Below are 144,179 nucleotides of genomic sequence, written 5' to 3' on the forward strand. Positions count from 1 at the left end.
CCAGCATTGGGTAAGTCAGGAAGTAAGGTTTTTTAAAAAAGTGACTGCATTCCAAAAGACAACTCTTTCTCAAGCTGACTTTAAGCATGGTGGGGGTCTACGTTACAGCAATGCAAACTAAATCAGAGGTAAGCACCTTTCTGAATGAATCCAATTAACTGGGTTTCCCATGTCACACTTCACTCTAAAGTCATCACACTGGCTGGCTCACACATCACGTTGATAAACAAACTAGACCAGTGTTTCTCAACCTTGGTAACTTTAAGACGTGTGGACTTCAACTCCCCGAATTCCCCAGCTAGCATACCGGCTGGAGAATTCTGGGAGTTGAAGCCCACACATCTTAAAGCTGCCAAGATTGAGAAACACTGAACTAGACAACCATAGTTCAGTCTCGCATGATATGACTCAGAAATGACTTACAGCATTTGCAGGTCACAAGTAGGGAGCTCGTAGTTCTCTAGACGTTGCTTTACTACAACTCCAGCCATCCCAATCAGCCTTGGGAGGATCTCAGGGTCTCCATCTAGTCTCTTGGATGGAAATAAAATCTACTCCTGAAGGCTAACTTAGCATTCTACCATCGTAATTTAGAAGAGGGAAAAGATGCGATGTTGCGGCAGCCGAAAATCCCACCCGGGATTGAACATCCGCCGGCGCACCCCGACTTCGCTCTCCCCAACGCAGCTCTGCGAAAGCCATTTTCCCACGAAGCCGAGAAAAAGAGATGATCCTCTGTGAGGGCTAGAGCGGCAAACCGGAAACCTCGGCCCTCTCTCATCCCTGAATTGGAAGACGCCGCTTTCCCGTCTAGGCCGCCCCCGGGCTGCGGGGAGGGCTGGGGTGGACAAGCGGTCGGAAACGGTGGGTGCGCGCGCAGCCTCGGTCCCTGCTCGGTCCGGCGCACGCCCCTCCCCTCCCCTCCCCTCCCCTCCCCTCCCCTCCCCTCCCCTCCCCTCCGCATCTCCAAGCCTGCTCGGGAGCAACGAGGGAAGAGCCTCCAAGTGCCAAGCCGGTATCTCGCAGAATTAAAATTGTTTTCTACCACACGCCCTTTCCTTCTTTTTTTTTTAAAGTCACCGCCTCCCTTTTCTCCTTCCGTGCCACGCCGAGCCCTAGCATCCCGCGCGCCTCCTTTTCCTACCTCCCGCCGCCGCCTCCTGCTTTTCCGCGCCTGCCGCGAATGGATTTGCCCACCAGCCAGTGCAAAAAAGTCAAGCTGAGCAACAAAGTGCAGAGCTGGGTAGGTTCGAGGTGTGTGTGTATGGGAGGGGGACCTTGGTGAGTGGCAGCAGCTGAGGAAGCGGGCTGACGCTGCCGCGAGAGGTAGAGGAAACGGCGGCGTGGAAGCTCGCTGCTGCCCGAAAGCAGGGCGTTGAACGGGGGGCTGCCTTTCTGATGGGCCGGGTGGGCAGACTCGGTGGGGGAGCGGCGGCGTTTGCGTTGTGGGTGAATAATTCGGTCTGCGAAGTCTCGACTGCTTAGGAGAACGGTCGCATCCATTGACGTATCTGCCTGTTTATTTATTTAGTTTTGCTTTCAAGAAGGGGAAAAACAAAAGAGGAAGGGAATAATCTCACTTCCCCCCTATGTCCCTCGCATGTCTGTGTGACGGACGGCCCGTTTTTAGGAATGAGACGAAGGACCGCGTTTGCTCCGTTCAAAGTGGAGAGTGGCAAAAGATGCGGGGCCGAGAAATCCGAGGATATACTGAATCCTCATCCTTCAGTATTACTTTCCTTCGTTTCTGTTGCGGGAGGAAGGGTGGTTGAAATCTCGGGTATACAATGTGACCATTCATAAATCTTGGACGACTCAGACTGTGCCTCATTGTGGGCTGTTTGTTGAATGAGAGCACTGTCCGGCAGGCATGAAGAAAGGTGGGATTTCATTCATAGAGGTCTGATAGGTTAAATTTACAGGACTGGCCACACGTTAGGAAATTGGCAGACCCTGTGATTGGAAAAGGAGGCCTTTCTAGACATGAGACAGTGACACTGATGGTATATATTCTACTTTTCTCCAATTTGGTGTTCTTTGGGTGTGGTGGATCACAAATCTCATGCTGGCTTGGAGTGGCCAACATTATAGTCCAACACATCTGGGAATACTGTCTTGGGGGAACTGATATCTAGCAGCTATCTAAAAACAGATGTGTCCTAATATCAAAGAGATATCCTAATCAACTTCTATTTGGGCTGCAGAAATCCATACGACCACTAGAAAGTATCAAAATGCTGGGGAACTCTTTGCTGTTAGTGCTCATAGTGCAGCCCACATAATGCACACATAATCAAATGTGCTCACTCTCATAGCAGCTGATGGGATAGAGGATTGAGTAGCTAGCTGGTGGAAAATCCAGATGTCATATTTAGCAGAAATAACAAAGATGGAGCAAAGCATCTTAGTAGGTTGAAAATGTGTAGGGAGGTCATGTCCATACAATGCCAAGAAGCTTACTATATCTTTCCCACCTAGGAATAATCAAGTGGACAAAGTTACCCGTTTGCAAATTGACCCATAAAATTGACCAGCTGCAAATATAAAAGTGACATCTGCCTTGCCCTCACTTTAAAGGCCTTCAAGTTGGCCCTGAAAACTGCACACAGTGAATATGAAGTGTTCACTGACATCGACACCTAATCTGCTTTTATTTTATGGTTTTAAAATTTGTTGTACACCAAAATGCTTTTGCATCTTTTAAGTAAGTACAGTATATTTCTATTGCACCTGGATTTATTCATTAACTTATAACCAGACTTGTTTAAACTTGTGAAAGTTACCATTTCTGTTGAAAAATCAATACTTACTCATATTTGCATTCAAGAAAGACAGGCTTGATTTGCATTTGGATGGGAGACCACTAAGGAATTCTATGGCTGTAGAAATCCTGTAATCTGGAAAATATTTTTTAAAAAACTCTATATGAAGAACACTTATATATTGTTGCTAAAAATTATCTGCAGGGATGTGTCCATGTAACCACTAAGCACTGAACAGGACTAGAACAAATCTTTACCCATTATCAGGAGAGGCCAGATTGGTGACATCTTGATTATGGAGCTCTTTCCTTAAGAAGTTTACACTGATAACAAAGTGTTTGTTTTGTTCTGCATAGCTGAGGAACTATTTAAATACAGTGGTGCTTAAAAGTTTGTGAAACCTTTAGAATCCAATTAAACAAATGAGTCAAAAACATTATATGGTACTGGTTCATTTATTTATTGAGGAAAATGATCCAAAGCTACATAGTTGTGTGTGGCAAAAGTATGTGAACCTTTGTTTTCAGTAACTGGTGTACCCCTCTTGAGCAGCAATAACTGCAACTAAATGTTTCTGATAACTGTTCAATCCTGCACATTGGCTTAGAGGAATTTTAGGTAATTTCTCCTTACAAAAAAGCTTCAACTCAGGGATGCTGGTGGGCTTCCTCACTTGAACTGCATGCTTCAGGTCCTTCCACAACATTTCTGTAGTATTAAGATCAGAACTTTGACTTGGCCATTCCAAAACATTACCTTTCTTCTGCTTTAACCATTCTTTGGGCATGTGACTTACATGTTTTGGGTCGTTGTCTTGCTGCATGACCAACTTTCTCTTGAACTTCAGTTCACAGACAGATATCCTGACATTTTTCTGTAGAGTTGCTGGTACAATTCAGAATTCATCGTTCCATCAATGATGGCAAGCTGTCCTGGTCCAGATGCAGCAAAAAGCAGGCCCAAACCATGATACTACCACCACCACATTTCACAGATGGGATAAGGTTCTTGTGCTGGAATGACGTGTTTGTCTTTCCCCAAACGTAACACTTTCATTCAAGCCAAAAAGTTCTTTTTTGGTCTTGTCTGTCCACAGAATATTCTTCCAATAGCCTTCTGGCTTACCTGTTTGGTCTTTCGCAAACCTAGGGGCAGCAATGTTCTTTTTAGAGAATTGTGGCTTTCTCCTTGCAACCCTGCCATGCATACCATTGTTGTTCAGTGTTCTTCTTGTGGTGGTCTCATGAACACTGACATTTGCCAATGCAAGAGAGGCCTTTTATTCCTTAGATGTTACCCTGGGATTGAGACCTCCCAGAGTATTACATACCTTGCACTTGGTGTGATCTTGGTTGGTCGACCACTCCTAAGGAAGGTATTGAATTGCCTCCATTTGTACATGATTTGCCTGACAGTGGACTGGTGGAGTCCAAACTCTTTGGAAGTTGTTTTGTAATCTTTTCCAGTCTGGTGAGTATCAACAGCTGTTTTCTGGAGGCCCTCAGAAATCTCTTTTGTTTGAGCCATGACACATTTCCACATCCCTGGGTTGTAAAGATCAGGCTTTGATAGTGAATACCCATAATTCTGTTCTTTAAATAAGGCAGGACCTCCCACACTCACACCTCATTATCATCCCATTGATTGAAACACCTGACTCTAATTTCCCCTTCAAATGAACTGATAATCCTAGAGGTTCACATAGTTTTTCCACGCACAAATATGTAGCTTTGGATAATTTTCCTCAATAAATAAATGAACCAGTATAATTGTTTTATGCATTTGTTTAATTGGCTTCTCTTTGTCACGTTTTAGGACTTGCATGGAGAACAGATCACTTTTAGGTCATATTATGAAGAAATACTAAAAATTCAAAAGGGTTCATAATCTTTTAAGCACCACTGTATACTGGCTCCATTATCTGTTTTTAACAGAATTTTCTTACTTTTTTTTGTCTGTCTGTATATATCATGACTTAAAGTTTTTACACTGCTTTTACACTGTCTTGGGGATTTAAAGGGGTAACTTTAAGAGCATTTTATAATTATTCATCTAAGCTAGTTTACAGGAAAATGGTAAGTGCAGAAAAGTGCATTGTGTATAAAACTAAAGTAACACTTGTAAATGAAATTCTTAACTGATGATTAAAAATACTTTAATCAACTAAAAATCTACCCCCAAATAGATCAAGTAGGGAAACTAGAAGTCTTTTTATTATCTGGAGATACAGAGAGTGCACCTGTGCACTAGCATATACTTATTTAAAATAAATCAGGTTTCTCGATCCAGAATTATTTTAACCTATACCTAAGCATGATTGATAGGCAAAGATTTATTTTAATTGTTTGTTAGCCTTAGTTTTATTTTAGATTATTGCTTTTCATGTTGTACAAGATAGCCAACAATGAGCATCTATGACATTGTTTTCCAGCAGAAGCTGCATATAAATGTGACACAATATGGAAATAGAATCTCTTTGAAGCTATTGAAATGCAGGTTGCTTCCCTCTTATCAGTTACTGAAGAGTTTTAACCAACTTCATTTTTCAATATTACTGGTGTCTTCATAGCAGCAGTATTGAGGTTGTAAACTTACACTTGCGTATCTTATGGAACACAGTGCTGAACAAAGCCAAATTCTTTGACAGCTTGTGTCCTTTTGGCTAGATTCTGAATGAACACAAAGAGGTGTATAGAATCAAATGACTTTTGAGGAAAATCCATTTTCAGGAGAGCTGGTTAGTAGTTGATTGCTTGTTCTTGCTGCTGGGCATGCCATATAGATACTGTCATGCGCTGCCTGCCTCTGAATAATGCTCAGACACTGGTTCGATGGATCAGGCTCTGGTTTATTCACAGCGCAGTTACAGCGTCGGAAGAAAAAAGCTGAGAGTGACAGGAGCGCGCCGGTGCGGGGTTTAAATACCCCGCGCCGGTCAGCGCCCCCTCACTCGCGGTCACGTCACCCCCCTTTGTCCAATACGTTGCCCTGCCGGTGGGTGAGGGGTTGTGAGGCCCCGCTGGCGTTCCGGGATCGCCCATCATCGGGTTTTCTATTCATCCGGTGATTGCTGTCAGCTGGGCGATCCCCGTTGTATTGGCGCTGATGGCTCGGGTGTGCTCCGTGATCCGTTTAGTTATTGTTTGTTGGCCGTTAGTCGTTGTGAGTTGATGGCTACTTATCTTGAGCCCCTTCTCCTGTTTCCTTGCTATTGTCATGTGTGCCATTGCGCTGATGACTTCAGCTCAACGGCACTCATGACATACTGCCCCCTGTCCGAATAGTGCTCCCCCCCGGTTTTCTGGTTTTTTTTTTTTTTTTTTTTTTTTTTCCGGTGGAGCTGTCAAAACGGCACTTTTTTTTTTTTTTTTCAAAATTCCCGCCGGAGTAGTTGTCGCCCCTCCCTTTGCTCCTCCCTCTACCACGTGCCTTCCCAGGGTGTGTCCATGGTGCGCATGCCCGGGTCACGTCCTGGCGTGCGCATGCTCCAGCCACACCCTGTTTGTTTGGCTCAGTTCGGCGAGGAGAGAGGCGTGGCTGGTCGGGTGCTTATCAGCTCCAGGTAGGGCCCTTCTTTTTTTTATTTAAAGTGCGTCGCCTTTGTTATATCTCCTGGGCGTTGCCCCCAGGTTGCCCTGTTGACTTGCTTGCCACTCCCCCGCGGCCGGGGGGCGGGGGGAGGGTGCTGGCGAACGCTTGTCACCACCTCGTGGGCCCGGGGCGGGGGGAGTGAGTCCCGGGGGGGGGGAGGTCCACCCAAGTCGCGGGCTTGGGGGGGCCCTTTCCCTTGGGGCACGGGAGGCGGGGGGGCCTGCGGGGGGGGTTTTGCAGGGGACGGCTTGCTGACCTTGGTTGTGGCTTGTCGGGGTATGCCCGGTGAAATGCTCTGGTTAGGTCAGGCGCGTTAACGTTGTGCGCCGCCACCCATTCCGGGTGGGGGAAGTGTTTCCACCTGACCAGATAGTGTAGAGTTCCTCGTTGCTTGCGGGAGTCGAGTATGTCCCTTATCTCGAAGTGGTGTTGCCCGTCGATCATCACCGGTGAGGGCTGTGGCGTGCTTGGGTGCCATCGAGAGGTGGTTGCCGGTTTCAGGAGGCTGGTGTGGAACACCGAGTGGAGTCTCCGTAGGTTGTGTGGCAGGTCCAAGCGTATTGCTACCGGGTTCACTATTTGGGTGACTCGGAACGGCCCGATGTACTTAGGCCCCAGTTTTTTCGAGGGTTGGGTTGACTTTAGGAACTTGGTGGATAGGTAGGCCATATCCCCCGCTTGGAACGTCGGTTGTTGGCGCTGGTGCTTGTCGGCCTGCTCTTTGTAGGCTGCCTGTGCATCCTTCAGCGCCGCCGTGATTATTGGCCATGATTCCGCGATCTTCCGTCCCCAGTCGCTAGCGTCCACCTGGGGTTCCGGGGGTTGAGGTAGCTCCGGTATGGGGACGAAGTCGCGCCCCGAGACTACTTTGAACGGAGTTTTCCCCGTGCTCGTGTGGACGGCGTTGTTGTATGCGACTTCGGCGAACGGGAGCAGTTCAGCCCAGTCGTCTTGGTGATAGTTAGTATATGAGCGTATGAATTGCTCTAAGGTGGCATTAAGAACCTCTGTGGCTCCGTCCGTCTGGGGGTGCCAGGCCGTAGATAGGGCCTGTTGGGTCCCCGTCAGCTTTAGGAAGGCCCGCCAGAATTTGGAGGTGAACTGTGTGCCCCTGTCGGTCACCACACGTGCGGGACATCCGTGTAGCCTGTACACGTGGATGAGGAAGAGTTTGGCTAGCTGTTGTGCGGATGGGACCGACGTGCAGGGGATGAAGTGGGCCTGCTTTGAGAAGTAGTCCTTCACCACCCAAATGGCCGTTTTCTTCTGGCTGGGTGGGAGGTCCACTATAAAATCCATAGAGATTTCCTCCCATGGGCGGGAGGGTTCTGCCACCCGTTGTAATAGCCCCGCGGGTTTGCCTGGTGCCCGTTTGGCCCTAGCGCACGTTGGGCAGGACGCTACGTATGCTTTTACGTCTCGCCTGAGCGCGGGCCACCAGAATTGACGCCGTGTTAGGTGTAGGGTCTTGAGGAACCCAAAGTGTCCCGCTTGTTTGGCGTCGTGTGACCTATGCAAGATCGCCTGGCGTTGCGAGTCCGGGACGTAGATTCTGCCTTCCCCCCATGCTAGGTCCTGTGCCATCGTTACCTTGTCGGGGTTTGCCAGGAACCAGGGGTCGGTTTTGAGGGCGGCGGCGAGGTCCGTGCGCATTCCCCCTGGTAGTTGCGGTTGGCTTCTTCCGGTCGCCGGTTGTCCCGCCGTCGGCTGCGCCGTAGAGTCGAGCTGCCTCCGAGCGCCGCTTCGGGTGGTCACGGCCATCCCCAGTTGCGAGGCGGATAGGACCGTCCCAATGGTGTCTGGGGCGGGCTCTTCGTCTTGGGGCAGTCGGGAGAGGGCGTCGGCCAGGAAGTTCTTTTTGCCCGGCATGAACTTCAGCTGGAAATTAAAGCGGCTGAAGAATTGGGCCCATCGGACCTGTTTTGGGCTAAGGCGTCTGGGCGTTCGTAGGGCCTCGAGGTTCCGGTGGTCGGTCCAGACCTCGAATGGTTGGGTGGCTCCCTCGAGTAGGTGTCGCCATGTCTCTAGCGCTGATTTTACCGCGAAGGCTTCTTTCTCCCAGACGTGCCATCGCCTTTCTGTCTCGGAGAACTTCCTTGACAGGTAGGCGCATGGTTTCAGGAGTCCCGTGGGGTCTTTCTGTAGCAGGATGGCCCCCAGGGAGAAGTCTGAGGCGTCGGCTTGGACCACGAACGGCCGTTCTGGGTCCGGGTGCGCGAGGATTGGCTCCGTAGTGAACAGCGCTTTCAGCTTGTTGAATGCGGTCTGGCACGCGGGAGTCCAATTCAGCACTGTGCCCGGGTTCTTGGCGCGTCGGGTGTCCCCCACCCCTTTGGTTTTGAGGAGGTCCGTTAGGGGGAGGGCTATCTCTGCGAACCCCCGGGCAAATGACCTGTAAAAATTCGCGAATCCGAGGAAGCTCTGTAGTTGGCGTCTGTTGCGGGGGCGCTCCCAGTTTAGCACCGCCTCGACTTTTGCGGGGTCCATTTCTATGCCGTCCCCGGAGATTCGGTACCCCAGGTAGTCTAGGCACGCTTTGTGAAACTCGCACTTTGTAGGCTTGGCATAGAGCTGCGCCCTTCTGAGCTTGTCGAGGACTTGCCTGACTAGGGTCACATGTTCCTCGTGCGTTTTTGTGTAAATAAGGACGTCGTTGATGTAGACCAGGACCCCTTTGAACAGATGTTCATGCAGTACCTCATTGATGAGCTGCATGAACACCCCAGGGGCCCCCGCGAGTCCGAAGGGCAGCACTTTGTACTGGAAGGCGCCTAGGGGGCAGTTGAACGCAGTCTTCCATTCGTCCCCCTCCCTGATTCGGATGCGATAGTACGCCTCGCGAAGGTCCAGTTTGGAAAAGACTTTGCCCGTGGACAGGTGGGCGAGCATGTCCTTCACCAGGGGTAAGGGGTATTTGTTGGACAGGGAAGCCGCGTTTAGGCCCCGGTAGTCGGTGCAGAGCCGTAGGGTGCCGTCTTTCTTCTCCCGGAATAAGACGGGGGCTCCGACCGGTGAGCATGCTATGAATCCCCTGTCTAGGTTTTTATCGATGAACTCCCGGAGGGTTGCCATCTCCTTCGGGGTCATCGAGTAGATCTTTGGTCTAGGTAAGGGGACGTCGGGCAGTAGGTCGATCCGGCAATCCGTCTTGCGGTGGGGGGGTAGTTGGTCAGCTTCTGCCTCTCCGAAGACCTCGGAGAAGTCGGCGTATTGTTCCGGTAGGTCTGCTGTGGTAGCGGCGTTGTCTTGTGTAGTCGCCTCCGCTCGTCCTACAGTGGGGTTGGTTCTGCCCGCTGGAACTGGTGCTCGATACTCGCCGTCGCCAAATGTGAAGGTGCGGGTCTCCCAGTTGATGCGCGGGTTGTTTGTCGCGAGCCATGGCATCCCCAGGACTGCAATGGGCCGTCCGATGTGAGTGACGACGAACGATGTGCGTTCGGTGTGAGTGCCCATTTGCAGGGTGACCGGCTCGGTTTGCAGCGTGGCTGGTTTCCCTCCCGCTGTGGAGCCGTCCAGCTGGTGGAATGCCAGCGGCGTGGGGAGGGGGAAGCAGCGGAGGTCGAGTTTGGCGACTAGGTCGGGGTGGATGAGGTTTTTTGAGCACCCCGAGTCCACTAGTGCCGCGGCCGTGGTGGCTCCGTTGCCGGCAGAGAGTTTGATTGCCGCCATTATTACGGGGCTTTCGTCGTTCCGTCGAGGTGGTCCGCGCTGCTGTCCCACCGCCTGCCTCGCAACGCGTTTCAGGGCAGGCGGGGAGCTTTTCCCGCCGGCTGGTCGGGGTCTACGTTATCCTCTTCCCCCCAGTAGGCGTCCCAGCCTTCCTCTGGTGTCGCTGTGGCCACGGTCATTCGGCAGTGAGGGGGCGGCCCCAGGTTGGGTGGTTTGGGGCTAATTTTCGGGGTGGGTTTAGGCGCACTGGTCGGCGGTCGGTTGGCGAAGCAATCCACCGTCTTGTGCCCTAATTTGCCACACTTCCCGCAGGGCTCCCGATTGAATTTCTTTTTTGGGTATATGGGGCCGGCCATCCCCACGTGTGGTGCGGGTACCTTTTTTCCGGCATAGTTTGTGTCTTCCGTGGTTATCATGAGGAAGGTGCGGTGCGCGTGTTCGGCTTTCCCCGCGAGGTGGATCCACCCGTGTAGCGTTTCTGGGTCGTCGCAGTAGAGGGCCCATTGGAGAACGTCGCGATTGAGCCCCCTTTTGAACATTTCCAGCAGGGTGGTCTCGGACCAGTCGCTGACCTTCCCCGCGAGGGCTTTGAACTCCAGGGCGTAGTCAGGGACCGTGCGTGTGCCCTGTTTAAGTCTTTGGAGTGCGCTTTTCGCCCTTACTTTGGCTAGGGGGTCTTCGAAGTAGTTTTTCATCTCATTGATGAAGGCAGGGAAGGTGGCGAGGGCGGGGGAGCTGGACTCGTACAGTTGGATGTACCAGTCCGCCGCCCTGTCTTGTAGTTTGATCGCCACGGCGGCGATCTTGTCGGCTTCGGAGTCGTAGGAGTGTCCGTGCCTCCCCATGAACTCCCTGGCGTTCGTTACGAAGAACGAGAGTTTCGTGGGGTTCCCATCGAAGAAGATGGGGAAGTCCTTTGGGGCCCGGGCGTTTTGCGCGGCCCTGCCTCTCGCTTCCTGGTCTGTGGTGTCGTCCGCCTGTGCCGTCTGCTGACCCTCCGCTGGCCCGTGGGGGTTCGGTGCTTCGCTCGGGGTGTGGGCCTGTGCGGGGACGTCGTTAGGTGGCGCGGGGGGCATAAGCGACTGGAGCATGGTCCGGAGTTCCGTCAGTTGGGCCCGCATGGCCGCGAGTTCAGCTCGTGCCTCCTCGTCCACAGCCCGCGCCGCCGCTGGGGCCGGTTCCGTTGGTGCGTCAGTGGGGGTGGGTTGCCGGCGGGGTTCATCCTCCCTCTGCCGCTGGTCCGCTTCCTCCGCCGTCTGCTGGGTGTCTCCATCGTCCTCCTCCGTGTTGACCGCCGTTGGGCTGTCGCTCCACGCCCGTTGCTGGGGTGCGATGTGGGGCGCGGGGTCCTCCGCTGGTTTCGGAAGGCATGCTGCTCCCTCCCGCGGTCGGGTTGCCTCCGTCGCCATCTCCCCTTGGGGTTGGAGCTGAGGCTCGGGTCGGGTGGGGTGGGCGTCCATGGCTCCGGGAGTCCGCGGTGCCTCCGGCCTTGGTCGGTCCTCCTCTGTCTCTTGCCGCGCGGCTCGCCCTCCTTGCCCGCGTCGCTCCGGCTTCATCTTGCTGGTCTTCTCGCCGTCTATTCCTCCCGCGGCTCGTTGTCGTCCGGTGGGGCTCGGCGAGGCTGAGTTTATGACTCTCAGCTTTATGTCATGCGCTGCCTGCCTCTGAATAATGCTCAGACACTGGTTCGATGGATCAGGCTCTGGTTTATTCACAGCGCAGTTACAGCGTCGGAAGAAAAAAGCTGAGAGTGACAGGAGCGCGCCGGTGCGGGGTTTAAATACCCCGCGCCGGTCATCGCCCCCTCACTCGCGGTCACGTCACCCCCCTTTGTCCAATACGTTGCCCTGCCGGTGGGTGAGGGGTTGTGAGGCCCCGCTGGCGTTCCGGGATCGCCCATCATCGGGTTTTCTATTCATCCGGTGATTGCTGTCAGCTGGGCGATCCCCGTTGTATTGGCGCTGATGGCTCGGGTGTGCTCCGTGATCCGTTTAGTTATTGTTTGTTGGCCGTTAGTCGTTGTGAGTTGATGGCTACTTATCTTGAGCCCCTTCTCCTGTTTCCTTGCTATTGTCATGTGTGCCATTGCGCTGATGATTTCAGCTCAACGGCACTCATGACAGATACTTTCTAAAGGTGGAAATGGGCATCGCTAACAGCATTCTGGATTCTCTCCGTTTTCTGTATGAATAAGCTTCTTTGTCTTGAGTTTTATTTCCTTGATTTCTGATCAGGAGGGTTGTTTTGGTTTAGAAACACAAAGTCTGTAGAACCGCTGTTCCATATGCTGTAGATACGTCACTTTAATAAGTTCTTACATCTATTGATTTCAGGGAATCAGTTTTTAAACTTGATAATTCTGATGCTGCTGTTTGTGGATATGGTTGGAGAGTCTGTATATTAAAACCTCAAGGCACCTGAAACCAAAACTCTATTTCCTTAATTTGTATGTTTGTCTTTTTCTTCTTACATACGATATAGAACAGTGTTAATTGAGTTCCTCCCACCAACATTGCAACCTGCTTCTTATGAACATGTTCAGGAGTGCAGATGCAAAATTGTCTAGATATCTATGTTTTACAGATAACTTTTGGTTTAATCTTTTGAGTAACAAACTAGGTCTGGGAAGGCAAAGGTTCAGTTCTTAATTCAGTCAGGAAGCTCTTTGGGTTGTCTTGGACCAGTCATAAATCACAGATTTTAGTTGGGTTATTTCAGGGACTGTCTCTCTCTGATTATGTCTACCTGTCTTATTAGGTCTGGCAGAAGAGCCACGCTCTGGGTCCTATCCATTAGGGAATGCCATCTGGCTGGACCCAGGAAGAGAGCCTTTTCTGTAGTGGCGCCTGCCCTTTGGAACATCATTCCCCCAGAGATTAGATTGGCCCCAACCCTGTCAGCCTTTTGCAAGCCTTAAAAACATAGTTTTCTTACTGGGTTTAGGGATCCAGAGGTGTGGCAAAGTCCATTCAATGGTTGTGCTGATTTGTGTTTGTGCTTTTGTTTTTTACTTCGGCTGTGGATTCCATGGGTTTTGTTGCTTTTACTTTTAGTTGCCCAGAGTCATGAATTTGAGATGGGCAGCTATGTCAATCAAAATAATAAAGCAAGCAAGCAAGCAAGCAAGCATATTTATCTGCACCTAAAGACAAATAAAACAAAGCAAAAGGTCAACTGATTATCACAACTAAAGGTTACTCTTATACTCACTGTTAGAAAAATACCAGAAAGATCTACTTTTATAGCTCTGACTTCACTCACACATTTTAGCCGAGTGTATGGATCTGGCTGTGATAACTTAGTCAGCAAACCATAATTAAAATTCTGGTTAAAGCATGATGTATGAACCTCAGTTCTTGTGGCTTGTGAGCTTTGGCTTGTGGCTTTGTGGGTTTCATGAACCCACCAAACTGTACCGTATTAAGCACTAAGATTTGTGAGGCTATGCATCGTATGATAACTATTTGTTATGTAAAGAACTAGAGCTGGGGCTTTTTCATTTCCCAGCTAAAACCTTTCTGGTTTCTGATAATAGGGTTCACATAATTATTCTTGTTTATGCCTGTTTGCTTTCCTACTTTACAAACACTAATGGATGCTTAAGAAACAGTAACATTTTACCCTATAATCTTATTTTATTTCAGGGGATGCAGAGAGCTACCAATGTCACCTATCAAGCCCACCATGTCAGCAGAAATAAGAGGGGTCAGGTGGTGGGGACCAGAAGTGGATTTCGGGGATGCACAGTATGGCTAACAGGTACAAAATGCTGCCTAACACATATGTTTAATTTAGCTTTTTTCCATGTTTTCTTCAACATCAGTAGCAGGAAGTACAAGTTAATAATTTAATGAGTATAAGTGTCAGCCACATAAAATGTCAAATCAGCTTCCTCAATCTGATGCTCTTTTTCTATCTTGCTATTTATATAATACAGGTAGTCCTCAACTTACGACCACAATTGGGACCGGAGCCTCCCATCGCTAAGTGATGTGATTAAGTATGTTGCACCCAATTTACAACCTTTTTTGCTGCAGCTGTTAAGTGCATCCAGCTTCCCCCATTGACTTTGCTTGTCGGAAGCCCCTTGGGAAGGTCGCAAATGGTGATCACATGACCCTGGGACACTGTAACTGTCGTAAATACATAGTGGTTGCCAAGTGCCCGAATTTTGATCATGTGACCGTGAAGACGCTGCAACAATCATAAGTGTGAGAACCGGTCATAAGTCACGTTTTTCAGCACTGTTATAACTTCGAATAGCTGTTAAACAAATGGTCATAAGCCAAGGACTACCTGTACTAATATATTTTTCAGAAGCAATTAATTTGTCCTTCTTTATTCCCTACTAGGCAATTGGTATGACCTTACTGGAAAGAGGAAAAAAGTATATTACGGCTATTTAAGACATAATGGGCTATATCCAAGGTTTTTTTTAAATCATTCATATCTTTCCCTCTGCATTATTCCCAAGAGATTCTCAAACCTCAGAATCAGATATTCAGGGAGAGCAAGGGAGAGCATATTCCTCACTTTTTATATGAATAAAGAGGAAACATTGGAAAATATACAGAAGGAAATTTAGGGTCCCTATATGAACAGTCCTTTGTCTTAGGAAAAAAATATTGTGCAATTATCATACTTCCTTCATCTCACTGTATCCGCACACGCATGGGAAAGATCAGTTTCCTCACTTAACTGACAAATGAAAATGCTGGGTAAGAAATCTGAGACTAATATTCTTGATCTTATTTCAAACAAATAGAATTGCAGTGGTAAATGTTAGCCCGTGGTGAGTGAGCATAAATATTCACCTTCTTTATCTAGACTGAAAGTTACATTTTAAAAAGAGTCTTCTGATTAAGAATGGATCAGAATGTTAAATTTTACATGACTTTATTTAAAGGAAACAATAGAAACTTGGACCAAGGTTGCAGTCCTAAGAGCCCTTTTAATTTGTTGCTTATAATTGAAGATACAAGATATATAAACAATAAATACTTTGCATAATGTCTTTTATGTACCATGCAAATTTTATGCTACTTTAGATCATTGACAGTGGCTGATTTTGGCATAAATATAATAAAGATCATGTTTCTACCATGCTAATATGGTAGGCTGAGCAAGTTTTCATGAGGCTTAAATGCCAGTCCTTCTACTGTTTTGAACACTGGAACAAATTCTTGACTTGCAAAAATAGTTGTCTGCATTGGGGAAACATATTAAACATCATAGCTTAATGCCAACTAAACATAGCTTAGTTTAAACATCCTGTTAAGCTATGATATGATTTATTTCTTCTTTGCTTGTTTGAAAATTATATAGGGCTATCTGGAGCTGGAAAGACTACTGTTAGTATGGCACTTGAAGAATATCTAGTATGCCACGGCATTCCATGCTATACCTTAGATGGTGACAACATCAGACAAGGCCTCAATAAGAATCTAGGTTTTTCACCAGAAGACAGAGAAGAAAATGTACGTCGGATTGCTGAGGTTGCTAAATTATTTGCAGATGCTGGCTTGGTGTGCATTACTAGTTTTATTTCTCCTTATGCACAGGTGAGCATATTTTTCTAATTTTATAGTATATTTTGCATTTTACTGTTGACAGTTTCCAAAATATGGTCAAACAATTCATTTTTGAAAATGGGTAATAGAATCAAGTTAAGTTTTGTATGGGATTCAAAGAGCCCCTTGCACAGTTCAGAATGGATAGGTTTTCACCACAGTATTACTTGCCAGACTGAAGGCTCTCCCAATATAGAGGAGGGATATTTTGTGCGGATGTGATCTCATCATCATTATCAACATCATTGTCATCATCATCTTCCTCCTCCTAGGAAGGAAACAAAAAGACTACAGCACATCCCCTTCAGCAGCCCACATTCAGATAAGCAGGGATCAGCACCAGACAAACAACCAGGCAGAAACCAATACTCTAATCAAGGAACCACCAAAGAAGAAACCACACCCCCATCAAAACTGGCAGGGCAAGCTACTGAGTATAAACAGGGAGCAAACCCCACAGTTACTTATACTGATGATGTTACCTAGTTGGGTAATGAAATGTCTGCAGGCAAACAGCCAAGCTCAGGGAGCACCATGGACTCTACAGTTCAACCCCGAGCTGCAGATATTCTCTTCTATTGGAATACTAATAGTTGTTGTTGTTGTTATTTATAGACCACCTAGATCAGAGTTCTAAGCTGTAAGATTCTCTAGAATTTTTGGCCGCTCTCAAATTCAGATGTGAATATATACAGTTTGACTCTTGCAAACTACAAATATCCTTCGGTGAAAAATAAATCAGTAATGTTGCAAACTCACAGTTGAGGAAGCTTTCAATGGCACTTTTCCTTCCCAAGTGGCTGAAGTGAATGAAAACTTAATGACAATAAACTTAAATGGATATTAGTGATTCTGATCATAGGAATGACGAAGTGTTTCTTTTACTAATGATTTGTATTTAGAACATAATGTTCAAATGTAATAAAATATTATGTTACCCATTTAGTCTTTTTTTCTGTAGGGTAGAGTGGCCTATAAGTTTGATTTCAGATAACTGTTACATGATGTGGTGGTTCAGGCCAGGATGATCTGATTTGCCATAATACTAAGCCAAATCAATCATTCTCTCCTACAAATGGGCAAGCCACAATATGGCTTAGAGCTATTTATGAACTTGACCATTGAAGGCAAAGGCTGGGATTAAACATTCTGTTAAGCTATGATATGATTTATTTCTTCTTGCACTGAGCAACGTGTTGGACTTGATAAGCTCTGATTCACTGGTTCCATGGTTTCAGTTTAAGGTGATAAATGAATCACACATTGCAGTTTGTAAACCATGGTTTATGCCTTACAGTTCTGTGTGACCCAAGCAACTATGGTTTGCTCAAATACCTACAATTTAAAAAATGGGAACCCAGGCAGAATTTTTGCAAATCAAGATTGGTGGGCTGAACTAATTTAAATGCAATCAGGTTTAATTACTGAACTAAACTTACAAGGGAAGATGGTTGTGTTAACCTTTTCTTATATTTGCACATGTGTAATGGAGCCTTAGCTAGATATGCTACATAATAGAAAGTTTTTGTATCTATCATTTATTTTCTTTGCTGTTCTTAGGACCGCAACAATGCAAGACAAATTCATGAAGTAGCAAGTCTTCCTTTCTTTGAAGTATTTGTGGATGCTCCATTGTATGTTTGTGAACAGAGAGATGTGAAAGGCCTCTATAAAAAAGCTCGTGCTGGTGAAATTAAAGGTAGGGCTCAGGGTCAACATTTCACCATTTTTTCTAGAACACTTATATGTGTTTTTCTTTTCTGTTTTATATTCTATGATACAGAGCTGAGAGACTTGTTCAGTTCCTGCTTCATGCTGTAATGTGGTTTGTTTACTTTTGGTTTAAAATAATGCTTAAACCCAGTCATTGTGATTTGTAGACCAAAGTTTCCAGCTTAACCAATCTGCTATGCCTTGTACAACAAAGCATGCCTAAGGCAACCCCAGTCTAATATAATGTTAGCCACTACTAGTTTTATTTAGATGCTATGTTAAGTCACAGTTCTTAAGGCTACAAGAAAGTTTGTATCATTTGTCCCTCTGGTTTAGAAGCTTTTTTGTTGTTGTTAAAGATTTCTTTTGATCTCTCTGCAGATGGAGAGATGCTCTCTAGTTGCTTTTTTGTTAAGTTAGATCTCCAGAGAGATATTATTTCACTCTAGTCACTGGAGTAATGAATCACACTGGATTATAATGGGATGTATTTCTGTAGGTGATACTAATGGTCATTAAATGTTTATATAAATCGTAATTCTTTACAGTTATCTGACATTGCAAACCAAATATATTAGCTGAGCCAGAATACCGTGGCACTGCTAAACTAAATTGAAAAAGGAACAGTGGTTTAGCCATTGCAGAATAAGTAAATATATTTAAAAGTTTTAATTATCTCTTTCCTCAACCACTAAAGAATAACATTTACGTGCTTAAACAGTTTTTTTTTTAATCTTTGCTAATATCACTAAACCTTTGAATTTGTCTGGGTTCTTTTCTTTTGACCTTCAAACTTGTGCACTTAATAAATATTCAAGTATGTTAATTTGCTAGGATGAACAAGGATTAAATACCTAAATTTGTACTGTAGGAAACACTTTGACCCAGCTTTGCACAGAACTGGTAAAAACAAAAATTAGTTTGTAATGTCTAGCTACCAACTGTATTATATTCTAAACATCGTTCCCACTCACCCACCCCTCTTTTTCATAACTCTGCAAATTCCACAACCAAATGTCTATATATTATAAGATATACAAGAATTGTATATCTTATACATGTATATCTTATAGTATATTATATTATATTATAAGATAATAAGAATTGGATTTCAGGGGAACTAAAATGCTTTTCAGTTTTGGTTCAGTTACTGTTCATGGAAGAACTGGTAAAGACCAGGAATGCTGATGCATTTGCCAAAGCAATCAAACTGTATGCTAATTTTATAGTCTGTTGTTCACTTTCTTATTATTTTTAACTAAAATATGTTTGTGAGGCCCCCCCATGCAGGCCACCAGCAGAAAAGTAAAAGTCCTACCTGAAGAACTGTATTAAGCTTTGTTTTTCATACAGGTTTTACTGGCATTGACTCTGAGTATGAGAAACCTGAAGCTCCTGAGTTGGTGCTCAAAACAGATTCCTGTGATGTCAATGACTGCATTCAACAAGTTGTGGAACTTCTGCAAGAAAGGGTATGAAGGCTCTAAATATTGAATTCTAAACTTCCCCTGCGCTCGTCCTGTTATTGTTTCCCCTTCAGTCCTTGCCCGTCTGTGTGTTGGGGTATGTCTGCAGGGGGGAAGCCTCCCAAACACATTTAGGATATTTCTCTGAGCTGAAACCCAATATTGAGTTTCTCAGCCTGAGCAACTTTAAGACGTGTAGACTTCAACTCCTAGAATTCCCCATCCAGCCATTTTGGGAGTTGAAGTCCACACATCTTAAAGTTGCTCGAGTTGAGAAATACTATTCTGGAATGTAGGAACAACTTTTGTCCATTTGATTTTTCCCCCCTATTTTCCCCTTGACTTGGAGAAGAGAACCACTAAGAAGAACTAATGTATAGATCCAATATAGTATTTTTCTAAGCTTAAACTTTAAGCAGAATTCATTGTTAGGAGGCTGAACTCACACTAGGAAGAGTGAATAATATAATATGTGAATGAAGTGTGAATGGTTGGTTTTATTGTTACTGCACTGATTTGGCATCTTTGAAGTGGGATACAATAAAACAGGAGTATGAGGCATAAATGTCACTATTAACTATCTATTATACTGCAGAAACTTCACAAGAGGAAAAGTTACTGTGTTCCAAAAGGCAACTTGTCATAACAAGAGCCATGAGAGTTGCAGATGTGTTAGAATGGTTCCTGGTCAGGAAATGTAGGATTAGAAAGTGACCTCAGAAAACTCTTACCACCATTCTCCCTTGGAGGAGAATCTCTTTATGTGAATTTGTGAAATGGAAATGCCTGCTTGCTTTTTTTTTTTTTTTGTAATGCTATAAATAAATGAAGACTGAAGGTTAATAACTTGACTTAAGTGCTAGCTAGATTAGCATGCATTTATATAACATAGTGGGAATTCTTGTCTTATTCTTATCAGACAGCTTATGGAAGTTTGGAAGTGCTGAAGCTGCTACCTAAATGCATAAGATAAATGTATGAGGTTGATGTTGCCAAGGCTTCCATTGGGTAGCAAATAAGGGTGAACTGTAAGCCACAAAACTCTGTTACCAAGAGAAATGTGAGGGCCAAAGCTGGCAATGTGGCAGGCAAGGAGGCTGGACATGGTCAAAATAGTATTATTGCTGTGGTCTAGATATAACCCTGACAAAGGAAATAAGAGATTAGTATTACTATTGTGTAATCTCTTTTACTATATGACTTATATAAAAAATGAAACCTTTTATTTTTTTCCAACCCAACAAGAAGTTGGAAAAAACTCTCCTTTCCATCAACATAACTCTCAGAATACTGAACAAAACAGGACCAAATTTGGTGTGGTGGTGGGGAGGAAGCTGGAAAAGAAAGATTGATACAAGTTCAAAAATGGACTGGATCAGCCCAAAGTACACAGGTAAACATGCTCTCAAAGTCTTCCATGGGAGAAGCAGTTGAGTAGTAGCTCAGAACCTATTCTAAGCCCCCTCCCTCCTCTCTCTAGGTCATAGGACCCAGAGTGTAGCAAATGCAGCTTGCCTTATGCTTCCCAGTGCTCTTATACACAAAAAAGTATGGCCACTGATGGATAAAAGAATTCCTGAAATCTTGCTCTGTGTGCTTTTTCTACCTTGTGTAACCATTTAATTCACATAAATCTGCTACTTTGCCTAGTACTGTTGGTCAGTAATCCATTTTTTGTACTGTATTCCTTAGAACCTATAAGTTATTACTGTGTCTTGTATCTGTTGATGTCATGATTCTCTGAAGTTGACATCTGATCATCCTAACAATTTGTGTATCAGTATGAAAGATTACCCTGGTTTCACTGGCTGCCCTTTAAATTGTTTAAGCATTGACTCAAACTGCGGTAATATATATTCCATTCTTTAGTCATTGGGAAAATTGTTTTCAGTGGATAGGAAACTACAATTTAGAATCAAAGGAGAGAAAACAGTGGGCCCTATGAGCAGACCTGGATGACATGTTCTCAGCTGAATTAAAAATATTGTTTGTTTTTGTTTTACCATTAAAGTAAATGGTTAGGGAAAGTTTGTCATCATTTACTGAGTCATTCAGACTACCAGATTTTAGTGAAATAACTTTTGTAATGTAAATGATGCGCCTAATAGAATCCTAGAATTGGCTATTATTCAAGAAAGCTTTATTCTACAGGCTCTACAAGCTCAGTCCATTGTATATCTTCACATACATAGTCATCCCACAAAAGTTGCTTCTGGACTACTCAGGTAAAATACTGTAGCTGAACACAACATTCCTGGAATATTTTCAAAATCAGCGTTGCTGAAGGAGAGTGTCAAAGAATAGCAAGTCACAACCAGTCCATTGAAAAAATACAAAGCTAAGACTAAAGCTATTCCTACCCTGCAGGCTGGTAGAGATTCATGATTTGTTTGATGTATCTTCAAGTTAATCTACTTCATGCAGAACATATACACAATTAAAAATCATTTTCTAAAAAAACCTCAGACGTTATATATATAATATCTAGCCCCACTGCATCCACATGAACCATCCAACACACACCTTTTTTCCCTTTTTTTTTAACTAATTAAAGGCTTGTTACTTTGAGCAGAGATGCTAGAATCCTTGAAAGCCTGTTGTGAGATGTCTGTTAGGCACTTGGAGGGTAAATTCCTGAACCAAGAAGCCCTTCAAACAGTCACTCATGCCCTGGTCATCTCCCATATAGACTACTGCAATGTGCTCTACATGGGGCTATCCTAGGATAGTATCTGGAAGCTACAGCTGGTCCAGAATGCAGCTGCGCAGGCAATCTTGGGTGCCTCAAGGTCAGCACACGTAACACCTTTGCTACATGAGCTGCATTGGGTTCCAGTTTGCTTCTGGGTCCAATTCAAGGTGCTGGTTATCACCTTTAAAGCCCTACATGGCATGGGGCCAGGTTACCTGAGGGACCGTCTCATCCCTATCACATCAACCCATCTCACCTGGTCATGCAGAGGGGGCATGTTATGGACCCCATCTGTAAAAGAATTCTATCTGGCAGGGTCCAGGAAATGGGCCTTCCCTGCAGTAGCTCCTGCCCTCTGGAACATTCTTCCCCTGGAGGTGAGACAGGCCCCCTCGCTCCTGGACTTTAAAAAAAATACTAAAAACCTGGTTCTGCCAGCATGCCTGGAACAGGAAGGGGAATAGTTATTCCTGGCGATGGCTAGCCCCCTAGAATGGCCCTTTAGACTCATGGATTGATACAGAATTTCTCAGTCCACCTGGATTTTATTGTATTTTATATTTTTATTGTTTGTTTATATTTATATTTATTGTTTTTATAATTGCATCGAATTTTAACTTTTTTTATTGTAAACCGCCCAGAGTCCCTCCTTTGGGGGGAGATGGGCAGTGATAAAATTTAATCAATTAAATAAATAAATAAATTTGCCAGCGTAGATTTTATCACTATACACCTCCATAGAAAATGTACAGTTTTTGCCCAATTATATCTGTATCATTATACAAGATATTGTAGCTGGGTAAATTAAGGCAATGTGAGTTAAAGGTATGTGCATTTGTACCTATGTCAAAGTCAATGCCTTATGTCAAGTGCATTGAAATGGGGAGCAATAGGCATTTTCATTGTATTTTTTTTTTAAAGTAGCATTAATTCTCAAGTCAAAGTACAACATTCAAGTTGTCACTAGAGGGCCTTCTAAGATAGTCTTCCCACTGAGCAGTTGTGACTTAATAGGAGCTGGAGATCGATTTCTAATCTTAACCAGTGTTTAATCACTGTATATATATGTATATATAATCCATTAGATTTACTAATATTTTAAACTCTTTAGAATACTTGCCCTTTTTGTAAAATCAGTTTCATTTCTCAGTCTAATTTTAAAATTTTGTTGATATACTAATGTTTTCCTTTTGGTGCGTTGTTGAAATATGTGTGCAGATACTGTACACATTGTGTCTTGTCTTTGAACTAGCAGATTTGATAAGAATCTTACAACATGATTAGTTCTTTGCTCAGAGCAAATTAAACTGAAGCAAAACAGAAACAAAGTAGAAAATATAGAGCATGATATGTAAAAGCAACATGTTTAAATAACTTTTAAAAACTCATGAAATTATTTTTCCACCACGTGTTTTAATGTTACATAAAAAGCTCACAACCTTAGCAGTTCGATAAGAAATTATTTAGCACACATTATTTTTTTCAAAATAAAGCAATATACATTTAAATGTTTCTCTTTACACAAATCTAATCTCTGTGTTTGATAAAAACATTAATATGGTATTTTGTTTTAATTGTAAGTTTTGGCATATGTTTATAATTCTTAACTAGTTTCCAGTGTGAAATTGAATTTCTGTAGATAAAACATTTTATTACTTTAATTATGTAAATGTATTAAAAAGTTCCAGTTTCTGAAGCTGTTACTTATAGCTCCATATACTATATCTTTTAAGTATTACTTTAGAAGTATGAGACGCTTATGATACAGGAAGGACTTCTGCAATTATCAGTTAAAGAAATAATATTTACTATTAAAATAGTTACAAAATCTTACAATAAAACAATTGCATTTTCTGTTATTGGGGAATGTAATTGTGCATTCAGTGAGTACATTCTATCAGCATGATTGCCTTCTTTTGTAGGCAAGTAGAAGTCATATTTATTTTACAATCTTCATATACTGAAAATGGGATTGAAGAATTTCATGAGTACCTGAATTGATGGTGAGATCAGTCTCTTTTAGACTTGTTTGTTTGATGCAAATGTGGCTGTAGTTTTTGCACAAATCTGATAGAACATGCGCTATATTTTTAGTTGTTTCAAGATTGAAACCAGGCTTGAATATTATTTTGTCCCAAATTTTCCAAACAACATTGCTTAACAGTTACACAATAATAATGGCAGCCACATCCTTGAAGCCAGTAGTGCTTGTCTTTGCATCTGTCAGTAGGTAGAGTTATGTGTATCTTCAGAGGACCAAATGGCAGCTGCCCAGATGTAATAAGCACAAACCTTTGGGGCAGATTGTATTTCTAAATGCTTTGGTAGATGTTTTTCAAATAATCAGTTTTTGCTTATAAACAATCCGTCTTCATAGGACGCCAGTTTCTGTTTCCTTTGAGAATCCTTTCCCGTATTAATTTCTCATTGATGTACCCACTGTATCCTGTTAAGCTGTTTACTCAAACTATGCTAATTAGGCTTAGAGGATTCCCAGCTCATCTAGTTTCTGTATCTCTTGAGGAATTTCTGTAATACTGCTGAAGATATTACTTGTGGTAAATGGGAGAACTGAAGAGCAGACATTAGTGTTTGTTATGACTTGTGAACAACTGTATTATTTTAGGAAACTGCAGGGTATTTTTCCAGTTTCAAAATCAAAGCATAACCAACAGCTTTGTAAATATTATATAGCTCTTACTTGGGATGAGGGAAGAGGCTGCTTAGGCACCAAACTTCTAAACTGTTTTTAGTTATGAATAATTTTTGGGATATGTCATTGGCGAGAAATAAACTTTGTGGTGACTCCATCATGTTCCTTTCCTATTTGAGTGTTGTTCTGGTTGTCTGCATACTTCTGTGTGCTGTTTGGCAAATGTTATGTTACACCAGTTTAATCTAAAATACGTTCTTGCAAAAGGAAATACAGTTATATTTCTTCAGCGCCATGTTGTTTAGTCTTCCTTAGCTAATGTGAATTTAGGCTACACTTGCTGTCATATAATTGAGGAAAAATTGATTATAAGGTTTAGAAAATATTTCATATTTCTTCCATTGCCATATTTTGGATCTCATTTGAAGCTGAACCAGAAAGGGTAGAAAAGTGTTCAGATAGATGTTTTCTCTATGTTTTAAAATAACAATTATTGTGGGAATATGCGTATCCCTCCATTTTGCTCCCTTTTCATAAGCAGCAACAGAAGCAACTTGCTTTGCCTTTAGAACAGGTAAGTAAAATATGTCGTTCCTGAACTTAATTATTGATTGTCAAGTTCTCCATAAATATCCCGTGTATTTCAAAGAAATTAGAAAAGAAAGATAAGACCGACAAGAACCTGCATAGACATAAGTGATATTTTCTTAGCCATGCACTGAATTTAATCAGAGTTAAGGATTGGCCTATAAATATATAGTTGAAACCACAGTTTGAACTGAGGTCCCAAAGCTTAACTTGCATTGATGATGGTTAAAGAGCATTTGTCTTGGACCTGTGCTGAGGTTGATGTCTCATTCCAAACTCCAGAACTGGTTTATGAAGCATGCAGTTGGTGTTGTTGCTGAGTCCTCCTCTCTTGCATTGCTCCTTCCCACCCTTCCTATCTTGTGCTAGTTTTGGAATGAAGATCCTGACTTTATTAAACAGAGATCTATGTTATGACCAAGTTAGGGACACCGATTAGTCAATCAGCTAAGAAAATAAACCAGTCATTTGCTAATGGGTGACAAAGTGATGAAGATCAAACCAAACCCTCAATGGGGATGTGGGGGGAGCAATACCTGCTTCTTGCAGAAATAGCCATTATCATCATGGGGTTGCTTATCTTTGTTTTTGTTTTTCAACAGCAAGGAATAAATAGTTGTCTCTGATTATTAACTTGCCTGCTTCTTCTGAAAAGCTGAACTTCCTCTAATATTGCCTCTTTCTTAGCCAAGTGAAGTTGTCTATAGGGTGAAAGCCAATCCTTTGGGGAGCAACTGCTATCTTCACACTTGTTTTTCTCACTGGACAATTGCCCATTCTCAATGCTTAGAGAAAGCAGATGAGGGATAAGAGATTGTGGTAGTTGCAATATCTATGAGCAGCACTTTATGTAACATGGCTGGGTGGGGGAGCAGATGGCTTTTGTACTTTCTCTGAAGGCAGCAACAATGTAAAGAAGAAAGAGGAGGAGAAAAGCCACTGTCTTTTCTTGCTGCTATGTTTTTTCCTGGGTGAACTCAGAGGAGATGGGATTGCTGGGATATGTGTACCTGAGCATTTCTGAATTGGAGTTCTTTCTTCTGTTCCCTTCTGCCTCCCTTGTGACAGCTAGCTGTGGCTGCAGAGCGTTCTCTGCCTACAAATATTTAGGGCTGCAAGGGAATACTGAACAAGTTTGTTAACACCTCTTAGAATTCTCTGGGGTGCTACATTTGCCAGAAATAACACTGCTAAAACAAATGTTTCCTCAGAGAGCTCAAGTTGTAAACTGATAGCACAAATCCAACTGACATTGTGAAAATTGGCTTTAAGCATTCAAGATGCTTAAATAATTCTTTTATTCATCCATTTTTCCATAGGATATTGTACCAGTGGATGCTTCTTATGAGGTGAAAGAACTGTATGTGCCTGAAAACAAACTTAAACTGGCCAAAACAGATGCAGAAACATTGCCGACTCTGGAAATAAATAAGGTAGTGGGCATTTGCAGATGACTTTACACAAGTAACTATAGTACCTCGCTTGTTCACACATAACCTGAGTTAGTTATTTGTGCCACATATCTTTTTTTATCTATAAACTTTCATCATGCTTTATGGTATGAAGAAAAAACTCTCCGGTGATCTAGATTGCAAAAAAGAATTGTTTTACTGCCAAAAATACTTTTGTCCATCTGAGTTGATCTGGTGGATAGGTATTTACAAGCCTGGCTCAGTTTTGAAAGATAAACACAAAAAAGAAAGAGATAATTATTTTCCAGCCTCAAGTTCATCCCATTTTCCCTAAGTGACGATGATTTGGCGGACTTCTGTTTCTTAAGAATTGATATTACTGACATTACTAGATTGGCCTGTTTTATTTTGCTAACTAATCATGCAGTGTTTCCGTATTTTCTACAGCATTTTTTCCTGCATTTGCAAAGTTTGTTCCCTTAATTTCATCCAGCTATTTCTTACTTTCACTGTGTTTCAAACGTTCATCTTTTTCTACTTTGATTAGCTTTAGTTTCTACTATTTTACTGATTCATATTTTTAAATTTGCAAATTCATGTGATGCTTTCTTTTTATAGTCCTTATAACTTACTAAACTACCCATGCAGTAGATGGTTGCTATACTCAGTTTATACTTAGAATGTTGTTCTGCTTTCTTATTTTCAGTGATGATGAATTATTTAAACATGCCATAATCCTCTTATTGTTTTGGTGTAGCCTGGAATGTTTCTGTTTGGATGAACTAAGAATCATAGCTTATCAAATTCCTCTCCTGTTGTCTTTCAAAATGAATGCTTTTATTCTGATGTTGTCAAAAATTTGCATCAAATCTAGTACTTACCCAAAATGTATTTACAGGTCGATATGCAGTGGGTTCAAGTTCTTGCAGAGGGTTGGGCAACACCACTTAATGGCTTTATGAGAGAAAGAGAATATTTGCAGTGCCTTCATTTTGATTGTCTACTGGATGGTAAGACATTCCAAATAGGCCACAGTCCATTAGTCTTGCAGAGAGGCTGTATATAATTCTCCCATTTGCACTTAAGAAAAATCAGTTGGATGTGTGTGAAAAAATTAGTCTTGACTTCAACTTAGAAAACTTGAAAATATTCTTATACTTTCTGGGCTGGGTTATTATATTTCATGAAGTCAATGTTTATTTGAAACTCGAGGTCCTTGAGGTCCTCAAGGACTGTGTTTGACCCTGGGAGACTTCAAAACAAAATTACAAGTTTTAATGTGACAGAAGTGGAAAATTATTAAGTACACCACTGGAGAGTTATCATGTTAATTATATTTAGTCTTAATTAAATATGCAAAATACTTTTTTCAATTTTGTCCTGCCCACATCCACAATTTTTGGAGAATGAGGCTTTGGCATGCTTCTGTAAGAGCAATATGGGTTTTGGCCCAGAAAAAGTTTTCATCAAAAATTTAATCTATTGTTAATCCATAGTGGTCTGATTTGCAGCTTAAGCCATAATCCATGATTTGCAAACCACAGTAGATGGGCTTATTGATCAGGCTGTGGTCTAATGTGGTTAACTTAGCTTTGTTTTACTGATCCTGAACTTAGTTTTCTGTTTATCTGATCTTGTCCTTTTCCTCCAAGTACAAATTGGTATTCCCGTTCTTACTCAGTGGCCATGTGTTCTAGCTATGGTCAGTATATTTTCTTTCTCCCTTTGTTTTGGCTAACATGGAAGGTTCACTGAAAGAAAAGCTAATGGGGAAGAAGCTTGTCAGGATTCTTCATGAGCTTCACAAAAAGATGAGAGATATAAGGAAGGAGCATGGGTCACCATCTGCAAAATGTGAACTCCATCAGTATTTTGACAATACATGATAGCACTAGAAACTAATGCTGTTTTCAGAATTTCAGGCAACAACATCCTGAACACATAAAATAGGGGAAATTTGGCAATTGTTGAAACACATAACCAAGGGGTAAGCAAGTTGGTAGCTTCCAGATGTTTTAGTGATTACCATTGGCCATGCCAACTGGGTTTGATGGGAATTTTGAAAAAATGTTTATTAATATATATTTAAATTATTGGGCTGAAACATATTTTTTCATCATTATAGCAAATCTATATTTTGGAATAATGATGAACTGTTAATAACTTTGATCAGCTTAGGATAAAACTGCTGTATTATAACTGACACATTAACATTGATGGATTTCTTGAATAATAGCTTTGTTCCAATAAATCGAAGTCTTGGTAATATTTCTGTTATGTTTGGCTTCAATTAAAAGATTTCATGATGCTAAACTGCCATTTGTATCAATTTTATAACTATAAATGATTAGAAAACAGTGAAGTTTGAATTCAAAAATCACATTCTTCATTTTTGTATGGCAGAATGATCCTTGAACACCCAATCTTGAATGCTTTTATCTTCAGAAGTCAGGTATATGGTTGATCTATCCCTTAGATACACTGGGGTGATTCTTTAAAAAGCAGATTTGGTGTATCTTCATTGTTAGTTACTTTATTTTTGCATTTTTATTGCAAGGGATATCTTGCCTGTCTTAGGGTGTTTGACTTGGTTTGGTGGCTAAGGTGACATTTATTTAATCTTAGATAGCAAAATAGAGCTTTTCCTTGGATTGTTCTTATCCAGGGAAGTTTTGCTGGGTAGCTACTCCCATGTCTTTTCTACTTGCTGCCTTTGGAGTAATAATACTAAGCTACGGATTTTATGGAGAGCCAGTCTGGTCTAGTGGTTAAGGCATCAGGCTAGAAACCAGGAGACTGTGAGTTCTAGTCCTGCCTTAGGCACAAAGCCAGCTGGGTGACCTTGGGCCAGTCACTCACTCTCAGCCCTAGGAAGGAGGCAATAGCAAACCATTTCTAAAAAACCTTGCCAAGAAAACTGAATGGATTTAAAGAAATGGATTATATGAATAAAAATAAGTGGATTTATTTTATATACTGGCCCACATTTTTTGCTAAAAAAATGTAACTATGTACATCTTGTAAATAATTAATAAGAAAGATGTGGGTCCTAAAGCTTTATTTATTATACTTATTAACTTGAATTGCCCAAGTTTTTCCCCTAGGCAGTTTCTAATCTTGATTGTTCTAACCTGTTTATAAAAGTTTAGCTATAAAAGTTTATCATTCTTTCTTTTTGAAGAACTATGTCTTCTTAATTGCTCATCCAGCAGTCTTTTTCATGTGATGTTATTTCTGTTGGGTTCAGTGATATTACAGCTGCTCCAGAACCCTGAAAAGATTGCAGCAGCAGCCCAGTGCTTAAAAAGAGTTTGGCTAACAGCTGTTGTTTGCTTTGTAGAGAAAATGAAATGTTGGAATGAAATAAACTCTGCAGTGCAGAGAGAGGGATCTCCCACTTGCTGTCCTAGAGTAGTATGAGCAAAAAGTCTATTATTTGTGTCCTTACTCTGATCACATTGGTGAAAAAAGAAAATTGAGAAATAGCTAAAGCAGGTCTATGCCTCAAGAATAGGACAGGCAAGGATTTCATCTATTCATCATCAAAGGACATGCTGTCAAAACACTGTAGAGTAGAATAATTGTGTGCAGAGCATATGGTCTGCTCCTGAAATGTGCCACTGTTCCCTGAAATGTTCCAGTCCTCCTTCAGAACCAACTGATTTGAAGGTTATGGGCAATAATCTGTCCATTCCAGAAGTGAATCTTCTAGGAAGTGACGTGCATTGTTCTGAATACATATTCTGGGAATTGATCATTTTGGTTTGCTCATTCTTAATTTAGATGTTTTTTTTCCAGAGACCTGGAGATACTTATTTAGATGATGTCTGCTACTACTTTTTACTTTTTTAGGTGGAGTCATTAATTTATCAGTGCCTATAGTGTTGGCAGTTACAGAGGAGGATAAGGAGAGACTGGATGGATGCACAGCTTTTGCCCTGTTATATGATGACCGGCGTGTAGCTATTGTCCGTAATCCAGAGTTCTATGAGCACCGAAAAGAAGAACGTTGTGCCAGACAGTGGGGAACAACATGCAAGGAGCACCCATACATCAAGGTAGCTTTTCCAAGCTAATTTTAATTATTAATCTGAAGTCCTTCTACAGCATAAACACAGTTCATAAATAAGCATGGTGAATAAGATTATTGGAGTAGTTGCAATATGTCCCCTGTGGTACAAATCTTCATGGATTTTTAGATAAGACTCTCTTATTGCAGCCGATCATTTCTGTATAGTCTTTCGGTGCTCAGCCTGTTGAACTAAGTTTGGAATGACCGCGTATCTTTGTGTACAAACAAATTCATGCAAGTCCTATATACTGTCACTAAACTGGACAGCAATTCCTCTCATCTGGTTTATAGATACAAATTTGTGTTCCTAGAGGAAACCCTCTGAAATGAATTATTCAGCAGTGATGACAGAAAAAACAGCTGTCCTGTCTGCCTCAGGGCTTGGTCAGATTAAAATAACAGAGCCCAGTTCATCTTTTATTTTGACAGGCAGTTTAAACTATCTATTCAGTTGGTTTCTTAATTGTAATGATGAGCCCAAATTTAGATTCAAGCTAATTTGTAGCAGGATCAGTGATATAATTCCTGTTTTTCCTTGGATCATACTCAGTGCTCAGGAGGCTTACCTAAAGTAATTATCCTGTGAGATAGATTGGGCTACAAGACAGTGAGTGGCTCAAAGTGAGCTCTGTGGTCAAATGGAGTCTTGAATCAAAAATTACTACTTTTAGGTTCCAGCATATAAATGTGCTGGCGAATTAATTTGTCAGCCTTTGGAAGTTTTTTTAAAAATCCTTTAAAGGCTTGTTAATTTAAAGAAGCTCTGTTAACTATGATCCCTGAAATTTGATAATTCTTTATAACTTGGGTCAGTGTTTTAATTTACTTTAATGCTATAAAGTTACCCACTAGTCTGTATTGGCCTTTTTCAGTGCCAGAGATCTACTGATCACCTCCAAATCAACCCCATCCTGTCTTTTCAAAGTCAGCACATAATGGCAGCATAGTTTTTGAAGAGGTATAAAAACATGAGTTTTCCTGGTGATTTTCAGGTCTCAAAGAGGGTGAGTCAATACACAGTAATAGGTGTCAAAACTTAGGGTTTGCAGTAAAATAGTAGCATGAAATGTTAACCTAAATTTTGAGGAAATATGAAATTGTTTGGAGGAATAAGGAATTCTGATATGTCAGTGCATACAAGTGGTTTATTCACAATATCAGATACTGGGATTAACCGGAGCTCTCTCAGGATGCTCAGAGCAACTGTTAGTATATAGTTAAAATCTTGTCCCCGTTTATACTGTTATTGATACAGTCTGCTTTCTTACATTCCCTAGATGGTTATGGAACAAGGGGATTGGCTTGTGGGTGGTGATCTTCAAGTCCTGGATCGTATTTATTGGAACGATGGCCTCGACCAGTACCGTCTCACACCTGCCGAGTTAAAGCAGAAGTTCAAAGACATGAATGCTGGTGAGTTCTTAAATGAGGATGGGTGGTAATAAAGAAGGAAATCTGGCTGCCCCTACCAGAAACTTGCCCTGGACAAAGCCATAATAGTTTTGCCATTTTTTACTGCTGCTGATTGCATTCTGAACAGGCAGATTTGGCATTCCAAAGGAGATCAGCAACAGTAATCACTTCCAAATCTTTTTGACTGCCTGCACAGTACTTTCCTGTTCAGTAATGGTGGTCTGGGGTTATGGTCTTCAGTAATCTGGATAGATTTTGGTTTATTTTTGTATTATGGTGTGTAGCATCTTTTAGCGGTCTTTGATTTTGTGAAATTTCCTCCCTCCCTCCCTCCTTAAAGAACAGCTCTATGGAAACAAACCATAGGAGCATTATGCTCAGTGGTGATAAATGGTATTTCAATGTGTCATAAAAATACTTCTGGAAATACTTTGCTAGGTTTATAACCTAGCAATGAAGAAACCCACGGTAGAATCAGTTTGTTTGCACTGTAGCACTTTGTGCTGGCGAAATAAGAAACAGATCAACAGTAGCCTGGCAGCTTGCTTTTGCTATGCTGTTACAGCTGGGGAAAGCAAGAGCAGCCTCTAGATTAACACTCAAAAATTGTGGGCAAGGGAGTTTGAGATTAGAGTTGCTACTTTAAGGTAGCAACTTATTATAAATAAATATATTGGTTCTGGATCTGCAAGAAGTTTGAGTTTAGAGTTGCTACTTTAAAGTAGCAACATATTATAAATCAATATGTTGGATCTGCAAGAGCCCAGTTTTATGTCTGCAGACTACTGCAACACACGGCTAATCTGGTGCAGATATGGCTTAAAACTTAGCCACACCTATCCCTTCTGTCTTTTTCCCCCTAAATTTTTAACTATCTTGCCTAATGAAGACTTTTAAAAACTTTATAGATGGCATACAATTTTTTTACAGCTTTGGTTGGCCTCAAAGGAATATTACCATGAGACACCATCCCCATCCCCCAGCTCTAGCTGGGGAAAAGTGCCAATCTCAATTGGTAGAGTTGAGTTTAAAGTGTGCATTTTTTTTCCTTTGATTTTTGGCTCCAAGTATTTCCTTCAAATAATAAGCATTTGAGTTCACATTCTCAAAACCCTTCTCTGGGATGTATTGGAACTGATGTCTTGGCAATATTAACTTAAATTGATAAACTAATAGTTGGCTAGAAACTGGATGTTAAACTGATTTAAAGAAGCAGTTCATTGTCTAAAAATGAACATCTTGACTTTTGCATATCTTGAATGCTTATGGAAAAAAAATTAATGTGAGCAAATAACTTGCAAACAATTATGGATGCATGCAGAATATAAACAGGTTTATAATTTTGTTGAAGAATATGGCCCTATTCCAGCAACAACAGTCCATGTGTGCAGATATGTTTGTCTCTGCTTATAGTAGAGTGGGCCTACGATGGCCAGCCACAGGGGATAGAGAAATAGCTTTTGAATAAGTTGCCATCACCATATTTCACTTATTTACACGTATGCTTCCTTTCTCCACTTTGATAAATAGGTGATGACCCTCCTTTAGGCTTTTTGTTTGTTTTTGGCGGGTTGAGGGAAGATGGGAAACCCTGTTGCTTTAGCAGTGGGATTCAGTTCAGTTTGAGTTTAAGACTTACAAAAATCCCATTGATCAAAGAAAATCCATTAAATGGCTGGATATCTTTCATGTCCTTAACGCTAGCTTGCACTTTTCTTGGCAGCTAGTTAAACATTCCTGCTGTGCTATCACCCCACAGCTTATATTAGCAGGCAGTATTAAGGTACATTATGTGCAGTGGTTTGATAGGTCTTTGGCATGAAATATGAGTGACATAGCATTGATAGAATGCCCTCTTTGAGGGAAATGAAAGCCAGACACCATTGACTAGGATTTTGATGACTACCTGTAGAGGTATAGCCATCATAGCAGTGTTCATCACATTACTTTTGTACTCTAATCTCCCAAACATTCGCCATAGTTAGAAAGATAATCCATTAAGACCCCTCTCTGCAATTGGCTGATCTCTGGCCACCCCACTCACCCTTTTTATATATTACAAGCCAAACAGACTTGAATAAAACATTGGTTCCCACTTGTCATTGACTACTTTTAGAATTGTTAATTCATTACTTCTAGAATTGTTGACATCTCCTCTTCTTTCTTCAGATGCTGTCTTTGCTTTCCAGTTGCGTAACCCTGTGCACAATGGACATGCCCTATTGATGCAGGATACTCATAAACAGCTTCTTGGTCGAGGTTATAGGCGCCCAGTTCTACTTTTGCATCCTCTGGGTGGCTGGACAAAGGACGATGATGTTCCTCTGATGTGGCGAATGAAGCAACATGCAGCAGTGCTAGAGGAAGGAATATTGAATCCAGAAACAACGGTTGTGGCCATATTTCCCTCTCCCATGATGTATGCTGGACCAACTGAGGTAGGACGGCATATACCACAGCTTGCTAATTCCTTCATCCATGTGTTTTGTTCTTTGTTTCAGCTGATTTCCTGAATTCATTTATCAATATGGTCTCCCCCAGGCACCACTGCTTCACCACAAGACCGTTGCATGATTCATCGTTATCCAGAATTCTTCTGCCATGAGTTGTTTATAAAATTTGGTTTAGAGGCCCTAATGGAAAGGTCCTGTTGTGTTGATGTTCGTAAGTTCTTTGTTTACAGACAAGAGCTCGTTATGCCATTTCTTCTCCATCTTTTTACTTCAAGAAAGTTACAAGTATTCTTAACATATTGAACAATGGCCAGAACTGAACAGCTGGTTCCTGCCCCCTCTTCATTCTAGTGTTTTCTTTCAGATTTGTACATGGAGTTGAGACAGGTATGAGCAAACAGTTGAAAGCATGCTGGCTGAAGAAGTGGCATCAAAGCCTAACTTACTGGGCTCTTTTTCAGGATTTTATCTGGAATTTTTGGCAGTACTTGTGATCCTGAACTTTTCTATCACAGCTATTCTGTACGTGCATGTATCACTTCACCTCCCATCCTCTGAGGTCACTTTTATTCCTCTCTTTTCTTTCTATATCTAAAATTCTGTTGTCTTCAAGCTATTTATCTTGTTGAGCAAACTTGGGAAGCAAGTAGGCTGATTTGCTAAGAAAGTAAACCTGCCTTAGTTCAGAAATGAAAATGAATGGGTAATTCTTTTATGAAATGTTCTAATCTGTGACCTATCTATGCTAAGAGAGTAGCTCATTGCATGGATTTCTTAGCTTGGGGTGTTAATAGATACATATGAAGGAGAAATTTTCAGAGTTGTAAACTGAGAATGTGCATAATTGGTTGGAATAGGAATACAATTGTGTTCCAAATGTGAAAGTTGCTGTTCCTTAGCTTTTCTCTCATTGCCGTTGTTACCTCTTGCTGACATTTGGAACAGCCAGAAGCTTGAGACAGGAGAGTCAGGGTCCCAAATCAGTCAGGCAGCATGAGCTATTTCCTTTCTTTTCTCAGATGTTAGTCCCACCCTGTTGCTTCCTCCTGCTGATGCCAGAGGTTGAAGCAGTATAATCCTTTTGCTAGGCAGGGAAGATATGACAGAAGCACATGGTTCCACTCTTTCTCAAGCCATGGGCCAGAGCTAGCCTTGAGGGGTATGCCAGGGGTCACGCTCCAAAGTGGGCGAAGTAGGAGAATGCTAAATTTGATTTAATTTACTGTATGTTTAAATCGAATTAAAATTGGAATGGAATACATTCAGTACAATTAAGATGGTTATTCCCGATGTAATTAATAATGTTCTCCTTGTACTGCATCAAAAAGTAAAATTGATTGACAACATTTGGAGGACCCTGGATACCTCATGGAAAGCTTATGTGAACCACATGGAACCTGGGATCTGTAGCACATGCATCATTATTGTTTATTTGTTTAGTCGCTTCCGACTCTTCGTGACTTCATGGACCAGCCCACGCCAGAACTTCCTGTCGGTCGTCAACACCCCCAGCTCCCCCAGGGACGAGTCCGTCACCTCTAGACTATCATCCATCCATCTTGCCCTTGGTCGGCCCCTCTTCCTTTTGCCTTCCACTCTCCCTAGCATCATCATCATCTCCAGGGTGTCCTGTCTTCTCATTATGTGGCCAAAGTATTTCAGTTTTGCCTTTAATATCATTCCCTCAAGTGAGCAGTCTGGCTTTATTTCCTGGAGAATGGACTGGTTTGATCTTCTTGCAGTCCAAGGCACTCTCAGAATTTTCCTCCAACACCACAGTTCAAAAGCATCGATCTTCCTTCTCTCAGCCTTCCTTATGGTCCAGCTCTTGCAGCCATATGTCACTACGGGGAACGCCATTGCTTTAACTATGTGGGCTTTTGTTGTCAGTGTGATGTCTCTGCTCTTAACTATTTTATCGAGATTGGTCATTGCTCTTCTCCCAAGGGTTAAGCGTCTTCTGATTTCCTGACTGCAGTCAGCATCTGCAGTAATCTTTGCACCTAGGAATACAAAGTCTTTCACTGCTTCTACATTTTCTCCCTCTATTTGCCAGTTATCAATCAAGCTGGTTGCCATTATCTTGGTTTTTTTGAGGTTTAGCTGCAAGCCAGCTTTTGCACTTTCTTCTTTCACCTTCATCATAAGGCTCCTCAATTCCTCTTCGCTTTCAGCCATCAAAGTGGTATCATCTGCATATCTGAGATTGTTAATGTTTCCTCCAGTGATTTTAACTCCAGCCTTGGATTCCTCAAGCCCAGCATGTCACATGATGTGTTCTGCATACAAGTTGAATAGGTAGGGTGAGAGTATACAGCCCTGCCATACTCCTTTCCCAATCTTAAACCAGTCCGTTGTTCCGTGGTTTGTTCTTACTGTTGCTACTTGGTTGTTATACAGATTCTTCAGGAGGCATACAAGATGATTTGATATCCCCATACCACTAAGAACTTGCCATAATTTGTTATGGTCCACACAGTCAAAGGCTTTAGAATAGTCAATAAAACAGAAATAGATGTTTTTCTGAAACTCCCTGGCTTTTTCCATTATCCAGCGGATATTGGCAATTTGGTCCCTAGTTCCTCTTCTCCTTGTACTGCATCAAAAAGTAAAATTGATTGACAACATTTGGAGGACCCTGGATACCTCATGGAAAGCTTATGTGAACCACATGGAACCTGGGATCTGTAGCACATGCATCATGCTAACCTTCAATTTGCCAATTAAACCTTCCATTTTTTCTTGATAGACTAACCAAAATAGAAATCTGAGTGGCTGTTGTGCACAAATTATTGTTGAATTAGGATTGCGATAAATATGAGGAATGATACAACTTTCTGGGACTGGGAAGTACAGGGGTGGAATAATAGCTATCTAACAGAAGTCTGATACTCCCCCGCAAATCCTTACATGAACAACAATGCTTATTGATCCAACAATTGCTGGCCGAGTTAGCAAAATATGATATTAAAAACATCCTGTGGGATCTGTTATTAAGGTGAAATAATTCCAGGTCTTATTCTATTATAATGATATTACAACATTCTGTTATAATGAGTGATTATTATTGTATTGTGTTGTGTTGTGTTGTGTTGTATTATTATAGCAGAGGAAGACCAGAGCTGTGTTTGTTATTGTTGCTACATGCATTTTTTGGCTGCTCCATGCAATCATTGAAAAGACCAGTATGGTATAGTGTCTACTGTGCTGAACTGTGACTAAGCTTCCTACCCAGCCATAAAGCTCATTGTATGACTAAAGGTCCATTGGAAGCAGAATACCATGTACCCTGCCTTGAACTTCTTGAGGAAAGATAGATTGGTGAAAGGTGAAAGGTCCCCTGTGCAAGCACCGAGTCATGTTTAACTCTTTGGGGGGATGCCGCTTTCACGACGTTTTCTTGGCAGACCATAGCGGGGTGGTTTGCCATTGCTTTCCCCAGTCGTCACCTTCCCCAGCAAGCTGGGTACTCATTTTACCCACCTTGGAAGGACGGAAGGCTGAGTCGACCTGAGCTGGCTACCCGAGAGAGAATCCAGCTTCCGCTGGGATAGAACTTGGGTCGTGGGGAGAGTTTCGGTTGCAATACTGCCACCTACCACTCTGCGCCACACAAGGCTGAAAGATAGATTATTACTGCAAAATCTATATTGTGGCCCTCTGTGCATTTTTTGGAACCTTGACTCACAAGGCTGCAAGTTTTGAGGAGCCTATATATAGGGTACAAGGTCTGTAGGAAATATGAGATGTAGACAGAATCAGTCATAAGTAGATATGCATTCATCTTTCCCAGGGATTTTAGCAAATTTGAGGTATTTGAGGGGAAAATGAGTGGAAAGGATTAATCCCATTTCTCTTTTACATACCTAGATGATGTCTTATTCCAGAATAATAATTTTTGTTAATTATTCACCCTTTGGGGTGCAATCTGGATGTAAGCCAATTATAACTTCAGTGGAACCCATCCATCCATCCATCCTCCATGTTCTTTGTGTATTTGTCATTTTTATTGTGGCTTCTGAAAATGATCCACGTCATGTATGTGGGCATACTTTCCTGTGTTTGGAGGGCATGGAAGCAAGGAGATGAAGAAAACCTGCACTTGTAGTCTTCAGTCATGATTACAAATAAAATAGAAACATTCCTTAGTTTATGCTGTGTTTTCCAATGACCTCAGAAAACCATTTGCCAATATAGTGTTTTAGCCAACTAATAAAAGACAACTCTTCCTTTAATCATTTTCTTTAGGTCATTTAGAAGACATTGGTACCAGATTTGTTTCTGTAGAACAAATGACTTGCAGAACAACAGACAGCTGCTAAGCCAATATAGTTATCAAGTGTTGGAACATGGTTTTCCCGTTAGTAAAGGTTTAATGGTTAGGTTTTGTAGGTATCCGCGTGACGGGGTGAGCTCCCCGTTGCTAGTCCCAGCTCCTGCCAACCTAGCAGTTCGAAAACATGCAAATGTGAGTAGATTAATAGGTACCGCTTCGGTGGGCAGGTAATGGTGTTCCGTTTAGTCATGCTGGCCACATGACAACGGAAGTGTCTACGGACAAATGCCAGCTCTTCGGCTTTCAAACGGAGATGAGCACCACCCCCTAGAGTCAGACACGACTGGACTTAATGTCAAGGGAAACCTTTACCTTTACTTTTGTAGGTATAAAACTATACTTACAACTTTTTTCTTTCTCCCCACTTTTTTTTTTAAACCTGTTATATAAAATATGAATGTCATTAAATAAATTAGGCAATTATGTTTGCAGCATATAGGCTGTTTTCGGTATGGCAGCAAAAGTTACCTAAAACTGGTGATTTCTCCACTTTGGGAAAGCAAATTTGCTAAAATCCCTGGGAAAGATGAAGGCATATCGACTTATGACTAATTTTGTCTACATTTCAAAATGTACTTTTTCACACATGTTCTGAATGCTTAATTGTAAAATGAATTGCTAACTCGCTTGCATTTCCCTTGTGGCAACCTAGAATATGTAATTATCCAAATTTATCCCTAAATGCCCTGAGCTGACCAAGCACAGCTGTGTGTCTTTGTATCAATGAATCTTAGATCAATCAAAAGTTTAGGATAACAAGGAAAAAAGGGTTTTGCAACATATCTCCCTGTCAGCAGAACTCTTCTCTGTGGTCCAGGTGCAAATGTCTGCCACTTACTCAATCTGGCAGTGGCTGATGTGGCCCTTGGTTGTCATGCTTGCATGTTGGCGTACAAAGGATTTGTACAGTCATGAGAAAAAGAAAGTACACCCTCTTTGAGTTCTGTGGTTTTGAGTATCAGGACATAATAAAAATCATCTGGTCCTTAGCAGGTCTTAAAAGAAGGTAAATACAACCTCAGATGAACAACAACACATGGCATATTACACTGTGTCATTATTTATTTTACAAAACTAAAGCCAAAATGGAGAAGACTTTTTCTATAGCCCCATTCGTTTCCTCTGATTTAGCTATGCCTCCTTTTCCTATGTCATCACTTACTTTCTTTGCATTCTCATTTTACTCCTTTTCTGCACTTTGGATTGCCTTGCTTACCCCAGTGCATGATGAGTATGTCTCTATACGGAAATACGTTTAAAGCCATCTTGATCAAGCACGTCGTGATTCAACCAAATCAACTTTGCCATTCTTGTAAAGTGCAGTCATCCTGTGTAAGCAGTTCAGTATTCAGATAATTCAGATCATGATCCCAGAAACCAATTTTCTTTTTGCAGAGAGTAACCATCTGGATGTGCAGATGGCTAGGTGAGTTCAGAGCCATTATGGGAGAAAACTGAAGAGAATCTTGCTGTCATGAAAACAGCACTGAACAATTTTATTTTCTGGATAACTCCTGAAACTGGTACATCTTCTTGTACCAGTTTCAGGAGTTATCCAGAAAATAAAATTGTTCAGTGCTGCTAACTAATGCTGTCTAGTAATTAAATTATGAAATGATACTATTGATGCCTAAGACTTAAAAACAACCCATCTCTTTGGAGATTTTTTTTTCTGGCCATCCTGGAAACATATTGTGTAGTTTGTGAATAGTACTGAGTTGATTGCAAGAAAACAGGCAAAGAAATAAACTTGGTGGATGTATTTCTTTTCCTGTTTGTGGGATTTGCATGTCTTGTAGATACTCTTATCTGGAGTTATTGCTATTGGTTCCAGTTAAAATAAAGAACTCTTATTTTAAGATTTTTTAAAATCAATAAATCATTGCTATATTAAAAGCACATGGATTTGATATCTCTTGGCTAGCATAAAATAAATACGATTTAGGATCAGAATTCTGGAGTTATTTAGGATTTCAATTTCCTTCTCTTTTTCTTTTCTAGATGGTAAAAAAACCTCAGATAGGAGGAACAAAAACAAAATGACCAAATACTGTTCAGTTACAGAATGAATAAAGTATCTTGAATTTGTAAATCTTGCAAATAAATTTTCAGTGTTTAATATATTAATCATAACATATTGTAAATCTCACAACTAAATTTATAATGTTCAATATGTTGATTAATCATAAAGATCTCTTGCCTAATTCTAAAAAATATTTAAGGAACAATCTAATGGGTTTGTTTTTAAATACAAGTACTGTACTTATTAAGAAGCATTTCCATTTCACACATGGAAAGCAGCACAGTTCTTTTAGGATGATGGATGTTCTGACACACATGCATAATCTAAAACAAAATAAAATATGTGGTGTGTGTGTCCAGAACTGTTTTGACTTTCGTGTGAATTTATGCATATCACTTAACTGATGTTTAATTTGATGGCAGCCCTGTTCATGAGGTTTAAGCTATATTACCAATGTTGCATCTCTTACTCTTTTCTACCTCCCTTTCTCATAAAGTATTCTGTATTTTCCCCTTTCTTAAACAAAACATATTTATGGTTTCTCTTGCACGTTTTGGCTACTCTTTCTGCAGACAAAATGCATTGCCAAAAATATGGCAAACATATATAACTTTTATTTGCTAGTGTGCATGTAAATATATTGTTAATATGTTTTCTACTACAGAGTAAGGTTACTATGGTAACTAATCATTTTGGCCAGGTGAAGAGGTTGAATTTAATTGTCCTCTTTTCGGATGTTAATTTTTGCACCTGGGGGGAAGAACTTGCCTGGACTTGTTTTAGTTTCAGTTTCCCTTCTGTGTAGGCATGTAGAGAGTTAAGCAGCTCTCACTGAGAGCCTGTAAATATGTTTGCTTTCTGTAAATAAAATTATTTTTATAGAACTGCCTCGTGTGTGACTTTTCTGATCTCTCCTGGGCCAAAGGCTTTCCTAGCAATCTGCCAACATATATCTATCTGAAATATATCCACAGTTTGAAAGATACATGCAATGGCTCAGCATAGAAAACAAATAGTTTCCCAGATGCTAATTTTTCTTGATTAACATATATTTTTTTTAATTCATTCAATCGTGTCTGATTCTTGGAGACTGCCTGGACAAGTCCCTGCAGTTTTCTTGGCGAGGTTCTTCAGAAGTGGGTTGCCATTGCCCCCTTCCTAGGGCTAAGAGAGAGTGACTGGCCCAAGGTCACCCAGCTGGCTTTGTGCCTAAGGTAGGACTAGAACTCATGGTTTCCCGGTTTCTAGCCTGGTATCCTTAACCACTACACCATAGTAGCTCTCACAACATTTAATAAGTAATAAGTTTTTTTTCCCCTTTAAACTTTAAACAGCATCTGAACTAGTTGTTTGAAAAGAGAACACTATTAAATAAAGAATTATTTTCTGGAGTTCTTCTTCCAATGGAGCAGGGATACCTAGTTGTTTGGCTCTCTTTTTTTTTTCCTTTTATGGGTACATGTGTTCATACTGAAACTTTTGAGGGTTTCTTCCAGAGTGGTTGTCTGGAATGTTAAGTGGCATCCTCCTGTTTGTAAAGCTGCTATACAAACTGACATGCAGTGTTAGTTTCGTGCATTTGAATTTTTGATGATGCATATCTCTTACATAAATAACAAGTTGACGACAACCATGATAGACCTGCCCTTGATCAATGTATGAGCCTTAAAGACACGTGTTTTTCTTTTATCTAATGGATACTATTTTCTGATGTTCTGTTGCTCCTTCTTTTCATGTTTTGCTTTTGCTAACATCTTGAATCTTATTCTAGGTTCAGTGGCATTGCAGGGCAAGAATGGTAGCCGGAGCAAACTTCTATATCGTGGGCCGAGATCCAGCTGGGATGCCACATCCCGAGACTGGGAAAGACCTCTATGATCCAACCCACGGTGCCAAAGTCCTGACTATGGCACCAGGCTTGATAACATTGGAAATTGTACCCTTCAGAGTGGCAGCTTATAACAAGAAAAAGAAGTGCATGGATTACTACGACTCACAACAGTAAGTTTTTTGGGGGGTGGAGTTAAAAATGAATGTCCCACATAATACGTTGAGTATGGAGTTGGGGTTTGGTTTTACATGCCATTATGTCTCACCATAAATAGCCTGACTTCAATAAATTGTAATTTCTCATGGCCTATGTTCAGTTCATTTTCTGTATAATTTAGAAACTGGTAATCCTCAGTTTTACCATACAGCTCTTTTTAACTTCTTGTATCCTGTGACCTGTGTGTAAAATTAAACGAAAAAAGCTTGAATCTCCAATGATCTGTAGTTGTTTTGCTATTCTGGGTGGCCCTGGAATTGACCCAAAGATCGTTCTCGCATTTATAATGGAAAATATTGGCTGCCATGATACTGTAGATCATGTTGCAATTTTTTGATTTTAATCTTTCCATTTGGGAATATGGTTCTATTTGATACCGTTGGACCATTTGACAAGCTTTGAAGTACATGTTTAAAGTTTTAGCATGTTTATTATTACAGACATTTTATCATCCATGACAACTACATGTTTGTCTAATTTTTTTTTTGTATAAATAATCCTATCTTAGATTATATATCCATGCAGGGCTGCTGCTTTTATACAAGGGTTTGGTTATCCTACTGCATGTATTTTAACACAGTTATTCTTGATGGAGAGAATAGAGTCTAGTAATTTGAAATACATCCTTTTAACATGCTTCCTGCCAGTTAATGTGGTTCAAAACATTTTTCATAGCTGAAGAAGGGGACAGATATTTACACGATTGTTTGAACTGTGTAATTTGGGGCCAAAATTTTCAGCTTTTTGTCTTCTATAGTCAGTTAAGGAGTAAAATTGCCTCCCTTCTTCCAAATATGTACAGCATCCATTTTGTTTCTGTAAGGAAAGACTTAAAAATCAGAGTAATGGAATTCCTCGTCTCCCCAGAATGGGCAATAAATTCAATCCTGGAATAAAATCAGGCTGAAAACCACTACCAGTGCAAAAAACAGAAGCCAGTTTGCTGCTGTTGTTGAAAAACAATTGCAAAATATGGTTGCAAAAAAAAAAAAGCCCATTCCACCCCTGTGTTACAGAGTTACTTTAACATTTTAAGAACGACTTTAAAATATTAACATAACCCTGGAAGTTGATTGTAGTGATTGTCAGTTTGCCCCATAGTGCGTAACTAAATGGTTTAAGTAATTAATTCCTCTGAGATACCATAAGTTTAACTATGTCAAAGGCATTATACAGCAGCAGAGATGAAACATACTCCAAGTTTCTTTAGGGCTTAGATATGCAATGTTATTAACGCAGCCTTTTAAATAATTACAAATAGTCTGGCAGTCCTATATTGCGTTCTGTGAGTTGAGGTCTACTAGACACATTATCCATAATTTCTTGCTGTTACATCAGGATATTGCTTTTAGTTCTGTCCATTCCAAAGCTTGCCTGAGTTGTTTTTAATGTAAAAAGGAATATTTCTCAATAAACCCCTAACCTTCATCACATAAAGCCATGAGAGAAGTCTCTGGATGGCTTGTATAAACCACTTGCTAATCCCTTTTTGCCTCATGGTTTCACTTTCCAATTTAGAAAGTGAATGGAAACTTTGATCAATATTACATCCAACTGCCTGAAAGCATCATTGAAATAAAGTATTTGCTTCTAAAGAAAGCAATAATTACACTTTTTTTAAAAAAGTGAAAAGTGTGATTATTGCTTTCTTTTTAAAGTGTCTTGTGATTTTTTTGCCTCAGTTGAGGGATAGGTATAGATGAGCAGTCCAGTGAACAGCTCACTATTGTAGGTTTTATGTTTGTATGGCAAACTAGCTTTAAGGAGACCACTTTCATCTTTGTATATAAACTGCTTATGTGTAATAAAACACAGTAGATACAGAAAACAAAAATTATAAAAGCCAGGACTTACTCCAGCACTAATAAAATTTACTTGGATGTTTCACTGGCAATCTAGTGCATTTTTTGCTTTTATACTTAGAGCAAAATCCAGTCAGAGTACAGATTACTCTGTGCCTTAAATTGTATAGGCATAGCCATGGGGATACCAGCTAGTTCTGCTTAATTGATTCAAAAGTTTAATTCTTGGGACCCCTGTATTTCTACAGCAGTGTTTCTCAACCTTGGCAGCTTTCAGATGTGTGGACTTCAACTCCCAGAACTTCCTAGCCAACTTCTGGAAGTTGAAGTCCACACATCTGAAAGCTGCTCTAGAGCAGCCTTTCTCAACCTTTTGACTCTGGAGGAACCCTTGAAATATTTTTCAGGCCTCAGGGTCCCCCTGCACATTCAGGTTCAAATATAGGCCAGAAGTTACAAAATATTATATTTGTTTCATATGTAGGCCTGTATATATGCATTAACAATGTTCTTAAACTAAAGTAAAGAATAAAACTTACCTCTTTAATGTGAAGTTGCCCGAATTTGAAATAATTTTTTAAATAAATTGTGATCGCCCAGGGAACCCCTAGTGACCTCTTGTGGAACCCCAGGGTTCCATGGAACCCTGGTTGAGAAACCCTGCTCTAAAGCACGGGATGGGGAACCTATGGTCTTCAGACACAATGGTAAATAGTACTCATGGCCCCTGGTATCAAACAGCATCTCACTGATTCTTGAAAATCTGTTGATCAGGTTTGTCAGGAAAAGAACCTAGCAGAAATGTGTTTGGAATGAGTCTTAAAAACCAATATATTGTCATTTGCAGTACTTTGGATCTGGAGAGTATGACTCACTTGTCTGAGTGAAAGGTATTTGGGATTTTAACTCTCAAAAACCTTTTATGTTCAACATCCCAAACAAAACAAAATCTCACAGAGTAAACCAAACAGAGGATTAGGGTTTTGTGGTTAGGAAGCAGGATGTCATTGGAATAAGGGCAGCTGTTAATAAAGAGCATATGAAAATTACTGAAGTTGTGCTGAGAAGTTTGCAAATAATCACTAATTACACACACACACACACACACTGTTAATTTTACTTACAAATTTCTTGTCTGACATATAATCGTAGATTATTAATGATTTAGGTAGAGTCTGAGACCTTGGACTCATTCTGTTACCATTTTTTATTATCCACATTCCATTTTCTTTTCTTGCAAGGTTTGGATTAAAGTCTAAGATGCTCAGGATGTATTTTTGTTTTTGTTTTGGGTGCGTACCTTCAAGTCAGTGTTTGATTCCTGGCAACTGCATGGACTAGTCCCTGCAGTTTGCTTGGCAAGATTTTTGGAAGTGGTTTGCCGTTGCCTCCTTCCTACTGCTGAGAGGTGGCCCAAGGTCACCCAGCTGGTTTTGTGTCAAAGGTGGGACTAGACCTCACAGTCTCCTGGTTTCTGGTCTGGTATCTTAACCATTACACCAAACTGACTCTCCTCAAGATGTTTTGACTACTTAATTATCTTCAGGGATCAATAAAGATAATCAAAATCAGCTAGCAAAGTAAATTAAAATAAAACATGAATAAACTGAATAAAAGGAGACACTGAGTAGATTGCCCTGTCAGCTCATCAGTGCCATCTTCCCGACTTACATGACATAATAATTTTTACTTGGAAGTAATCTGAAGCAAATAAAGATTTTGATTTACTAAAGATTTAATAAAAACTAATAATTTAATCTTGGCTGCTATTTGTGTTTCATAGCAGTATGAAAAAGACATATTTCGTATAATGAAACAATATATTATCTAAGATTTTGCAAACCTAAATAATTACAGATTATTATTTTTTTTGGAAAACCAAAAAGATAGAGCAAAAAATTACACTGGGATAAATTTATTTTTCCTCTGTTCCTTTGAAAAACCAGCTCCCTTACGATAGTTAGAAATTTGCAAAGCCACTACACTACTGCTTAGTAATGATTATTAGTAACGATCAAAGCACCTAACATTTGCTAACTAAAAGCAAAATAAGCCCTGCCCATAGATGCATAATCCAACTGATCTGATATAAAAGGGAAAAAAGGATGGGAATTCAAACAGAAAGCAAAGGAATTCAAGTAGTAAATTTTAAAATTGCTATAATGATTTTATAAAATTAAAAATAGAGGCAGCAGCTTAGCCCTATGCATATATGTCATGCCTTCCTTAAGACAACTGGAATAATTGAAAATGCAGTGTACTTGTACAATGAAGTAACACGGTATTTTTCTTGTTAATACTTTATCTCTCTTTTTTTAATGCTTCCTACTAGCAGTATTATGACATTAAATATATATCCTATCCTTGTACTGCACAAGCACTCATGGTGGTTTAAAAGAAATTAAAAGAAATGCAAGATGTGAAATACAGTATAAAAGTAACATCCATACATTAAAATAAATCAAATGTGTAATTGTTTTTTATATTTATTGTTGAAATATAAGAAACAAGATTAATCAGTGATTGTACGGTAATAAAAAAACCCACATACATTACAGTGATTAAAGTAAGCTCAGCATAAAAGAAAAAGAAACCAAGAAAAAAAAAGATCCATGTAGCATCAATATAAGATTAATGCAGTCATTCAGTGTTGTTATATCTAAACCATATAGATACATTGCTCCATCTTCTCAGATTTAGAATATAAGGACAATTCAAAAATTGATAAGAGTCTAATAATGTCCATTTTTACTTATTTTTTAAAAATAAAGCCTTTTCTCTGAGCACCTTTTCTTCCTTTGCAGTCTTAGAGTCTTCTCCAAAATTGAAGTGCCAAACTCACAATCCCACCCACCCAGAAATCCAATGTAAAATATATGTATTATGCCTCTTACAGAATTAATACACCCGTTTTGTTTGTAGTCATCCCTTCTCCAAGACTCCCAGAAGCTGGAACATATTTTTTGTAAAGCTTTGTTAATTTTCAAGATATAATTAAATACAGAACAGAGAACAGATAGAATATAAGTCTAAAAAAATGAGAGAAACTAAGTGCAAGAATAGACAGAAAAACATAAAGACAGATGACTTCTGATCTTGTCCAACACAGATATAAAAGTACATAAAAGTTAATCTCTTGCTATTAAATATTTAGAAACATTATTTCTCTAAAATCAAACCATTTAATCATCAAAACCCAAAATCAGAATTTCATTTTTTTCAGTTACAAGCAAATAGTCCAAAAGCGGCTTCCAAATAGAAATGGATCCAGTTACGGTATTTTCTCTTATCAATGCTATCAGTTTAGCCATTTGTGCCAGTTCCATTAACTTAATCATACAGTCCTCCATTGAGGGAATTTTTGAATCCTTCCATCTTTGAGCGTATAAGAGTCTTGCTGCTGTTATCATATATAAGAACAGAGTTCCATGTTGCTTCTCAAGCTGTTGGTCCATCAAACCTAAGAGAAACAGCTCCAGTTTCAATTGTAAGTCCACTTTAAGAATCTTTTGAATAATAATACATATTTGATTCCAAAATTTCTTAGCTTTTCTACAAGTCCACCATAAATGATAGAAAGTTCCTTCACTCTGTAAACATTTCCAACAAACATTTGATACCCCATTATACATTTTGGACAACTTACCAGGAGTTAAATACCAACGATAATTAAATGCCAACGATCCAAAAGCTGGAACATTTTAGTCCTCTCTCTTCTGATGACTTCATTGTGTCACTGTAATGCTCCTGAAATCTCCAGACAGTTACTTGCCCAAGGCATAGTAAATAGCATGGCCCTAATTGCTTCAAAAGAAAACTGACCTAATAGATGGAGTGACCCATTTGAACAGATGATCCTTCATCTTCGTAGGAGAAAGTAGTGGTACTGGTGGTAAATACTAAAAATAAATAAAATAAATAATTATACAGTGGGGATAATAGGAAAAAATCAACTCATTGATTACTTATTATTTGATGGATTGGCGTACTATATGCCATCAAGTCATTGTTGACTCTTAGCAAACGCATAAATAGATTTTCTGCATGATGATCTGTCCCAGTAGATGGGGTCCTTCAAATATTCCATTGCAGTTGTAATAGAGTTCATCCACCTTGCGATTGGTTGTCCTCTTTTCTTTCCTTACACCTCTTCCAGAATTAAAGTCTTCTCCAGAGAGCTAGGTCTTCACATAACGTGTCTGAAGTAGGAAAATTGAGCCTGGTCATTTGTGCCTCAAGTGAGAACTCTGGATTGATTTTTTGACAATCCATTTGCTTCTTTTGTTGGCTGTCCAAGTTATTCTCAGGAGGCTTCTCCAACACCACAGTTCAAAAGTGTCTATATTCTTTCTGTCCTGCTTCTTCGAAATCCAATTTTCACTGTCACAGGGGAAAATTACTCATTCTCTCTAAAATGCATAAATATTTTTCATGCAAACTTTGACCAGGGGACATCTTCCTTCACTCCCATCACTCCTTCCACTCCCCTCAGTGATCTCTATGCAGAAACCAGTTAAAGGCTTGTGGGGAGGAAAAAGAAAAAACATTCCGTGTCTTCTCTGTTTTCTTTTTAATCTGGCTGTTAAGAACTTGCTGCCTACCCATACTGAAGTAGCCTCAGCCTCCCTGCCTACCTTGTCTGGAAGATGTTGTCAAAATGATTTTTTAGCTTAGTTCAGTGAGGGAGTGGGAAGAAGGCAGGAGCCACTACCACTGGAATAACCTGGTCTTGCATGTGTAGCTGTTACGGTATATGGGAATGACCTTGGGAGGTGAAGGAAGAGATGCTGCCTAGGGAATGGTCAGATAAAAGGGGGAGGAGCCCACAGCTGCATAACAGGCACAGAAAGAAACCTAGAAAGGATCTGCCCTAACTGATCAGGCTGTAAAAATAGATGGCGGGAGATTTGTATTTTCAGACCTGCAAGATTCTGTTAATGTAGCCTTGCAATAAAACAGAATTAGCTCATCTTGTCATGTTTCCTGTCTGGCCTTTCTTGGAAGGCTGACAGTAACCAAGAGGCAAGAAGGACAAAAAAATTCCAGTCCTGGCTCTAGTGGCCAGTTCCAGTCCTGGCTCTAGTGGCCAGGTTTCCTTTAGACTTGCTCATGAAAATCCACAGTTTGAGCATCCCTATAGTGTAGTTATGCCATATTTGTCTCATTGCTTTTTTGTGTGGCTGTATGTGTTGTGTGAATAAAGTACTGCTAGCAACAGCACCTGGAAGAAACCAATGGCAAAAACAACTATATGGTCACCTGGATTTGGTCACCAGGACCTGAGCTCAACTTGATGGAGACTGCCTTTTTTTGCAATTATTTGACATATGAGCTGGCACTCCTGGATTGTGAATAATATGCCTTCAAGCATCTGTTCAGGCACATGATAGAGCTTGCATTTTTTTTTGCAGGGAGACTTTAGCTTTGCAGTGTATGAATCTCCCAGGAGTTTCCAAAAGCAGCTTGCTGTGGATCACAGGAAGCACGTTTTTGTGAGCCTAAAGGAGATGGCTCTTTGCTTGATAGCCTGAAAATGTGCATCTCCGTGCCATACAATTCAATCCCTGTGTATTTGGCCTCTCCATCCATGAGGCACGGTGTGGAAAAGCATTATGTCGAACAAAATCTTCCAAGTGGGATCCTAATTAATTAGGGTGAAGAGATGTGTTTACTGTAGCTGGATTGGAGGAAAGATGGCTGGCAACATGTGAAAGCAGCAGTCCCATTTGGGATGGTGTCTGTAGCATGCAGCCCAGATGTAGGGCAAAATGTTCTCAGGAGAAGGTGCCTGGGGAGCTATTCTTGAAATCCCCCTTCAAAGGGAAGGCATACCAGCCGCCTGGATTCGGCGCACACAACTTGGCACTGTGGGAGAATGTAAGGTTTTAATCGGTCTGCCTTTTTTCTTTTAATCAAAAAGCACCGAGCAAACTGGTGGGCTTTTATTATTCCATTTGTCTTGCCAAATAGCAGGTCAGATTTTCTACATAAATAAATATGTTCATAGTGACTTTAAGTCAAACAAAGTAGAATGTTTGACTATTTGTTGCCTGTAACGATGAGTGATGTTAGTCCGGTTTAGCCATACTACACCTCCCATGGTTAGAATTGTGGAAGTGGCAAACAAGAATATTAGAATGCTCTTGGATCATGTCCCTTCTGTCATAGTTCACAGGTGGGGGCAGATAAAAGATTATTTTAAAGCATACCTATCTCCCTTCTCCAGTCCTGGGGCACTATTCTGACAGCTTGCCTGTCTGTTCCCTGATCTTGTGTATTATGTTTTGTCAGCTGTTCTAAATGTATTGTGATTTTTTTTTAAAGAGAGCCAGTTTGGTGTAGTAGTTAAGGCATCAGGCTAGGAACTGGGAGACCGTGAGTTCCAGTACTGCCTTAGGCACAAAGCCAGCAGGATGACCTTAGGCCAGTCACTCTTGTTCAACCCTAGGAAGCAGGCATTGGCAAACTACTTCTGAAACAACTTGCCAAGAAAACTGCACGGACTTGTCCAGGTAGTTGCCAGGAATCAAAAAATGTCTCAAAGACATTCCCCCTGAGAGGTAGGTAGGTATAAATAAAAAGGACTGTGATGATAGCCTAAAAGTATTGAATATGTTAATCATAATGAAAATCTAGCACTACAGCACTCACACAGTTTGGTCATTCTTAATACTTTATTTGGTCTTAAAAGTAGTACTGGTAGCAATAGAAGTATCTGGCAATGTGGGGTATATGATACATGAAACAAGATATGGCAGATTATCCTTACGCTTTTGTAGTATACAGGTATGTTAGTCTTGAGAGGCAGCTATATAATTTAGCTTCAGGATATGACTGAGAATGAAGTATGTTTAGAATGAAAACTTGGGAAAAGTTAATAATTCTGTTTCTTGACAGAACACCTGATTTTTCCTAATCTTTTAGGTAGGTTTTATGCAATAGTAGCCAGCATATATATGTAAATGCATATATTGTGGAATAGCTTGTGGGTCAATGTCAGTAAAATCTTACATAATGGGAATTGTGGTAGAACATAAACTTTGGAAATTTTAATCCTTGATGTCTCCATTAAAAAGGAGCAAGTAGAAGAAAATGTGAAAGACCTCTGTCTGAAAACAATCCTTTTGGTTTTTCTAAAATAAGGGAAGCTGTTATGCTGCAAAGCAGATGCCTCTAACATCATTTAGAAGAATGGTTCCTTTGAAAATATTGGGATGCTTATCACCTGATTTGGCATTGTACTTTGGCAATGTGATCACCTGGCCATTAAAAGAAGTCAATGCAGGATAATAGAGAACATCCTTCCTAACCAGAGAAGGTGCTATATAACAGTCTTCCTCAGCCTGGGTGCCTTCCAGATGTATAGACTTCACTTCCTAGAACATCCCAGCCATAATACTCACTGCTAAGAATCCTGGAATAGTCACATATCTGGGGGGTTTCTAAGTGAGACAGCTGATGAATAGCAGCTTTGCCAATTTACCTTATGGTAAATGGGTGTTTTGAAGAAGCAACTGTGGCAATCATTTCATGAGAATACCCACAGCATTCCCTCATAATTCCAGATTTTCTCCCTGGACCAAATACCTTGTCTTTCCCTGGATTATCTCTGTCTTTGCATTAGATGGTCAGTAGTTTGATTTGATATAAAGCAATTTCTTCTGCTCTAATGATGATTTGTGCTTGTGTAAATTAACTGATCATGGCTTAAACACTGTGGCCAATAACATTTTAATCAACTTACACAGGCAGTTCATATGTTTAGCTATAAGTCAAATGATTCATATGTGTGCAAGTCATCTGAAATAAATTACAACCTGGAATTGATTTGGTAAATGAAATTAAATGTTTAGGTTGTTGTGTTCCATGGAACTCCTCACAAACATGATGGAAAAAACAGCTGAAAAATAAAAAGTTTATTCTGCAGTTCTTGCTTCAAACTCTCATCTATTTCCAAAGCCATAAAATACATAATACTGTGGGTCAGTATGTGGGCTATAGCCTTTTGGAATATTTCTGTAATTTTCCTTTAATCCATTAAGGGGTTTATATAGATATTTAATATTCTAGATACCAACCAAAGTTCTACAGTTTTCCCCACCTGGTAACAAAGATTTTATCTATCATATTGTGCCATCCTATGTCTTTACACTGAAGCTTCATAAAACTGGTTTGCAATTTGGGAGGTTGTCAGACTGGTCTACATTTGTGCAGTATATCCAGACTTTTGTTCATGTTCAGTTTTTTTTAATGATACAGATTGTCCATAGCTGCTGAATAGGAGCCAGTTGTGTCTGTTATACAGAAATGCTTGATAAAAAACACATTAACAGTATCTTTTGGCACTTGATTCAATTAGGAAATGTCTCTAATTTGCACTGTTTATTCCCAGTTCAGATCTTCCATTAAGCTTCTTTTGAGTAACTCAGTATAGTTTATCCACCAAACTGAAATACATTTTGAATGCCAGATTAAATGGAAAATAAACTGTTTCTCATTAATACATATTATGAACCGTGTGTTAGCTTTTTTTCTTTTTCTTTTTTGAAAGGCCACTGTAATCTTAATTTTGCAGAGATCTGAATTTATTCACAGTTGTGGTCCAGTACAAATGTCACTGTAGGATGACATGGCTTAAAACTACCTGTTTATAATTCTACCCCATTGCAAGTTCATTGTTTAGGCAACAAAACTCCTTTCTCAGTCTTGTTGACTTTCTTGCTTATTACAAATAGTAAGATGAGGATATTCTTAGATTAGTTGCTGCTGCAAATGCAGTGTTGGAATTGCATATCTGAAACCTATAGAACATAGAGTGCTAGTGACTTGTTAACTGAGAGTATACACCCATGTGTGGCAAACCTGTGGCTATAGCCTTGTCCAAATATATGACAAAATTTCAAAAGGGTGATTTCCTATCATTTTTGGAGGTATAGTAAAATAAGCTTAACTTATTTGAAAAAAGACAATCCCACACAAAATAAAGATTAAAGCTTGCACACTTGGGTGCCATGATCCCATGATGAACTGACCATGATTCATGATCAATGATCCAATATAATTGAATATGGGAATGTAATAGTCATTGGATTATTTTTTTAAAAATGGCTTCTATTGTTTGATTCCTAGGAAAAATATACTGATTGTTGTTTCTGTATCACAAATGTAATACAGGAGAGAGACCTTTTTATATATTAGGTGTTCATGGAAAACTCCTAAAATATTCTTGCTTTGAAGTTTAGAGTTTAATAACATGTAAGAAATAAAGGAAAGAAATAGGTAAGAACATAAATATAAAATTGAGCTAGACCTTAATGTGTTTTGAGATATTTCTAACAGAGAAGCAGGGTGTGAGGTTTGTAATGCCTCAGTCCTAATGCCTAAGAACTTTTGCCACACTCCATCAAGGATATGCTAAAAGTCTTTATTAGGATATTACTAGGATAGGTAACCACAAGTTGGTCAAAGCCTTGAATAAAAAAGTTTGTGCCCAAACAGCCCATTCAGGTTCTTCCCCCCTCAGCCCCTCCTTGGGTTGCACGTCACAGCCGGGTATTTTTCCATGCCTTCTTTATTCCCTCTCCCTGCTTTGAAGATTTACAACTGTTCTCAAATGGCCCCAATTTGTTTTCCTTTGATAAGGAGCTCTTCCAAACAAACCAATGTCTCTGGAATGGGGCTGCTCTCTTGCTTACAGCTTCAGTTGCATATCTGTATTCTAACACACTGCTCTATCTACTATCTATTTCTCCATGTTGGAGTTTTGCGTTCAGACACCTATCGTGCCTGAATGCTGAGCTCTGACACAGGGCAAACAAGGTATATAAAACCAAGAAATAATTTTAAAAATCACTTTTAGGTCTTGCTTGAAGAATGTTCTCACAGGGAAAATATAACTGATACCCATGTTGTTGTCTTTCTGACACTGGATAATGACGTTTATCTTCTCCCAAGTACTTTATATTTATTTATTTATTTCTACATTTTAAAGGAGCACACAATCCTTTGCTATTTATTAATGTTGTTGTTATTGTTATTAATTTTATTGTTTTTACTGTTTTTGTTTTAAATAATTATTTTGCAGCTGTCTCAGAGAACTACAATTACTGGACAAGTAGTAAAGGCTCTTTGAATGGAGGTTCACTTCCAGGGACTGTATAGAACATCCATGTTGCTTTCTGAGCAACAATATGAAAACAGTGTTCCATTGCCTTTTTGAAGGATGTGCTTTCTATTTCCCACTCTAGTTTATATCCCCAGCACTTTCTTTTTGATTTTTCATCCAAGTTTTAACCCAAGGTCTAATAACCCAACTTGGCATTTTTGAGATTTGCTAAGATTGGTCAGGTGCTGTGGATTAGAAATATAACAAGTATTTTGTTGTTTATTCATTTAGTCGCTTCCTACTCTTCGTGACTTCATGGACCAGCCCACGCCAGAGCTTCCTGTCGGTCGTCAACACCCCCAGCTCCCCCAGGGACGAATCCATCACCTCTAGAATATCATCCATCCATCTTGCCCTTGGTCGGCCCCTCTTCCTTTTGCCTTCCACTCTCCCTAGCATCAGCATCTTCTCCAGGCTGTCCTGTCTTCTCATTATGTGGCCAAAGTCTTTCAGTTTTGCCTTTAATATCATTCCCTCAAGTGAGCAGTCTGGCTTTATATCCTGGAGGATGGACTGGTTTGATCTTCTTGCAGTCCAAGGCACTCTCAGAATTTTCCTCCAACACCACAGTTCAAAAGCATCTATCTTCCTTCTCTCAGCCTTCCTTATGGTCCAGCTCTTGCAGCCATATGTCACTACGGGGAACACCACTGCTTTAACTATGCGGGCCTTTGTTGTCAGTGTGATGTCTCTGCTCTTAACTATTTTATCGAGATTGGTCATTGCTCTTCTCCCAAGGGTTAAGCGTCTTCTGATTTCCTGACTGCAGTCAGCATCCGCAGTAATCTTTGCACCTAGAAATACAAAGTCTTTCACTGCTTCTACATTTTCTCCCTCTATTTGCCAGTTATCAATTAAGCTGGTTGCCATAATCTTAGTTTTTTTGAGGTTTAGCTGCAAGCCAGCTTTTTCACTTTCCTCTTTCACCTTCATCATAAGGCTCCTCAGTTCCTCTTCACTTTCAGCGATCAAAGTGGTATCATCTGCATATATGAGATTGTTAATGTTTCTTCCAGCGATTTTAACCCCAGCCTTGGATTCCTCAAGCCCAGCTTGTTGCATGATGTGTTCTGCGTACAAGTTGAACAGGTAGGGTGAGAGTATACAGCCCTGCCATACTCCTTTCCCAATCTTAAACCAGTCCGTTGTTCCGTGGTTTGTTCTTACTGTTGCTACTTGGTCATTATACAGATTCTTCAGGAGACAGACAAGATGACTTGGTATCCCGATACCACTAAGAACTTGCCACAATTTGTTATGGTTCACACAGTCAAAGGCTTTAGAATAGTCAGTAAAACAGAAATAGATGTTTTTCTGAAACTCCCTGGCTTTTTCCATTATCCAGCGGATATTGGCAATTTGGTCCCTAGTTCCTCTGCCTTTTCTAAACCCAGCTTGTACATCTGGCAATTCTCGCTCCATGAATTACTGAAGTCTACCTTGCAGGATCTTGAGCATTACCTTACTGGGATGTGAAATGAGTGCCACTGTTTGATAGTTTGAACATTCTTTAGTTTTTCCCTTTTTTGGTATGGGGATATAAATTGATTTTTTCCAGTCTGATGGCCATTCTTGTGTTTTCCAAATTTGCTGGCATATAGCATGCATTACCTTGACAGCATCATCTTGCAAGATTTTGAACAGTTCAGCTGGGATGCCATTGTCTCCTGCTGCCTTGTTATTAGCAGTGCTTCTTAAGGCCCACTCAACCTCACTCTTCAGGATGTCTGGCTCTAGCTCACTGACCACACCGTCAAAGCTATCCCCGATATTGTTATCCTTCCTACACAGCTCTTCTGTATATTCTTGCCACCTTTTCTTGATCTCTTCTTCTTCTGTCAGGTCCTTGCCATCTTTGTTTTTGATCATACCCATTTTTGCCTGGAATTTACCTCCAATGTTTCTAATTTCCTGGAAGAGGTCTCTTGTCCTTCCTATTCTATTGTCTTCTTCCACTTCCGCGCATTGCTTGTTTAAAAATAATTCCTTATCTCTTCTGGCTAACCTCTGGAATTTTGCATTTAATTGGGCATATCTCCCCCTATCTCTGTTGCCTTTTGCTTTCCTTCTTTCTTGGGCTACTTCTAGTGTCTCAGCAGACAGCCATTTTGCCTTCTTGGTTTTCTCTTTCTTTGGGATGTATTTTGTTGCCGCCTCCTGAACAATGCTGCGAACTTCTGTCCAGAGTTCTTCCGAGACCCTACCTACTAAATCTAGTCCCTTAAATCTATTCTTCACCTCCACTGCATATTCCTTAGGAATATTAGTGAGCTCATATCTAGCTGATATGTGGGTCTTCCCTAATCTCTTTAGTCTGATCCTAAATTGTGCAATAAGTTCATGATCTGAACTACAGTCAGCTCCAGGTCTTGTTTTTACCGACTGTATAGATGTCCGCCACCTTTGGCTGCAAAGGATGTAGTCAATCTGATTTCGGTGTTGTCCATCTGGTGAAGTCCATGTATAAAGCCGTCTCTTAAGTTGTTGGAAGAGAGTATTTGTTATGCAGAGTGAGTTGTCTTGGCAAAATTCTATCAGCCTATGTCCTGCTTCGTTTTGTTCTCCCAGGCCATGCTTACCTGTAATTCCAGGTGTCATTTGACTGCCCACCTTAGCATTCCAGTCTTCTGTGATGAAAATAACATCTCTTTTAGGCGTGTTGTCCAGTAGGTGCTGCAGATCCTCATAGAACTGCTCTACTTCAGCTTCTTCAGCATTTGTGGTTGGGGCGTATATTTGGATCGCTGTGATGTTAGATGGCTTGCCCTGAATTCAAATTGAGATCATTCTGTCGTTTTTTGGATTGTATCCAAGCACTGCTTTAGCCACTTTACTATTAATTATGAAGGCTACTCCATTTCTTCTGTGGTCCTCTTGTCCACAGTAGTAGGTCTGGTGGTCATTTGATGTGAAGTGGCCCATTCCAGTCCATTTCAGTTCACTGACGCCCAAAATGTCTATCTTTAATCTTGACATCTCACCAATAACCACATCCAATTTGCCCTGGCTCATAGATCTTACATTCCAGGTTCCAATGGTGTGTTGATCCTTAGAACATCGGATTCGCCGTTCACTACTAGCACCATCGGCTGCTAGCCGTCCTTTCGGCCTTGAGCTAGCTGCGTCATCACGTCTGGGGCTAGTTGAACTCATCTTCTGTTCCTCCCCAGTAGCATTTTGACCATCTTCCGACCTGGGGGTCTCATCTTCCAATGGTATACTGACATATCTCTGGTTGTACTGATCCATTTAGTTTTCACGGCAAGAATACTGGGGTGGGTTGCCATTACCTTCCCCAGGGATCGCATTTAGTCTGACCTCTCTGTCATGACCTTCCTGTCTTGGGTGGCCCTTCACGGTTTAGCTCATGGCATCATTGAGGTGCTCAAGCTCCAGCACCACGACAAGGTAACGATCCTTTGCTGAAGAACAAGTATTTATAAATTAATAATATCAGTGTTGTAATAAGTAATAAATAGAAACAGCCAAGGAATGGCATGATCAATCATAATTTGAATATATAAAAGCTATAATGAAGTGAGATCTGTACTTATTTAACATTCTTTTTTAAAAAAAATTGTCAGGTTCAAAGTCAGTTTCAAAAAAGATCTAGAAAATTTTAAATATTACCAAGGACAGTGCATAAAAAACAAAGTCAGCAACACGTATTAAAAACTAACCACTTATAAAGCAGCAAAGAAAAAGAACAAGTTGCCAAAAGCATTGTGAAATAGGAAGTCTCATCTTGAGTGGAGAACTCACCTAGGGCAACATTTCAGAGTTTTGGAACTGCATCAGAGTATCATGGGATGGTTGAGTTGTTAAATTTTTGATTGTGTCATACAGAAGAAGAGACTCCCTGGCACTCCACCACCATTGGAGCTGTAGGGGTAGGCAACCTAATGCTCTCCTGAAGTTTTGGACTCCAGATCCTGTATGCCCAAGCCATGTAAATTGTCCAGAATACTGGAAGGCATCAAGTTCCATATACCCTTTGTAAGGCTCTTAAGATCAAAACTATCATCCTGAATTGGAATGAGAAATTAATTGGTAGCACAGCTTTTTCAAAATGGGTGAAACATGAGCTTGCCAACTCTAAACTGTTACTAGTATTTTGCACTAAATCCTGCAATTATAGAATTCTGGGATAATTTCTGGGAATTGCAGTGATCTTGCAACTCTGTACCCAGCTAATTCCAAGGTTATGCTTGAACAGTAAGAACAGTGAGAAGACTGTTGTTCTTTATTTGCTAAGCATAGTTTAGCATTCAGACAAGCAAATTAGCCCCCCAATACATTTGGCTCCCATTTTATTCCATTTTGAGCCATATCCAACTGAAGTCAGCATTTGGCTTATATTTAAAATGGATCAACTGAAAATGACTAAGACATAGATGTAGCAGACTGAATGAAAGAGTAAGTAAAAACATTTCTTTTTACTGTTTGATTAATCACTCTTGCTTTAGAGTACTTAGAATTGTGTGTGTGTTGCATTTCTACTCTTTGAGGCTGCGTGTTTTTAATTTGCTTTAATAAAAATCTAGGTAAATTGTGTATCTCACAGATATGTGGGTGTTCGATTTTGTTTTTCTCTCTTGTGTGTCCATTTGACAGTTTGTGAAGTGTCATGCTTTTTACTGAATGCAAATATTTTATTTTCCAGGAAAAGAAGTGGCCTTTATTAATTAATTTTAGGCTGTAAAATAAATAAATGGGCAGTATCCTATGAACAAATAATGCATTTTGTTTTCTGAGGAAGAATGTTTATGGAAGTAGAATATCCATATAGAAAAAGGTAGATATCGGCAGTCATGGGGAAGAAGGAAACTGCCCAAAATGTTTATGTTTACAGAATATAAACATTATGTTTACAGAAACGTAACAGAACTTGTTTTAAAGAAATCAGAGGGCACAGAATGTTTTTGGAATCATAGAATATGAAGCAGGGTGGAGGGAGGAAGCAATAACATAGAAAAGAGTATCTTCAGCAAGGCATGGCAAGGCTGACCAGAAACTGAATCAGATCACGCCACACTGCCATTTTGTGGCAGATTTCACTTGTGCATAGTATTTTTGAAGGTGCATGAATGTGCAGAGTAAAATGCTTTCTGCAGGATTTCCAAACCTTTTTTATGTCGTGAGCACATTTGACATAATAAGAGCAAATTGTAAAATGTTCTCCCCCCTCCTCCCCCGACATCCCATTCATCCCACTGCTGTGCAGTAACATGTTTCCAGAGTGGCATGGCCACAGCCCTCCCAGCCCTGCAGTAAAAACCCAATGACTGCTACCGCTAGTGTGACCCTTCATGCTGTATCCTTCATGATATGCCCACCCTGATCTTCTCAGCACCTCCCTGTTGATCTCCCTGCTAGCCTGCCCACTCTCCAGTTTCTCCAATGCTTTCCCAGAAACATCAGTAAAATCAATCCATTGCATCTAAAGCCCATGAAAGGGGCATGCCTTCAGTGAAGCTTTTACTAGAAGGCACTGAGCTGCAGCTGCTCATCATTTTTAATTTTTAAGTAGACCATTAAGATTTATATGAAAATCAAGGGCTTTCTGTGAATAAAGAGGATTATTTAAACTGCTGTTTTGCTTTGAAGAATGCTAGCTTTGTTTAAAGTTGAAATCTAAAAAAGCCAAAAGTTAAAGTGGGTTGGGAACCTGGTTGGCACCATAGCATCTATGGCAGTGTTTCTCAAACTTGGCAACTTTAAGATGTGTGGACTTCAACTCCCAGAATTCCCCTCCAGTGTCTGGGGTAACATCGTAAAGTTGCCAGGTTTGAGAAACACTGATCTATAGCTTTGGAAGATGCTCTTCTGGATCACATTATTACTTTAAGCACAAGTAAAGTTCCATTGAAATTGATTGCATATTCATTTAAAAAGCTTTCTTCTTTTTATTTTAGCCATGAAGATTTTGAATTCATTTCAGGAACCCGCATGCGCAAACTGGCTCGAGAAGGTCAAAATCCTCCTGAAGGTTTCATGGCTCCTAAAGCATGGACTGTGCTGACAGAGTATTACCAATCCTTGGAAAAAGTTTAAGCTGCTCTTATTAATTGCAGATCAACCTTTGACACTTGATTTATTAACAACACAGGGGACCACCCAGTTATGCTGCTTTGTTGCAGCTTCTGTCAAAAAACTTTTTCCTTAAGAAATAATTTCCTTAATCTAGAATCATTCTCTGCTTTTCTTAAGTGTTTTGTTACATATTGCTAACAAGCTGTTTTTTTAATGCCTTCTCTTTTATTGCAGTTAAAATTCTTACAGTAGGATTTGAAAAAAATCCTTTATTTTTAGCATTATGTTTACCTCGCTATTTGGCCTGTACTTCTCTGTGCTGCTGCAACTTAGCTTTTTCCTTTCACTTTATGTAATGTAGTTCAAACGTTGGGTTTTATAGTTTAAAGAATAGCTGTGACAGTCTGATTATATGAGCTAGAAATAGGTGCTGAATTTAATCAACATAAAACAGATTTTAAGGTACTATGCTTATACTTTTCTGTCTGGTCTTTGAAGTTCTTATATGGAATCTCCAAAGTAGTCTTGGATTGGAAATTAAACATTCTTTGATGGATGTGTGGTTTTTGTTTTTGTTTTTGCCTAGTTTTTTTCATAGTCATGTGAAAAATTATGGGAAATATAACAGGACGGTCTGATTATATGGATCACCAATTATGTTCCATGTGTTTCTTGTGGTTGTAACACCGTTACTGTCTTTTCAAACTTTTGTTTTAATTTTTTTTTCTGTTCAATATAGTAATCTTTTAAAATTACTTTGGTTGATATGATTATCATTTAAGCTCCAGTCTCATTGAGCTCAGTGGGATTGGATCCTAATTAAACCCAAAGGATTGCCCTTCTAGAGAGGAGACAGCTTTGGGAAAGACCGGCAGGAACCATTAGGAACACCTGCAGGCTGTGGGGAGTGGACTTTTTCTGACTCTGGGGGGAGGGATTGGAACTGTCTAAGCTTTAATTGTTTGAAAGACCTGTGCTTTTGCCATTCTCAGCTTTGCTCTTGAACTTGCATACTATCCAGTAATAAATCAGATATCCATAAGCTTCTTGTGTGAGTCTGGTTGGAAACTTGGGTAGGCGTTCATCACAATATGCTTTGCAAGGCCTGCAGTTGAATGGGTGGCAGTATCTGGCCACAAATGTAAATTTGATCTAGGGATATGTTACTACCCAGCTGATGGAAATATTGAGGTCAGTCTTGAGTTATATATAAAAAAAGGAAGGAATGCAAAGAAGATATTATAATAGGAGATTTCAGTTACCTTCACATAAACTGGGTACATTCCTGCTCAAGACATGAAAAAGAAATCAAGATTTTTTATACCTTAAATGATTGTGCCTGAGTTATTTATTGAAAGCAACCAAGATGAGGCAACCTAAATATAATTCTAAGTAGTGGCTATGATTTGATGTGAGGTGTAACTGTTGTGGAATCAAAGGAAACAGTGATGGTAACGAGATTACATTTAGCATACATGCAACTAGAAAACCCCTGACAGTGTCCAACACAGTACACAGTACTACAAAAGGAAACATTTCTAAACAATGAGGGACTGAAAAAAGAAAAAAGAAAAATCAAGAATGGGGCAGAGTGAGAGAGCAAAATAATAACATCTTTAAATATGAAGGTGAAAACTACCCATGAATGTACTGTAGTTGGGCTGTTGGATGACAAAGGAATTGAAGGGATCCTCAAGGGAGGTTGCAGAGGAATTGAATAGTGCTCTGTATCTGTCTTTACTACAGAAGAACTCAGATGGGTATCTTTAGTTGACTTTTCCAGCAAGGGACCTGGAATAGCTGAAGCAAATTGTGGTAACAAGATTGTGAGAGACTACAGTATGCTGCAACTATACACTGGGTCCTAATGCTATCTTCTGGAAAGTTCTTTAAAAAACAAAATGTAAAATAAGTAATTTGTCACTCAAACAGGCTCAGTGCCCAAGGACTAGAGGATGGCCAATGTGACACTAATTTTTAAAAAGGGACCCAGGAGATCTAGGAAATGATAGACCAGTCAGTTTAACATACAGTATGTTCCAGGTAAGTTGGTAAGAACACTAATCAAAGAATAACTAGGTACCTTCAAAGGTAAATCCTGCCTCACCAACCTTTTGGAGGTTTTTGAGAGTGTCAACAGATACTGGATGGTGGTGACAGTTGATATTATGCACCTGGATTTTAAAAAGATTTTATTTATTAAATTTATATATCACCCATCTCACCATAAAAGCAACTCTGGGTGGCTTACAAATAGAAAATCATAAAAACCATTATAAAAATACAAGAAATACAAGCCTATGCCTGTATTGTTAAAACCTCATCAAAGGTTCCTTATTAAACCTTGTGGCCATGGGATAGGAGGATCTATCTTCTTATGGATTGTTATCTGGTTAAAAATCAAAGAGTAGGAACAACAGGCAGTTTTCTCAGTGGCAGGAAATAAGACAAATGCCTCAAGAATCTGTTCAAGTACTTTTTTTTGTTAGATATCTTGATTTAGTAATCAAGATTCAGAAAAATGCAGTGACCTGGCCAAGTTTGCAGATGATTCTAAACTATTCAGGTTGATAAAGTCTTGCACTGCCGTAGGTGACTGCAATGGTCAGTCTGAAGTCCTGAACTGAGATGTACACATTTCTTCTGTTAATGAAGACTAGAAACTGGTTTGGGTCTGGGACTCTGAGATCTTACAGCCTGGATTGCTCAATAAGAACAGACATGGAATTGTTGTATAAGGCTATTAAAAGTCAAGAGTCAGTCCAAAGAATTTGGGTTGCAAATACTGTAGTACCTTCAATTAAAAACAGTAAAAAGAAACAGTGATGGATGTCTCTGTGGCTTCAGTTTTGTCATCTCTGTAAATGCATGTTTTCATAGCCAAAAATCTCTTGAGAAAAATACTTTGTTTTGCCACTTTGTCATCAAAATGGCATAATTCCCTTTTCCTGATAGCCTGAAAACAAGTTTACTGTTTTCTGTGCCTCCATTACAATGGTGTGCATCTGAGATATTTGCCTCTTAGGTCTAAGTGATGCAAATTGCAGAACATAAAATTGAAGTGGCAAAACCAAAAATAGAGATAGCTGCTCATTGCTAATCTCATTATTTTTTTGAAAAACATTGCCTAAATTTTGTGAATTTATTTATCTTCATTTATATTACAACCTGAAGCCCTTTTTCTAGGGTTTACAGCCTACTCAGAGCAGCTAATTAAAAAATTAATGCAAAGTAATATCAGCTGCAGAAAGACCAATTACAAAAAAGGATTGAATAGCAAAATCAAGCACTGTTTGGAAAAGAATTGCATCATGTAAAATTTATTCTGTGGAACCAATACTTTCCTAAGTAAGGTCTGACCAGTAAAAGTCCTTCAAAAATAGATGATCCCCACAAGTTAGGTTGGACTCTTGTTATTAACCAAGCCCTAATTTCAAGCATCTTGAAAACAAAAGGTAATTATTGGACACCAGCATGGATTTGTCAATAAGAAATATTGCGAACTGTTAATTGAGAGTGATCTAATGGTTTCTCATCAGACTGGACTGAGATACCTTGTAGGGTGCCATAAGGTTCAGTCCTGGGATCTGTAATCTTATTTAAAAATATATATATACTGGTTTTGAGGCAGAGGTGGCAAATATGTAAATGTTACAAAATCAAATGGTATAATTAGTCCTCTAGAAGACAGAAATAGAATTCAAAACCATTATATGGATTAGAGAATGGAGCTGGAAAGAACAAAATTAATTTAATAAAGACAGATGAAAAGTTTTTGACTTAAGAGAAATCCAAAGCACAGGGACTGAATGGGGAATCCTAGGCTTTATAGTATAAACAAGATCTTTGAATAATACTTGAGTACAAAATCAACAAACAAGTACAAACATCTATTTCTGTGAAAAACATCTATTTCTGTTTCTGTTTTACTGACTATTCTAAAGCCTTTGACTGCGTGGACCATAACAAATTGTGGCAAGTTCTTAGCGGTATGGGGATACCAAGTCATCTTGTATGCCTCCTGAAGAATCTGTATAACAACCAAGTAGCAACAGTAAGAACAGACCACGGAACAACGGACTGGTTTAAAATTGGGAAAGGAGTACGGCAGGGCTGTATACTCTCACCCTACCTATTCAACTTGTACGCAGAACACATCATGCAACAAGCTGGGCTTGAGGAATCCAAGGCTGGAGTTAAAATCACTGGAGAAAACATCAACAATCTCAGATATGCAGATGATACCACTTCGATGGCTGAAAGCGAAGAGGAACTGAGGAGCCTTATGATGAAGGTGAAAGAAGAAAGTGCAAAAGCTGGCTTGCAGATAAACCTCAAAAAAACCAAGATTATGGCAACCAGCTTGATTGATAACTGGCAAATAGAGGGAGATAATGTAGAAGCAGTGAAAGGCTTTGTATTTCTAGGTGCGAAGATTACTGCAGATGCTGACTGCAGTCAGGAAATCAGAAGACGCTTAATCCTTGGGAGAAGAGCAATGACAAATCTCGATAAAATAGTCAAGAGCAGAGACCTCACACTGACAACAAAGGCCCGCATAGTTAAAGCAATGGTGTTCCCCGTAGTAACATATGGCTGCGAGAGCTGGACTGTAAGGAAGGCTGAGAGAAGGAAGATCGATGCTTTTGAACTGCGGTGTTGGAGGAAAATTCTGAGAGTGCCTTGGACTGCAAGAAGATCAAACCAGTCCATCCTCCAGGAAATAAAGCCAGACTGCTCACTTGAGGGAATGATATTAAAGGCAAAACTGAAATACTTTGGCCACATAATGAGAAGACAAGACAACCTGCAGAAGATGCTGATGCTAGGGAGAGTGGAAGGCAAAAGAGGGGCCAACCAAGGGCAAGGTGGATGGATGATATTCTAGAGGTGATGGATTCATCCCTGGGGGAGCTGGGGGTGTTGACAACCGACAGGAAGCTCTGGCGTGGGCTGGTCCATGAAGTCACAAAGAGTCAGAAGCGACTAAATGAATAAACAACAACAAACAAAATCAATATAAATGATTGGTGTGATGTGGCTGCCAAAAAGGCAAATGGAATTTAATGTTGCCCTAATGGAAGTATCATTTCAGCTTGAGTATTGTATTTAATCAGAGTGTTAAAATTTAAACCTTTAAACTTGAATGGAGAAGAGTAATGGGATGATCAGAGGATAGAATTAAATACTATTAGAAACACTGAAGGAACTGGGAATGTTTAGCCTTAAGAGGACATTAAAAGCAGGAGAGGGAAGTGATAGCCAGGAGTATCCTCGGGGTCATAAAAGTCAAAGTGGCAGGTGGAACCAGGTGCTTGAAGCACAACTCCTTTTTTATATGTAATGCATGTATAAAAGAGTTGGGGCTTCAAGCCTGCAATTGGGGGCACCATCTTGACTTTTTGGACATTCTCATCAGCGGACACCCCTGGGTGTCAAATGCTTGAAAGAATGTGACACAAAGGAAGATCGAGATAGGTTCAGAATGCAAGAAACAGAATGATGGATTTATACATGGAAAGGAAACTCTGATAGAATACTAAGTCATCGACTGCAGTCTTATAATCATACATATTCAGTCCTTAAAGGAAATAAATTAAGATTAAAATTGAATTTAAAGTACTGATTAAATATTCAAAAATAGTGTTATAATAGTAAAAGCTCTTCAACAGTGGAACCAGTTACCCAGCACTATGGTTAATTCCTCCTCACTAAATCTGTTTAAGCAGATGCCATCTGGAATACTTAAATTTGGATTCCTGCACTGAATGGGGTGTTGGAATCAATGGCCTAAATGACCGTCTCCAGTTCTAGGATTCTATGATTTTATATGCAGATTTTTGTGTAAACAAATATGGGGATGTCTGGGGCAACCATAGCAGTTCGATTAAATCGTTTTCTCATATTTATATAACTTATTTATTGAATATGTTCCATCAAGTTGGTGTTGATTCTTAGTGACCAAAAAGATATACCTTCTCCAGGATGATTCAGCCCTAGCCTGGCCCTTCAGGTCTCCCAAAGGTGCACCTATCACCACTGTAATTGAATCCATCCATCTTGCTGCTGGTCATCCTCTTTTCTTCCCTTCCACCTTTCCTAGCATTATGGACTTCTCAAGAGAATAATTTATTTATATGGAAGATAATACAAGCATGCATTAGTACAGGAAGTTCCTAATAGGAACAAGGTGTGCATAATATGTATTAAAGATGCATAACTAGAGACCTCTAGGCAAAAACTGGCTCCCATGTGGCAAAAGAGAAGGATAAAAGAATGCCATTGTTGGCAATAAAGCTGCAGTCTTTTGGAGAGGGGTCTGTCATGAGTACTGATGGTGAGCAGGAGGGGGCCCCTATCCAGGGGGAAAAGCGCATGTGTTTTTCCCACTGGATAGGGGCCCCCTCCTGCTCACCATCAGTACTCATGACAGGGTCTTTGCTGAACACTTCCAATCCTTAACTGGGAAGTCCTTTGGTGAAACTGCTGATCAACAAAAGGGATTTCAGCAGGAAAGTCCTCTGGCATTCCATGGAAAATGCTGCTTTTTCCACTGTTACTGCAGTGGAATAGAGAGGGAGGAGTTTGTGAGCCAAGTTCATTCCTATAAAGTCCCAGCTATTTTACCTACAAATGTTGTATTTGTATGACTTGAAATCTGCCCAGAAGGAAGGTGTGTGCAGCAGAGGGTAACCAATTCCCCTGCAACCCAGCATCAGGCTTTAAAGTCACATCTGAAACTCCTAAAAGGCAATTAATGTTCCCAAGTTTAAATCACTGAGTCCACCCTATTTCCATAACAGTCAGTGAGGCTGAGAAGTAATCAAAGGAATCTTTTTCCAAACTCAGAATTCCTAATGCACAGGACCATTGTGGTGAACTAACCATCCACTATGCCTTACCCTACACAAGTGAATAAATTGCAGTGGGACTGAAATAAGTACTTGACCTTTGAACTGAATCTTTTCACTGGGGAAAATTTCATCCTCCATACCCATTTTACATTATCATTAATGGGCTGCTGCATAAGCTGAAACTCTATCTTTGTACTTTTCTTTTTCTAGTGATGGATAGGTTGAAGATGCTTAGTTGTGAACAGTGTCTTTCCCAGATGGCTCTTTAGAGTGTGTGTTTCCCCATCCAGTTCCCTTGGTATTTGCTGTTAAAGTGTAATCAAGAAGAATTGTGGTTTCCAGTATAATTAAGATTCATTAGGAAGGATCTGATATACTTCCTTGCAACTTGGATTCAGAGGGAGGCTATGGGACCTGAGATGGTGAGAGATGCCTTTGGAAGATAAATCAAGTCTCTGTTTGAACACAGACACACAGACACACCTATTCTATATGCATGCTGTCCAGTGCGGAGCTGATGCTACTGAGTGTGAAATGTATCACAGGTGTATACATCAGATTCATTTTACTTATTTCTAGGTAGGTAGGATATTAAGTAATCCTCTGACCAATCACTGCCAGCAGTGATTTTACCCTTCATAGATTGTCTAACCTTTTCTGTGGTTGAACTCACTTTCTCTGGTGAATTATTTAGAAGGAGATCAAGATATATAGAACACATGTTACATGTGCAGACTAAACTAGTGACCAATTAACTGGCAGAAAATAATGACCAAATTATACATAATTAAAGCTTCTGAAGATTCATTTGATTAGTCAGGTTTAGTCTTGTAATGAAGGATGACCTTCTTTTGCATGAGGGACTTTTAAGGGAATCGACTAAGCCAGTCCTGCTGATGATTAATTCCTTAGCAGAACATTTTCCCTTTTGAATTTAGCAGGTGAACCTATGTCAACAAATTTGAAGTAGAAGGTAAAACCAAGTCACTAAATGGTAATGTGTGCAAATAAAGCAAACTGATCATTTTAGCTAAACTAGTTTAGCTCAAGTTAGTTATCTATACATGAATAATAAGCTAAGTTACCCTGAAATTCAAAACCAAAAATTGAAGGGATGATTATCTCAGCCAAGGTTTGATTTGCTTCATTTTTGTAAGGAGCTACTGTTTCTGATCATATACATTATCCTAAATCCATACATAGAAAAAAATGCTTCTGTTTGATCACAGGACTGTTTCAGAATCTTTATACAGAATTATTTATAACTGCTATAATTTCTACAGGTCTTCCATTCACTTACTATGAGGCCCTATAGAAATAAAAAAATGATCAGATATTACCATTTGCAGAAGGGTATCATTTTAAGGAACAGTTCTACTATTAGCTTTACCTGCCAGTGAAATTACAAACTAAGACATTTTTGTCGGGGCAAAAATGGCTTAGTTTGGCAATTGAGAATGTGTGAGTTGGTATGACCTCTTTTCAAACTGGTCTCTCTGTTTAAGGATAATTAATACCTCACTATGCTATTTTATGAGTAGCAAAAGTTTGCAATAGCTCCATATACTCTAGAAAAGAGCTACCAGATCTGTGCTGCAAACATTCAGATAACCTCTGGATGGCAGCAAAGAGACACAGGAAACTCTAGCTATTTGTGCCATCTAGTGATCATACAGATTTTTTCAGCCTAGATCTTGTAGCCCTACTTTGAAAGACTGATTGATTGATTATGTGCCGTCAGGTTGTTTTTGACTCTTAGCAACCACATAGATAGATTTTCTCCATGATGGTCTGTCCCTAACCTAGTCCTTCAGTCCTTCCAACAGTGCACTCATTGCCATTATAATTGAGTCCACCCCTCTTGCTGCTAGTCATCCTCTTCTTCTCTTTCCTTTCCCAGCATTAGAGCCTTTTGCATAATGTGTCCAAAACTTTGAAAGAACTGCTGTTCTGGTGATGATGGTTAGCTGGCCTTGACTGTCTCTTCCATACTCAGGTTTCTTGATTCTTTTCACTCACTCTCCATCTGTTGATGGGTGAGTGAATTTATCCATGGTCTAATATATGGAGGCACACATGTACAATCCATTACATGTAACCTGACATTTCTACCATCCTCAGATAAAACAGTACCTCAGATGGAAAGAGCCATGAAACTATGGTCATAAAATTGCATAATAATTTTTATCCCATTCCTAAGCTTTTTAGAAAGAAACGTATCTCTGTACTGTTACTCCGGGAAGTGCCATGTTCATTGACAGTGTCATAGTCAGTATTTGTGTGGGCATGCTTGGAAGCAACTCCAAAAGGCTACTTGAAATAATTCTGAATTAAATTTAAAAATAAATTTAGAAATTTCTGGACCAGCAATGATGGATTTCATTGACAGCTTTGCATTTGCTGACCCCATGAGGAGGGTGTCTTTGTTTTCTCTTGCCACAAATCTCAGAATTTTGTTTTTCTAAGACTGCCAGACTTTAAGTGATCATTTGGGCTGTTTTCTTCCCCTGCCTTCAATCAACATAATTTTTCAATTATGGAGAGCATGGGGGCAGATGCAGAGAACACATATGAAATGGGAAAGTGTCTAATGGTTTTTTTAATTTAAAAAATCATCTAACTTTAGTTTTCCTGCAAACACAATACAGTGCCAAAAACATAATCAAATGCATATTTTGGCTGATAGTTTTAACACTAATAATTGGTTAGCATTTTGTGAATTCTTATGATCAGTGTTCATTTGGGTGAAAAGGTATTAAAATAAGTAGAATCCACCAAAGCTACAGACCCAGAGGGATAGACATTAGCTTCCAATTATCAGTTATGCTCACACATTAACCTGGAGCATAAAGGGTAAAGAGAACATCAGAGGTTCTGCAAGATGCATGTGTGTTGGTCAAAAAAGTCAAGATGGTTGCAACAGTGTGAAGCACCCCCCTCCCCCTGTTTTGTATGCGTCACAGATGTGATACATGTGAAAAGGGTGGGATTTTGATCACATGGTTGTGGCATTGTCTTGACTTTTTTCTCCCCTCCTGCAGTTGCCTCTGAGCCACATAGCAGTTTTCTTGCACAGTCAGGCTGCTGGATTCTTAAAAGGGCATAAAGATAGATTTTACTTGAAAGTAAATTTGGTAGTAAGTGGAAATTATCAATGAAAATTACCTACAGGGAGCTGCAAACAAATTTCAGAGGTTTAGAGGAATGTATACTAAAATACACAAAAGTTTGTAGTCTCCCAAAGTCATAGGGGCAATTCTCAGAATTATTCTAAAATTTGCAATTAAATTGCAGTTTTAATGTGATAGAAAGAGGATACATTAAGGATAATCACATTACTGTTGCTCCCCTAATCCACCCTTCTGTTCCTTAAGCTGAATTCAGAAATGCAAGCCCAGATGGCAGTGGGTTGGCAACAGGGCCAGGCTAAGCTAATGTTTATGACCTCCTCCTCCTCCTCCTTCTAACTATGGCCACAGCAAGACCTGATTGGTTGTTCCTTTGCTTCTTAACGTTCCATCCATGCAAGGAAGGCAAGCCTTGCTGGCTGGGTCCTGTAAAGACTAGTCTACTAGGACTGTCTTTTCTTTTTAGAAAATTCTTTTAGGAATTGTGGCCCCTTCACTAGTCCTTGTACTATTCCTTTGCTTTTCCAGATTTTCCATATATGGATGTCTTCATACACACCTTGCCCACAGTATCTCCTTTGCCACCAAGGCAGATCCTTTCGACTTTTTCTTTGTTTCCTTACGATTCCATTGTAACTCTGATGCTACATTACTCAAAGCAATAGGAAATAAGTTGTACAGTTCCTCTGTAAGTCCATGGAAACTTTGTAGCAAAGAAGAACTGATAATTTGGCTTCACAGAAACAATGTAGCAACTTCCATACATTGCAGCTTAAAATGGTTTAAAAAATTAAGAAAGGGAAGGGAAGCTTTGGAATACTGTGGGCAGGATGGGTAGGAAAACAAGGAGAAAATGTTTCAGCCAGCCTGGCAGAAATAGAAAGGGTTGAATGGAGCATGACCTTCTAGGTTTGAGGATAGTTCATTGACCTATCAGGCCAATTACACGATCATTTTTAAAAAAACACCCCAAGGACATATGACCAGCAGAGAAGTTAGCCACCTAGAAGCCTAGGACAGGTCTACACAGGACAGTGATCAGCTGTTGGAGAGGAGGGGCAGGTCGGGCACTGCAGCCAATCAGAGCTGGGGCTGCTACTAGAATGGAATGAAGCCCTGGAAACCACCTACTCTGAAGGGCTTAAAATGACAAGTCAGAAAACGTAAGTTTTGAATTGAAGCTGGAAAACCTAACTGGGGGTTGCCCTTGCAATCAGTTGGGAGTGGGAGGAGAAGGATGTCATTGGTTCCTGCACTCAGGAAGTGGTCAGTGGCCTATACTGCTGATGGCCTAAGCAGAAAGTGTGGCTTTACACCTAGTTCTGGTTGAAAACCATCATTAACAAAACAATTAGTAGGACTAAAACCACATGTCTTATAGTCTCTGGACCAATAGGTGAAATAATATTTACAATATTTTTATGTTACACAGCCCCCTTTTTCATTCTATTCTATTTTTAGGTTGCTCTGGTATATCAGCCTGCTTAACTTTATTTTTCCATCTCTTCTTGCTGCATTTTTAAAGTGTCTTTCATTGCTTTTTGCTAACTTCAGTGATCATCTTCTCTCTGTAGCAATTTCTCTCCTGACCTGGGGAGTTCTAATCTCTCAGTTGCTTGGCAGTTCTGGTCAATCTGCTTCCCCCTTCCTCTCTCCCTTATCAGTAAAGACTTCAAGTGGGTTGGCTTTTTCAACCTGGCATTTTTTACTGCTGTGCAGGGCAGTGGGAGGCCAGAGTGAACAATTTTGGACCATTTTTGACACCTTTTTGTTGTGACAACTGCAGATTTAGGGAACAGGAGCTGCATCCTTCTTTCTGGAAGTCTTGGATCTTCCCTTCAGGCTCTGCATTTTTTTCTCACACCAATGCCCAGCAGTTCCTTTTCTGTCTACTGAATAACTCTACTCTTACAATCAGCATTTCTCCCACGTACTTATAACAGCAGCTTGGCTCTATTTACTCTGCTATCTGCATTCTCACCTTATAGAAAGGTAAGGGACTGTGCAAGTGATGAGCACATGGCACTGACAGCCTGGAGGCCAATCTTTCACATCACATGCTAAGATCAGCTGGGGAAGTTTTTGTTAGGCCTACTCCTAACTACTACACTGGCTTAGAGTGTAGTACTATCGTTAGGAGTAGGGCTTTCTCAGTGACAGCCCCATGATTATGCAACTCTCTCCTAGAAGTATTTTTGTACACTGCTCTGGATTCCTTCAGGAGAAAAAGTATAATGATAATAATAATGTAAATCTTTGATGACTTTAATTTAGAAACATATCTTTTAAAGGAAATACATAATAAAGGTTTCTGAAAACAATGTTCTGATCATAGGCTTCTGCTCCTAGCTATAGTGATACCTACATGAAGAAATGTGCACCATGATGGAATGACATAAGCTCCCTTTTCTACTTATGTGGTTACACTGAATGCAAGTACATAAGGGATGGAGTTTGTATCACAGTACGGGAACACACACTACATATCTTGAATCAAATCATTGCAAGGCTTCCTTTTAGAAGTTCAGTTTCCAAACTTAGAATGTTTGGAAGTCTGGAGAAGGTATTTTGTAAAAAGTGAAATATGGTTCCAGATTAAGGGTACAGTAACTTAAAGCCGCAGCATATATGATAACTATGCTGCTGGCTGGGGATTTCTTTAAGTCCACACATCTTAAAGATCGCTCGGGGGAAAGTGGAGATTCCAGTGTGGGGGAACCGGATTCCATGGTAAAGAGAAGGGAAAGGACCCCCACTCCGGAATCGGAGGACCTATCGGAGACCTCGGATTCCAGTCCAGCAACCGCAAAAGCGGTAAAATCCAAGGTGGTAAAGAAGGCAGAGGGATCACCGGTCGATCAGATGACGGGGGGTGAGGAACAGGGAACCCTATCAGGAAGGCCCCAGGCACCTGCGAAGCCAAGGTATCCGCTGTCCCCAACTGTGGTCAGAATTGAGAAGAGAGGGTCGGAAGACTCCGAGGCCACTGAGAAATCACAGGGGTGGGAAGCCAGAATAAGGTCCCTGGAAGACGTGATGGCGAAGATGTCATTTGCGAGGGGCAGCCAGGACAGAGGAAGAAGGGAACATCACTACAGACGGTCGTCCCCATCTATGTCTCCCTCCCCCACCACCCGAGCATGAGGAAGAAGGACCGGAGGAGGCACCGGGCGGGATCGCCACCGCGCAGTCCCCGGCGGTCTGAGGACAGAGGAAGGGGGAGAAGTAGGGATGGGAAGAGAAGTCCCAAAGTCAGGGTTTCAAATTCCTCCCCCCCCTCGAGAGGAAAGATCCCCAGTTTCCAGGAGAAGGACTGGGCAGAAAGAGAGGAAGAGAAGCCCACAGGGGGCAAGATACAGGGATTTCACTGTCAAGTTTGATGGGGATCCCACGAAGCTGTCATTCTTCTTGACCAATGCAAAAAGCTATATGGAGGAGTTTGGGAGGCTGTTTCCTTCGGAAAGGGCAAAGATAAACGCTGTGGCCACCAAACTGAAGGGGAGGGCAGCTGATTGGTTTGTCCAATTAACCGAGATGGAAGCCATGGAGTTGGAGGATTTCAGAGACTTTCTGTGGGCACTAAAGATGCATTTTGCTGACCCGTTAGCAAAAGAGAAAGCCAAGGTGGCTCTGAGGGAACTGATCCAAGGATCAAAGTCCGTGGCCGATTATGCCCTAGAATTCCAAGCCTTAGCTGCAAAGGTGGACAATTGGTCGCCAACGACCTTGATAGAAATGTTCAAAGATGGACTGAGACCCGAGTTACTGAGATGGGCATTGGGAAGGGCAGATCCGATTACCCTATATGACTGGATTCAACTGGCGGGGAATGTCGAGCAAGCCCATGCTAAGTTTGCACAAAGCAGGAAGGGTCCTAAGCAAATGGCTATGATGAGAATGGCCAAGCCACTGGGCATCACTGGTAGAGCGGGGCACTAGGATTTCTCTTCGGGGAGTTGTTATCTGTTGGCTGCTGGGTTGGAATGTGTTTGGGTTATCTCATGTGTTCAAGGTTGCTTTCCCAGGATGTGTGAACAATGGCTAACAGCACCTGGGAGGGGGTGGTTGCTATGGCCGGGTGAGGGAAGGGATTACGTTTGGAGCCGAGGGTTTTTAGTTTGTATTTGGTGCACTTTTGCTCATTCTCAGCTTTCTCTGTATTTGCATACTATTCTTTTAATAAATCAGATATCATTAAGTACCTGCTTGTGAGTCTGAGTATATCAGGATAGGCAAACATTACATCTACTAGCTACTCTTTTCCTTTAGTTTGTTCATTGTTTATGAAAAATAAACTATCACATGTCAGCATTTTTTCAAAGCCTCAGTTGATAATAAGTAACAACAATAAACCTTAATGGACACAAAAGGAGTATTTTTATAATCAACCTTCCTCCCATGTATTTTTTGTTTTTATTTTTTAAAACATATTGGCCACCAACTCCAGTACATGTAGGTGTCTATGGATTTTTTTAAAGCAATGGGGCTGGAGTAAACAGGAGGATTGGGCTTCCCCTCCTCTGAAAAAGTAATTCTATCCACCATTCTTTTATAGCTAAGCAGAGAGAAAGCTATAAGGGCAATTGTACTATACATATTTTACATATATCCTATATAGAAGTCTGACTCAAGCCACCTTTACTGTTCCCAGTCAAGGCTGATTCAAGGCATTTTAGAGCTTGAGATCAAGGTCATTGGGTGCTCCTTCCCCAGTTTCCAATAAATCAGAAGGAGTCTGGTGGCATCTTTTCTGACTAACACATTTCATTAAACCATGCTACCAGACTCCTCCTGTTGTTTTGCTCCCATAAACAGGCCCGCAACTAGGGTCTGTGTCACCTGGGGCAAACATGGATTCTCCACCCATTTTGGTGCCCCTCCCCAGTGCTCATTTTGGCACCCCCCCAGCATGGGGCCCAGGGCACATGCCCCGCTTTGCCCTCCTAGTTGTGGCTCTGCCCATAGATGTTCTTTTCCTACAATGTCTGCTGTAAGGAGCACTGGTTTCTAATGTAGAAGATGACTAGACGGACAGGTAAATCTTATTTTAACAAGTAGACATTTCCCACTATTTGAGGGCAGCAGGCTAGCAGGAAGACTTGCCAAGAAAGTCATGTAATATGTGCAGTTCTACTTTTACCTTACCATTGTTATTTACTTTCCAGCAGCATCTAGAACAATTATGTAAAAAACATGGCTCAGGGGCTGCCTGTAGCCTGCAAGAATCCCTTTTGTGGCTTCCAAGCTCCCTGAATAGATAGTTACAAAACGGTTGGGTCTTTGGGTTGTGGGATTAGAATAATGGCTTAGGAACAAAAAATCTCTTTGCGTAATGGTAGGGCCACGCATTTCATTTTTGTATGGTGTGCATGGCATATGGGTAACATTTGTAGAATGCAAATCTACAGAATTCTAGAACATGTGTTATGGCTATCTTTTAAGATCCCAAGAAAAGGTCCTTCTCTCTCTTCTGTTACTAGAAGAGAAATATTTGATGGGAATGCTACATTTTGTTGGCTGGTCCCCAACCTAGAGCTCCTTGTTAAAGGAAGCCAGACTAGGTCTATCTTTGTTGTGCAATAGCGGTAGTTTTGTTACTCAGAAAGCCATGATGAGTTTTTACTGAAACAATAGTCAATTAAACAGATGCTCCTATTGCTTATTTGTATGTTTGTTATATATCTTGTACTGTATTTTAATTTACCTTTGAACATTTTAATGCAATTGAATTTTACTATTTTCATATGCCTTTCTTGTTTTTATGGCCTTGACAACTTCTCTGTCTCTGTCTCTGTCTCTTTTAGTGGAAAGGCAGGACATAAATAATTTTTTTTTTGAAAGCATTTATCTGCTTTCAGTCTTGTATTCATTAACTGTACTTTGTTGAGGAGAAAACGCCTGATATATCTTTGAAACCTGCTCTCAAAAGGTGTGGTTGATACAACACCTAGAATTCCTAGCCAGCACGATCAAAATGTCTGGAATATCACATTGTGAGTCAGTTATGTGAGGAGAGGAATGTGATAGCACAGGTAACTGCCCCTTCCTGACCTTGCATACATTTTGGAAAAGGCTAGCTTAGAGTATGACCTTATCCTTCTGCTCAAACCTGGTGTCTTCAGCTATATTTGGCCTACAACTACCACCCAAGCTGGGAAAAGCTGATGTAATCATCATGTATTATGATCAACAGGGTTGGAAACAGCTGCGGCCTTCTATTTCTTTAGTCCCCTCACCATAATAGTTATTGCACTTCTGTGAGGCCCCCAGCAATGTTACCCACTTTCTCCTCCTACACTGGTCAGTGCTTTGTCAGGCAGCCACTGTTGGGGTGGGGGGGTGGGGGGTAAGGGTGCTAAAAGCAGGAGGCAACAAGTGTTGTCTCCCCCCCATTCTTTACTTTGCTGAATTAGCTTTTTTCACATTAAGGTAAAAAGAAATAATGCTTGCTACTGTTGGGGAAGCAGCAAGGCCCTTCTCTATTCAGCAGAGAAGGTCTGGGAAAGAGTCAAGGAGACATGGTTCCTTGGCTTCTGGAGGAGGGTGGAATCCCAGGGATGGGAAGCAGGCTGATGCAGGAGTTCTTGCCATTGAAGAACCTCCCCACCCTGCAATTCCAGAGAAGTCCTGCAAAACGATTGTTGCATCAATTCTGCTTTGGAGAAGGAGCCAAGCCTTCTGAAGGAGTCAAGCCAAGACTGGATCAGCTTGGCTTTGCAAGGTGGCCAAAAGCCCCAGAGCATCCTGAGGGCAGTACAGAAAGTTTTCTTCTTCCTCGATCAGATTCACCACCAGCTATTCTTCTGTTGTAACTGTATTTACTTTGTAAAGAAAAGTGATGAAAAAGGAATCCAGTTTTGGATGATGCTGAGTGTATCTGCCATACACATGGCATTTAATACTTTATTGGGTGATTTCCATAAAGAATGAATAACTCCATTTAAAACACAAACACATACATACACAGACTTAGTTTTGCATGGATTCATGCCAGACTAATTTATCTCTGCTAGTTGACTTGTCAATGATATTATCAGGAAGACATTTGTTCAAATCCCACATTGTCTCTGGTCCGATTAGAAGCATACACTGTGCAAGACCTCACTCCAAACTTATGTTCTTGGAAATATTTTGCACAGAGCCAACAGCATGGGCACAGCCATTTGTGCTGGAGCTATGCAACTGACAAATGCTTTCCTGTTAGGCCTATGATGATAAAGACATTTTAATTGCTCTGGGCTTTCATTGTAGTTCAAACTTTCACAAAGCCTGGTTTGAATTCAAAGGCTCCTTTTTCTTCTCTTTCCTTTGGAGTAATGTGTCTTACAGCACAATCATGGTTTGAATTAGCATTTATATGTATGCTGAATATATTGTGTGTTAACCCTTTCTTCTATATTCCATGCATTCTCTCGACAAAGCCCAAAGTGATCTCTTGTGAACCAGAAGAAAATTCCTGTTGATAGGAACCCATGGGAGCAGAGCCGGGTGTCTTCTCAGCACAGACAATCTACTCAAGCTTGTTTTACTCCATTCAAAGAGAAGAGAAGAGAGCTATCCAGGCGGAGCCCAACTGCATGTGTTTTCTTTATACACTCTGCCTTTGCAGGGTTTGTTTTTACTGAGACACAGAAAGGGGTTGGGAGGAGATCATGAAGATTTGGTTGTGGGTCTTTGCCCATGTATGTGGCTATTTTGAAACTAAATGTGAATTATCCTGTTGAAAAAAGTGGACTTTCTTCATAAATCACTGTGCAGAGAAAAAATGACATAAAAGTGAGAGTAGAATTACTTAGAATTACTAAGAGCAATTAGTTTTATTCCTCCAATCCAACAAATGCCAGTCAATCCAGGCATCTTGGCTAGAACCAACTCCTGGCATCCATAGGATCTACTAAGGTCTCAGCAATCTGGCAGGACTTCTTGTTGACGTGTCTCCTAGCTGTTCCTTCACTATTCCTATTTTTTCCCAGCTCCAGCAGAAGTCATGAGCCTGCTGCCTTCCCAGCTTCCTAGGTTTTAATTAAATCCCAAGAGAAGAGGAGGGAAACTCTCCCACGAAGCTTTTGCAGATCAGAAAGTGAGAGTAGTGACAGAAAAATGGAGAGATAGTTTTTAAAAAACCAACAATGGCATTCTCTGCTATTGCTTTTAGCTATAGGGCAAGAACAGGGCAGCAACTGCTTTATAGCACTGGATATATATATATATATATGTGTGTGTGTGTGTGTGTGTGTGTGTGTGTGTATTTGTTGTGTAGGCTTATATACAGGTCATTTACAAGCAAAGTTCACCCCCCAAAAAAGCCCAAGTCAAAATATTCCAGATATTCATTACTGTTTTGCAAATTGAGATTGTGGAAGGTTAATTTTTAAGCAGTTAGAAGGACTGTAGACACCTACAGTATATTGAGCAATATGGATCTATGAATGCTATTAAAAATGAATTTAACGAACTTTATGCTTCTAAGATCTATTTTTACATTCGACAATACTGAGAAAGGGAGATAAATCTATTAACTACTCATTTTCAGATTCAAAGAAATTAAACAATATGTCTTGCATCTGGAATGTACATGGGAAAATATATATAAATGTTGATCTATTAATCAATTGGATTTGATCCTATTCTAATAGCTCCTATTCATCAACAACACACATATTCAGAAATTCTTTTTTTCTCCTTGCCAAATGTGAGGTTTACAAGTTATCACAGGACCAGGTCAATAACTTTTCCTTCATAAAATTATTATTACAGTTACATCTATAAAACCAGAAAAGACTTCAGGCCCTGATGGTTTTACAGCTGAAGTATATTGGGTTTCCAGATGCTATTTTACTGGAGGTACGTGGTGAAGTTTTTTCAAATAAAATTCCACACTTCAATTTCAGTGAGATCTACAGTATATCACAGTTATTCCCAAACCAGGCAAAAAACATCTATATATGTTTTCAAATTATAAACATCAATAAGCATGGATAAATGTAACATTTTAACAGCCATTTTGGCCCATTGATTACAGTTTGTTTTTATAAAAGGATTTATAAGGATTTATAAAATAAGGATTACATTTATAAAATTTAATATTATAAGGATTTATATTTAAAAGGATTTATACAATCCTCTTGGATTTTATACTTATTTATTGTATTTTATATCTGTAATTGTTTTTATAGATGTTAATTTTTATTATTATAGTCTTGATTTTATTGATTTTATTGTAAACTGCCCAGAATCCCCCTTTTGGGGGAGATGGGCAGTAGCAAAATTTGGATAATAATAATAATAATAATAATAATAATAATAATAATAATAATAATAATAATGCATCTAGTTCAGGCTGGATTTATATGAAGCCATCAAAGTTGTGACATTATTAAGTTTTTAATTGAAGTTTTTGTTCTGTCTTGGAAAAGAGAGAGAATCTAGCAGGTATAATTTATTTTGACACTGATTTAATGTGATTGGCTTTGACTCATTTTGTATCTAAAGTATTGTACTTAGTAGGTAAAGGTAAAGGTTTCCCTTGACATTAAGTCCAGTTGTGTCCAACTCTAGGGAGCGGTGCTCATCTTTTCAAAGTTGAAGAGCCGGCGTTTGTCCGTAGACACTTCTGTGGTCATGTGGCCGGCATGACTAAACGGAACGCCGTTACCTGCCCGCCGAAGCAGTACCTATTAATCTACTCACATTTGCATGTTTTTGAACTGCTAGGTTGGCAGGAGCTGGGACTAACAACGGGAGCTCACCCCATCACGCGGATTCGAACCGCCGACCTTCTGATCGGCAAGCTCAGCAGCTCAGTGGTTTAACCCGCAGTGCCACAGCGTCCCACATTGTACTTAGTACTGATACGATTTATTCAAACCCTAAATCTATAGAAGGACACTCCATAGTGTCAGCCCTTTCAGGTAAACCAGACAGGAAAACAACCAGATGAGCTAATTCTACTTTATTGTAAGGCTACATTGACAGAATCTTGCAAGTCTCAAAGTACAAATCTCCCGCCCTCCCCATTTACCACCTAAACAGCTAGGGCAGGTCCTTCTTAAGTTTATTTCTCTGTCCGTTACTCCACTGCAGGCTCCTTTCTCTTTTATCAAATTGTTCCCTAGTTGGCATCTCTTCCCACCACCTTCCAAGGTCACCCTCACATTCCATCATACCCCTGCCCTGTAGAACATCCTTTCCCATGAGATCTGACAGAGCCCTACCCCCTGAGCCTCCCAGAGTGCCTTGTTGTTCTGGCTGTTCCCATAAGCATTGGGGTAGAGTGAGGCTGGAGCCCAGTGAAGATGAATGTTGATGTGTGGTGGAGTGTTGCCTTCAGGGCACTGGGGGCTTTGTTATGGTTTCATGGTCTGATGTTTTTATCATTTTTTTTGAGTTACTCAGGGTTATGGTACATAAGATGGTGGCTGTGTAACTCTTTTAAACAAGCAAACAAACAAACAATTGGTATTGGAGTTTTTTGGAGGTTTTCTGTTTATGATATAATTTTCCAAAGCTCCTTTCTTTTGTTTCTGTTTTTAGTTTATTATTATTAATACTGATGTTAAATTACATTGTCAATACTATTACATGCATTTTTTCCTGTTAATTGTTTTGAATTTTGCCCCTGCCCTGTGGAACATCTTGCCTCCTGTGGGGAGGTTGGCCCCTATTCTTCTGGCCTTCAGGAAGAGCATCAAGACCTGGCTCTGCCAACTAGCTTGGGGATCCAAGAGTGATAGGTAGCCCTGGGGGTGGTTGGTGGTTTAAGACGCTCTCTCTGGCTTTTAGTTTTCCTCTTTTATCTTCTATTTTTATAATTTTTATTTGTAAGCTGCCCAGAGTCACTTTTATAGTGAGATGGGTGGTGTATAAATTTATTATTATTATTATTATTATTATTAGTATTAGTATTAGTATTATTATTAACAACCACAACAACAACCACAACAATAATGCATACACACCTTTGCTCTTTGAATGGAACCCTGAGGTATTCTGGATAACAAAATGCAATTAAGCTATTCATTACAGCAACAATGATAATTATCATCATTGACGTAATTATCATTTGCTGTGACAATGCTTGTGATCATTTAAAAATAAGAATGCTTATGATTGGAATTAAAGATCCTTAAACAGTGGTTCTTCTTTCTGATTAAAACAACAACAACATGTTGACCAAAGAGATCAAAGAAGGTTTCCACCTTAGTAACGGCCAGCAGTTTTGCAAGAAAGAGAAAACCAGAAAGAACAGATATAGCCTAATAATGCAAGTTAATAAAGAATGAAGAATAAAGATAACCTTTAACTGGATAAGGTGCAATCTAGTATGCATCCTTTGTTAAGATCCATAGAGAACTAAACACTCAGTTCTAACAGGCAAGTGGTGATTGGAAAGACTAACATGTCAAAGCATACATGAAGACGTGAGCTTTCACCCCAGAAACATGTGGACATTTAACCAAGAGATTGGGTACCTTAAATGCAAGGCCTGGGGGTTGCTGACTGCAAGGACCAAAGGGGAACAAAACATTTACAGATCTCTTACAAATACCAAGATGAACAGGGAAAAATGGGATGAGTAAAGCCACCAAGAACAAAATGTCCCAGTCTTGAGAGGAGAATGAAAGCCAGAGAACAAGGAACTGATAACAGGAGGCGGGCCTTCTCTGCAGCAGCGCCCGCCCTTTGGAACATCCTTCCCCTGGAAGTGAGATTAGCCCCCTCCCTCCTGGACTTCTGAAAACAGCTGAAGACCTGCTTCTGCTACCAGACTTGGAGTGGGGAGAGGAAGAGCCATTCTTGGGGCTGGTTGGTTCCCTAGTCCTACTGGGACTGATCTTATCCCTTATGGGTGGAATTAGATCTACCACCACTTGGATTTGACTGTATTTTATATATTTATTGACTACTGGTATTATTTATGATTTTATTTGAATTTTAAATTGGTTTTATTGTGAACTGCCCAGGGTCCCCTGTGTGGGGGAGATGGGCGGTCATAAAAATATGATAAATAAATAAACAGTAAAGGAAAAGAGGAAAGGAAGCATCTAACAGAAATGGCAGGGGACTAAGTTGCAAATAGGAGCCAAATACAACACAAAGTCACAAAGTTGTATCAATTTGACCCATAATAGGGTCACCAGGAAATTAAGGAGAGATATGTTCCAAAAGAAAGTCAAGGCAAACTAGCAAACAAAGTCATGCACATGAAAAAATGCATCATAAATCAAGCCCCCAGGCCAGGGGTTACTAACAACATATTATGCTGATTTTCCTGGTATCCTTAATATGGTTTAACTGTATACCTAAAACAATCTCTGAGTGTGAAATGTATCTGAACTAGAAAGGTAAATACAGTTGCAATAATCATTCCCTAATACTAAAACCTGGGGCCACATGTATCAGTTCAGCCTGTGAAATATAAGATTATGGTAGATTGGGAAGTGTGTAGGAAGAGAAAATAACATTGATTTGTTTGTGCTACTTTCTCTATGCATTCACTAGTTGTGACAGAAATACAAGATTTCATCTGTCTCAGTTACAGAGGCATAGGCGCATTGGGCTGAGCAACATTCATCTCTCTTGTAAACTGAAGCAACTTTGATTGAAGATTTTTCAAAGTCCCCTGTTGATATTCCTCCCTCCATGCTTTGCACTATATTGTGGGTAAATTTGCCTTGAGTGAGTCAGCAGCTCTTTTAGTTTATTAAAGCTCTTCCTTTTTTCCTTTTCCTTTTTAATAAGCCATATGGTTTAAACATCCGTGTGCATATATGTATTTCTTATTTACCTTTACCTTCAGGCACTGCTAAGCATCTGGACTTAATGAATAAAAATCACCAGTGAAATCATGCCATGTGTTTGCAGGGAAAGAATAATTTATAGCTAGAAGTATTAGGGATGATGGGGAGGAGAGGGAGGGAGAGAATGCCCAGATCAAGAAAGCATGCAAAATCTCTGCTTTTTTTGTGCAAAGCAGGCACCTGTACTGCTCAAGGCAATGAAATACTAGGTTGATTAGCAAGTATTCATTCTCTTCCTACTGTTGATGACCATGGGAATTGTGAATCGGAAAAGGAATTATTAGAGATCTGCAAGATTCCTCCCACTCCTCAAGAAAATCTCATTATTAGCCTTCCATATTCTAATCATCTGGAGCATTATGTCATTTACACTGGGCAAATAGAAAGGAAGTTAGCTTTTCTGTCTCATTCTGAACTGAAAATAAATTGTACATGCAATTAATAGCATGGAAGATAGCATGACTATTAGGCAATGAATAATGTGTGAAAGGACTATATTGTATTGCATCTCTGCAGGTCTGAATTAATTAATATATTTGCACCCTTCTTTCATAGTATATAGGTGACTTTTACTGCTAACAGTATAGCCTGAAAATAAAACTATGATGGAAATAGAGTTTCTGGTACCTTTAAAAATTCTGTAAAAGGGGATTTTTGTCAATTCTGGCTTTTCTGTCTGATAAATTATATCTGCTGAAGACTACTGTTTGGCAAAGCTGTTGAAGGCGTAAGTCTCTCACTTATCAATCTAAACCATGTTCTTCAATCTGAAGCTGAAGATGTTGGAGGATATCTCCCAACCAACATGGCCAGGAATGTTGAGAACTGTCACTTCAGCATTTCTGAAGGATATATACTGTATGTTACAGTAAGTTCCTAAAGGAGAATAGCCTAGCCCAGAAAATATTTTAATCATAATGGTGGTGCCTTTTAGCCCTTGATTTTGGAGTCTACCTTTCTTACCTCCCAGATTAATGAACTGGTTTCTTCACATATTTAAGTGAAAGATACATTTTAAACTTGTAAGTTGCAGTTATCTTTCCTGCTGCAGAGAATTAGAGGACATTATGGATTCTTTTTCAGGAAAATTGCATAATGTGGTGAGAAGCAAAATGGGAGAAGGCTCCTGCACTTTTCATAGTTGCATAATAGAGGGAATTTACAAAAGATTAGTTTATCATGCAATTTTACCTCAGTTACAACTCTACACAAATGTAAAAGGAGTGCTGGTCTCTGTTTTGTGTTTTGTGCTTCTTCAAGTATCACCATCCCTAGTTGGTAAAGTGTGATGATAAGTGTGATCACTTATATCCTGTAAAGATTTAAAAAAAAGAAGTTGAACCTCTTTAAATGCTAGTACAGTATTCCCTTTCTTGCCCCTTCACTAGAAAAATCTTTGTGTAACTTTTTAACTGAACGTTTTTTTTAAATATCAGGTTAATCAACTGCAGTAAGCATTATTACATGAGGGTTGGGTTAACATTGGCAGCATAATATTTACCCCCTAACAATTTGAGAAGTTGTATTTTCTAGCCATTTATATTGGTTCTTCTGTCTTAAATTCAGCCTGGATATTGAGCTAATTATTAACCAAGTATGTTTCCAATAAGAAAGTCAAGATGGCAGAAAAATGCATCTCAAATGTGTGCATTCTTGCATGTCCAGCAAAATTTCAGTGCCTGGTTGTCAAATTGTCACTTTGTTGAGCTGATCTTTCAGACCCAGAACATTGCATCCTATATTTAATGGTCTTTGCAAGATAATAGGGTCTATTGTCTGAAAAATTTCGTGGACAATTTGTATATTAGGAAGAAAACAGCTCAAGGAACAAGAACAATCTATTACAAATTGTTTCCACTCCCATCTATGTAAGTACATATGTACATATCTATGTATGCATTTATTTCAGTATGTTATTATTAGCTCTATGGCAGCAGGTATCAAGCTGTTGTTCAGTTAAGAACATCAAAATATGATGAATTAAAAATAGCACCCAACATTGTTGCAAAAAAGAACATAACCCTTCAGCTTCAAGGAGAGAAGAAGGCTTCCTAATTGTATCTCTGCAATCTTCCCCAACCTGAAGTCTTGGGATTACAAGTCCCAGAATTCCCACGTAGCCTGACCAATGGGGAAAAATATATTTGTCATGGCCACTTTGGCTTTGACTGCAAAAGCGACTGGACTCCAACCTTTTTTCCCTTTTACACTGGAATACTGAGCTCCAAGGAGAATTTATAGATAATTTGGACTGGGGATATATAGACATATAGACGAATGTGGACTGGGGAGTGGTGTTTTCAACCTGAAGTAATCCAGTGACCTCTAGATAGGAGGTTTATGCTCCTGTCAGAAGAGGCTCATAGTAAATAATAAAAATTGAGACTGGAATTCTCAACCCTGCCTTGCCATACATTCAGGATAATGGCTTGTCATGCCAGTAGCTGAAGATTGCTGGAAGGAGAAAGGATGGCAGGGAATCCACCAGTTGCGCCCCTGAAACTACTCCACATTAAATGATAGAAAGGCAGCAACCTTGCTCCTGAGAGAGAAAGCTAATGAGGACAGCACCATTTATGTAGAGATTCTTTCCTCATGGCTCAAAGAAGAGAGGAAAACACATTAATGTGGCTGTGAGGAAGAGCCCATTAAGCTGTTCTGTGAACCATCAACAGAAGAAGCCATTCTTTGGAGTCCCTTCTATAATATTCCAGCATCCGAACTTTTTTGGACAGGCAGGCCTAGGTGTGAGGGACTCCTACTTATTTTTCAATCTTTTATTATTTTTCCCCATGGTGAGACTGATTAGAATATGGTTCTGCCTTTTGAAAACAAATTTAAAAAATTACTCCAGGATGACTGAGAATATGTGTCATAAAGCCATGTGAGCAGCAGATGTGTTCTGTTACGACACACATCAGATTATTTCATAATGTGGAATTTGGAACATGCTGTATTAGTTGATGCACCAGTAAACCGAGCAGTCCTACCCCAAAGCTATAACTGCATACAATTAAAAACTATTTTAATGTAAACTTGCTAACAGATACTCTTAACTCATTTAATGAGCAGTGATGACTTTGCTTGATTATATTAAGAAGGCACTTAAACTTCCTTTTTTTGTATTTTTCCTTTCTGCTCCCCTTGATATTTCTTCATGCATTCTCAGTATTTTGTAAGATAATGAGTCTCTGAATCATCATTAATGACATTCAAAGGAACAAACTAACTGGACTGCTTTCAATCCAACTTTTATTAGTATATCAAAGAAATGTAAGTATTTCTTTGATTTAGTATTTATGTTGAAACGTTCGTTTTCCTATAAAATTCAGGGGAGTATTGGAATCAGCCCACATTACATTTATATTCTTACATTTCTTTTCTTTTTAGTCACAGTGTTGATGCTAATTCACACAAGGTATTTGACCTTGTTGTAAGAATAATGTGTTTGTCATAATAATACTCTAAATGTCAAGATAAATGACCAATGAATGAAACAGACTCTGTGTGTTATCTATCCCACATTACTGATTAGTACCTTTATGACATTTTAGCTGTTCTGTTTTGGGAGCAACCTGACCTAGGCTTTGAAGGAATATTTGGAACTGAGTGCCATTTCATGGTGCTGCATCTGATCCTGTACAAACAGGGTTATTTATCCCACTAGGTGTTGTTGAAACGAAAGTTTTGGAAGTTCCAATCAGCATGATCAATAGCGAGAAATGCTGGGTGTTGTAGTTATATAAAATATGAAGAGCCACAGATTCTCTAACTCTGGCTAATAAATATTTAAATGGTTAAGTTAAGCAGGAGAAAAATCAAGACTGAAAATGTGATACCTCAAATGCAGAACAGGATTATGTAAAAACTTCACACAAGAATTATAATGAATTCCAACAAAACTTGATAAAAAAATAGATGTAGAGCAGATATGCAGATCTCAGCTCACACCTTTAGACTTACACTCTACAGTATAAAGACACACAGAAAAAAAGTACTGGGAAATAGAAATGAGACATGAACACTTACGCATTAGTTCTTAGTGTTAGAGAGGATCTTATGATGACTACTTGTGATGCAGATGTAACTCTGTGATTAGTGTGATGCAGCTGGAAATACTTTTTTTAAAAATGCCATATTTATATTCCTCCCTCTCCATTTATATAAAAATATTGTTGTCAGTAGAAATTGACAGTAAAATACAATTCATACTGTACAAGAAAATCAGTACAGAAACAGCAGAGAAAACAAACAATAGCAAATCAGAATCCAGATTCATTGCAGTGCAATCCTCTGTTTTTCATAAATTGAAATAAAGGAATAAAGCTTCAGAAAGAAACAAAGTTTATGGCAGACACAATTCCTCATAGAGAAGAACATGGTATCATCATCTGATATACTTCAAGCTGGTGTCATCACTCAATATATTTTCATGAATGGTTGGTATGATGAAATGGAATTATTCCATCTCCACCTCAGTCTAAGATAACCAGAGGGCTAAACTTCACATTTCTTTAAAGTCATATGTAGTGACTACATTTGTTTATCCTCCCTCCCTCCCTCTCCCTCCCCCCCCTCTTTTACTTCAAGTTAAACAAAGGTAATCAAATGTAGTGCAGGACCACAGTACCTAGTATGGCCTAGTTCAGTGATGTTCAGCTTTTTTGAGCTAGTAAAGGTAAAGCTTTCCCTTGACATTAAGTCCAGTCGTGTCCGACTCCAGGGGGCGGTGCTCATCTCCGTTTCAAAGCCGAAGAGCCGGCGTTTGTCTGTAGACACTTCCGTGGTCATGTGGCCGGCATGACTACACAGAACGCCGTTACCTGCCCGCCAAAGCGGTACCTATTAATCTACTCACATTTGCATGTTTTCGAACTGCTAGGTTGGCAGGAGCTGGGACTAGCAACGGGAGCTCACCCCGTCACGCGGATTCAAACCACCGACCTTCCGATTGGCAAGCTCAGCAGCTCAGTGGTTTATCTACAACCAACCAAGAATCAAACAATAAATCACTCTTAAAATGACTATAAAGGACTTAAATAAGACCTTAATACAGAAATGTTTCTTTGTATACAAACTTCCAACTTGTCCAGACCATGATGTTTTCAATAAAATCATATGGATGTGGAAGTTGGACATGAAGAAACAAGATAGGAAGAAAATAGATGCTTTTGAAATATGGTATTGGAGAAGGGTACTATGGGTACCATGGACTCCTGACAAACAAATTAATTGATATTGGAGAAAATCAAACCTAAGCCATCTTTAGAAGTTCAAATGAGAAGACTTTCGTATTTTGAACACATCTTGTATGGAAGAAGGTCATTAGAGAAAGATATCATGCATGGCAAAGTTGAAGGAAATGCAAGAGGGGAAGACCACTAATGTGATGGATTGATGCCATAATGATATCCATGGATGTTAGTCTAGCAAAGATAGATATCTGACTGAAAACTGAACACAGTTCAGGACAACTATCCTCACAGTCACTATCTTCATAATTAACACTGACTTGCTGGCAACTAACAACATCGTAGGTTCCAGAAGTGGTCTTATAGCTAAAAATGATTTTAGAAGTTGGTACTTTGCATGTTAGCATGCCAGCTTCCTTTAAAAAACAAAAGAACAAAAACAAAGAAAGACTCTCATTTTTTTTTTTTTAATTCAGCTGGGGCAGGGAACTTGGTTTTGGGGTTTACAGGCATTTTGATGTTTGTGATGTACACTTTGGGTTTTTCAGACTTAACCACTGGATTTAACTAGAACAGCTTCCCCAACCTCATTGCAAGTTAAGATAGTGATGAATTGCATATATAGACAGTTCTTTGGATCTGAAGAGGACATGCTGTTGTGCAGTCCATCTGTGAACGTGGTGGTGGTTCTGCAGTCCCAGTCTGGAAGCGCAGAGTCTAGCACAATGGGGGCACTGGAAGTCCATTATTACAATAACTGTGGGTGTTATTCTGTGACGCCGTTCACAGTTTTCCTATCTGTTTTTGGTGGTGCCTGTCTTCAAAGCCAGTGGGTTCTGGCAGCAGTCGCAGCTTCTAGTTCCCTTGGCTGGATGTCACAGTGGCATAGGGTTTCCTTCACAGCATCTTTGTAGCATTTGTGTGGATGACCTCAAGGTCTCTTTTTGGTGTCTAGTTCACCATAGAGCAACTGACAAGGCATACTGGAATGGCCGTCCATTCTAATGAAAAATTATACATAGCTACAGGAAAAATCACAGCATTACTACTGTCTTATCCTGCTTGTGGCATAATGCAGCACATGACAAGTCCGAGAACTATATTAAAAACACCAATAGGAGAAATGAGTGATTGAGAATTATTTACTTATTTTTTTTAAAAAAAGTACTTAAAATAGAAACTTCCAAGCAACTTTCATCACAATACTGTATTTAGAAGTAAAGCCCACAATGGTATTTTGACATAAAGAAGTTGAGTGTTTTGTGTGCCAAACGAATGGCTTTATGTGCAATGTTTCTGCATACGAATATTAAGGCAACTGATTTTGCATTAGTAATGCACTCCTGAAAGTGTGTACTCATGACTTCTCATCTTTATTTAAGTTTAGTCTCTTCCCACCACCACACAGCAAATAAATTTGTGTTTGGATCAAGGGATATAACATACAGATATGCCCCCAAGTAGGTAAAGAAGGATCAAAAGGCAAGACAAGTAACTTTATATTCACTACTGGAAACCCAGCCATCACGAATAACAGAATTAAATCAAGGATCACTTCAAAGGGGATGGCAGAGGAAACGGATAAATAATACATCTGAACACAGCAAAGCCTTAGAAGTGTGCATTTGTCGATTAGCACAGAGAATAATTTTATTACCTTATTTATCACATATCTAGTTTGGAGCCATTTGGGGTAGCTGTGTTGATTTTTTGTTAAAAGCTTTCTTTGAACTTATCTGAGTAGAAGGGCTATATGTGCTCCACTCAGAAGAGGTGAATGCATCAACAAAAAAGTAGGATAAAAAAGGGCACAGAATTGCATACGATTTGAATGCACTAGTGTGGATAATAGACATAAAGTTAGAAATAAATGCTGTAATTTAAAAATTCAAGACATCTCACCATGACGGAAAAGGACCAAGTGATGGAGGCTGGGCAGGTGCTGATATGCTTTTTTTAAAATTTACTTTCCCACCAGTGCTAGATTTTCTTCGGCAGATTTCCTGACACTCTTCCTTTATTAATATGGCTTTGGACAGACACATCCTTATTCAGAGGACAGTTTAGCACAAAGAAAAGACCTTTAATGCCCTCAAATAGAGAACTACTCTTGATAGGGTAGATTACCAGGCAGCCTCTATTTGATTGGCTTTGAAATGCCATAAAGATTCAGAACGTTGAGAAAGGGAAGGCTTAGCTCTTATCCATCGGTTGATTTCTTCACTTCTCTGCTCCTGATTCAGATAGATATTCATAGACAATGAAGCTCTAAGCTATTACTGCATGGCAGGCAGCAAGCAACAGCATCCTCTTGATGACCACACACAAATTAAGCAAGTTACAACTCATTGAACAAAATAGAAGGAAGTCCAGTGGCTGGCTGGTGACTGTCATGAATAGCTCTGTGTGAAGTGGCATTGCTTCATGACTTGAAAAAACAAGGCACTCCACCCTGAGGTCTCCAAGCAAGAGGAAGGCTGCCCCCCCCCCCAACCCAACCAGTCTGTCTTCTATATGTATGTATTCCAGCACAGGCAAAAAATTGGCGAAGTAGCTTTCAGGGTACAAGCAGCTTTGAAGGGACACTTACTTTTTTGAAACTTTGCACAGCCACTGTATCACATTTCTGAATTCTTGCATAATGTTAATGCTGAACTTCCAGAAAACTTTTTGAGTATGGTTCAGTAGCGTGCTCATAGATTTCATCTAATGCAATGGGACTATAGTCCATTTGTTTGTTTAAAGTTCCTGGGGACTCCTAAGAAAACTCTGCTGAAATTCAGCAGCAAGCCTACACATTTCATTAGCATAATTTTTCACTTTAAAAAATAGTGGAGCAATAAAATAGGTGCTTTAAAACTCTCCTATGTTTAGCATACTTATTTTATTAGGCCTTGCAACTCCAAAACAGATTTATAAAAAGAGGCTGAAAATCTCACCGTCTTTCTGTGGCTTGTTACTAGTCAACACTGTGCCTCTTCTGGCTCAGCAGCCCCCAAATAATTGATTTTTTTAAAGCATGATGCCTAACTGTAAAAAGATTGCATAGAAGCAAAGAGCTGGATTCTACCTTTCAAAGTGCTAATATTTCTCAATTTTCCAGCTCTTGAATTCTGTAATTCAGAGTGCCTACCCAGAAAGGGGAAAATAGGGCTGGGATGGTAAGGAATATGATATGGTCTAGATAATTTGCTTTTGATAAACCATATTACAGCCATGATTGTATTGTTTCATAGAGTCAATGAGTTAGCAAGACCCATATGGGTTATTGAGTCCCACTCTCCTGAATTGTCCAGTAATTTGAATTAATCAGCCTTGAAAATTTTTTGGTCAAGCTTCTGCTTGAAGGCATGCTCTTATCATTATTATTTTGTTTTTCTATCATTCAACTGGAAATGTCCATCCTGTTCTTGTAACAATTATTATTCCATGTTCTGCCCTTTCTAACAATAGTGAATAAGTTACAGCCTTCTTTTCTGTGATACCTGTTTATACTTGAACACTGCTATCATGTCCTCCTTCAGTTGTGTTTCCTGGTATGCCATCTATCTTAATAGGACTTAGTTTCCAATCTCCTGACAAGCCTCACTGCTTCTTTATATAAGTTTCAGTTTATATGAATCCTTCTTAAAATGTGTTTTTCAAAACATCAGTAGTACTACAGATGGGGGTCTTGGCTAGTCACCATTTCCACCTCAATTTCCTTAGTAGGATGACAGTCCCAAATAATAGCATTATATATCATCTGGGAAGATAATGCCACTAGATTAAAAACTGAAAGCATCTGCTTGTTTCCATTATATATATTTTCAAAACTTCAGAATCCCATTTACTAATTGTTCATCCTGCAGCTGAATAGATTGAAGATGTACATTCCAGTCACACATTTCAAAAATGAAGCCTGGGTAGAACACTACTTCAATTTTCTCATCACTTTTACTATGACAGTATGGTTTTTGCAGAACTTAAGAAGCATGGCCTCATACTTATTTTGTCATAAATATGATAAAATATATTCAGATTGCTAGGCAGATCTGTAAGATATTCTTAATTTAGTTTTAGCAGGTTCCATTTTATTGAGCTTAAACCCAGAAATGTCTAAAGCTGGCCTCACACATGCCAAACTGTACTTTGTTATAATGACTTGCTAAATGAACCACAATTTTCTGAGCTGCACAACACACTAACTCATAAGTCATGGCTTATCAACTATAATGATTAGATTTATACAGTACACTAAACCAAAACCAAATAAACACATTATGACTTATCACTACATAATTGAGTTAACATGGCATTATTTGTTTTAACCATGGTTTTGCTCAGTCCAAAATGATTGGATGTGAACATAGTGTGAAGCAATAAATCATGGTTGAAAAAAAAAAATCTAATGACCCAGTTTTTATAACCCCTTAAAGCAAATCAATCCATGCCTGAATAGTAAGCACATTTACAAGAATTCCATTACTGTGCTGCAAATGCTTTCATTTAGCTATTATTTGATTATCACATGGCTTGTTGATTACCAGAGTGAATTTTGGTTTTTTTCCTACGTAGGCACAGTATAATGATTCTAATATCCAATCTACACAAGCCTATCTATTTTATTGAATCAAGGTGTATGGCAATGACCTGTAAGCATCAAAGCAACATTAAAAATTCAAGAAGATATTACTAAGGCTGTCAATTATCTTAATGACAGCCAAGGACTGAGGATATGGCTAATATTTTGATTTTCCAAGTCATGAATCACTTTCTTAAAAGAGTCAACAGCAAATCTTCTCAAGCACTCATATTTATGTTAAACGCTTCAATAGTGCTATTTCAGAATGGTTACTAACCAAAATAGATAAACAAATATAAAGATCACCTTATAAATAACACATAAGGAAACGAAGTAACTGTAAATATAAAGTGATCACAGAAAACAAACAATTCAGCTAAAAATGTAGCAGAAGGTTGGAGAGAATGTTTGTAATCCCCTTAACTCAATAAAAGGATACTTTTCTAGTATCTTCAGAAAAAAGAACTTTATAATTGCAGAGCCTTGCTGGGAAAAGACCAGCCTTAGTCTTTACTGTCCTAACATGCTGCAGGCTAAGAACAACTGTTTCACTGTGATTAAAATGTTGGTTTTTAGATATTGTTGGTCAGACTACAAGACATGGTCCATTTCATATTATACCACTGTCTTGTTTTAATTTGCTCTAAAAAAAAGTATCCCTAACACATGCTGGCTGGGGAATTCTGGGAGTTGAAGTCCACACATCTTAAAGTCACCAAGTTCGAAAAACACTGCCCTGGAATATATTACCCCTGGGTGACGTACTATCCACAACATCTCTTCTTGCTCTCCTGCCCCACCTTACTTTTCTGTTTTGCCACTGGCCACAGATGCTTCTTCAATGGTCAAGCCCGCCCTGCATGAGGACCATAGTGCTCTCACATGCTTTCAAAGATCCCAAATTTTAGACTAATGAGCAACAGAAAGGACAGAAATGGGTGAGAACATCTACTCAGTATGATGGCCTTAATTTGAATCAGAACCATCATGGAAGTGCACAAAGCTTACAAATCTGTCTGCACCAGCAATTTCCATGTTTGTTTTGCTCATAAACCTTATTACACTAGTAAGAAATAGTGTGAGCCAAAGATAATATGGGGAAATGGCTATTAATGAGATCTATGAAATATAAGCAAGCACAAGAGTGTAGAGTTTTTTCCCCCTTCTTCTTTGGTTCACTATGGAGGAAGTATATTTTAATTGTACTATATACATGAGATTGGGTCACAGTCTTAGGCAGTGTTTCTTGATTTTTTTTTCAGGACCCCTCCCCACATTTAAAAATCATGGAAGACCCCAAAAGAGCTCTTGTTTGTATGGGTTATATTGATCAATATTTGGTGTATTAAAAATTAAAATTGACGCATTCACTGACACTACTGCTTCTCACAATTGTTTGATGGAATTTTAATATTGAATTATTTTTCAACATAGGCTGGCAAATAATTGATTTTGCCGGGGCCCCCGGGGTCCTTGGACCACACTTTAAAAAATGCTGGTTTATGGAGTGTTTCCTAGAGCCCCCCAGAAGTTGATGACTAATAGATGGAAAGGAGAAATTATTAAATACAGGATGAGTAATCATATTCATATTATATTTCCTTGATTTAAGTTACAGGGGCGGGGGCTGGGAGGGAGCAGTTTTCCACACAAAGGCCAGGTATAGCCTTCAAACAGGAGGGTTCATGCAACTTAGGCCAAGAGTTTTTAGTGATCAGCAATATGGAAAGGAGAGGGACGCGGTGGCGCTGCGGGTTAAACCGCTGAGCTGTCGATCGGAAGGTCGGCGGTTCGAAACCGCGCGGCGGGGTGAGCTCCCGTTGCTCGTCCCAGCTTCTGCACACCAAGCAGTTCGAAAACATGCAAATGTGAGTAGATTAATTGGTACCGCTTCGGCGGGAAGGTAACGGCGTTCCGTGAGTCATGCTGGCCACATGACCCGGAAGTGTCTATGACAACGCTGGCTCCAAGGCTTTGAAACGGAGATGAGCACCGCCCCCTAGAGTCGGACACGACTGGACTTTACGTCGAGGGAAACCTTTACCTTTACCTTTAATATGGAAAGGTTGCTATTAAAAAAAGATAAGGCAATTACTTGCTTATTTTTGTTTATTAATGGAGTTAGAACCACTTTTCCATCTGTTTGATGATAAAAATGATAGTTAAGATCTAATGGAACCCAACAAGAATTGATGGCTGAATAACTGATATCAGAAAAGTGTAGAAAATGCCTCTCACCTTGATTTCAGGAAGTGTGGCTGATTCTGTGTGTCCTGATCTGTAATAAATGAGACAATATATTACCAAGTGTCAATGGCGAGCCCTGATCATGACTTGGGTGATATATTTTTGGACGAAAGTTGGGAATATTTTTTATTGTAGTGATAAATTATAACAAAAGGAAAGGAAATGGGGTAAAAAATGGCTTTAAAAGAATGACATAGTTTATGGACAGTCCGCTTGGGGAAGACCATGTACGTGTACATAAAATATAATACGAACTGTTTGAGATTTATTGCCTAGGCAATTTCCAAGATTAAAAGAAATATTGGAGTCAGTGGGGTAGGAAGCATTAAGTGTGCCAGGCAAGGCTAAGTGCAATCATTGAACCTGTTATTACATTTAATAATTTGCAGAATATATCAATGGAGGGCAAATGTCTACTTTTGTAAAGAGAATCACACCTGAACTATGAGCTGTATGATAATTTTGCAGTGTTTTTGACATATTATTATATCATCCACATTCATTTCACTTTCTGGAGAAAAATGGGTAGGATTCAGTTTGTATTACAGCTAAATTCTAAACTCTAATCTACAACTGCACTATCCCAAATCTGTATTTCAATAGCAAAAAATAACAAAATAATGAAAAAGAGGAAGTAAGGAAAAAATCTAACACATCCAGCATAGTGGTACCAGCTGTAGTCAACATGGCAATTGCAGAGGATGATTGGAGTGATAATTCAGCCACTTCTAAAAGATAAGTTCAATATTCATACTGCAAAGAAGGGAGATACTTGTTATATCAACTAAATGGTACATAATCATAATCAATCACTTGTTATACCCTAACAAGCATTACAGCTGGCTATTGGAGCCAGAAAGATCAACACCTTGCTCAGTACAGAAATCCAAATTAATGCATCCCCAACTGATGGATGTTTGGTTTCTAATGAAACATCCAAGGTAGGGAGCCTAGCACCTTCCTGAATAATTTCCATAAGATGTATCTATGATAGTTTGGATTTTCTTTTTCCTAATATTTAATTGAAATCTGCTTCTCTGTAATTTAGGAACATAATTCCTGCCTTACGCACTCTGGGTTGACACAAGTTTGGGTACTTTGATTTCATTCTGTGTATCTCATGCAAAGTATAGCAACATGGGTTACTTATTAGGGTTCTGGAGAACTTTGAAGGGGCACTTTGCTTTAATGGAGTTTCAGCCCTACCCAATTTTGAAAACTTGGACAATTAAAAGGTTAGAAATAATGTTGGATAGGGATCTTACCAAAGTCTTAACAAGAGCTGAATGTATCTAGTAAACATCAACTTCTTTTATTACCGTAACTGGATTATGGAGCAATGAAAGGGATCTGGATTCAATTGTTCTTGTGAACTTCCTTACATAACTCTGGCAAGTTACTTAGGCTGTATTTGTTGTTTTGGACTAGCTTTAGCAGTTCCAATGTATGAGAAAGAAATGTTCCTCAAACTTGTATGCAAGGAATTCAGAGAAATACAGATTCAACATCTCTAAAACTGGGTACTAGTTTTGGGAAGATTATAGAATGTACCTGCTCATATGAGGTATAGCACTCCTTATAACCACCTGTACTATGCTTCAATATTTCCTTTAAAACAAACAAAATTTCTTGAGTGTGAACCAAATTCCTGAAAAAAACATACAAATTATTTATCTTAGCTTAGGAACATCATAGCAGGTTTACATATACATCTACTTAAACTACATCTGTACTGTACATCTGAGATATGAGGGGACAACTTCTTGAAATTATTTGCCAAAAGACAACACTATTTGTCTTATACTTTTATTTGTTGCTTGTGTTTTGTAAGAAATCCAGCTCTTTTACTGTTTTTATTTAAGGAGAAATGGCAACCTTCCCAAGGAACAAGCAATTGAATCCAAGGAATTTTAAGGAGAAACAAAATAGCTGCTAGCACTGGTTCACAAATCCTTATACAAGAGTATGTAAACTTGTGTTATAATGTATAATGATCATATTTTCTCACCAGTGGATGAGATCATATTGGCTGTGTTTTCGCACCAAGTGGTTTCAGTGATGGTCTGATCCAAGTTCAGTCTCTTTGGATGAAAATGAGAAAAGATGTCTACTATTATTATGTGTGTGTGGGCTTTAAAAAAATAGATACGTTTTATTTATACATACCCAAAGCTGCAAGTGGAGACAAAAGAACCATTAATAAAACGATAAAATATTATCCAGGAACATGCCATCAGGGAGAAGCCCTCCATATTCTACAGAGGTAGTTATGTTAAGCGATTGTAGTAAAAACAGCGAAGAATCCCACAGAATAAGGCTTCAGATTACAGTATAAATGTTAATCAGCCTAGTGTGGTAAGCAAGTTATATTATAGCCAACAACTGTTTCGTGAGTTGCCACTATCTATACATAATTCTTGCTGTCTGAATGGTCTGCATTTCATTTTCTTCTGATTTCTCCTTGCACTATTTCCATCTGTCTCATAAACATCCTGTCTTAGGTAATACTTTTGCATCTTAACTGGGTTGTGGCCTTCAACATTGTATACAAGTGTAAGCCACAACAAATAGGTTAGTATTTAAGCTGCTGCAGACTTCAACCAACTTCAAAAATAGCTAATGTCTGTATCACTAACAGTAACACAGAGTAGGGCTACCAGATCTCTGCTGCAAAAACCAGGATGACCATGAGACGAAAGCAAAAAGTTAGAGTTTTCTGTCTCCCTCTGCTGTTGTCTTGTGATAATCCCTATTGTCCCACCCTAGGTCTGATAACAGCTGCAGAGATGTAACTTCTGCAACGTCTAATTGCCATCTCATTGCAAATCCAAGAGAAATTCCTATGAGCAAGCCAGACAATGCAACATTTGAGGGTTCTAGGCTAACAATTGAATAAAGGAAGAGTTAATGGCAACTATAAGAATAAATTTCATGGTCCCTCTCTGGCCTTTGATTCTGCAAAAAGTGTGCCATTTTACATTTAGTTTCTTTTTTGCATTAAAAATGCAGCAAAACTAATGTAGTCATGTGTTAGTTCTCCATCTGAATGGCTGTCAGAAGATAATTAAAAGGACTGTTATAGCAGATTACTGTGTTTTAGTAATACAGGAATCTGTATAATGACCAAGTAGCAATGGTAAGAACAGACCACGGAAGAACGGACTGGTTTAAGATTGGGAAAGGAGTATGGCAGGGTTGCATACTCTCAACCTACCTATTCAACTTGTATGCAGAACACATCATGCGACATGCTGGGCTTGAGGAATCCAAGGCTGGGGTTAAAATCGCTGGAAGAAACATTAACAATCTCAGATATGCAGATGATACCACTTTGATGGCTGAAAGCAAAGAGGAACTGAGGAGCCTTATGATGAAGGTGAAAGAAGAAAGTGCAAAAGCTGGCTTGCAGCTAAACCTCAAAAAAACCAAGATTATGGCAACCAGCTTGATTGATAAGTGGCAAATAGAGGGAGAAAATGTAGAGGAAGTGAAAGACTTTGTATTTCTAGGTGCAAAGATTACTGCAGATGCTGACTGCAGTTAGGAAATCAGAAGACGCTTAATCCTTGGGAGAAGAGCAATGACAAATCTCAGTAAAATAGTCAAGAGCAGAGACATCACACTGACAACAAAGGCCCGCATAGTTAAAGCAATGGTGTTCCCTGTAGTAACATATGGCTGCGAGAGCTGGACCATAAGGAAGGCTGAGCGAAGGAAGATCGATGCTTTTGAACTGTGGTGTTGGAGGAAAATTCTGAGAGTGCCTTGGACTGCCAGAAGATCAAACCAGTCCATCCTCCAGGAAATCAAGCCAGACTGCTCACTTGAGGGAATGATATTAAAGGCCAAACTGAAATACTTTGGCCACATAATGAGAAGACAGGACACCCTGGAGAAGATGCTGATGCTAGGGAGAGTGGAAGGCAAAAGGAAGAGGGGCCGACCAAGGGCAAGATGGATGGATGATATTCTAGAAGTGATGGATTCATCCCTGGGGGAGCTGGGGGTGTTGACGACCGAGAGGAAGCTCTGGCGTGGGCTGGTCCATGAAGTCACGAAGAGTCAGGAGCGACTGAATGAATAAACAACAAAATTAAGCTTGTATGCTGCCTGACTCTCAGTGACTCTGGGTGGCTCACAACAATCAAACAAAGAAATCACAGTAATAATAATAATAATAATAATAATAATTTATTAACTTGTATGTTGCCTGACTCTATGACTCCAGGCAGTTCACAACAATCGAACAAAGAAATTACAATAAAATCAATAAAAAATAAAGATAAAAGATGGCAAGTACAAAAAAAAAAAGGTGTCAGAAGAAGGATTTGCTTTATTCCCAATTGCAAAGGTCAGACAACAGACATTCCTTCCTTTCAGAAGATCATACGTACATCAAAAAGGAAAAATGCTTTTCGTGCAATACTCCAATGCTCCATAGCTGCCTATTTTTGGTATTGTTTTTAAAATTGTGTGAGTTTTTATGGAGGAAGAGACATAGAAGGTTAATGTAAGAGGTTGCATTTTCTTTACAAAGGTGTATTGTTAAACAAGACATTGCAAAGGTTGAATCAGGAAAATAAAGCAATCTTGATAAAGCGTAGAAAGACATTATTTGCCAAACAATCAGCTGAACCAGGAGGTTCCAATTTTGTGGAAGCTTCAGGTCTCCTAGCAAAAAAGAAAAGTTTGTATATATACACACTGACAAGTATAAGATAAGCCATTTTTCCATTCGCAGCAATTCTGTCAGTTTAATTACACCCTTGTGGCTATTTGGGGAAGCTGCCTGGGAAGTTGATGTCAATGCTACAAATCTGAGGCAGTTTCTGCTAGTTATCAGGGAGATACACCTGATTTAAAAAGAGGAGAGCAACAACACACAACGTAAGTTGTATTGCAGCTACTGATTTAGAGCAAGTAAACCATTTCACCTGTCTGAAATGAAGAAGTGCCACATGAAGCTATCTAACACATCGTTAAGGCCTGTCAGGCATGCAAAACCAAGTAATTTAGCTCTAGCATTTAATAGTGACAGGATGTTGACTTTTCCCTAAGCGAGGGTATTAAATCATCCAATTCTTCTACTCAAAAGCATTTTTTATTTTAAAACCACAGAATATGATATGTTCTCTTTGCCTGTAGATCTCAGAAAGGAAGTATTCACTCTGTATCCAGTTCCTTAATAGGGTTGTTTCTGGTCTACATTCTCTTGAGCCAACAAATCACTTGAATAGGTATCTTTTTATCACAGGAAACAGCTATTTTCCATCAAAATGGAGCAATTCAAACCAAGATACACATGAAGTCAAACTACTACATTACACTGAATATGTAGCTAAAATCACCTGAGTTAGCTAAGTTTGCTGCAGCATGTTTAGGAATGATATTATATATATTAATAAAATTCTGTAGTATGTTCTTGTATGCTTAGAAAATTTACCTGGTTCAGGAGTTATAAACCTAAAGTCTAAACCAGGGCTTCTCAACCAGGGTTCCATGAGAGATCACTAGGGGTCCCCTGGGAGATCACGATTTATTTTAAAAAATCATTTCAAATTCAGGCAACTTCACATTAAAGAGGTACATTTCATTCTTTATTTTTAGTTTAAGAACACTGTTAATGCATATATACAGGCCTACACATGAAGCAAATATAATTTTGTAACTTGTGGCCTATATTTGAGCCAGAATGTGCAGGGGTTCCCGGAGGCCTGAAAAATATATCAAGGGTTCCGCCAGGGTCAAAAGGTTGAGAAAGGCTGGTCTAAACTAACCCTATATTCCATGTTTATAGAATCACATGGCCCTTATTTTTTGTCTCTGTAGAAGCTCTCTGTTTATGCTTTTTATCAGTTCCAGTCCTAGACTTTGTATGTAAATATATTGATATGTTTGTCTGATCTTCCGAGTGGTTCACATGTTATCTTTACAGTTATTGTGACTTTCATGTCATAAATGCATGTCTGAGGTTATATAATGTAGACCAAACAGAGCCATGGACATAATTGAAATTGGGTGATGATGTAGATAAGAGTTGTATGATTTAATGACCCATGCACAGAAATAGGTAACCTGGCATCCTCCACAGTTTTTGAACTACAATTTGCGCAATGTAACTTTTATGGCAAATATCAAAAGTTTATAAGAATTGTGTTTCAAAAATATGAAGGATCCAGGTTATCTATGTGATGAAGGACTTTAGATGTAACTAAAGGAACGCTCACATGGATCACTGGGAAGTGACAATTAGGAATTAACTCAGCTCTTTCAAAGATGTATGAGTGTTTCCCATTTTTCTTGATTTGTTCAACAAAACCACTGCATGTTTTCTCTTTCCCTTCCTCTCAGCTCTCTGTTTTGTTTTTTGTTTTTTTTGCTTCTGTCTTATTTGGATCAGTTCCACCTTTCCTCCAACAGAAATTAAATTCAGTCCAGGTAAAATTACTTCTATATTTTAATTACTTCATCACATACTTTTAATTAAAATATAGAATTTGCTATTGCAGGCATTGTGTTAGTTTTAAAAAGTGGAGTACAAAATTCATAGGTGATAAGGCTAAGATCATTATGATGTCTTGTTTCCAGGCTGAGATCCATGTCCCTCTCTACCAGTTGTTGAGAAATGTGAGCTGAAAGTTTAGCCTCTATCAGAATATAATATGAGACTAGATAGACCTTTGGTATCATTCAACAACAGGATGCTTTTCTTAAATTCTTATTTATTAGCCCAGTTTTCAATATCCCTTCAAAGAACATCTATGCTTCTTTTAGAAGAATAGAGGAGGAGGGGAAGTGACCTTATGGTAAAACAAATAACTATGCACAGATACCTAGAAATACTATGATAAGGAAACCTTCATTAACTTCATTCACTCTCTCTCACACACACTTACACACAGATTGCTCTCTTTAACAGAGAGCAGCATTTTCAACAGTTAGAGTTTTCTGGATAGGATTTTAGGAGAAATATTAGTAGGGATAACAAATCTGCTTTTCTTAGCAAACATAAACGATGTTGCCATTCTCCCCATCCCATTTCCTGCTTATCTACTTTCATATCAAGTCAAATATCTCATGGGTCCCTAAATTTTTATGGATTCTCTTTACAAATAATTTGACTAGAATCACTGAAAAGAAACAGGTACAGTATTATTGAATGATCAAGACATTCTACTTGATCCTCAATTTCACTGGTCATGAACACTTTTCACTCTTAATTTGATTTCTGTTGCTTGTTATTCAGAGTCCTGGTCAATATGCAATACATCTTTAAGGGTCAATATAATATTAACTTTGTGGGAAAAGAATCTCAATCCATTCATCTTACAAATGTCTGGGAATTGTCTCTTCTGAGTACCTTGTCCTCCTCTCCACCAATTTTTGTGATGCAAAACTTACACCAAACCTGGACCTCTTCACGATCATATAAATAATAATAATAATAAAAAACAAAGACATAAATAATTCTAATCAATAATGTATCTATCTGTACAACATTTGAATGGATATATATTACTGAGTTGTGACCTTGTAATTTCAAAGTGACTCCATTTAATGCTACAGTGGTGTATCAGAGATGTTTCCCCAGCAGTACATGGTGTGTCTGAAGCCAAGAATATTATCTTAAACGGCTTCAGTGAGCATGTCAGAGAAACACAGGTTATTGATCTTACACACTTAGCCCTCCCAAGCATAAAGAATCACATGCTTAGACAAAGTAGGTTTAAGATAAGTAAAAAGATTCTTATTGACTTTATTGTTGGTTCAGTTACATCCATCTTTGGTGGAAAAATGATGTTCCTTGTATCTTCTGTTCTTTAACTATACTTAGTGATCTCTTAGCCCTATAGCTGCTAAGAGCTGCATGGAAGAAAGGACTAGGAACATGGCTTTAGGCCCAAGATGGAGACAGAGTTGAGCAGCATGCTTGCTGCCTCCTCAGTGGGTGGAAGAAAGAGAGAGAGAGAGGAAGTGGGAGTGGCAACAAACAGCTTCCTCTAACAAGCATGGAGAGTTGCATCTTGGGAACAAACTCAATTTACATGCTAATTGAGTCATGCTGATTTGCTAACACTTCCAACAGTGTCATCATATTGCTGCAAAGATGTGAAGTTTGCCTGGAGGACTTATGAAAGTTTTCCCAAGAAATACATCTCACCTATTATTCTGAATGAAATCAGCAAGCAGCTTGGGTCTGTTTTCATTTCACATTTTGGTGTTCTGGTGGAAAAATGTGACAAATAAATAAATAAAGTCTGTCCTCACCCAAGGTCTTGTTCAGATCTAGGAAATAATGTTTTGTGTGGTTTATGGGTGGGTAGGTAAAATCTCCCTCACATGCTTAGGACACGTGCTGTGAAGAAAAGTCATGTATTTATTGATTTGATTTGATTTGATTTGATTTGATTTCTGCCCTTCTCAGCAAGTGACTCAGAGGCAGATTAAAAAAAAACAATTTTAATTACTTTATTTCTGATTGTGGAATTTCTGGCCACTTCTGAGACTAAAACCAGATGGTAGAGAATCAGGAGAACATCCTCTGAAGCTTTCTAAGTGTTAGAGTGCTCCAAGCTTTGGCACATGGAAAGGAAGATGCAGTTAGCTTCTACTCACCATCTCAAGCTCTCACTTCTAGGAACAAATAAGTAACTAAAGATGTTTCATTGTGCCTGGATCTCTTGCAGGATCATTTTCCATTCCATCTCCAAGGTCAATCCACCCACACTCCAACAGCTGTGCACAGACAAAAGTCAGATTGTAGTCAAAAGGACAAATACAATTTTTTAAAGCTGTTCTACATAGGTACCTCATTACAGTGGCATGCAAATAACAGGCTTAATTATTTCATAATGCCTTAGGTCTTTGAGATATAAAAATCTGGTTGCTCTTGTATGTGATTCTCAAGGAGGTCATGCAGGGATATGAGATTAGGTATCATCAACATGCTGTGGATGCTCAATTCTGTACTCCAATACATTGAAACAGGAGAGCCATTGAATTATTGTCTGATCTTGGTGGTGGGTTGGATTAAGACCAATAAAATGCTTAAAAATAATGCCCTGCAAATGAATGATTTCCTAAATCAGGGGAAATTCATAATACTTTTGATAGGATTGTTATATTAATCTTTGCAAGGCTGTTGGTCTCTGCAAACAAAACTCAAAGTAGCATTAATGTGTGCCATTACTGCTATATAATTCTCTTATTCATGATTTTGGGGAACCAAGGTTAATGTCTGGAAAGCAAACAGATGTCGGTATACTGTATGCTTACTCCCTGGTTTACATACTGTCAGGAGAAAACCCATTAGGAGGACCTGTTATGAATTTTGGGTAAGAATCCGAAAATATGGATAGAAGTTGCATGCTTTTGTTTATTTTTTTCTTTTTAGTTTGCCAAAACTTGCAACAGAAAATGCTGGTTTATATTAGTAACAAACATACAGAAGTGAAAATTTATAACAGATATACAGTGATGACCAATCCAGTAAAAATAAGCCAGGCTGAAATAACACAACGATAAATTATAGACAGATTGACATGTATGCTATATTATTTTCCTTGGATCAAATTTTCCACTGAAATTGTTTTAGGTCCTTCCTCCTGGTATTAAAGCAGGAGCAAAAGAACCAGACCTGTTTCTGATTCAAGAGAAAAGAGAATTACCAGCCAGCCTCTTCCTGAGAGGAGAGCAACTACTTTCAAGTTGGCTGTTGGGGAACGGGGGTGAAACTGCCCTACCATCATAGCCTGAATATTAATTGATCTGTCCCCGATTAGATGGAAGATGGATGACTTGAGGAAGGGACTGCTTCTAAGGCAGCTGTGGAAGATCTATATTTGAAAAGGCTTCAACTAGACTTGGGCTTAAATGGCATTTTGAAATGTTCTATTAAATTTGTGGAAAGAAAAACTTCTCTAATTTATCAGGGGAAGGAAAAACTCAAGGGTGAGGTTTCCCCTTAGAGGTGACATTAGTACCAATATTCTGAAGACTGCAAGACAGGAATTTTCTCATTAAGGCTTCCCTTGAGATTAAAATGAAACATGGAAACCAAGAAGGCCACGTACCACTGGATAAACAACTATACAATGAATAGGACAATAATAATTGGCCACCTCATAAATAAATTGCAAAAACTTCACCCAAAATAACATCTTTGAAAATCAAATTTCCTTTCATCAAACTGAGGAAGAGCTGTTACAAAAAAAGAACTTCTCTAATCCATCACTAATTGAAACATGATTGGGAACCACAAGCCTCATTAAAAATCACTGTAAAATAATCCTACAAAACAAAACACCACAGACTTATTTTCTCCAAGACATCTCTTCCCTGCGACCATGGGAGTGTTGGCTGAATGAGAAAATTACAAAAGTTTAAGATGAGGCTTTAGCAGAGCTCTTCCAAATTATCTAGGGCAGTGTTTCTCAACCTTAGCAACTTTAAGATGGCTGGGGAATTCTGCGAGTTGAAGTCCACACATCTTAAAGTTGTAAGGTTGAGAAACACTGCTCTAGACCCAAGGTCACCAGAAAGCCAATCAGATGCACTGTGTGATATAACCCTTTTGCCTCTGATTACTTTTTAAATCTGAGATCCTTCTAGCTAAGTGGGGCACCCAACAGGGTCTCCTTCTGTTTTACTAGAAAATCAGTATGCAATCTGCCTGTCCTCTAGAGAATCAAGGTCTGGCCATTTTGTTCACTTACTGCATCTCCAAAGTTATTGATCACCACAGGCCCAAGCTGTTGATACTATATCTCTTATAATTTCAGTGGAACGAAATAACCCAGAGGAAAGATATAAATGATTTGTAGCTGAAGGAGAAATGCCTTCTACCTCACCTTGTCAAGCTGTCTTTTTAGTTAGTCTTTTCAGCTGTTCTAATGGATACCCAATTATTAATAGGATAAAATTTATGAAAAAGGATACACTGAGTTAGGCTGAGGACTGTGTAGAATAGAAAAATATGCCTAAGCTATGTCTGAATTCTGAGCCAAAATATTAACTCAATAGGATGTGAGATGTGGATATATAACTCACTTTCTCCACTTCCATCTCCCAGCTCTCTATCTTGGGAAGCTTGGAACATAGCCAGAGAAATACCTGTTTCCGTACTGAAGAATAAGTAGTTCTAATCTGCAAAATTGAATTAGTGTTACAAAATTTTAGGGAAAAAGTAATTTTTCACTTATTCCCTGGGATTCATGATACTTCATTTAAACTTACTCAGTAATGTAGAATGATTTATTCACCTTTGCAGTAACTGCAGTAAACTTTGGAAGGCATTTTTTTTTAAACTAAAGCTGGTTCTTAGCAAAAAGAAAAAAGAAAAAAAAAGAATCATAGCAATCACAATAGTGCTGTGGATCTACTGTTCTTTTGGAATGAACATTTAGACAGATCTCTTGAGGTTTCCCATCAGCCACAGAAATCAAGAGAGGCTAATGTATACCTTTCCCCCTTTTTTCGGGGGGGGGGAGTAGGGGCTAAGCAATGGAAAGAGGGAGAGTTTGCTTTCAAACAGCTCATTTGAGAATCACAGGAAAGAACAGATCATGCCCGGTGATCATTTACTCTTTTGTTGCAGAATATGAAACAGCACAAAAGTTTTTTTTATCTCTAGTGCTGGTTTCTAAAGGAGTAGTGCAATAAATAATAAACCACACAAAGGCAAAATGTCCCAGAAGTTGTAGAGCAATAAATATCAGATGCCTCATTATTTTGATTTTTTAAAAAATTTGAGTGACAGAAAGCTATCCTGAGGTCTTTGTTGTTTTGTGTGCTGGATTTTTCCCTCCACTCCATATCTGGATGAAAGTTTTCAGCTTCATAAGTCTCAAAATTAGTTTTGGTTCTTTAAAGGAACAACTTTACTGCATAAGTAACACCTTTGATTTAACTGCAGCCTTCGGTAAAGGTAAAAATGCCTGTTTCTGCATCTGTGTGCACTTATGACATTCTTTCCCACAACCTGCTTTTGCTTGCTCCTGAAACCTACATTCTGATCCAATAAGCCAGCCCATAAAATATGTCAGCTTCGGAGCTATGAACACTTTGAACAACAAAAAGGGGTTTGCTTCACTGTTATTTTAAGGTATTTTTCTTTTGAAACCCAGCATCCCTCACTTGTAGTTTGATGAGAACACTATGGACTAGAAGGATGATTTTAAATAACATCTATGGATTTTTTGCTTCAGCAAAGGATCGTTACCTTGTCGTGGTGCTGGAGCTTGAGCACCTCAATGATGCCATGAGCTAAACCGTGAAGGGCCACCCAAGACGGGAAGGTCATGACAGAGAGGTCAGACTAAATGCGATCCCTGGGGAAGGTAATGGCAACCCACCCCAGTATTCTTGCCATGAAAACTAAATGGATCAGTACAACCAGAGATATGTCGGTATACCATCGGAAGATGAGACCCCCAGGTCAGAAGATGGTCAAAATGCTACTGGGGAGGAACAGAGGATGAGTTCAACTAGCCCCAGACGAGATGACGCAGCTAGCTCAAAGCCGAAAGGGCGGTTAGCGGCCGATGGTGCTGGTGGTGAACGGGGAATCCGATGTTCTAAGGATCAACACACCATTGGAACCTGGAATGTAAGATCTATGAGCCAGGGCAAATTGGATGTGGTTATTGGTGAGATGTCAAGATTAAAGATAGACATTTTGGGCATCAGCGAACTGAAATGGACTGGAATGGGCCACTTCACATCAAATGACCACCAGATCTACTACTGTGGACAAGAGGACCACAGAAGAAATGGAGTAGCCTTCATAATTAATAGTAAAGTGGCTAAAGCAGTGCTTGGATACAATCCAAAAAACGATAGAATGATCTCAATTCGAATTCAGGGCAAGCCATCTAACATCACAGTGATCCAAATATACGCCCCAACCACAGATGCTGAAGAAGCTGAAGTAGAGCAGTTCTATGAGGATCTGCAGCACCTACTGGACAACACGCCTAAAAGAGATGTTATTTTCATCACGGGAGACTGGAATGCTAAGGTGGGCAGTCAGATGACACCTGGAATTACAGGTAAGCATGGCCTGGGAGAACAAAACGAAGCAGGACATAGGCTGATAGAATTTTGCCAAGACAACTCACTCTGCATAACGAACACTCTCTTCCAACAACTTAAGAGACGGCTTTATACATGGACTTCACCAGATGGACAACACCGAAATCAGATTGACTACATCCTTTGCAGACAAAGGTGGCGGTCATCTATACAGTTGGTAAAAACAAGACCTGGTGCTGACTGTAGTTCTGATCACGAACTTCTTCTTGCACAATTTAGGATCAGACTAAAGAGATTAGGGAAGACCCACAGATCAGCTAGATATGAGCTCACTAATATCCCTCAGGAATATGCAGTGGAGGTAAAGAATCGATTTAAGGGACTGGACTTAGTAGATAGGGTCGCGGAAGAACTCTGGACAGAAGTTCGCAACATTGTTCAGGAGGCGGCAACAAAATACATCCCAAAGAAAGAGAAAACCAAGAAGGCAAAGTGGCTGTCTGCTGAGACACTAGAAGTAGCCCAAGAAAGAAGGAAAGCAAAAGGCAACAGTGATAGGGGGAGATATGCCCAATTAAATGCAAAATTCCAAAGGTTAGCCAGAAGAGATAAGGAATTATTTTTAAACAAGCAATGCGCAGAAGTGGAAGAAGACAATAGAATAGGAAGGACAAGAGACCTCTTCCAGAAAATTAGAAACACTGGAGGTAAATTCCAGGCAAAAATGGGTATGATCAAAAACAAAGATGGCAAGGACCTAACAGAAGAAGAAGAGATCAAGAAAAGGTGGCAAGAATATACGGAAGATCTGTATAGGAAGGATAACAATATCGGGGATAGCTTTGACGGTGAGTGAGTGGTCAGTGAGCTAGAGCCAGACATCCTGAAGAGTGAGGTTGAATGGGCCTTAAGAAGCATTGCTAATAACAAGACAGCAGGAGACGATGGCATCCCAGCTGAACTGTTCAAAATCTTGCGAGATGATGCTGTCAAGGTAATGCATGCTATATGCCAGCAAATTTGGAAAACACAAGAATGGCCATCAGATTGGAAAAAATCAACTTACATCCCCATACCAAAAAAGGGAAACACTAAAGAATGTTCAAACTATCGAACAGTGGCACTCATTTCACATGCCAGTAAGGTAATGCTCAAGGTCCTGCAAGGTAGACTTCAGCAATTCATGGAGCGAGAATTGCCAGATGTACAAACTGGGTTTAGAGAAGGCAGAGGAACTAGGGACCAAATTGCCAATATCTGCTGGATAATGGAAAAAGCCAGGGAGTTTCAGAAAAACATCTATTTCTGTTTTATTGACTATTCTAAAGATTTTGACTGTGTGGACCATAACAAATTGTGGCAAGTTCTTAGTGGTATGGGGATACCAAATCATCTTGTATGCCTTCTGAAGAATCTGTATAATGACCAAGTAGCAACAGTAAGAACAGACCATGGAACAACGGACTGGTTTAAGATTGGGAAAGGAGTACGGCAGGGCTGTATACTCTCACCCTACCTATTCAACTTGTATGCAGAACACTTCATGCGACAAGCTGGGCTTGAGGAATCCAAGGCTGGAGTTAAAATCGCTGGAAGAAACATTAACAATCTCAGATATGCAGATGATACCACTTTGATGGCTGAAAGCGAAGAGGAACTGAGGAGCCTTATGATGAAGGTGAAAGAAGAAAGTGCAAAAGCTGGCTTGCAACTAAACCTCAAAAAAACAAAGATTATGGCAACCAGCTTGATCAATAACTGGCAAATAGAGGGAGAAAATGTAGAAGCAGTGAAAGACTTTGTATTTCTAGGTGCGAAGATTACTGCAGATGCTGACTGCAGTCAGGAAATCAGAAGACACTTAATCCTTGGGAGAAGAGCAATGACAAATCTCGATAAAATAGTCAAGAGCAGAGACCTCACACTGACAACAAAGGCCCGCATTGTTAAAGCAATGGTGTTCCCTGTAGTAACGTATGGCTGCGAGAGCTGGACCATAAGGAAGGCTGAGAGAAGGAAGATCGATGCTTTTGAACTGTGGTGTTGGAGGAAAATTCTGAGAGTGCCTTGGACTGCAAGAAGATCAAACCAGTCCATCCTCCAGGAAATAAAGCCCGACTGCTCACTTGAGGGAATGATATTCAAGGCAAAACTGAAATACTTTGGCCACACAATGAGAAGACAGGACACCCTGGAGAAGATGCTGATGCTAGGAAGAGTGGAGGGCAAAAGGAAGAGGGGCCGACCAAGGGCAAGGTGGATGGATGATATTCTAGAGGTGACGGACTCGTCCCTGGGGGAGCTGGGGGTGTTGACGACCGAGAGGAAGCTCTGGCGTGGGCTGGTCCATGAAGTCACGAAGAGTCGGAAGTGACTGAATGAATAAACAACAAGAATGGATTTTTTGAGACTTTAATATTTAAAAGATTGTGTGGAGGGTCAATATTTGAAAAATGACTTTAATGTTTTTACTGCTTTTTAAAAAAAAAATTGTATACTCCTAATAGCTTTTTAGCAGAAAGACAGTATAGAAATAATATATCTAAGTCTTTATCTATTCTACTTTACTTATTCATCATAATCTCTGATTTGCACCTAAATTGCTCTTGGTCTTTCTTAGGAGGAAGGTTAATTTTGTTTTCCTTTTGTTACTTACCTATTTCTTTCATTTTTTAAAATCATAAACCATGATTTAAATTCCACTTCCAATGGGTTACAGAAAGTGATTACTAAGCTTAGTGTGGAAAAAAAAATCATTTTTTTCATATCATTTTTGAGGCCTATGATTAAACTTGTATGTAGGTTGTTGGTTTCTATTCTCTATCAGAAAAGAAGCCAGCAATGCAGTGCCTGCAGATTTTAAGGAATATTGGTATCTTCAGTAAAGCATTCCTGCAGAATTCCAAAATCAATTTTTAGCACATTTTAAGACCTTAACCTCTTGGGAGAATGTGCAAGATGTTAGCATTCTCAGGTCAGATTCGGTGATCTCATGAGGTCTGGCCATCTTGATTTTCAGATGCCCCATGCTTAAAAGATTCCTGACTGCCATCTTAGGGCTGAACATTTTTTTTTCTTGTCCTAATTTTAAGTGCAAGTGAAGCTTTCCTGACTAATCCTTCCTTTAACTTTTTACAAGCATATGTATTGTTCAGAAGAGTTTCCCAATGACCTGGAATATTTGTGAACATTTAATGACATCCAGCAGCAATGACAATGAGATTTGTAATGATATATTTTTGCTACATTGCTTCTGGTATAGGTACCAAAAATGTATGCTGAAACTTTTCTTGTGGTACAGCTTTATAGTGCCAAAAAAATGTACTTCACAAATGTATTCCCTGGAACTCAAAAGTACTGATCAGTATGTGGAGAGGAAGTAACAGTATGCATTAACAGCTGTTCAATGCAGCTGAACACTGGTCCAAAAATTTAGCAATGGTTTTCCATTGCGCTAAAGGAAAACACTGTCATGAACAATTATAGCTGATGATATTCTTAACTGGGGACGTGGAGCATGAGGAATCTGTAAAGTACACCTTTTAGTAGTGTTGGATGCTCTAGTACTAAACACTGTAGTTATAGAAATTAGAATAAGCTCAGTAAAAATGAAGGAAGTCAGTACATTCAAACTTAGTCATATTCTGAGCATATCCATGTGGCAAGAAGCAACATTTTGTCTAGCAGCATGCTGAATATTTTATTTATTTATTTATTTATCAAATTTGTCACCGCCCATCTCCTTCCATCAGGGGGAGTCTGGGCGGTTTACAATAATAATCAATAAAACAATAAATATACAATAAATTTACAATATATAAAAATACAGTATCTAAATATACAGTTAAAAGTAAACAATAATTATAGATAAAAATAGAATCCAAATGGCCAGTAATAACTCAGTCCTTGTACGTGATGAACACTCTAGGGCACTAGCCATCCCCAAACATGATGATTCCCCTCCCTGCCCCAAGCCAGGTGGCAGAGCCAGGTCTTCAGATTCCTCCGGAATATGCTGTTGTTAAAAGGAGGAGATCAACATTTAATGAGATAAAGGTTATTACATGTACCATATAATACTGACAGCAAGGAATGTAAACATCGACACCAACTTGTAACTGTAATAAAGTGATTTATCAATAGATTAAAAGAGTTACTTCTTAGGTACTTAACATTTTATTATTTTAGTACCTTATCAAATTATTATTTCAGTGTTAAGTAGCTTAATACAACAATAAATTATTTATTCACTCAGTAATTTAATATTTTCATTTTTTCCCCACAAACTACATATACATTGGGATTTAGTTTTAAATATTTTAATTTGTTTAGTATTCCTGTACTTATTTCTTGTGTGTTTTAATTGGCTTCATTTTCTTCCAGCTTATTTAGCAAGTGTTTATATATGTTTATGTACCCAAGCTTTGTAATACTCCCACAAAGCCATACAGAAGACTGGTCAGTGACCGTAATACAGATGTTAGCTTAAAGGACAGAGGCCACCTCGCTTCAGGACCCCTGCGGTTCCTTGCAGAAGAAGGAAGCTGCAACAGCTAAGTTCCATTGTATCTCCCAGTTGATGGGTTTTAATTTTATAAATATGAATTATAAATGTTAAAATTTTATAAATTTAATTTTATCATCATTTTATTTGATTTTGTAATTCACGTTCTTGAGCAGACTACTTTTGGAATAGGTGGGGAAGTCAGGAGGCAAGTAAAGTTTTATAAATAATATTGCTTTCTAACTACCTGGTTTCAAAGCTACTGTTCAAATGCAAAGCAAGGAAGTGCTACATGAACTGGTTCATACTGAGAATCACTTTATTGTGTGTGTGTGTGTGTGTTTATCCTGTGTACAAAATAGCTGTGGTTCTTAGTCTTCACAATGCAGTAAGAAAAAAAAACAAAAAAACAAAACTGAATTATCTGATCTGTTGCAGAACTGACCTTATCTAAGTTCAGAAGCTAAGCAGAGTCAGTCCCATGACTATAGGCTATACTTGGAAGCAGAAATAACATCCTAAAAAAAGAGTTGCAAATTATTTCTGTATTGTCTCCACACCAACAAAACTGCATGGATATGTCCTTGCAAGTCATGGGGATGGAGCATGAGCTCAGAAATTTTACTTTTTAGAAATTTTACTTTTTATATGATCTGTTACTAGGCTGAAAATCATATTTTCCCATATATAATTTATTTTTAAATAGGAGCCTTTACTATTGTTCAGTCGCTTTGACATGCGCCTAATATCTCAGGATACTGCCATCTGTCTAGAATGCCTATGGTGCAAAACAATACATAGATCTTTGTGTGTGGCAGTTATTAACTAATAAAGGAGAGGAAATATATTTTTGACATCTGATTTGCCTGGAATCTTTATCAAAAATGATTTGTCAGATGCATTGAAATAATTAAGACCAGCTATCATTATTTTACTATGCTGTATATTTTACAATCTACATTTCTGTCTACAGTATTATCTCTCTATAACATTATATAGAAAAGATTTATAGTGAAGACATTCAGAGTTTTTTAATATCAAAAATTCAGAATTGAGCAATGCCTTTATTAGAACCACAAATACTGAAAGAAAGCATATAGACATTCTGAGTGCTTCAAAATTTTATCAAGCTTGATAGGCAACATGTGAAAATAAATATGCATGCACCACTGTGCAAGTCTGAAAGTACAAATCTCCGGTCCTCCCTATTTACCACCTGAGTAGTTAGGGAGGGTCCCTTCTGAGCCTCTTTTTCTTCCCATTATGCAACTGTGAGCTATGCCCTCTCTTATGTGACCATTCCCTAGGCAGCATCTCTTCACCCCATCTCTCAAGGTCTTTCTCGCATACCATTATACACATAGACTTGGTTCTCCCAAACTAAAATGTAGAAGCATGGTTAATCTAAAAAATGGTTTGAAAAATACTCATAGAATTGTCACATAGCAAAATTTCCAAAACTAATTGAATCAGTAACATGGGTCCAAAACAAATTTTGGGAAAAATAAAGTCCAGAATTACTTTCCCCTTCCCATTCCACCTAGTCAGTGGAAAAGTCATCGCTGAAGTACAGATATGATAGAAGCAGCCACTCAGTAGTCATGCTGATCTAGGTATCAGCAGCCAAGAATGCAAATGGGACACCCTTAAAAATGTCACAATTTCTGTAATGCTTGTGCTATGTATCACATGGAAGGGAAGCATATATCAATAAACCAGCACTTTTTATTTAATCCATCAGGCATTTCCAGTTTGGAGGATCTGTAGTTTCATTCATGTAGAAGCAGTGACAGTGTTAATCACTGTAGATCTGAGATGGCATTGTTTGTGATTACTGGCCTGAGACAGAAGGTGGAAGTCACATTACTTAAGTCACTATTGGAAGTGCATCTGCAACTGATATTTATTTGTGTGTGTGTTTTTCAACTCTGAGAATCTGCTTCTATGTTCTTCCTATGCTGGATTGGAACAACTATGTCCCTCCTAGGATTTAAAAACGTCAGACACTAACATTTTCCTGATGTATGTTACTTTGGTAGGAACCAAATGCCTATTATTTGAACAAATAGGCTGGCTGCTGTATCTATTTATTGGGGGGAGTGGTGTAGACATCAATAATGCTATATACCTCACACTGATAATTTTCGGTGGGCCTTGTGGCTCTATAACTTCACAATTGCTCTTCATGATGTCATGGAGCATGGAAGTACCAGGATGAACTATGGGCTGGCAGTGTTGCTTTTCAATTACAGGATCCTGGAGAGGTACCTGAATTTCCATTTGTAATGCTAGCTAATACCTTTTGGCCATTTATAGAATCATGATTGGGAAAGCTATGTATGTTGATGGCCAGTTCATACATTCAATGTAATCTGGCCAGTTTATACATTCAGTATAATTACTGGGTAAAAATTTCCATGGGCTATTAATCCAGGTTGCAATTTAGAATGTTTAAAAGAAGACTAAATACTTTTTGCTGTTAGGGAAGAAGTATGAGGAGTTCAACAGTGGAACTAATGGCCCGAGTGTGCTTTCTTTCACTGGATGTGGTCAAGAGGAAGCTAGACAGCTGTCTGGTATACATTAATTTGGATTTCGCACAGAACAGGCATTGGACACAATGAACTAAATGGGCTCTTCCAGGCCTAGGATTCCATTAAATTCATGGAGGATTAGCCAAGCTATGGCTATTAGTCTTATTAGCAATATGCTACCTCCAGAATCCAAGGCAGCATGACTGAAGTATTAGTTGCTGGGGAGTAACAGGGTTAGATACTTCATATCCTACTGATGAACTGCCTAGAATGCATTTGGACAGCCACCATATTATACAGAAAGCTGAATTAGCTAGGCTTTTTGTCTGATTAAGCATGGGTCATCTTTTATTCTTACGCTATTGAATTTACATCTATTTTTTCCTTTTTCCATACATATAAAAAGAGCATACAAAGACAAAAGCAGGCTGATATTCTCTATGATAAAGTCACATTTCTTAACAGTGTTACGAGAAAGTGACTATGCCAGAGTTTTATTTATTTTATATTTCAAATTTACCACCCATCTCACTCAAAGAGCAACTCTGAGAGACTAGTTATGTTGATTTGACAATAATCATATAATTATTCTGCCTTGTTTTCTGTAAGTATGAAAATACCAAACATCAATATCAATACCATCTCCATTGATGGCATGTACAATTCATACTCAAATATTTCTTTGGCAAAGATCTAAATGGTTTCCTTTAGGGGGGAAAAGAAGTCAGCTTGCATGAAAGCAAAACAAAATCCTTCTGACAAATATCAGTAACTCTGCCAACATCAATGTTTGAATTTCTTTTAACAAATGGTGAAGGTAAAAATGTGCAAAATATTGCTTTGACTAAAGCTGCATCTTTTTATAGATAATCTGATAATGGTTTCTCCCTCCCTACCTCCTTTTTTGTTGTTGCAGTTAATAGATTAGATTACAATAGAGCTTCAGAGGAAAATTCTGAGAGTGCCTTGGACTGCAAGAACATCAAACCAGTCCATACTCCAGGAAATAAAGCTAGGCCGCTCACTTGAGGGAATGATATTAAAGGCAAAACTGAAATACTTTGGTCACATAATGAGAAGACAGGACACCCCAGAGAACATGCCCCTGCAGACTACTTCATAATAATTAAGAAGCATTAGTAGCAATGTTGATCCATTAAAAATCCAACATTCACAATTGGCTAATATTTTTATTGATGAAAGGTGAAAGATCCCCTGTGCAAGCACTGAGTCATGTCTGACCCTTTGGGGGGACACCACCACTTTTGTGACATTTTCTTGGCAGACTATAGCGGGCTGGTTTGCCATTGCCTTCCCCAGTTGTCACCTTCCCCAGCAAGCTGGGTACTCATTTTACCAACCTTGGAAGGATGGAAGGCTGAGTCGACCTGAGCTGGCTACCTGAGAATCCAGCATCCGCTGGGTGATGGGGAGTTTCGGTTGCAATACTGCCGCCTACCACTCTGCGCCACACGAGGCTCTTAATATTTTTATTACAATATTATAATCTATAAACAGTATTATACTTTTTTAAATTTTCCAAAAAAGTTAAGTGTAAGACAATATAACAGAGCTGTGAGAACACCACAATTACCTTTCTTTAAAAAAAATAAGCATTTTCTTCTCTATCAAATAAGAATGGTGATATTTTTATCATACTGCCAATTAAAACAAGAAAACTAACAATAATAAAAAGTAGAACCAGGCCAATATAGACATCTTCAGGAGCCAACTGCATGCACCCCTGTCCTGAGGTTTCACTTAGGTGCACAGGAATTCCTGTCTCAACTGTTCTACTTGGACTTTGGTGGTTCCTTCAGTAGTCGATGGAAGCACTTCCTAACTTGGACTTCTTTTTAATGTTCTCCTGGGATGCATAAAATTACTGTAGAGTTCTGAGTAGCTAAACTTAATCAAGCTCGAAGATGATGAAATTTGCACTTGACACAATTTTTTAAAACAGCGCTTTCCATAGCATCTTCTAGAACTATCTAAAGAAATAAAATAACTCCCCAGCCTCTAGCATATCACTGATTGATAACTGGTAGTCTCTACATTGCAAAGCAAATTAAACAGACTATGCTGCAACCAATAAATACAGATAAACTTTTCACAAGAAGCCATAGAAAATATCCTCTTCTATCGTATTTCTGAGGCATTTCCTGTGGGTGAAACAAGACAACTAATAAAACAAAGTTCTGTTCCTTATGTTTTATTAGGTGCTGATAAAAATTCCTTCTCTGATTCAAGATATATGAAACAGATCTGTGTGCAGAATTCCCCACTGGAATCAAAGTATCACAAAGGCTTTCATAGTGCTGATTCTGACGTAATGTAATCCTCTGGTATTTTTTATAGTGTTCTTTATGCCCAATTGAAAATCCATGGCTGTAATTCAAAACTCCATAAGATTTCAATAAGCACCTAGAATTAAGTTCAAGCAGAAGCTGGGCAATGTTCTTCAAGGATGGGCACTGTTCCCTGAATGTTGTGCTACAGGACCAGGATTACATTAGTGCTAATTGTGTGGCCTTCCAGAAGTTGGTAGCCTGGAAGTTCTGTTACCGCCAGCCCACATGACCAGTAATGGGGTGAGAGCCCATGACTTTTGGAGGACACATCCACCTCCACTTCTACCCAATTGTACAGGATATTTCTTAATAAAAAATAGGCATACAACTTATTAAGGATATACTGAAATTGATTCAGTGTTGTTTGCTTTCATGGCAAATAGAGAAAAATCTGGTTTGAGAAAACGGGAGGAAGTCATATTTCAGGAAACTTCAGGTTGTAAAGAGAACTGGCCACATCACACATGAGCAGTGATGAAGTTTGAAGGGAGTGAAAAAAATTTCTTTCCCTTCTGAACGGAGAGATACTTATTTAGGGATGGTACAGTGGTTTATATTTTTTCACCATCACAACATGCCAGATAAACTGGGCCATCATTTTTCACATGAAAAGAAGAGGCCTGTTTTTAACAACAGATCGGGTCTTGCTATTAATATCTTCAGCCAATATATCCCAGTGTGTCAGGGAATAAGATTTGGTGTAATATTTACTGGGAAAATAAATTGATGATGTTGACAATAAAACCTCTTCACTCATTCAAGTGGAAACTATTTTCTGCTTTCATGTTTTTGCTTAAAAAAAAATCAGTTTCTGTATCTTCCTACTCAATATATTAAGGTTTCCAAGTTGTTCCATCAGAAGGAGCCTAAGTGAAATACTGCTTTAAGAAATAAAATAACACAATTCCCCCCTCCCCCAATGTAAGGTTCTCACAGATTATACTACCCTGTTCAGCAAATTGTTAGAGGATAATTTTGGAAAAATAATTTTAAATAATTTTATTTATTTATATCAGACTTTATCCCTCCTTCTATTAGAAATGATTCCACAATGGAATTCCAGAATTCCAGACTGATTTATCTGTCTATTGTATACCTTGATGCCTCTAGACATTGGCCTTCCCTGAAAAAAATTATTTGGAGATAAGTTTTGACCTGGGACCTGACTGGACATCTGTGTCAGGCCTTCCCAGGCTTCATCTTAAAGACATTTGAACAGTTCAGCTTGAACTATACCTTTATTGTGATTCAGGAGTGGCAGCCAACCCAACAGTTAACAATCACTAAGAGATTAAAGCAGATTGCAGCATGTATACAGGCAGGTCTCGATTAGGGAAGTTAGTGAATCCCACAAAATGGTTGTATTATTCGAATTCACACTATTCAAAGTGAAGTTTCTATGGGAAATAGGCAAATTGGTTCCGGCTTGACAGAAATAGTCAATTAAATTGTTTAAACATATTTTTATATGTTTATTAATGAATTACTGTATAACAGTAAAAGGATGAACCCATATCCAAAGCGTACCTACTATCACCTGTATTCTGCTGCAGTTCTTCAAAGTGAGCCTCTTCTTTTTTGAGCTTTCCTTGAATGGAATTTTCCTTTTCCCCATTTTGCACACATGATTAGTGTCTAAAACCCTACAGCAACTGTGCATGTACTAGCCTCAACTGCGTGTGCTCTAACTAACTGAATTTTGGCTCACAATAAATGCAACCTGGTGTCAGTTTATAATTTGCACTAAATTGAATATCACACTATTCAAACTTGCACTAATTGTAACTACCTGTATCTTTTTTGGATTCAAATCACTGCCCTATCATTGAGTGTTTCCCTCTATGCCAATGTTTTTCAACCTCAGCAACTTTAAGATGTGTGGACTTCAACTCCCAGAATTCCCCAGCCAGCATGTTGGCTGGGGAATTCTGGGAGTTGAAGTCCACACATCTTAAAGTTGCTGAGGTTGAAAAACACTGCTCGATGCAATAGTAACCTGGCCTTTCTTTTCCTACTTTTGGTCGTTTGGTGCCAGTTACAGAATAACAGTCTCTGTCTTCTGCTCTGGGGAATCTCTAATTACTAATAAAACCATGATAGATTCTTGTCTTGGGGAGGAAGAAATCTAAGGGTCACCCAGTACAGAAAGTAAGGAAGTGTGTTCTATCAACTTCTAATTGGATAATAGAGTTCGCCTTAGAACACAGTTTATATATAACAAATGTATTGAAAATGTATTCACTTGGAAACAGCTGCTAGACATATTAATTCATGAGGCATAGCATCCCAAACATGGTTGCCATGACTACCAATGTTCCTGTGGTTATCTCTTTCAGCACCGCCTGACTCCCTGTCCTTCTTAGGTTTGTTGCTGTTGCTGTTAAAGAGATTCTTTTAATTAAACAGAACCCTGGCTGGCTTTCTTTTAAAACAAAGCCCCTGTTCTCAACATCATTGTTTTCCCAAAGAATGAATGCTTCTGAGCTCCACCTAGGTCTCTATAGACACTTCTTAATAAATAAAATTGTAGGTGGCTACTTTTGTTTGGAACTGTTCCTTCCTACTCAGAAAACTAGCCAAAGCTTAACTGGAGTTGCTAGGAATTATCTTGGGAGTTATAAAAACTAGCTGGGCATGCCTTTGTGTTTTTTGTGATTGGCCATTATTCCCATGCAGCCGTTTTGTGAATTGGCAAGCCTTCTGACTGGAATGACTGTGTGGTCATAACCCCAAAAGGTTGGGGATTCCTCATGAAACCAAATACATTGAATTTATAAGAAAAAGGAAAAGCTTCATCGACAGTAGATTTTTTAAAAAAAAAGTTGAAAAAGGAAATCCCCATGTCAACTGGAAGAGTACTGGAACAACTGTCACATTTTTGGATTCATCTGTTAAAGAGTTACACCAACTTTCTTTCTTCATTTTACTTGTTCTCTTTGTGTTGTTATGACACCATTCTTCATAAAGGCAGAATGGGATTATCAGGGACACAAAACAATAAGTTTGGATGCAGTCTAGTGACTATCGCATGATTGGAGGGATTTGGAGCTGAGAGTGATTGATTATTATCATTGTCTTAGCATTCAGATACTTTCCATATGTTGCTGTAGAAAACCCCTTTATGTAGAGTATGTAGAAAACATATGTAGCGAATTAGTGACTCTTTAATTCTTTCTCCCCTTGAATATGTTTTGGTTTATCTGATCTATTGTGATCACTTTGTGTGTGTTTTTTAAAAAAAAAATTGGGGGGACACTTAAACAGACAAGAGAGTTCTAAGAAGAGAAGCAAGGTTTTCATTTTCAAAGCATTTGGAAATAAAGCAAAGTGTGATTAAATCACTTGTGTGTCCCACTGCTCCAGACTGATGGCTTAACTTCTGCAACACACTCAGCATGTCTTACACACAGAATATTCTGTGCTGTAGCAAATGGTTTTGAAAGTGCTCACCTTTTCCAGGGAAGAATACACACAGCATTATTTTTTGTCTGTTTGATTCTTCCAGTTGATGCATATTATATTTCTATCTCCTATTATTTAACAGATATGATTTGATGAAAACATCAGAACTGGATCAATTTCAGCATTCTGCTTTTGATTTACTAGTCCAAGAAAAAAAAAATCCTATATTAGAAACAGTCTTTGATATCCACCCCTTCAACTGACTGCTTAATAAATGAAGGAACGCAATAAATCAACATCATTAAAAAAACCCACAAAGCACTTATAGAGAAGATTTGATTGAACAATTCATATGGAAATATTTATTCTTTGTCATATTTATGTTGATGAGTATGACGGACTGTTGATTGTCCAGTCATAGAGAGCCATTTGCTTCCATGAATCTTCCAGACTGATTCAGTTAAAGGAGCAAATTCACAGGAACATATTTATATAATGTTTCTAAATGTTTGTTTTGATGTGATGATCTATACTTTACTCAAAGGAAATTGTTTTAAAAAAAAAATTATTCATTTCAGTTCCTTCTTGGCTTTGGAGAAATGTAGGGAATAGTCTTATGCTGCTTAAAGAAAAAAGAATAACAATTTTAAGGATTTAAAAACCAATATTCAGGACTGAAAATTTTAAAGGCCAAATCCAGCTGAAACCATCTCCTAAATGGCATCTAGAATAAAAAAAACCCCAAAATATATAAGACATGTGCTCTCCTTGTTTAAGACAAGGTTGTGATATTTGGTGCTAGAATTCAAGGAAGTGAAATGAAAAGGCAATTTTCTTAGTATCTGGTTCACCATCACTCTAAGCTTTAAAAGCTGTATATGCTTTGCTATGTCCTGCCTCAGATGCAGTGGATTGGATCTGATAGTAGTACATGGGTGTAGGAACTGAATACCTCTCTGCAACTCCTTAAAGCATGTGTATCTTTTCCTGGGATCATGCGCAGCCTCATATGTAGACACCACTAAGCCTGCTCCATTTATTTTTAGTACAGGAATGAGGCAATTCTGAATCTGGGTAAGATCACTGCATGCTGGCTGATGCTGTTTAAGCCTTCCAATTTCATTTCCAAATTTCCCCTTCTTGATATGAAGAATTAAAAAAAAAATTCATGGGGGAGAGCGGAGGCATTAAGAATAAAGCAGCTGGGCAAAACTTTTTAAACTATCAAACTTTTGTGTAGGCAGCCCAATCCAGGTTGGGACTTCCCCTTTTTCCTTGGTAGGGAAATACCTAGCTGGAAAACTCATTTAGTGATTTTCTGGATTCTCGGGTAGCCGGCTCAGGTCGACTCAGCCTTCCATCCTTCCGAGGTTGGTAAAATGAGCACCCAGCTTGCTGGGGAAGGTGCCGACTGGGGAAGGCAATGGCAAACCACCCCGCTCTATACTCTGCCAAGGAAACTTCATGAAAGTGGCGTCCCCCCAAAGGGTCAGATGTGACTCGGTGCTTGCACAGGGGACCTTTCACCTTTTTTCACATGCTACCTCTCAGCCTATTCTACCCCAAAAGCTTTTTTTGTGGATTGTCTTTCTTGTGTGTAGAGCTTTGGACACTGTCCTTGAGCTTCTTGGGAGAAGGTTAAGATAAGATAACGTAATAAGGATATTGCTGTAATATTGCTAACAGCATCTTTTATGACTGTTGATCACTGGTGATAATCTGGTGAATCAATGAATGCAGTGATCCAAGAATATAAGGAAGAATACAAGGTGGGAGGATAATAGAACCACTTTAGGAGTGAATAGAATGCAGCCCATTACAAAAATGGTTGTCCTAGTGATGATTTATTATAGACGTGATATTCTTCTCCCCTCTCTAGACAAGGGGAGTGTGTGTGAGCTAATGGGAATTTAATCTCTGCTGCAGCTTCCTGGGCCTGAGGAAAGATTGCTTTACTCTCTACAGGACATTCTGCGGCTCCATGGCTTTCCCTAGAAATTTAATATGGGACAAGAATCTTTTGAAGTATTAATGTTGTAAAAATGCCATTGTGTGCTCAGCCTGTATAGAAGTATAAGTAAGATTTGTTTGTGGAATCCTTGGTGTTCTCTGAGCTTGGGTGTTTGCTTACAGACATTTCATTACCTGACTAGGTAACATCATCAGTACGAGTGCGTGTGGGGTCTGCTGCCTGTTTATATGCAGCAGCTTGCCCTGCCAGTTTTGGTGGGGGTGTGGTTTCTTCCTTGGTAGTTCCTTGATTAGGGTATTGTTTTCTCCCTGATCATTTGTCTGATGCTGATCCCTGCTGATCTCAATGTTGGCTGCTGGAGGGGATGCCTATTGGTGGCTGATTTGTCTGAATGCCAAACTTCCAGGAATTCTCTAGCATTGTTTTGCAGAAACAGCAGTATCTTTTGCATTTGCTGCTGCAGGTGTGATGGAAGATGCCAACTTATGTTTGTCCAACACATTTTTATCTGTAGCTTTTATACCATCTCGTTTGTTGTCTCAGGTAACAATGTACCTTGTTATAACCCTGATCCTCAGGACCTAAAAATCAACCAAAAATACACAGTTATGCAGTGCCCAAGACACTTTAACAGAGTGATCCGTATTAACTGTGGAATCTGCATAAACGATAATAAAAGTAATGTTTATTTCCATAGTTTCTTGCAAAGTTGTCACAGTGCTGGTCCCTTACCACTACACATTAGCTTAATTTATCTACATAAAATTAACCTATGTATTTCTTCCACCATTTTCTACTCTTCTTCTTTCCAGCAGGTGGCAGCGGGAACTAAAATTACAGCCTTTCGGACACTGAATGAGAATCATTAGAAACTCTGCTCTGGAGATGGCCATCTCAGTTTCTGCACCACATGCGATACAGAAAGCCCTGGGATCGTAACTGTAACACAGTTTAAAGCACATGCTAAACATATCAATGGTCAGGGGGTGCCTGATTAGCAGGCTGTGTTCTTATTCATTCATCTATGATATGGTTTTCTTGGCTTTGATTTAATTTATTGTGTGAATTGCAAACCAGGTTTGATGAGTTGCAATGTTGAATGAATTATCATTTATGGTTAAGAAAACCATGACTTAGTATGATGTGACTATTCAGAACATCACTATCTGAGACATTATTCCCATGATATCAATTGAGAGGCTTCTCTCTACTTCATCCCAGCTGATTTAACGTTTCTTCCATTCTTCTTTTATCTCTTTTTCTATGAGCAATGTGTGTTAGATATTTATGGCAGGTACAGTAAAGAAAGAAGCATGGCAGGGACTCCAGGAATGTTCTTTATTGTAGTATACTGTAAGTAAAATAACAGAATCTTGAAAGCCTGTCCAAATTCTGTATCCCTTCTAATGCTAAACAAATCCAGGAGGTGTTATTCTGAGTTTCTTTCTCACACTCTCCTTTTTCTTAGGACTGAGAAATCTTTCTGAAAGTCCACCCTTAAGGACTTGTTCGTTCCTTCCCTTGTCTCAAGGTTAGCTCTACATTCCTTCACTATATACACCAAGAAGTTATGAGCTAGCCCTGTTCCTATATCTCTATAGCCTCCTTTTCTGTAGCAGCCCCTATGGAACAGCCTCCCCCTGAGATCAGGCAACCCCCCATTCTCCTAGTCTATCTTTTGGAAGGCCTTAAAAAGCTGGATCTTCCCACAAGCATTGGGGTAGGTGAGACTTGAGACCAGTGATTTTAATTGTTGATGAGTTAGGGTTAAATATTTAAATTTAAATAATCAACAAAAGGCTTTTTAAAAATGTGTTTTATGGCCCTTTAAAATGTTATCAATTCAGATATATTGGAAAAATGCAAGTATGTGGCTTTCTCCTGTTGAATGAATGAGAAGAACATGTCACTGTTGACCTTTGCTTAGTACTATTAACTGCTTCTCTGCAGGAATCCATAGCTAAGTGGCTGGACATTTACTTTGCATATATAGGTCCAAGGTTTAGTTGTTAAAAGAATCAGAAATCAGAGGACATTGAATGTTGTCTTCCTGGGACTCTGCATAGCCTGCTCAGATGTACTATAGGCTGATCTCAAATAAATAAGATTTTTACATTCTTCCAAGGAATGTAGGCACTGCAAATGTCTTGCCTGAAAGTGGGTATTGTAAATGTGTCAGAACCAATGGCTCCAGTATTAATGTGCTACACACATCCCTCAGAAACAATAAACAAAGCATACAGTGTGTGTGCTAGCAGTGGGAATGCTAATAGTCACTAATCAACACCAGGTCAACTATCTGAACAGGAAACATAACTGTTTCAAACTGGTGCCGTACTGAAAGTTTGCTGTACTTCAGTTTTATATCCTGGTCAAGTGATCACTCTAACAAGCAATAAAGATGGAGGGAGATAGCCCTTGTTCTTCTGAGCACATGAGTCTTTTTAAAAAAAAAGTAAATTAGCAATCTGTTAGCTTCCCCAATAATATAACTGAATTTCCACCTCTCTCAATTTCTTATGGAACTCTTTTCACCCTTGCAAAGCAGCTGAACAGAACTCCACTCCACCCCCACTATCTCTTTCATGATTTAGCCTGGCATTAGTTCATGCAAAATCCTCTAGTTCAGGCATGGGTGACATATGGTCCTCATTGAATTTGAAATGCCCTGTGGAAGATTTCAGTTTAGAGCTTTAATAAGAACTCTCTCTGCCCTCTTGCAGTTTTGCTGGTAGGAAAGGGAGAAGATGGTATTGGGAAGCAAAAGAAAATGTGACAAATATATGGGAGCCAAAAAGAGAAAAATGGATGTGCCAATGAGAAAATGAGTGTCCTTATTATCTTTTGGCTCTGACCAACCCAGGTGGCAGGATCATTCATCCTTTGGCACCCAACAAATTATCCCTGACAATGCAACTCCCAAGAGAGAAAAAGATTTCCCCTTGCACTTCCGGTGATTCTGCAAATCGTAAGGCAAATGATCATATTTAACACATGATCAGTTCACAGTTATAAAGGCATACATCAATATGATATATACTAACTCAATATACAAGCACATAAATCTTTGTCACTTTGCAGCTTTTCGTGCTTATTTTACATGTCTGTACTCTTCCTGGTTCCTCCAACTGTTCTAAAACCTTATACTAGCACTAGAGGTAGTATTTCTGATTTAATCTTTATTTGGGCAATGTGTGCCCAGCTACTGCTGCCTTGTACATAAGGTGGATTCAGATATTTATCTGGTAATTGGGAAGAATCAGCTGTGATGGAGGTAGTGAGTAGTCACGGGTGAAAGGTCAAAGAGAAATAGTTTGAATCCAGAATAGAGTGCATGGTGCATGCCTATGTAGACCTAATCTTACAGACTTCCAAATTAATTTATATAGGAGCATTTGGTATACACAAGTCTTTATTTCCAGGAAGACCAACTATGATAATAAGAGGCTCTAATTTCACATTTCTTAAATTAGAAAAAAATCACTTATTTTTTTATTCTGTCACACACACACACACACACACACACACAGATGTAAGTGAGTTATAATATGAGAATTTGGCAAATCATAAGCTGGCTATGAAAAAGTTGCATCATTTATAGTATCTGACATAAGCTAAATATGCATTTCAGAAATCTTGCCTCCTTTTTTTCTCTTGCAATATATTTATCTGACTTTGCAACTGAGAATAATCTTAGTTCATAAAAGCAGTTCAGAATTAAGTTAATACATTTTATGCCAGACTGAGCAGATGAGTAAGAAACTGTATATTATGATGCATATCTGCAACTTCAAGGCTTCCTTAAGCCTTCCCACAAGTACATACTCTCCATACTAAAACATATTCCAGCAAATATCACAAAAGCAACTTTTCAACAGAAGGAGTAATTTGGGCCCAGCACAAAACCAAACCTCTGTGGACTAGCAAGCTGGAAAAGTTACTAAATAGTTCATCATAATGTCAGCTTCTTCCATGGATGCAGCCAATAACCATCATGCATGGATAATGGTATGACAGTGGAAGAATATTTTCATCTTTCTTAGGTGACAAATCCCTCTCCTCTCCAGATTAAATTACTCCAGATTAAATTAAATTAAATTAAATCAAATCATCCAGTGCATGTGGAAGGTTTAAGTTCTGCTTTACCTCCCACCAGATTGAAAAGTGCAACACAGACTCTTTTTCAGCTGTGGCTGATTCTTTTGATCAACAATTTTGATCAAACAATTCTCTGTTTGCAGTGAATGTAAATATAAATAGAGAGGTATTTTTACATGATGGGCTCCACATTTATCATTTATCACATTTATTTATTTGGCTTCTAACACATATCTTTTCCTAAAACTAAGTCATCTGTGGAATCAGTGAAAGTCTTCAAGGAAATGTAGAGATTAAACCAGTTATTCTATGTTGTGCAAGAGGGCAGGGCTAAAACCCATTAATGGAAATGGCAGAGAAGATGGTTTCAATTAAACTATGAGAAAACTTACTAATGGTAAGTAGAACAGTTGTCCCAGAAAGTGGTAGACTTTTTTTGTTTTAAAGAAATAAACCCAGTCAAGGATGGTCTTGTTGAAGATGTGGGAAAACTAGAGGTGGAAGTGCAATGTAGGACTTGTTAAGTCTCTGGAGAAAGAGCAAGATATGAATCTAATAGATAAATGAATCTACATATCCATTTTCTATATTTTCAAGAGAATAACTGTATTAAATTCAGAAGAATTACAGTGCAGGAAAATGGGAGCCAAGGAGGCAATCCCTCTATCTATCTATCTATCTATCTATCTATCTATCTATCTATCTATCTATCTATCTATCTATCTATCTTCTCAACTGCCCAACTCATACACAACAACTCTGGGCAGTTTACAACAATAAAAATAACATATCACTAAAATACAATAGGGACGCGGTGGCGCTGCGGGTTAAACCGCTGAGCTGTCAATCGGAAGGTCAGCGGTTCGAAACCGCACAGCGGGGTGAGCTCCCATTGCTCGTCCCAGCTCCTGCTCACCTAGCAGTTCGAAAGCATGCAAATGTGAGTAGATCAATAGGTACCGCTTCGGTGGGAAGGTAACGGCGTTCCGTGAGTCATGCTGGCCACATGACCCGGAAGTGTCCTATGGACAACGCCGGCTCTAAGGCTTAGAAACGGAGATGAGCACCGCCCCCTAGAGTCGGACACGACTGGACTTTACATCAAGGGAAACCTTTACCTTTACCTAAAATACAATGCAATAAATATAAACTTATATAAATATAGTATACATATAAAAGTACAAATATAAAATATAAATCAAGATACAAGATACAAGAAAAATAATTTTAATTACTTTAATTTTGAAGTAAGTTTGAAGTAAAAATAATTTTAAAATTTTAATTTTAATTAAAATAAATTTAATAAATACAAGATACAAGAAAAATAATTTTTAAATTATTTAAGGATGCTCAAGGAATAAAATGAGTCATTTGTGATAATTATGAATGGTTAGTTTTCTCATCAGTTTCCTAAAGTAACCTTTTTGGACCTATGTAGTTTCTTGTTTGAGGGCAACCGACAATTGTACAGTAGCTATAGAACGAGGCAATTGATTTGCTATGATAGATGGAATGCTTCTTGGAAAACATTATTTTCCTTGTCAGACTTGAAAGCTGTGTTTGTCAAACTATTATAGCTGTTCTGATAAAAACCAGACAGAAACCATCTCTTTATTATAAACACAAGTAATGGTTGAAAACATGAAAGCAAAGTTTCTGTTCTAAGGATTAGAAAAGTTATGCATTGCAGTCAGAAATGATGGAAACTAAATTTTGGAAGTGGGCTAAATAAAAAAATGGAACCAGCTTTTTGGAGTTTTGGTACTTTGGACATGTTCATTACGAAGTTAGAAGTTGGATGTTTACAGGGTGAAGGAACCTTTTACCCTCATTGGTGGACTTGTGAGAAGGCTAAAAAGTTCTGGGATCAAATATGTATTACTATTCAAAAGATTCTTAAAGTAAATATACAAAGAAAACCAGAACTTTTTCTTTTGGAATTGATGGAAAAGGAACTAGAGAAACAACATGGAGTGTTGCTGTTATACATATCACTGCTGCAAGATTGTTATATGCACAACGATGGAAAGATCCACAAATACCTACAGTTGAAGATGGGATTGTTAAACTAATGGACTTGGCTCAAATGGCTAAACTAACAGCTTTAATAAGAGATCACTCTATTTCTGCATTTATATTAACTTGGCAACCACCTTTGGACTACTTGCTTGTAATAGAAAAAAATGAAGTTTTGATTTTGGGTTTTAAAGATTAAATGGTTTGTTCTAACAGAAATAACGTTAAGATAGGTTAATTAATTGTAAGAGACTAGATTTCTAAAGTTATCTATATCTGTATCGGAGAAAGTCGGAAGTCACTTTTCTTTTTTGTTTTCTTTCTACTGACACTTTTACAGTTTGTTCTTTTTTCTTTAATTCTGTTTTCTATCTGTTCTATATTTTTTTTATGTTTGTATCTTAATTATATCTTGAAAAATAATAAAGTTCTAAAAAAAAAAGTTAGGAGTTGGAAAAGCATCCTTACAACCTGAAAGAACATTTAAATATCTGTCACCAAAATTCTTCTTGAGATCAATTGCTCTTTGCCATCCTACTAACAAGCAGAGAGCTTGGATTAGTGCTAGAATAACCAGTGTGATACCCACAGGTGCCCAACATGACTGCAGAGGCTTTCTGACAATTTCCCTGCCCAGTCTTCCTCCATGTCAGGTTTATTTCCAATAATATTTTGAGTCTGCCATGACTTCTGAAGGTATTGTCAGAAAATAAGATGAGATAGTAGTATTTACAGTCCAGTGCCTTGTCTGGAAATTTGCTTGTGTGTCTGGAAAAAATGCTAAAGGAAAATGGTGTGTGAGAGAGAGGGAGAGAGAGGGAGAGAGAGTTAAAGGAATATTTGGGGGATTTAGAGTGGGGTGGTGGGGATTATGGTGCCAGTTTAAACTTTCTTCTTTCTTTGTGTTTTCAGCTTCCAGGTCCAGTTCCAGGATATAAGTATAAGGACTTGTTGTGAAGGAAATAGTTGCATTGAAAGTAAATCACAGATGCATGAATGCACAATTACAGAAATTATTTAAATAAAGCTATGCCATCTGTGACATTTCTAAATGCTATTCTCACACAATTCAAGCACAGTCATGTTTTACGGTGCATTTATTCCACGTGGCATACACTATCCAGAGTCCACAAAGTCAATGAGATCATCCCAAGTTCGATACAGCATACGGACAAAGAGTGAAAAGGAATGTCCTAAATGACCCAAAATAAAAACATCAAACATGGGATTCAGAATAGGAAATGATTGCTAACTATAATAATAAAAATATCCCAAACAGGAAAAGGAATGGTAAATGTTGAGGTTACTGAGTTATGTATAAGTTAAATATCCTGAAAGGACATGATTAAAAAGTCTGTTTCTCATATAGCAGTGTTCAAAGTATACTGTTGTTCCATTATGGATGATAGCAGGAAAAAAAGCTGGATCCAGTTCAGAGATTCAGTGGCAATTTAATGCAGATAGTGTTTGCATTTGGATCTGAAGTTAGATGACACCCATTCGCAACTGATGGAAAAACAGATAGTGTCTCAACCTTAATCCACATTTGTGATTCCAATTTTCTGAACCATTTGCAGCACCAGTGCCTGCATCAACATTATTGATCTATGGTCTGCTCCTCATTTTCTGAGTACAGCCTGGCTCTCATCCACAGGCTAGACTAGGATGTCTGCTGATTCCATAAAACACATTTTGTATTGTTTGGATCAAATGAAAACACCTAAGAAATCAATAGAACTATCAATAAAACATAGCCAAAGCACTACTCTTATAATTAAAACATTAAAAATAGTAATTTTAACAGTAACACTGAAACCACCTTTCAGGATGAAAACCCACGTAAGGCACTTTACAACAATGAAATCACTTGAAATAAATAAGAATGAAATACTAATAAATTATAATAAATTATACACTTGACTGGTTGTGTGCCATTGACTCTTGGGACCACATGAACAGATTTTCTCCAGGAGGATCTGTCTCCAACTTCATCCTTAAGGGCTTGAAAATGGTCACCCATTGCCACTGTAACTGAGTCCATCCACCTTGCTACGGGTCATCCTGTTCTTTTTCCTTCCACCTTTCCCAGCGTTAGAACCTTCTTCAGAGAGTTGGGACTTTGCCAAAGTAGGATAATTTGAGCCTGGTCATTTGTGCCTCCAGTGAGAACTCTGAATTAATTTGTTCAATGATCCATTTGTTTGTTTTCCTGGTTACCCATGATATTCCCAGGACCCTTCTCCAACACCAAAGTTCAAAAGCATCAATACTCTTTTTTTCTGTTACATTTAGAATTAATCATTATGTTCATATCAATAGGGAATAAGATAATTTATTCCCTGATAAATTGATTTAAAATGATCCTGTGATGGTAAATTTTGTAACACCCCAAAGCCAGGGTAGCTTGCATCCAACAGAACATGAAGAATAAGGCTTAACTTATCTCCTGTCTTCTGCACACCAGATTAACAGTATGAAGGAACTGCAGTATAAGCAAGAAGCAAGAGGTGGAAACAATTTGCCTTGCCGAGGTGCTTTGCACATCATGAAATGCCTTTTCCCATGCTGCCTTTGCTGGAAATGGCCTTCTGCACATACACACAAATCCATTTTTTCCAGCGAAATGAAGTTACTGGCTGCTCTGCTGTCTGGAAGTAGGGGCTCCAAGGCTTTTCAAAACCAATTTGAAAAAGCATTTTGTACATAACCTTTAGTGTCTATTCCAGGGTTTTTCAAACCATGTCGATGGAACCCTAGGTTTCTGCAAGAATTGAAAGGGAAAAACTAAGAGTAGAAAGAAAAGTTTGCTTGAATGCAGCCAATTTCTATCATGACAGCTTTGCCTCTTGATCCAGGGTTTCCAATATTTTTTTTCTTTTTAACTAACAGATTCTGTGGCATGAAAATGTTTGAAAGTCTCTGCTCTATTCCCTGGATGGATGGGTGGTCCACTTATATTGTCCACTGATATTGTACACATAAAAATATAATTAGTATATGTTGGTTAGGTTTACATCTCATCTACCTTTAAGGGGCAAAAGATGCATGTGCATAGATTGTTCCTGCCTTCAAATTTCCTCCACAGCAACACCCTGAAATCAGCAGTGACTGATCCAAAGTCACCTGTGTGAGGTTTCATGATTGATCCTGGACTTGACTCTGGGCCTCTTTGGACCTAGTTTAGGCATAAATATTGCACCATATCCCATTCCTAAATTTAAGTCCCATCTTTCCTTCAGGAACTCAAAGTAGCTCCCTTCACCCATTTTCCCCATAATGATAATCCTGACATGTAGGTTGGGTTGAGAAAGAAGGACCAGCCTAAAATACTCAGTAAGCTTCCATGACTAAAAATGGACTTGAACCTGGGTCTCCCTCATGCCATTCCAATGCCTTAATCAACAAGATAATGCTTCTTTTGAGTCAAGCTCGGCTCCTGATGACTTCATGGAGGTGTCTCTGCAGTTTTCTTTGTCACTGTTTTCTTCTGCATGTTTTAAACTTTCCAGACTGGCCTACAGCCCTGGAATTTTTTGATAGTCTTCTGTCCATGGTCTGACCCTGCTGTGTTTTTTTTAATTAGCCAAGGTCAGCAATAGGACATAACAATTCATGGGAATTCATCTGTGGGTCAAAAATGTATCAAATCCAATTGCAGTCAGGAAAAACAACGCTATCACAGTAGATACATTTGGCTCTTAGATTTCTTTAAGATTCATCTAATGTGGATACATACAATACTGCATTTCCCATTCTAATCATGCATCTTGTTTATCAGCAAAAACAAAATTAAAGCATCTGCCAGAACTGGTAAAGAAAAAAAGGCATATACCTTGTATACAGGAATATCTTCAGACTAAATGTGAGGTGTAAAAGAAAAGCACATGTCTCCTTACTTTATTCAAATTTGGATCATTATTGCAAATACAGTATATAATATGTAAATCTAAAAATATCAGAATGAGAAATATAAAAATTTAAATGATGCACTTTGGAATGCCCCTTCCCACAAATGAAATGATATTTCTTCCCCATGATGAAATTTAATTATTTTCATGGAGGCCTCATTTAAATGATGTTCAGTGATGCTTTGGTGTAAAGGGAAATGTGCTGAGTAAACCAGAGGTCTGCATTTAATGAAAGGCACATATACAATGTTTCAACTCCATTTAGCTCATAGACACTGTTGCATAGCACAAGATGCACTGATCTTTGTATGAAAAAAACAGACAAAACTGACTTCATTATGTTGCTTGTCAGCTAGGACACTAAAAAAATTAGTATCTTAAGCTTCCATACTCCTTTGTCTTGTTACTGCTTGGGGGGCATTGCTATTCAGCTTGAAGACAGTTACACATAGCAGCTTCTCTTAATGCAGTAGTTTTAGCCTACTGGCTCCTGCTTCCAATGGCTGATTTATATTTTTTCTGTTGCTCGACACATTTCTTTGTTTACAAACCAAACTGGGTGGGTACAAACACCATCCTGAACTCCAAATAGATAAATTATGTGTTAATGTGACCTTAATAGCAATTTGGTGCCCTCCAAATATGTAAGATGTCAACTTCCATAATCTCAAACCAGGAATTACAATTCAAATTGCTTGGAATTACAAGCTTTTCTTCTGACAGTGTTTAAAACTGGTGCCACCTGCCTGTGGGGAATGAAGTTGAAAACCAAGTTACTGCTGGTGGGAAAGAGCTACTGGTTTCTGCAGAATTGGTTTAGTTGAGGAACACATGGTACAATGTATCTGCCTGAGTTGCGTTCTGAGACCTTTGTAGGGCAATCGTCATACAAAGATACAATCAGAGGAGCAGCTGAACTCCTCTGACATATGAATAAGAAAATAGTTGAATGCTTCATCTGACAGTAGCATTTTCCTTCTCCATTATTTACATCATTAGCCTGACTTGAGGGAAGCACCAATCATGCATTTTCTTCAGTCCAGAAGACAGGAAGATGCCTTACAATGAGCAGGATCCGATTCTCTTGGTTTCAGTACTGTTTACAACAGAGCAGTGTGGATAATCTGATGCTGCAGAACTGCAAGCTGGCTAACATTTAATGTCAGCTGGCCTTTTCCTGAAGAAGGGTCAAATTATTTTTCTTCAATCTACTATGACTTTAATAAAAAGCTGCTTCCACATCAGGTGTTACAAGTGGAGCTGCGAACAAGGGCATCTTTTTGGGCATATCAATGACATGACTTTTAAGATGTCCCACAGGCCTTTCACAAAGGAATCACAAATGTGGAACTTGGCTACAGATGTCCAAATCACGCAGAGCCCCATCTGCAAGTGAACAGACTTGATGTCCTGATGTAGGACATCCAATAATCAACATCAGGATGGGTAGTTAATTACCTCTAATGCTGTGTTATTCAACTATTTGTCTCCCTACTATCTTATTGTTATGCTGCTGTTAATTTTCTTGTTTGATCTTTGGCAAATGAAAATGACATAAAAGCATTTATGCCACAAATGCTTTTTTGTAACTCTTCCTCTGGCATCCATTGAATGCAGTGCTTGAGTCAGAACTCCTATGTAAGAAGCATTTCCTGTTCTGGGTGCCCATTGCAAAACTTTCCTGAGGGGCCAGGAAAGCAGCAGGTGGGAAACTGGAGAAGAAACAGGTGAAGGCAGCTTGAACAAATATTACTCCTAGAAGTTGCCTTGGGACAACTCCTTTTTTACATCAGCCAAGACATTTCTTGAAATACCAAGACAATATTTTCGGGCAGGCAAAGATGGATTCAGTGAATGGGGGAATTCTTGAGAAAATATCCTTGTGCATGTACAGCACGGAATGCTATCATGTTAAATAATAATAATAATAATAATAATAATAATAATAATAATAATAATAATAATAAATTCTTTTCTTTCCTTGTGAATAAACTTCTTTTGTTCATTGCTGAACATGTAAATCCTTGTGAATAAAGCTAAATGGGACATATCTGACATTACATTTTTGATGAATAATCTGTCATAGTGCTTTGTAAATCTGTTTCTCTCAAATAAACTCCATCAGGAATTAAGCATGCCTGGAGGATTGAGAAAGAAAGATTAAAAGAACTCAGTGTGCATAACTTGGCTGAACAATGCTTGCCTGGTGTGGAGTGGGGTGGGAATGCAAGAACTTCATATTTTAAGTGTGTAAATGTCAGTGAACGAAGAGAGCTATTTAAGTTTAAGTACCTTAGGAACAGAAACAGAGGGAACTTGACCCTTTCTTCCATATCTTTACTATTTATTTTAGAAAATAATATTTATTCCACTGTGAATTATTTGAATGAGAGTCAGATTTAGGTTATACCTCAAATGTCCAAGATGGAGTCCAAGTCAAATCATTTTTTTAAAAGCAGAAACATTTTGCAGAAGCAGATTACTTGGATTGTTGAAAACTAAGCTAATTTGAAATCTTGACCAGGATCGAGTGGGCTACTTAGATAAGTCAAAATTTGAATGTGACCAGTAGATTTTTTAAAAACATCAGGTACCTTGCTCTCCTGTAAGGGTCACTTGCCTATTAACTATAAGGTAGGAAAAATATTACTATAAAAGAAACACTTAGTCTGCATAAGTTGCTCACATACTAATTGAATGCACCAAAGGTTCATAAACCAATTCAGATGCATAAACATTGCATATGCTAAATTTAAGGTAGTCCTTGTATAGCAACTGCCTAGTTTGGCAAATGTTCAGAGTTACAATGGTGAAGAAAAAGACCAATCCTCACATTTATGATATTTGCAGGTCGGTAAAGCAAAGAAAAGTTGAAGTAAGATCATAAGCACAGTCACAGTTTAACTTAGCAACCGTTTTGCTTAATGAGCAGTCACCAGTCGCAATTGTGGTCACTAAACAAGGACTACCTGTATGTATAGGAGACCCTAACTGTATATCTAAAATACATTATATCTCATCATAAAGAAAAAGGCTAAATGACTTGGAAAGGGAAACCAATGTGCCTGCTCAAGCTACTAACCAAGATGTAGCTATTTATGAGTAATTCCAAGGCCCCTGCCATGGTTTCTTCCTGGAATGTTTTTTCTCTAAACTCTAAACTCAGACTGGATTGCCTTTCCAGGACAGAATGCCTTCACATGAGGGATTAACCTCTGAAGGCTTTTCCCAGGGATATTGTCATGAGTAAGGATGGCGAGCAGGGGGCTCCCATCCAGACTCATGACAGATATGCTGCCAATTTATTAAAAGAGTCTCACTATAGCATGGGTGAGAGCCAGTGTGGTGTAGTGGTTAAGGCACCAGGCTAGAAACTGGGAGGCTGTGAGTTCTAGCCCCGCCTTAGGCACAAAGCCAGCTGGGTGACCTTGGGCCAATCACCATCTCTCAGCCTTAGGAAAGAGGCAATGGCAAACCACTTCTAAAAAACCTTGCCAGGAAAACTGCAGGGACTTGTCCAGGCAGTCGCCAGGAGTCAACGCTGACTTGAAGGCCCACACACACACCAAAAGAGAAATAGCATGGGTAGGAGTGGGAGTGGGAGTCCAGGTGGAGTTGGCAGCAGTGGCTAGAAGTAGTTGCTCCTATTGAGCTGACTGTCCTGGTAGGCAAGGCTGCAAAGCAAGAGAGAGGTGAAGAACAGTTTGGAAGGTGCCCAACAGGAGCAGGTTCTCTCTCTGCATCCACAGCCCTATAATAAGTCCAACTGTTTGCACTGGAAGCATGAGCAGCCATTGGGTTTAGCAGAGGGGAGTCCTGTTGCTACCACTAAAGGCCCATCCTAGGTTTTCCTTGACGTTAAGTCCAGTCGTGTCCGACTCTAGGGGGCGGTGCTCATCTCCTTTTCAAAGCCGAAGAGCCGTCGTTTGTCCGTAGACACTTCTGTGGTCATGTGGCCAGCATGACTACATGGAACACTGTTACCTGCCCGCTGAAGCGGTACCTATTAACCTACTCACATTTGCATGTTTTCAAACTGCTAGGTTGGCAGGAGCTGGGACTAGCAACGGGAGCTCACCCCGTCACGCGGATTCGAACCGCCGACCTTCCGATTGGCAAGCTCAGCAGCTCAGTGGTTTAACGCGCAGCGCCACCGTGTCCCTTTTTAAGGCCCATCCTAGTTCCTGTAAAATCCAGTGATTAGTCCAGTAATTGGGTGTACCAAAACAATCAGCATCTCCTCATTTTGAGGGGAGTGGGGAAGCTGGAACATAAAAAGAATTATTTTTTAAAAAAAAACACAAGGCCCTTAGATAATTGCAAAAGAATCAACATGAGGTCATAGGAGCGCCTGAGTTCCCCCTCTTCACATGGCAGACAGTCATATTTTAAACAGGCACATGGGCATCATTTTATGGAACAGACCAGTCATAACAGAGACACTTCCTTTAAAGTCGGCTTGTCCACACTTTTTCCATTTTATCCTGGAATGTTAATCCCCACAGAAATGCTGGGGATGTTTTAAGGTAAACCCAAATAGACCCAGCTAATGTTTTACATATGTAACCTGGAAAGAATATGCTCTAGACTTTCCTGTCACACATGGGAGATGGGAATGGAGAGATTGTGGTAGAAACTCAAGTTACTTGATAGAGGAGTCAATCTGGAAAGACTTTTTCCAACAAGAAGAAAGTTCATGCACTGAAATCATCCTGTTCTTAGCTTTGTCTTGAACCAGTCTGTTTCAGACTTGAGGGGGCTCTTGTAATGGTTGGGGGCTATAATAGAGTGAACACCATCATTACCATTTCACATCCATCTATTTTCTGGGCTTTCTAACCAATGTAGCCCTTTTCCTGAGCCAGCATGCCACCCTATTCTCCAGGAAAATTCTCCTGTACTAAGAAGTTTGTAGGTGGCCTGCCATCACCTGTTAGGGAAAAAGGCTACATTTCATAGAACCCTCATAATGGCTGAGTCTCATGAGCCTCTGCCAAATTTGAACCTAGCTTAGCATTCTGGAAAATGAAAAGAAAAGCTAATATCAAATATTACTTTCTGAACTCTCATTTAGCACTTTTTGGAGATGTTTAATGCTAGGGAACATTCTTACAGGGAACGTTTACTCTTTTCCATGCAGAAGGCCTCAAATGGGACCACATCCAGAAAAAGCAGGAGTAAACTTCCCTGGCATGTTAAACTGCCATCCATCTTGTCAAGGGGTTAAATTGTGTGAAAAATATGGTGTTGCGTATGTTCCTCTATCATTTACTATGGGAAGGAACCTGTCCCCTGTTTCTATTTTCTCCCTTAACTTTTCCAATGGATATAAGATATATGAGCATCCCATTAGCTTGGCGATAGCTAACACTTTCCAAATGTTAAATAACTGCAATTAATGCAGGTTTACTAGTTGTGATATCCAAGTGGAAAGCTGATACTTATTTTTGGTTTCAGAAAACTGTTGTTGATGAAGTTCAAATGAATAAAAATTGACATAAGGTGTTAGTATCTCTACAGGGTAATCTTCATGGTTGTATAACAAGGCCCACCCATAGCCCTCCTAAGCTCCTGCTGGCAGGGCAGAAGGAGATGGATTAACATTTTCTATTTGTTTATTATTCTATTGGGAGGTTATTTTTTCCTAATGAGTCCAAAGTGAGGGGAAGCAAGTAATTACACCATATTCAGGGCTTCTTAGAGTATTTGCCCCCAGCATTCAAAAATGGAATGGCAAAGCTATCAGAGTTTTCTGGGTTTAAAACATAGGGTTGCAAAGTTATGGTGTATCTCCTTGCCTATGGGTCTCCCTGGGGGTCTCTGCTGTTAGGACTATAAGATTATAGCCCATTTATTTTCATAGTAACAAATCCAGCTCCTGTCCAAAACTCCTACCATTTTACTTGGAGGAGACAAGTGTGACAGAGAGCAGAGAGATCAAAAGGCACTCTGCACACACTCAGAGCTGTGTTACTTCAATCTTTTGCTAGTTTCAATGCTATGTACTAAGCCTAAATTCTACTTTGCCAGGGTTAAAATATTACTTATAATTATTTGTGGATGGGAACTGCAGACAGATCCAGACAGTATTCTTGAAGTATTCATTCTTATATTTAAGTAAATCAGTGGCGTCTTTTACCACCACCCAATTTTCATAAGCAGAACACAGTAAGAATTCATAAAACACCATGCTCATTTTTGTATGTATTTAGCGTTGCATCTGAAACTGCAGCATTAAATTATCAGAAGAAATCTCAGACACATGGACAGGAACAACACCCTCCTTCGGTAACTTACATAATTAATACCAACCTCCTTTGTTTTATAGTTTGATTTCAGAACTTAAACATTTTTAAAGAAGATAGAATTCTAATAATATTATATTGCCCCCCGGGAATCTGAGAATCCATATGTGCTTTTATGAGTCCTGTTCTGTCATATAGCTGTTGCAGCAGGAATAGGAGCCAGACAGGCTGCTCCTTCACGGTCAGAATGACCTGGTATTTCCATTTATGGATGTTGTACCATAATCACTAGAATCAACCAAATATACTGTAGGCTACACTCTGTGGCAATTAAACTGGTACAGGAGTCCTTAAGCTAACTTATCCTGTATTTTTGAAATTTAAAAATTAAGCCACAAGGCAGATTTTCTGTTGTATTATTGTTAACACAAAAAATAATACGCTTATGCTATGATACCAACTGAGCTCTATTTTGAATACGAACTGCTGACCTGGAATCATTCAAAGGGGACATCAAATGGAACTGCCAACACAGTCCACAGGCCAACATGTATTTTTTCTCAGTGTGGTTAAAATACAACTGAGCAACTACATTCCACACAAAGACGGCCAATTCTAATTACTAAATGCAACTTCTTAGCTTTCTTTCTTAAATTGGACTTCTTACCTTTCTACTATATGAGCAAGACATTACATTTCTTTTCTTTTTTTATAATTTTATTAAGTTTTAAAACTGAAGATGAAAATTAATACAAACTAATATAAAGTAAGAAAGAAAAAAGAAAAAGAAAGAAATCAGAGAGAAAGCTAAAAGTGCAAGAAAGAAAGAAAAAGGAAAAGGAAAATAGAAAAGAAAGAAAAAAGATACAAAGTGGCTTCTCATCTTCTTTACAGCAGTCATAAGTACAATTATAAATTCACCTCTTTCTCTAAAGTTACATCATGACTCTCTTCTTTCTATAGTCTATCCTGTCTAATCATCAAAACCATAACTCATAAGTTCATTTTTTTCTGTTTTACACAAAAAAGTCTATAAGGGGTTTCCAGTCAGCAATAAACATGGATATTGCCTTTTCTCTGATCAAAGAATTCCATTTGGCCATCTGGGCAAGTTCCATCATCTTTACCAACCATTCCTCCATTGTACGTACTGCTAAATCTTTCCATACAATAATCTTGCTGCAGTTATCATGTACAAAACCAAAGTTCCATGACTTTTTTCCAATTGTTTGTCCATCAGTTCCAAAAGAAAGATGTATGGTCTCAATAGTATATTAATCTTTAAAATCCTCTGAATCAGTGTATGTATCTGAATCCAAAATTTTCTAGCTTTTTTACGTGTCCACCAAGCATGATAAAATGTCCCTTCTGGTTGTTCACATTTCCAATATAAAATTGAAGTGCCTTTATACATTCTAGAGAATTTCTCTGGTGTCATATACTGTAAGGGTCGAGTCTGACTCTGAGGCTGAGGAAGGGGAAATCGAAACCCATGCTGGGCAAAATGGGGAAATCGACACTCGGAATGACTCAGCAGAGTGGGAAAGTCCTGAGCAGCTGATTGGACAAAACCAGGAACTGGATTAAAAGCCCCCAATCAGCGCAAGGGAAAGGTGAGCTGAAAAGTGTGCCAAGCAAAAAGAAGCTCAATTGGCTCCAGAGGAAAAATGGCGCGAAGGGAACAAAATAAAAAAGAGCCAGCACAAGGGGCTGCCAGAGGCAAATGTTCCACTGAGCCAACAGCTTCTTGTGGAGAAGAAAGGCTGGAACAGTTTTTGGAGCCCTGTCCTGTAGCCATTACAGAACAAGAGCCTTCCCAGCGTCCTGAACCCTACCTTGCTACCTTGCAGCGAGCCCCAGCCAAGCCTTTCCTTGTCGCCTTGCCATGAGATCCAGTCGAGTCTTGCCTTGCTGTCTTGTCACGAAGCCCTGCTGAGTTGAGTCCTGCCACCTTGCCCTGAAGCTCAGTCGATTCTTGCCTTGCCACCTCGCCAAGAAGTTCAGCTGAGTCAAGTCTTATTGCCACCCTGAAGCTCAGTCAAATTGAGTCTCGCCACCTTGCCACGAAGTCCAGATGAGTCAAGTCCTGCCATCTTGTCATGAAGCCCAGTCGAATCAAGTCTTGCTGACCTGCCATGAGGTCCAGCCAAGTCCAGTCTTATCACCTTGCCATGGAGTCCAGTTGAACCTAGCCTTGTTGCCTCGTTGTGATCCATAGCCAAGTTTTGCCTTGCAGTCTTACCATGTTCTCCAGCCTAGGCTGGTTCATTCACCTTACTGCCATCTTTGGTCAAGTCCTGCCCATTCACCTTGCCACCAGTTCCTGCTGAATCCAGTCTTGTCTCCTTGCCACAGTCTTCAGTTGAGTCCTGCCTTGCCACGTTGCCGCGATTTCCAGTAGAGTCCAGTCCAGCTGCCTTGCCATGTTCTCCAGCTGAACCTGGCTTTGCTGTTTTGCCAAGCACTCTGCCACTACCTGGCTGGTCTTGAATTGAACTGAACTATTATTCAAAGGACAATTACCAATTGTATATAGTTGTATTGTAAATAAATAATTCCATTTTACTTCCTCTGGTCGCCTCATAGTCTAACCAGAATATATACCAACAGTACGTCATTTTATAAAAAATTCTCTTTAATATTGTAACACAATGTAAATTTCAATCCTTTCAACCACATATTTTCCCACTGTTTAATCTGTATATTATAACCAAAATGTTTAGCCCACTTTATCATACATCCTTTCATTTGTTTTAATTCTGTTTCAAATTAAATAAAAGTTTATACATTTTACCAATTACATGTTTATCATTTGTACACAATTCTATTTCAACTCAATTTTGCAATGTTTAAAACCATAAACTCTTTTGTCTACTTTAAATCTTCCTAATAACTGTAAATAAGAAAACAATTTGGCAACAATATTCTTCTGCAACCAGTTCTTCTCTTGATTTTATTTTGCATTCCCCTTGACAAAGTTCTAGTATTTCATGATAAGCTAGCCATTTGTGTTTGCCTATTATTTGTCTTCTATAAAATGCTTCTTGTGCTGTGAGCCACAAAGGTGTTTTCAGGCACAACCTCGATTTGTATCTATCCCATATTCTCAATATGACATGTCTAACACAATGATTTTTAAAATCCACATTAACCTTGACTTTATTGTACCACAGATACCCATGCCATCCAAATCTCAGGTCATGGCCTTCTAACTCTAAAAGCCTTCTATTTTTCAGCAGCACCTCCTCTTTCATCCAAACCAAATGGCAAGCTGCAATAATACAATTTCAAATCAGGTAAACCCAATCTTCCTCTTTCCTCTACATCATGTAACACCTTATATTTCACTCATGGTTTTTTCCTCTGCCACACAAACTTAGATATAGTTAGGGTTACAGTTTTGAGTTCCATCCACAAAGGCATAGTGTCAAGATCACAGGAAGTGATGCTACTGCTCTGTGCTGCAGTGGTCAGACCACACCTGGAATCCTGTGTCCAGTTTTGGTCGCCACAATACGACAAGGAGACTGAAGAACTAGAAAGAGTGCAGACAGTAAGGGGCTTGTAGGCTAAATCCTATAAAGGGCAAATAAAGGAATTTAGGATGTTTAGCCTCAAGAAAAGAGTCAGGACAGACATGATACCAGTCTTCCAATACATGAAGGACTAATGATGATGATGATGGTGATGTTGATTAGATTTTTATCCTGCCTTTTAAATCTCCATCTCACCTCACCTCACCTCACCTCACCTCACCTCACCTCACCTCACCTCACCTCACCTCACCTCACCTCACCTCATCTCTCAAGGTGATGAACATACTCAATACTTCTGCTTCCTATTTTCCCCACAACAAAAATCCTGTGAGGTGGGTTGGGCTGAGGGAGAGTGACTGGCTGACTGACCAGTAGCGGTTAGGATGTCACAGGACAGAGGGTATGGATTTATTTATTCTCCATAGCACCGAGGGTAAGACCAGAACCAATAGGTGGAAGTTTAACAGAGAGATCCAAACTTGAAATAAGGAGGAATTTCCTGACCGTGAGAACGATTAATCACCAGAAATTTTCAGGAAAACGAATGTATGGTGGATAGCCATTTTTCCAGCATCATGTGAGAATTCCTGCACTGGGCAGGGGGTTGGTCTAGAAGATGTCCAAGGTCCCTTTCAACTTTATCCTCTGTTTCTATGACATATTCATTCTCATCAAGATTATATTTTCTTTTGGGTTCCTCAAGAGCAGCAACTTCTCACAAACCAGTCAACCTTTTGTTTTAGCTATATGAATCAGAAAAACCTAACAAATAAAAATGTTTCCATAACTTTATTTATTTATTGAATGTATAGACTGTTGTACAAGAGGTGAAGGGAACTTCCTATTTGTTTCCTCAACAGCAACCCTGTGAGGTAGACTGGGTTGACAGAGGGTGACTGGTGCAAAGTTGTAGATGGCTGTGGGTGGACTAGAAATTTGGTTTCTCTGTCCTAGTCCAGTACCTTAATTATTATACTATGATGGTTGTCAGTGACACAGAAGCTCACACCGAACAATACAGATTTGGAGGAATATGGGCATTCTTGTTCCAGACCATCTTCTTCAATCCCTAAAGAGTTTCTGTTGCAACATAACAACAACAACAACAATATCATAAGTTATATAAAATCTACATTCTACAAGCCTATATCTGACTGTCCTTGCTATAGCTACATTGGGACACAGTAGATATTCCACAGGATCGATTAGAGAAGGATATAAAGGTTGATATTTGACTCGCTTTGGGATATAGACAAGGAATAACCTTTTACTTGCAGTCCAGCTTAGTCCTACACGTCCACAGATGTCTGGTGATGGTTACTACATTAAGGTCATT

At 39.3% G+C, this 144,179-nt stretch overlaps 1 protein-coding gene across 1 annotated transcript; it reads left to right on the forward strand.

Moving 5' to 3' along the window:
• Window positions 1-971: 971 nt before the first annotated feature.
• Window positions 972-61,020, forward strand: PAPSS1 (3'-phosphoadenosine 5'-phosphosulfate synthase 1). The gene is made up of 12 exons (XM_063309889.1): window positions 972-1,243; window positions 13,667-13,781; window positions 15,348-15,583; window positions 17,153-17,291; window positions 18,659-18,777; window positions 26,024-26,137; window positions 27,015-27,126; window positions 29,969-30,174; window positions 31,466-31,601; window positions 33,771-34,039; window positions 42,185-42,414; window positions 60,343-61,020. The coding sequence occupies exons 1-12, from the start codon at window positions 1,184-1,186 to the stop codon at window positions 60,479-60,481; spliced, it is 1,875 nt and encodes a 624-aa protein (XP_063165959.1). The 5' UTR covers window positions 972-1,183; the 3' UTR covers window positions 60,482-61,020.
• Window positions 61,021-144,179: the final 83,159 nt, after the last annotated feature.

The sequence above is a fragment of the Candoia aspera genome, chromosome 8 (genome assembly GCF_035149785.1).
Source record: "Candoia aspera isolate rCanAsp1 chromosome 8, rCanAsp1.hap2, whole genome shotgun sequence".
NCBI classification, from domain to species: domain Eukaryota; kingdom Metazoa; phylum Chordata; class Lepidosauria; order Squamata; family Boidae; genus Candoia; species Candoia aspera.

Coding starts and splice junctions, on each gene's coding strand:
- PAPSS1 (XM_063309889.1), top strand. CDS start 1,184: ATGGATTTGCCCACCAGCCAGTGCAAAAAAGTCAAGCTGAGCAACAAA. Junction 15,584..17,152: donor TTATTTCTCCTTATGCACAG/GTGAGCATATTT, acceptor TGCTGTTCTTAG/GACCGCAACAATGCAAGACA. Junction 17,292..18,658: donor TCGTGCTGGTGAAATTAAAG/GTAGGGCTCAGG, acceptor TTTTTCATACAG/GTTTTACTGGCATTGACTCT.